The sequence below is a fragment of the Urocitellus parryii genome, chromosome 3 (assembly GCF_045843805.1).
Source record: "Urocitellus parryii isolate mUroPar1 chromosome 3, mUroPar1.hap1, whole genome shotgun sequence".
NCBI classification, from domain to species: Eukaryota; Metazoa; Chordata; class Mammalia; order Rodentia; family Sciuridae; genus Urocitellus; species Urocitellus parryii.
In genome coordinates this window covers 24632925-24734959 of record NC_135533.1, presented here as the reverse complement: position 1 = coordinate 24734959, position 102035 = coordinate 24632925, and the positions used below count along the sequence as shown (strand labels likewise).

General features: G+C 36.9%; 1 protein-coding gene across 1 annotated transcript; it reads left to right on the top strand.

Annotated features, from left to right (window-relative positions):
- The first annotated feature begins 16817 nt into the window (after nt 1–16817).
- Abcb1 (ATP binding cassette subfamily B member 1) lies at nt 16818–99575 on the top strand. Its single transcript, XM_077796691.1, has 26 exons — nt 16818–16845; nt 27720–27876; nt 39841–39889; nt 42136–42327; nt 42870–43041; nt 50627–50751; nt 55197–55368; nt 57334–57447; nt 57593–57703; nt 57896–58021; nt 58112–58315; nt 58644–58814; nt 59099–59260; nt 60109–60267; nt 61114–61260; nt 63532–63639; nt 65218–65295; nt 75963–76046; nt 78927–79130; nt 83905–84005; nt 86177–86317; nt 88248–88404; nt 88907–89106; nt 94993–95218; nt 98200–98346; nt 99109–99575. The coding sequence occupies exons 1-26, from the start codon at nt 16843–16845 to the stop codon at nt 99310–99312; spliced, it is 3714 nt and encodes a 1237-aa protein (XP_077652817.1). The 5' UTR covers nt 16818–16842; the 3' UTR covers nt 99313–99575.
- Nucleotides 99576–102035: the final 2460 nt, after the last annotated feature.

Below are 102035 nucleotides of genomic sequence, written 5' to 3'. Positions count from 1 at the left end.
GAATCATAAAGCAATTTAAGAAACTAAACAGGACATGACGTTTTTAATGAATGCTGCCAAGTAAAAAATCATTTAAGGTAATGTTGCTATTTTTATGTCAGGAATTCCTCATTGCTGATGTACTAAGGGTGAAAGTTTTGGCTATAAATTAAGAAAATAATTAAACATACCATCCACATACTTATTGAACACCAAAGAAATTTACCTTTAGTAATAATCTTCAGAAAAAAATTTATTAAGCACATAAAAAATTAGCTCAATGTTTATAGCCACTTTTCGTTTTTAATCAAAACTCCTGTTAAATAAAGAATTCATTAGTCTATCAACAATAACAGTAACAACAATACAAACACTAAGAATTCAGACATCTAGGTACTAAGCTAACTGCTTCACATTCAGCATGTCATTTTCCCAAAAGAGAAATTTCAGTTGCAGTGAGAATTAATAAATCTTCCTGGAGATCAGCTTGGCAACATTAGTGACTCCATCTTAAAAACAAAAAATTAAGAAGCAGAAATCAGAACTTAAACTACATCAGTTTGATACTAAAGTCCCTGTTCTCAATGCAATGGTGTGTTGTTTCTTATTTCTAAAACGTTAGTAAAAGGCAAAAATTGTTATTATTGAGAACATTCGAAGCATAGTCTTGTAGATTCTGAAGCTGAATCCAAAAAAACAAGAGATTTCAAACTATTTCTTGGCAGCCATCACCAAAATCAGAGTTCCTTGGATATTTACTTTAAATGGGATAGTGATCATTTAGATGTGTCAGTTTAGTTTTGTTTGTAAAGACAGAAAAAAAAACCCAATCCCCCTATAGCTTTATATTTTTAACCTAACAATTTTTACACTTGAACACACACATAGAGCTTGAGGGACTTTGTACCTGTCATCTTCACATTTTCAGCATCTAGCAAAGTGTTTGCTACATGGTGCTAAATAATAATTTGAAGTAAAGAAAAAAAGAATCAAAGAAATAATCCCTCCAGCTAAAGTCCAGAACTCTTCAGGGGTATGACAATTAAGTCCTCAGTTGATCTTCTTTCCTCTTTATTATGTTACTCAAATAGAAGTTTATGAGGGTTAGTTAGAAACAAGGGCCTCCAGGCCATTGACTTCTCAATAACTCTTTCAGGCTGATATGAAAACAGCAATTAAGAAAAAAATGTATCCAGGTTACATAGGAAGTTGATGACCAAATCAAAGCTGGAATCCAGTTATTTCAGTCTACCATAAATTTTCTTGTCACTTCAAGATCATTTTTTTCTTTCTTTCGTTTTTTTTTTTTTTAGTTGATATTTTTGTCTTTTAATGTTTTGTAACTGGACAAAGCAACCTGTTAGCACTCTTTACACTGTGATGGGAATTTTTTTAGGTGGTTTTCTTTAATCTTTTATTGATTTTATTATTATTTTTTAAATACACGACAGCAGTAGAATGCATTACAATTCTTATTACACATATAGAGCACATTTTTTCATATCTCTGTATATAAAGTATGTTGACACCCAATTCAAGTCTTCATACAAGTACTTTGTATAATGATGTCCACCACATTCCACCATCCTTGCTAATCCCCTGCCCCCTCCCTTTCCCTCCTACCCCTCTTCCCTATCTAGAATTAATCTAATCCTCCCATGCTCTCCCTCTCTACTCCACTATGAGTCAACCTCCTTATGTCAGAGAAAACATTTGACATTTGTTTTTGGGGATTGGCTAACTTCACTTAGCATTATCTTCTCCAACACCATCTACTTACCCGCAAATGCCATGATTTTCTTCTTTTTTAATGCTGAGTAAAATTCCATTGCATATATATGCCACATTATTTTTAACCATTCATCCACTGAAGGACATCTAGGTTGACTCCACAGTTTAGCTATTGTGAATTGTGCTGCTATAAACATATATGTGGCTGTGTCCCTGTAGTGTGTTGTTTTTAAGTCCTTTGGGTATAGTCCGAGAAGGGGAATAGCTGGGTCACATAGTGGTTCCATTCCCAGATTTCCAAGGAATCTCCATACTGCTTTCCAAATTGGCTGCACCAATTTGCAGTCCCACCAACAATGTATGAGTGTGCCTTTTTCCCCACATTCTCGTGCGGGGTTTCTGTTTTCGCAACTAAAAGGCTCAGGGGTCACTCCAGGAAAATCGGGCTAACTGGGCTGCGCAAAATAATCACACAAGAGACACAAATACCTTTTTGTTTGGGATCGCCATGACAGTTCCTCTGACCTTAAGTGACTGAAGGAGGAGAGCAAGAGCACGTGCTGACCCCTTTTATTGAAGAGAAGCTATTCAAATGAGGCAAGGAGTCAGGTTTCAGGGGGCTGAGTCTATTGTCATGATATCCACTGTCAGCAGGTTGACTGACACCTGGGTAGGCCACACCCAAGGGCACAGTAAGAGAAAGGCACACAAACACAAGACACTTCCATGGAAGATTCTATCCTAAACAGGGCAAGGGGTTATATTACAAAGGAATAGGTGAGCATAGCTTCACCCATGGGACTGTAGCAAAACACACCCATGCATGTGACACCAACCCTGGAACCCAAGAAGGGTGGGGAAGCTCTGCCACATTTCTGTGACTGAGCGCCTCAGCACCCAGCTGGGGAGCGTGACTCAGTGCAAGGTTGGTCTCCCACATCCTTGCCAACACTTGTTGTTGTTTGTCTTCATAATAGCTTTGCCATTCTGACTGGAGTGAGATAATATATTAGAGTAGTTTTGATTTGCATTTCTCTGATTGCTAGAGATGATGAGCATTTTTTAATATATTTGTTGATTTTTTGTATACTACAGAGCAATAGTAACAAAAATAGCATGGTATTGGCACTAAAACAGGCTGGTAGAACAATGGTACAGAATAGAGGACACAGAGACTAACCCACAAAATTACAATTATATTATATTAGAAAAAGGTGCCAAAGAAAAGATAGCATCTTCAACAAATGGTGCTGGGAAAACTGGAAATTCATATGCAACAAAATGAAATTAAACCCTATCTCTCATCATGCACAAATCTCAACTCAAAATGGATCAAGGACCTAGGAATTAAACCAGAAGTCTCTGCATTTAATAAAAGAAAAAGTGGGCCCTAATCTTCATTATGTGGGATTAGGCCCTAACTTCCTTAATAAGACTCCTATAGCGCAAGAATTAAAACCAAGAATAAATAAATGGGATGGAATCAAACTAAAAAGTTTTCTCTCAGCAAAAGAAATAATCTATTAGGTGAACAGAGAGCCTACATTCTGGGAGCAAATTTTTACTCCTCACACATCAGATAGAGCACTAATCTCTAGGGTATATAAAGAACTCAAAAAGCTAAACACAAAAACAAATAACCCAATCAACAAATGGGCCAAGGTCATGAACAGACACTTCAAGATCATTTCCATGTTACTTTTTCTTTCTATATTACATTCTTTTTCCTCTCTTTTCTTAGAAAAAATACTTAGACATTTTCAGAAATCTGAGAATTTTTAAAGAAATGCAGAATCCTGGGGGATTCCCAATGTTGTTAATTTTAGCCAGTAAATTTTAGCTTTCACTAATGTGACTGTTTTCTTCTTAATAAACAGCAAATCTTAATGAGAGACAGAAAACAGTAACCAGGATCCTGGACCTTCTGTCTTATCCTCAGCTTAATAAAAATTAAACAAACAATCAAAAAATCCTAGAAAAAGGTGCCCTAGAAAAAGTAGGCCCTAATCTTCATTATAAAATAATCTTCATTATTTTATTTTTCCATTATAAAGTAATACACATTTAATATAGGAAATCTGTAAAATATAAAAAAAAGTAAAAAAACTCACCTAACTTCTACAAGTAAAAGATAAGCTCTCAACATTTTGATTTATTTTTTGCTAGTATTATAGCAGCCAATTTGCTTTCCAAAAAATAATATCATATTGTCACAACTTTCACCCTCTCTGTTCCTTGCATATTAACATAGAAATTTTATGATGTTATTACAAACTCATAAGCAAATTATATATTACTATTTAATTTAAGATAAAGAATCATAATTTATTCAGTCACATATATGTGGTTAAGTGCTTAGAGTATTTCTCTCTTTTCATGGTTTAAAATTAAGCAGCAAATAAAATTATGTGCCCAATTTAAAAAATTCTTTACTTAAAATTATTTCTTTAAGATAATTTTTCTAAAATTTTATTAGTGAGTCAAACATAGTTAAAGTGTATATGGCCATATTTTAAAAAATTCATTTTAGTAATTTTCCAAACATACTTATCTTACTCCACTCCTATGAACACTTAATAGCGTCATCTTCAAAATGCCTTTACTACTTTAATTTGTAGTAAAAATTTCTTTGTAGTTACCTTAAATATTTCAGTATACCCCTCTTTGTTTGCCAGTATACTTTTTTCCTTTTTCATGTGAATTTCCTATTTTTGTCTTTTCCCCAGTTCTATTTAAGTCTTTAAATTATTTTTTATCCATTTATATGAACCCTTTATATATTAGAAATATAGTTTATTTTTTAAAGAGAGAGTGAGAGAGGGAGAGAGAGAGAGAGAGAATTTTTTAATATTTATTTTTAGTTTTCGGCAGACACAACATCTTTGTTTTGTATGTGGTGCTGAGGATCGAACCTGGGCCGCACACATGCCAGGCGAGCACGCTACCGCTTGAGCCACATCCCCAGCCCGAGAAATATAAATTTATTATAATACTTGCAATAAGTAGCAACTTGTTTTACCATTGTCTTTAAATTTGAATTTATCCAAGTTGATTTTTGTGTTCATTTTGTGACTTTATTTGAAATATCCACTTATAATTATTTCCATGTTATTATTTACTTTCAGCATCTCTCACTAGCTCTTTCTAGTCATTACACTTAATTTCAAGTCTCTAATTCTTACATATGTCTTAGTTTTCCACTGGCCATCTCTATCGGGACATCTGGGTAATAATGTGATTTATGCCAAATACTTTCCTTATTTACTTCTTAGATACACCCTAGGTATATATTATAATTGTTCCTATTTTAAAAATTCAGAAATCAGGGTTTGCCAGAGGCCATATAACTTATCCAAACCCTTCAGCTGATAAGTAATGAAGCTAGAATTCAGATCTTCCTGAGTTACCACTTCATTCTCCTCTTTCCTTTGTCTTCTCTCCCCTTAATTCTGTCATTCATCTAAAAATTCTTGTGTTATTACAATAGGCTTATTTTCATAGAGGAAAGTTACTGAGAGGGACAATTCTCTAATGGAACTCTAAAGATGGTAATAGAGGTTGGTAGAGGAGATGGTGGGTGGCAACAGAAGTTTTAAAGGACTCTGAAGATAATTCAGCAGTCTACCAGTCTAACTTCAGAAAGCAGTCTCTATTTTTAATTTTTATTTTTGGTACCCAAGGGTGCTTTACCACTGAGCCATTCCCAGACCTTTTTATTTTTTATTTTGATACAGGCGCTCACTAAGTTGTTGAGACTGGTTTTGAAATTTCCATCTCCAAGCCTCAGCCTCCTGGGTAGCTAGGATTACCAGTGTACGCTGCTTTGATGTCATACTCTCAGCACTTAGTATTCAACAAGCATTCACTGAATCTTTGTGTAAGTTATAAAGAACATACAAAGAAATTGATCATCACATACGATAATATGTACCAAGTGAGAGGTATAGACAATGATGAGTAGGATTGAGAGGGGTAGAAATCACTTCTGTCTGGAGTAAATCAGTAAGTCAGTTAATTTCCAATTAAGTTAAATCATTGTTATTTGATCACTATTTCACCCAACTTGTGGCTGTTGCAGTACTTGCTAAATGATGGCAAAATAAACAACCTCTTCAGAAACTACCAGATTTAACTTAAGGATTTCAATTTTTTTTAATGCATGAGTTTTTAAAGCAATCTGAGGTAATCAAATATGACTTTAGGTACAGTCATTCATTGTCCCCTGTCATTAAGACAGTCATATGTCCTTTACACATAAAAATACCAGTTACACATAAATGGGTGGAGATTTTATTATTGTAGACCTTTTATTGTCGTTAGCACACTGAGTCATTTGTAGTACTCTTTGCACTCGTAACCTGTTAGATTCTTTCTCTGGCTCAGAGCAGGAAGTTCAACAGAGTATTTATATTTTGGGGGCTAGGGATATAGCTTAGTTGTTAGAGTACTTGCCTCACATGCATAAGGCTCTGGGTTCAATCCCCAGTAACACATACACACACACACACACACACACAAACACACATATGTTTTCGTTCTTTCTTTCAAGATATGTTCTTTTAGGATATATACAGTTTGGACTCAGATTGGCTAAATAGAGGGTCTAGGAGAAATGGTAGTGGTGGAGGATGAATCATGATAGAGATCAGAGAAAGAGACCCACCAGATTCCCAACAAAGTGGTCATGAGGAGAACCTCCTAAAGAATTAAAAAATCTTAGGAGAAGGGAAAATAGCAGAAAAGCTTTTTAAAACTGGTAAATTTGTGATGACAAAAAAGGGTTGAGGGAGCTAGGATACGAGAATTTGTCTGAATATGTAACCAGAACCTGTACATTCTTCACAGTAAGTCAAAGCTTGTTGATTGATAAAAACACATGTAATAGATTTTCTGTTGATGTCAGAATTATAATGTCATCAAATTTCCACATTAAAGACATATAAATGTGTATTAACAATAAATTTACAGAAATTAAGAAATCAGAAATTGGAATTAGGATGCATTTTATGCTGGGTGCAATGCCACACCACTGTAGTCCCAGTTACTTGGGAGACAGAGACAGGAAGATTACAAGTTCAAGGCCAGCCTGGGCAATATAGTTAAGATCCTGGTTCAAATAATAACCAAAATAATAACAATTTTGTGCATCAAGAGGCTATTTGATAAGGAGAGCTAATGGGTATAGCTAAAACACAGGTAGGACTTCTATCTCTAACACTCTGGTCCTGGGAGAAACTCAACTATTTATGGGACTCATATGGAAAATATTCTTTACATTTAAGATTGAGTTGTTTGGTAGATATTTACATATAGTTTCACTTTTGTAGGATAGAAAGGTGTGTTTCATTATAGGTTAAAGCTGTTTTAGATGATAAACAGGTTCAGAGAAAATAAGGCAATTAGCCTTATTTATGGAATCCTTACCACTGAAAAGCACTGTACTAACCACTATACAACAAATGAATAAATCATCCCAGCAACAAGGACCTTAGACTCTCTCGGAGGCAGCAGAAATGCTACAAATAATCTATAGTCTCTGTAAAGGCAGGATATAATGTTTAAATCATATATCACTATGATTAACACAATGTTTAGCATATGGAAGGCACTCAGTAACTGTGTATAGGCAATTGACTGAACAGAAGCCCAAATTTATGAAAAAACATTCCAATAATTTAAAAAAATTTAAGCAGTACACAAAATAAGAACAATGTCATCTTACAATAAAAAGCCTTTATAATTTTATACTTGGTTCACAATTTTCTCACTCACTTATCTAACACATGTTTATTGAGCACATTCTATGCACCAGGGACTATTTCTAAGTGTTGTGGGCAAAATGGCATGACATTTGAGTAAAGACCTGGAAGAAAATGAAAGAACATGTTCAGTTAACTTAAGGGAAGAAGTTTCAGGTGCAGGTAACAGTGCCAATGGTCTGAGGTGGAGCATGCTTATATGTCTGAAGAACAGAGAAAAGGCTGGTGAGACTGGAACAGAATAAACAAGGGAAAGAGTAACAAGAGATGAGGTCAGAGGTAAGGGGGGCCAGATTATGCAAGGACTAACGTCATAGGAAGGGCTTTAGGTTTTGCTCTGAATGAAGTGGGAAGCCATTAGACAGTGATATTTATTTCACTTCTTTTACTCTAAAAGACAATCATGGTGGGGGTGGGTGGGTAGAGGGCAGGGAAGCAGAGAGGGATAAAGGTAAAAGCAGAAATACCAGTTACAAAGTTGTTATAATACTAATGGTGATACCTGCTGGCAGAAGTGACAACAAAGGTATGAAATGGTATTATATTTATCCATTACTTAATCTTTTCCCATATCATTATTGAGAGTAAGGAAGTCTGTGTCGTAAAGCAGTAATCATAACAATTGTTCAAGTCTTTAAGGATAAATAAATATAGCTACATGCATGAATGCTGAAGGATGGCAAGGAAGGACAAAAAGTGATAAAAAATGAGCTTTTATTATTAACATATAGCCAATATTGAGTATTTAGAGTGTTTCAGGCACTGTACAAGACTTAAGTACAAATTACTTAATCTTGCAATAACATTCTAAGCTATCTTGCAAAAGAGATAGTGGAGGGAGAGAAAAACATTATAACTTGTTTAGTTTTCTAAATTGATTTATGATTCATAGAATTTGAAATTCCTAATCTCAAGTGAACTCTCTCTTGGTAGTAAAGTGAACTCAGTTCAGTGAGCTGGTGTTCACTCACTCATTCTTTAAAAAAGATTTCGGATTTGTCAAATGATATATCTCTTTAAAATATTACTCCCATGAGTAAGAAATAATGTTCTCATAGATGAATAGATCTGAAAAGTAGCTTGTTCAAAGTCATACAGCAAAAGCAGCAGAGATATTACTTGAACCTGTTGTATTTGTTTTCGGTTTTTGACTATGAAACCTAAATTGTTTAATGGAGTCAACTACTAAAAAAGAAAATTTAAAAAATAATAATTTAAAGATTTACAGTATGTAAAAGAACAGAGTGAAAAATAAAATCAGAAAACCATCTAAGAAGAAGTACAGTGAGTTTGGCTGACGTGGAATGACCTTGTAGGCACTGAGAGTGATAGTAGAAAGAAGTGAGGTATAAGAAGATAGTCAGGGGAGAAGTAATGTATCACAGTCTTTAAAAGCTAACTGAAAACTCTTAGATAAGATATAGTGGGTGACAGGGAACCATCACAGCATTTCTAAGATGAAGTCAGAAAATGATATGTGTCATCAGGCTCAAAAAAGGCAGCATACAATATACCATCACAGTGTGCCATAGTGCAGCAGAGTGGTCAAGAGTGTGATTGAGAGATGGTCTGTGTTCAGTCCTAGGTTAGTCACTTATCAACTGTGTGACTTTGTGCAAATAGAGTAAACCTGGGTTTCTCCCACTGTAAAATGGGAACAGCAACAATAATAACCACTTTGCAGGGTTCTCCTGAAGATTAAATGCATTAACCCCTTTGAAGTAGGTGAAGCAGTTCCTAATGCATGATCAGTGCTTAATAAATGTGATTCATTGCTATTATTATCATTCCTATAGATGTGATAGGACAGAGTATAGCAGAGATGTGATCTTTAGTGTTGGGGGAACACAAATTGGTGAAATGACTACATAAGGGCAGAGGACGGGAAAGAGCAGATTGTGGGAAGGCACACTTCAAAAAGTAGAAACAGCTGCTGAATGAAGGCCTGAGGGTGACAACATGGAAGGGGAAGGATTGGATTTCACAGGAAATTGGTGAAGCACAAGGAGAAATCACCAAGGCCAGTTTGGCATGGGGTGGTAACAGTAATGCAAGACAGGTGCTTGTAAATAAGTCAGGGATATGATGTGTAAGTAGAAGACCTAGGACTGCCCATTATTTTAGGGCCATTATATTTTAGGGCCACCCATATTTTCATATCAGTGGGGCAAAGAAATGCAATAAAATATAATAGAACGGTAGATCCTTATTAAAAAGCAAGCAAACATACAAACAAAATACCCTCTGGGTTATTCTGATCCTTAACCTACATGTGTCCTTAACAGAGATCTTCACTTGAAGCTTAAGACTCTAGAAATAATACACAGCATACTAGAATACTTTTAAAAATTGCCACTCACAAGGATACATAAAGTCTAACAAGATTGCATAAAGGTGGGAAAAGGGAACACAGGAATAAAAGTGGAAAGGGAGAGCAGATGAGAACTCATCCATTTGCCTCAGGTGGATTACAGGGGCATGTTAAGCCCTTAAGCAGTGAACTGAGGGAGCACACAAGCATATCCAATTAGAATAGAGAAAAATTAGTGGCCTGTTAGAAGGTCTAATTAACAATTTGCAATTAAAAAAAAACTTGATTGTATGGTCCAGGGAGGGGGGAAACATAGGCAAGAAAAATTTGGAGTACACAGAGAGACTTTTGATTATATTGCTTAAATACGAGAAATATCCTCACACTGTATAGTAAAAAGTGAAGGGGTTTTCGTCCTAGGATTGCGCAAGCTGAGAGTTAGCTTGTAAGTCAGAGAATGCAGACTAGAAGTTACAAAAATAGCTATTTTCCCTACTTATAAGATGTATGAAAAAACTCTGATGTGAGTTAATACTGCCTTAGTAATCTGAATTGTGAGGCTTTTGGTCAGTTTGAAGAAAAGAGTAGACAATACAACATTAAATGTTAGCAAGTAAATATACAAAGAAATTACAAATAAAGTAACATAATGAAATGTTGTGTTTAATAATCCAAATTACAATGTGAGAATTTTGAAATGCCCTGGGGAAAACATGGACATTGATTACATACCGTTAAAGTACTTTAAAGGTATGTAAGAACTTTAAAGTACTACACTCTCCCCCCCTTCCTCAGTCCCAGCCCCCACTACGCACGTTTTGAAAATTTTTAAATTTATTTATTTTTTATGTTGCTGGGCCTCGCACGTGTGAGGCAAGCGCTCTACTGCTGAGCCATAACCTCTGGCTCTCCCTACCCTACTATACACTTTTAAATGCCATTTTATCCTCAAATACCCACCTCCATATATGGCATCTCTCTTGAGTATATAAATCATATTCAAGCATCTTCCTTTTAATTTCCTCCTGTTCATCATTGTCAAGCATACTAAAAAGAGACTTGCAGGAAATTTCTCCCAGCCTTTTTAGAGGTGCTGCAAGAAAGGGAAATGTAACTACAAAATAGATAAGGATGGAGGTTGTTTTATTAATTATAATGTGATGACAGAGAAAGTTTCCCATAGCTTCTCTCTAAATCCAGGTAGCCATCTGTGTACCTACTTATATACGTTTATCTATATATGGAGATTTATGTGGACTTGGTAGAGACAAGACTCTCCACGTGTGTCTCTGATGATTCAGGCAATGTGGCCTTGCAGAGAGGTAACAGAAATGAGGCCATTCCTTGGGGAAATCCAAACTATTTCGCAACTTCTAGCGCAATCAACATTCAATCAAGAATCCCTGTCTTCAGGCTGATTGGCTGGGCAGGACTGTGCGGGGTTGGGAGTTTCCCACACCCACCCGCTTTGCTCCCAGGCTACAGGAAGCTCCGGCGCACTTGCGCAGCGGTTCCTCGAAGCTCAACAACGTTGAAGGTGCTGCTCACATCCGCCAGTCCTTTCAACTAAACTGGGAGTCTCTTCTTCCAAAATCCACGTCCTGGTGAGCGTTCCAAAGGAAAACAACAGGTAGGGGCGCGCGAAGTTATGGACTGGAAGCGGGCAGTTCCCAGGAAGAGTGGAGATGTTCAATTTCCAGAGCGCGGACCCCATCGGAGGAGGGCTTCTTGCGGGGTGGAGGGTGTGAAGGATTTTTCGTGGCCAAATCCATGGTGAATAAGTCGGGTGAGTGCTAGTCACTTGAGAAGCTCTCAGACCTTAGTTTTCAGGGCTAACCGCGCATAGTGGATCCTGCTGCCCGCAGCGCGCGGATTAGTGTGATGAGGGTACTGGGTCTCAGCCTGCCGGCGGGTGGATTAAAAAACAAACAAACAAAAAACCTTATGTGCAGCGAAGAAAACGCCCAGGTAGAGCTGCGTTTGCAGCCAACAAGATCCAGAAAGCGCCGCCGCCCTCCAAGCTCAATCAACAGCTGTGTGTAAGCGCTGGCAGCCCAGAGCCCAGAGAAACCCATCGTGACCATCATCGCCTGGGCAGTTGGTGCATCAGGGCTAGTGCTCTGCCCTGCCGCACTCTGGGATCCGCTGGGGAGTAGAGGTCAGCCTCCCCTCTAACTCCTAGGGGCTATTTGGCTAATGTACTGTGGTTTCTTCCCAGGTCGCAATGGAGCTTGAAGGGGACGTCAATGGAAAAGAAGGAGAGAACTCCTTGAAGCTGAGCAACAAAAAAAGGTAGCCAGTTTGTTTCACATTTCTAGTTTATAGCGCTTGAGAGATTTGGGGAGTTTGTTTACAGCTTTCAGCCCTGAAATAAATGTTGTTGGTGATTATTATGTTGATCTTAAGATATCCAAGTCAGCCTTTGGAAACAGTCCCCACACTCTCTGCTTAGAGTAGAAGTGCAGTTGGCTGAACTGGACATAGTTTTTGCATCCTCTCTAGGTCTTGGGTGAGGCTTTTTCCACAGCTTCCTGGCCCCAGACAGGCCAGTACTCAACATCCCTTTTTAAAATTTTATTGACTTCTCCTTTACAAGCAATATTGATCGCCCACGCACCAGCACCATATGCTTCGTAGGCTCAGCTCTTGTGGTTTAGTACCTTGCTTCTGATAAACAGCTACTTAAACAATGCATATTTGTGGTATGGCCGATGGAACAGAAAGCCAAACTTACCCTTAGGGTTGTTGGTTTTTTTTTTTTTTTAACTTTAACTTTTAGTGACTATATATAAAATTGGTGATGTAATTACAGGGAGAAAGTAAGTAAAGTTTATCACAGTGGTCTGCCTTTGCAAGAAATTTTACACTTCACTCAATAGGTACATTGTTAGTAGAAAGTTGTAAATTGTAAGACAAAACCAATTAGAAAATATATCAGTATTATTAGAAAACAAGCTTTTCACTATAAGAAAACAAAAGCAAACGTGTAAATCAAATAATCAAGATAATGTTAAATATGAATTAGAAACTTCAATATAAATTTATGGTTATTTAATAGTTCATTTTCCATACACTGAAAGGGACAATAGAAATAAGTGCTCCTAATGCCAAATCTTGTTTTTAAATACTGTTGCTCACTAAATGGAATGAGCACCCCATAGAAAAACAGCTAATTTTAGCCAAGTCTTGGGTAGGAAAAATACAAAGAGACCTAGGGTACTTTGTGATACCTGAAAACAGGGAAGTGAAGGTTAATGAAGTAGTCAGAAGACACAGGAGGAAGTTTGGACAGATTTCCTCTGGTTAAGTCTGGGACAATTTGAGCATCAAGGGAAACAATAGCTGTAATTGATTTTGAGATACTGCATAGGATATAATTGATGAATCCTTTATAATCTGAGAAGAAGGAAACTGGAAGAGGGTGAGAGAGGTACAGAAAATAAAGGAACATTGACAGAAAAATGCAGTGATTGTATTAGAAACTGCATTGTTGTAATTGATCTAGGCAAGAATTATCAATGGAACATAAACTATTTAGAGAAATTGTAACCAACAGTTATCTCCACAATTCTTACTAATGGGAAAAGGAAAAGGTACCTGTCCAGTCAGAGATTTTGTAGTTGGCACCTTAACCAAGTGATCAGATTTAACATCACTTTTGGTGGAACAGACTATGTTAAGTTACTTAGCATGTAATGGAATTTGAGTACACAATATTATAAACAGGGTATGTTTGCAAACACTAATTTGAACCGAGTCAAGCTTCTAGACTATGGTGCTGTCCAACAGAAATATAATGTAGGCTGTACTTAATCATTTAAAAATTTCTAGTATCAATTGAAATTAATTTTTTAAAATTAATTGAATAATATTTCTAAATATAGTCATTGCTACATATAATCAAAATTATTAATAAGATAGTTTACATTCTTTTTTCAAACTAAGTACTCCAATTTGATGTACACTTTTACATATACTGTATATCTTTATTGTACTCAATTTGGAACAGATATCTTCAAGATGTGGGACAAGTTATATCCAGAAATGTGACATTCTTCATCTGCTCTTATCTCTTTAAAAGGGTCAGTGTTGGGCTGGGGATGTGGCTCAAGCAGTAGCGCGCTCGCCTGCAATGCGTGCGGCCGGGTTCGATCCTCAGCACCACATACCAACAAAGATGTTGTGTCAGCGGAGAACTAAAAAATAAATACTAAAAAAAAAAATTCTCTCTCTCTCCTCTCTCACTCTCTCTTAAAAAAAAATAAATAAATAAAAAAATAAAAGGGTCAGTGTCAAAAGACAAAAAATAAGGACTTCTAGATTAAGAGAGATAAAAGAGACATAGCCACCAAATGTAACATATGAGTTTTGATTAAATTAGAGTTCAAAAAATTATAGAAAGCATTTTTGGGAAAATTGAATGTGGGTTTGATACTAGATGATATTAAAATTGTTATTAGTTTTCATAGATGTGATAATGGTAGGAGAATGTGTGATTCCATATTTGCAACTTGCTTTTGAATAGTTTATCAAAATACTAACAAATGTCAGTGTATACTCTCAAAGAGAATGTGGTTAAAAATTAGTAATTGATGAATCTAGATGAGTTATGTGAGTAGTCATTATACTATTCTTTCCATTTTTTCTGTTTATTTGAAGTTTTTCCACAATAAAAGCTTTACATGTAAACAAAGAAAAAGACTTCAAGAAGTCTTTTGGTTTTTTGACCTTTTTTTTAAAAAACATGGTAGCTTAAAGAACTATGTTCTTAAGACAGAAACATTTAGGTGTATTTATGTAAGAAGTTTTGAGGGATTTATGGAGAGAATTGGTAAAGAAAATTGCTTGATCCTTTACACATCTTCATTTCTTCATTAATTATTGGTTCTATCATGGTCTGCAGAAATGGTCTACAGAATTTTCAAATTAGAGACTATTCTTTTTGTTTATTTGTTTGTTTTAGAATTTAAACTTTACTTACTTATTTGTATGTGGTTCTGAGGATCGAACCCAGTGCCTCACCCATGCTAGGGAAGTGTTCTGCCATTGAGCTATAGCCCCAGCTCTAGAGACCATTCTTTAATTAGTTAAGTGATTCCTAATTAACTGTGCCCATCACCATTGACTTTGGTCTGTTCTTAAAACTATGTTTGTTAACATAAATTGTGAAGAAGTATTTGGCTCTACTAAATAGATAAAGCTGGAATAGAGCACTAACTGAGGATATCTGTATTTACAAACTTTCTTCATTAAAGTGATGTTTGATGAGTTGCTTGCCTTTGTAGGCACTGTTTCATGCTGCAGGGGTAAGTGAGTAAAGTAGCAGGGGAGAGAGTTCATGTGAAAGTACTTACAGGCAGTGCAGCATCTCAGAAGTCTGAGCTCACACCTTACAGCTTTGGTGATCAGAAGAAAGGCTTTGCAGTTTACATCTTAGCTTTTTTTCCAGGCATGGGACCTTGGATAAGTTAGTAAACTCTTCTTGCTCCTCTGTGGTTTTCTCATCTCTAAAAGGACAAAATGTGCCTTGGACAGTTGTTTATGAATCATGTATAGGAAGTGCTTACAGTTGGTGCCTGGGACATTCTAGTTCTCCCAAGTAGCATCAGTTTTAGAGAACAATAAATAAATAAATAAAAAGCTCAGCACTAAAACTCTACTATTTATGGCTATTTCTCTTCTCCCATCCTGGCCCCAGGAATATGGAAACCAGGCCCTTACTGGGAATAGGGTGGAGCCAAACCTGAAAATGTTTGTGTATTTATTTGCGTCTAACATTGCTCAGAAGCCAAACATGAGTAAACTTTGGATTTTTTCTTTAGAAGTCTCTTCACCTCTTTTGACCTCACTTGGTGTAAAGAACAAAGACGAATTTCCTTTTTTTTTTTAATTTACTTTTTGAACTTAGAAATCCATGAAAAACTAATGCTATTTTTTTGAAAAAAATAGTCTTTTATCTGTATGAAAAATGCAGCTGAAGCTGATTTGTTGTGGTTTGTTTGCTTTCCCTGCCTAGGTGGTAGTTATATACAGTGGGTTACTGAGTTACAGGCATTTGAATCTAGGCTCAAAATGATAACTGAGGTTTTTATGCCTAAGGACAGCGTTTTTGTTTCTAATATATTTTTTTAGTTGTAGGTGGACACAATACCTTTATTTCATTTTTTTGTGTGGTGCTGAGGATTGAAATCAGTGCCTCATATATGCTAGGCAAGTGTTCTACCACTGAGCTACAATCCCAGCCCAAGAACAGCTTTTTGACAGTTTACAGAACATCTTTTTTGGAGAACAGTTTTTCTAGATTGCATTTATTTTCATAATGGTTCACTTAGGGCTCCAGACATCCTTTCAGAATTAGATTTGTTGATAGAGTGATTGAATTACTTTTTTCCTTAGGTTAGTTAATCCCAACATCTGATCACCTCTGCTCTCCATTAGTACAGGGAATGATTAAGAATAATATCTAGGTAGTAGATAAATAGAATATCTACTGCCGGAACCCATGAGTGATTTTAAACTAGGATAAAAATAGGAGACTCATTTTTAGTATATATTTTTTAATTGTAAAAGGAGTGTGTATATGTGTAATCATCGTAGAAAATAAGGAAGTATCTAAGGTACAAGTAAGAAAATATTTTTATAGATAGTATCCAGTGGTAATCACATGGTACATCTTTAAAAAAAATTTTTTTTGTAATTTAGATGGACAGAATGCCTTTATTTTATTTGTTTATTTTTATGTGGTGCTAAGAATCAAGCCCAGTGTCTCATACATGCTAGGCAAGTACTCTGCAAATGAGCTACAGCCATATCTTTCTAAGATAAATGTAAGCATATTTATTTTTGAACGTCATAAATGATATCATACTATTAAATATGATTTTTTAATTAAAAAGTACATTATGGACATTTTTCTTTGTTTCAGTTGTCACTAAATATAAACTTTTACATTAATTTGTTAGTTTAAAAAATTTTGTAGTTTTTAAAGTTTTGTGTAACTCCTTTGCTATATTTTTCAGTAAAAAGAAGGAGGAAAAGAAACCAACTGTCAGTGTGTTTGCAATGGTGAGTTTTGAATTAATTCACTATTAAAAATACTTTGGTAATTTGACTTCTTATCTATAAAAGAGATATATTATTTGGTGTAATATTTTCTTACATGATTTGGTAATGGAAAGGCAAAATGAACTAGTTGGATTTAGCTTATTTTCAGAGGAATGATGATCATAGCTTTGCTGTGTGAATTGAGTTTTGGATTTCAGTATTTTCCTAACTAGTTATGTTGCCAGTTATCTATTACCTCTGGAAATGTTTCTCCCAGGGATGGTCTTTGTCATCTTGATAGAGAGAACCTCTTACATTGCGTGCTGTCTTTTAATGGCTCTGAAATGCTGGTAGGTTTGAAGTCCAAGTCCCAAGTCCCAAGTGCCCATAATAATAAAAGGTAGCAATAGGTTATTTATTACCATGATTTAGCATAGGCTATTGTTCTCTGTTCTGAATAGCTGAGAATCTGGAATCTGAAAACCTTACCATAACTCTTTATTTCGTTTTCTAGTTGCATGATGGTTGTTTTGAAGCTTTTCTTTAATCCCACTTGGATTAAGATAGATATTTTTTGGTGTGGCTGGTTTTTCATAATTTTATTTCCCTGAATCTTTCCTTTTTTCTAAGAGTCCAAACTTAGATGAACTTAGGTGAACTGTTCCGGGGTGAACCCAGAAGATTAGTGAATCAATTAAGTCTTGCTGTACATACTTTACAATTTACTCATATACACTAGACATATTTTTAAAATAGAGAGGAGTGGATAGACTGCTATATAAAATGGATCTTGGTAAATTCAGTATAAAAATAGCTATAAGTAGGAAAAAAGTTGCGTGACTTTTGCATTGAGGACCTTGGTTATCTTATACCATCTTCATTTTCTTGTGCTACATTTGCTCTTACTGTGGCTCCTCCTTTTGTTCTATTTCCACTTCCTTTGAAATATTTGGAAGATGAGACTCTAGATACTCAGACATTCACAATAACATTACTTATATTACCAAATGACAGCTTTTGTTTGTTTTAGATTTCGTACTTCCACTCTGTATGGAAAGAAATGTTTATGTTAAATTTGAATTTATTCCCAGCATTTAATTTCAGTTTTGTTATTTTGAGACCAAAACATTTCTGTATTTATAGTTTAGGGTTTTTTCTTTCTTTCCTTTCCTTTTTTTTTTTTTTTTGGCACTAGGAATTAAACTCAGGGCCTCATGCATGCTAAGCATATGCTCTGTCACTAAGCTACACCTCTAGCCCTATAGTTTGATTTTTACTATTTGTACATTAAAATTTTTTTTTAATTTAGCATTTCTATGTTTTATAAAATGTTACAGATTCAAATATATCAGAACTCAATTCAAGTCACAAAAGAATAAAATCTGGAGTTCAAATGTGAGGAGATAGTAATAACACACATATAACACTATGTGCTAGGCATTGTTTTAAGTACTTTATGTAGAAATTCATTTAATCTTTAGGACTCCTTTTGTGGTAGATTTTGTTATTATTACAGTTTTACAGATGAAGAAATTGAGGCCAGGCATTTACTTTTCCCAGGATATACAGCAGGGCTAAGATAGAATGTATTCTAAAACTTTCTATGAAGTACGATACTACTGGGATGGCTTTCCTTATATCTTTTTCCTGAACAGTGACATAGAAAACAATGAACCTAACTTGTACACAAAACCTTAAGTACAAAAACATAATCAGAAAACTTAATGGCAAATGCTGATGTGACTGTATTGCTTACCAATTATAGTTTCCAGCTAAGAAAAAGACTCTTACCTGTTAGAGATGGGTTTTTTGGAATAGTGGTAACACTCCCCAGATTTGAGTTTCAGATACCATCAAGACCAATTTTGTATGCAGATCTTTCTAAATACAGCAGAACTCTTCTGCTCATGGTGTCTGTTAACTTATTTTTACTATGAAACTTTATCAATTTTGAGAAAGTGATAAAAGAAATAAGGAACAGATTTAAGACTTCCTACTGGTCTTTGCTTTATTTATAGCAGGCCTCACGTCAGCATTTATAGAAACACAAAAGTAGAATAAACTGAACGCAAGTGGGGAAAAGGACAAGTAGAGGAATTAGGAGAAGGAGAGAGAAAAACTGGGCTGCAGATTCTGTACAAAATGAACTCCTTAAAGATTATACGCTCCTGCCAGAAGCATACTGCAGATTCAACTCTGAGCTCTCCACAGTATATATCTTATTGAAATATTATTTTTTTTCTAAATAGATAATAGCTATCAATGTTAAGTACCAGGCATTTGTTAAGTACTCTCCCCATGTATTATCTGACTTAATTCACACAATAACCCTAGGATGTAAGAGCTTATGTTATCCTTATGTTTCAGATGTGGAAACAGATTCACAGAAGTTAAATAATGCATTTAAAGTCACCGAGTCACATTACTAGCAAGGAGGCAGGCCCAGATTTTGTCCAGACATGCCTTGTTGCTTCTAAAAGCTGTGATTGTTTATGGGGATTTATGATTGGTTAAACTGTTGTCTGTTTATAAAGAATTCTTTGTTAAATGCCGTTACCTTCTGCCCACCTGCTAGTGAAGATCTTGTAACCTGGCTCAGTATATACTTTTCCCTTCCTGGTCCTTCTACCAACTTGGGTGATTTTTCTGGTTATAGGCATAAACCACTCCTTGACCTTCACCACTGCTATAATCTTACAAACCCACCTGAATTTGGAAATGTTCCCTCTCTGTTTCCCTTGTTAAGACAGAGGGACTATCCAGTTCTTAAAACTATCCACTCACTTGGATTGTGACTCTCTTTCGCCTTCTTAAGTACCTGGCATTATCATTCTTTTTATCTTCAGTCTCTGTACCTGAAGTGGGTTCTGCTCCATCAAGTCTCTTTCATCTTCCTAATGCCCTTGAAACCATGTACAAGAGTTGTCTTTGCTTTCTATCTCAGTTACATCTTCCTATCAGTTTTTTATTTGTTTTTTAATTAGTTACGCATGACAGTACAATGATCTTGACATATCTAATTTTTAAATTTGTTTTAATTAGCAACACATGACAATAGAATGCATTTATGCATTTTGATATATCATACATAAATGGGGTATAATTTCTCCTTTTTCTGATTGTACATGTTGTAGAATCACATCAGTCATGCGACCATGTATGTATATAAGATAATAATGTCTGTGTATTAGTTTTGAACCTATAGAAATTTGACTTCTGTCCTCAACACTCACGAAATTCAGTGGGCATTTAAAAATTCCATCTTGACCTATTTATAGCCCTTGACATGGTCCATCATATTAGAATCTTCTCTTTGCCTTTGTGATATCAGAGTGTAATGATTTGCTTTCCAGCTATTTGGCTTTTTCTGTGTCACCTTTGCCTATGATGTTATTGTTCCTCAACCCCATATCGCATGAGCCAGTGAAGGTGTTGACATTATTCTAGGTCTACACAGCTATTTTTTTTTTAATTTTTGATCCTCATGTAAAACTTCTTTCTCATTTGAGTCTCTGTATGATTATGTTTTCTTGTATCCATCTTCAGAGGTATCCTCTAAAAACTTCTAATTACTCCTTCATTGAAGACTGTGGCATTTGACTGCTTCAATTTCATTCACCTAGCTCCAGTTATACTGAATATTTCAGTAAAATTATAAATAAGCCTAGACTCAACATTCTTTAGCTTCTTCAGTTATATCAACCTTCAGTTGAGTCCTTATTTGTGAGTGAGAACCTTAGGCTAATCCCCAAACCTGAAAAGTCTTATTATTACATATGCAAAACTAATAATAGTAACCTCTTATTTTATCTACGAAGTCATAAACTCTGATGTATTACTTTGACTACAATTTCTTTTATCTATGAAGTCATAAACTCTGACATATTACTCTTTGACTACAATTTCTGCTTCCTTCCACCTTTGCCCTTCTTCTTGGTTATTCCCCTTTTGACATCATATGTGCATCTCCTATTTATGCTTTAGCAAAACATCACTAACTTTATTGCTTAAAACAACACACATTATTACCTTACAGTTCTGAACTTGAAGGTCAAACTGGCTAAAACCAAGGTGTCAGCAGGATTCCTTTCTTTCTGGAGGAGAATCTGTTTCTAGAGGGCACTTGTGTTCCTGAACCTCTGGCCCCCTTCCTGCATCACTCCAGCCTCCTCTACTATCATGTCTTCTCCTGTTGATGCTGAGCCTTCTGCCTCCCTCTTAGAAGTAGCTTTGTGATTAATTGTGTCCACCTGAATAACCCAGGATAGTCTCCCCATCCTAAGATCCTTAACATTGATAGTCTCTTTACCAAACAGGAAAGCATATTCACAAGAACCTGGGATTAGGATGTGAAGGGGACATTATTCTGCCAATCACACCTGGTCAAGACTTTACTCTCAATTGCTCTTTTTTCTGGGTATTCCTCTTCCAGTTTTTCCCTTCTAAATATCTTCCCATAGTAGCCACATCAAATCACTCAATCCCTTCCTTCAAATTGTACATGTTGTAGAATGTACAATTTGAATGCTTTTCCTTTCCACTTACATGGAATATGTAGAGTAAAACCAAAATTCTTTCTTGTTGTTATAAAAGACTCAGCATAATCTGACCTGGTCTCACCTCATCTCTGACTTTATTGCATACAAATCTTCCATACTCTGCTCTTGCCACAGTGTTCATGCTGTTTGATCTTTGAGGCACAGTAAGCTTATGTCCATCCAAGGATCTTTGTGTTTGCTCTTTCTGCCTGGAATGCTCAGCCTCAGATCATCACATAACTGTATCCCTCTGTCATTGAGGTCCCTTCCCAGGGACAATCCCTGACTAGCCAGTCTAAACCCACTGGCCATGCTTGTCAGTGGGCCATGGCCCTCTATGATATTTTTTCTGAATACTTAACCACTGATTTCTTGTTCATCACGTCTTCCATTCTCTGAATGTAAGCTCCGTGAGGGTGGAGTTTTTGTGTTTTATTCAGTGTTGTATATCAATTACCTAAAAAAGTGCCTGGAACTTTACTAAGTATCTAAATATTGAATGAATATTAAATACCTCTGTTCCCTCTTTTACTATTTATACCTGAGTGTAAGCATTATGAGGACAAATGATGTGTCTTAGTCACTGTCATTGTCAGTACCTAGAACCATGAAGCATGACTCTTATTTTTTTTTTAATATTTTTTGAATGTTGGATGAATGAATGAATGAATTCACTGACTTCCCTCTCTAACCTGGGAACCATGTTCCCGTCTAGCCTGTTGCATATTACCTAAATCACTTTCCTACCAGCACCCTCTACTTTGCCCCAGAGAGCCTGACTCTTAGTTTTTGGCATTGATTACCCTTCTTTTTATGTAGTTCTGGTTCACCATATCTCTCTTTCCTATCAGTAACTAACCAAATATTTTTTTTCCTTTTTTAAGGACTCCAATTATAATTAGTTTAAATTTCTTTCTTACATTTCACCTAATGTTATAACTTTTTGACTGTTTGTCTCTTACAGTCAAGGTGAGAGCCTGCAAATTCTTATTATTACATATGTAAAACCAATAATAGTAACCTCTTATTTTGTGTTTTATATTGTATGCTTCATAAAAAGTTTCTCATATTAAGTCTCATTTTAATCCTCATAAAACAACTATATGGGATTTTCTGTATTTATGAATATTTTTCTCAGTTTATAAATAAGGAAATTGAGGTTCAAGGTTAAGAGATGCCACCCCACAAGGCTCTTTCCTAATAAACTATAGAACTAGGACATTTGATGGTGGCTTTTGTCCTACTCAGTATTATGTTACCACTGTTCTCAAATCTTCTTTCTTTTTTTCTCCAGAAATCAATCTTGCTTCATATAATATAGAAATATGAGATTCTTATTCTCTGGAATTTCTGTCTATATCTAGAAACTTAATTTTGTCTATATTTACTCTCTCTCTCTCTCTCTCTTTTTTTTTTTTGTACCAGTATTGAGCTTAGGAGTGCTTAACCACTGAACCACACCCCCAGCCCAAAATTATATTTTGTTTTGAGACAGGATCTTGCCAAATTGCTTAGGACCTCGCTAAATTGCTAAGGCTGGCTTTGAACTCAGGATCCTCCTGCCTCAGTCTCCCAAGAAGCTGACATTATAGGCATGTGCCACCATGCCTGGCTGTATTTACTCTAATGTTTGTTCCTTCTAGTTCCTTCTGTTTTAGAACCATCCCTTTTTTTTTTTACCAAGTTTATGATGAAAATTTTCAAGCATAAAAAATAGGATAGTAAAATTCACACTTATGTAGTCATCATTTATAACTTTTTTCCATGTTTCATCTGACATTATGGATTTCATGATATTACATATATAACTAACTTGGTTTATATTTCTTGAAAATTTTTCTACAAAACATTTTCCTGTATAACATGATGCAGTGATCATATTTAACAAAATGAACAATGATTTCTTAATATTGTATAGAGTCTGTTCATATTCATATGTTCTCATTATTTCCAAAAAATGTCTTTAACAATTAATTTGTTCAAAGAAGAATCCAGTCAATAATAATATTTGGGTATTATGTCTTCTTAGTCTAGAACAGTTTCCTCCTCTTTTTAAATGATATTGACATATTGAAAAGACTGTACTAGTTGTCTTGTAGAATGTCCCACCTGCTGGACTATTTTGATTGTTTCCCTGGAGCATCATCAAACTTGATCTTCCATGCTTTATACTTTTTATGGTAATGGTTAGGTCTAAAGATTTTATTACATTCAGACCAAACATTTTTTGGTAAGAAAAATGCACAGGGGATGCTGTATACTTCATGTCCATCACATCCAGAAACATCACATGCCAAGGAATTCATTTTTTCATGATGCTAAATTCGGTCATTTGTTTAGGTGATGACAGATTGGACCCTTCCTCATGCATACTGTAATGGGATCTCTACCCCTTGCAACTATGGAGAAATCTTGGGGCATTGTAGGAGTTTTTTTTTTTTTAACCTAATACTTATATTATCTACTGATGATCTCCTGCCTCAGGTTCTTGAAATATTTGTTTATTCTGCAGAACATTGTTTCATCCTAATTTACTTCCTACATTTCACCAGTTGTCTCTTTGGAAAATTTACCTATGAATGCAAGACTTCATTAAATAGTCTCCCTTGACACTGAATCCCACTCTAGCAACTACCCTCTTTCTTCTTCCTTTTGCCCCAAGATCATCTAAATGAGAGTCAACATGCTATCTCTGTTACTTAATCTCTATTTTTTCTTAATTCTATGTATTTCTTATCTCTTTCTGGATAAACTTATCCACTCCTATGACTTCTGCTACAAAACTATGTCTCAGACTTTGAATTCTTTCCATGTACTTTCTGAATAGCACTTCCCAGATGAGCATTCAGACAAGACTCAATAAGACTTCTGTCATCTCCATTCCCTCAAGCCCTTGTCTCTGCCAGCTTGTCCCAGCTTCCTGAAGGGTGTGTCAATATGCTTCTTTTCCATCAAGAAGGGATGTGCTCAATTTTTTTTTTTTTTTTGGTACTGGGGATATAACTCAGGGGCACTCAACTGCTGAGCCACATCCCCAGCCCTGTTTTTGTATTGTTTTAAAATTTAGAGACAGGGTCTCACTGAGTTGCTTAGCACCTTGCTTTTGCTGAGACTGGCTTTGAACTTGTGATCCTCCTGCCTCAGCCTCCAGAGCCACTAGGATCACAGGGGTGCGCCACTGCACCCAGTCCATGTGCTGAATTTTGTGTCTATTCTGTACAGTGTGCTATGGAAGCCTATGGAGTATTCATTGCCTAAACTTTTGCTTTATCTTCCTCCATTTTAAACTCTGTGAGGGCAGGGTTTCCATCTTTGGCATTTACTCTCTGGCTTTTATCTGTCCTTGAGACGGCACTCAGCAGATACTTACATGTTGGGCTGCTTGTTTTTATTATCACCAATGAGTAGTTGTGGAGGCAAAATATCCTGTGGTGGTGGTGAGAGATATCTTCTTTCCTGTACTGAGGAATTTGCTATTTTACCCATTCAGTAGAGTCTCTAAGATAAAATAAATTGTTTCTGCTTATCTCTCCCCTTTCATTTTTGTTTTTGTTTTTTTTTTTTTAGAGGAAGAGGATGAATCCTTAGTCAAGATAATATAAGTAGCAGCAAAATCTGGCCTGTGATTCAATAAAACATAAAAAAAAAATTACCCAAACAAAAGGTGATGGTGTTTTGGGGTCATGAAAAGTTATGTCATCAACCCCATCTTAACTACTTGATTACATTTTTGAAAGTTAGGAAAGATTTAAATCCAAATGCCTGAGTACTCTTTATATTAGACACTCTTCTTACTCCAAACCCTAACTTTCACTTATCATTTTATCACATAATTTCACTTTCTTCCTTCTGTTTTATGGGCTGCCATTTGCTACTGCCAAGGGCTTTTACACTCTTTGTTTTCCCACTGGTCAATTTGGCACTTACTCCCACTCATTACTACTGCATTTTTGTAGGTTCCTCATTAACTAACTTTAGGATTGGTGTCTGTCCTCTCTTGAAGTATATAAAAGCTCTAAAATCTTGGTTTTTGCTGCTATGTCTTTTGCATTGCCTGATCCATAATCTTTGTTTTGATTTACACTCTCTGCCTAGACCTAAAACTTTTCATGCAGTTTGCATGGGTTATGGTTTAATCTTTTGCACATGGATATCCGTTTGTTGAAGAGATGGTTCCTTCTCTCATATGATTTTGGCACCTTGCTCAAGAATCAGTTGGCTGAAGATACATGGATTTATTTCTGGGTTCTTTATTCTGTTCATTGACAAACATGTCTGTTGTTAAGCCAATCCATGCTGCTTTGGTTACTACAGCTCTGTATGTGATATTTTTGAACTCAGTTATTGTGATGTCTCCAGTTTTGTTCCTTTTGCTCAAGATTGCTTTGACTATTTGGGATGTTTCATGATTCTGTTGAAGTTTAGAAATATTTTTATAGCTTTATGAAGAATGTCATTGTTATGTTTTCATGGGGATTATATTGAATCTGTAGATTGTTTTGTGTTGTCTGGACATTTTAACAATATTAATCTTTTCAATTCACGAACAGGATGTCTTTCCATTTTATGAGTATTGTCCCCAATTGCATTCATCAATGTTTCATAATTTTCGCTGTACAGGTATTTCAAGTCCTTAGTTAGGCTTATTTCTGGTATTTTATTGTTATTATGTGTGACTGTAGTGAATGGGATTTTTTCCTGATTTCTTAGCAAATTCATTATTAGTGTATAGAAAAACTACTGATGTTTTGTATGCTGATTTTGTATCCTGCTACTTTACTGAATTCATATTTCAGTTCTAAGTCTTTTTGTGGAGACTTTAGACTTTTCTGTGTATAGAATTATATTATCTGCAAATATGAATAATTCAATTTCCTTCTTTCCTATTAATATGTCTTTTATTTCTTTCTCTTGCCTAATTGCTCTAGTTAAAACTTTTAGTGAATAAGCAACGAGAGTGGACAACCTTTTCTTGTTTCTGATCTTAGAGGAAATGCTTTCAGTTTTTCCATATTCAATGTGATGTTGGATATGAGTTTGATGTATATAGCTTTTATTATTTTGAGAAATGATCCTATTATACCAAATTTGCTTTTTTTTATCATGAAGGGATTTTAATTTTATCAAATGTCTTTCTGCATATGTTGAGATGATCAGATGTCATATGATTTTTATCCTTTTTTTTTTTTTTTTTGGTACCAGGGATTGAACCCAGGGGTGCTTAACCACTAAGCCACGTCCCCAGCCCTTTTTATATTGTTTAGAGACAGCAACTCTTTTTGAGTCGCTTTAGGACCTGTTCAAAATTCAAAGTTGCTGAGGCTGGCTTTGAACCTACAATCCTCCTACCTCAACCTCCCAAGCTGCCAGGATTAACAGGCATGTGCCACCAAGCCCAGCTGATTTTTATCCTTGATTCTATTTATGTGATGGATTATGCATATTGATTTGCATGTTAAACCACCATTGCATCGCTAAAGCCAACTTAATCATGGTGTATGATTTTTTTAAATGATATTGATTTGATATGTAAGTAGTTTGTTGAGGATTTTTCCATCTGTGATCATCAGGGATACTGGTCTATAGTTTTCTCTTTTTGTTGTTGTGTCTTTTTTTGTTTTGGTAGAAGAGTAATGATGATCTTGTAGAATGAGTTTAGAATGCTTCTATCCCTTTCAATTCCCATTCTTCTTACTGTGCCCTCTTCCCATCACTGTTTGGATCCAGAGGAGCATTTCTTGCCTTCCTGAGACTTAAAAAGTTATGTGGATTTGCACTGGTGGTTCATTGTGGCCATACTCTACCTTTTCAGGAAAACTGTTCCTTGAGAAGCATGTATCTGACAATCTTCTTCTCCTCCTTCTCATTACTAAGGCCTAATTATTTTAAAATTATTTTACACTTACGCAAATACTATTGTACAGCAGCAGATCTTTAACCCTTTCTTAAGGTGATGAAATGTTTCCTGAATTGTGTCTTCTGAGGAGACTATGACATTCAAATTTGTTTTCATGAAATTAAAAGTGACTTTTATTTATGGAAATCAGAACAATAAATACTGGATTTCTAAGACTTTGATAATTCTTATCAGTCCTCATATAAGAAAAGAAGATAGATGGAGTCTAATATGAAAATTAGGCCAGAACTCAGTAGAAGAATCAAATGCCCATTTATAATTCAGCTATCGAAGTAACAAAGGTAGAGGGTAGCTTGGACCAAAGTGTTAGAAAGTAACATGCAAAAAGAGCTTGCATTTAAAATATATTTTGAAGGTAGAGAAAATCATTCATGAAACTGCTGATTATGTTTATGCTCTCTTTTCTTTTTCTTTTTTTCCCCCTCTTTTCTTTTTCTTAGTTTCGGTATTCAGATTGGCTTGATAAGTTGTACATGGTGCTGGGAACTTTGGCTGCTATTGTCCATGGAGCTGCCCTCCCCGCCATGATGCTGGTGTTTGGAGACATGACAGATACCTTTGCAAATTTTGAAAACTTAATCCCAGAAAACTTTACAGGTAAGTATTGTTTATGGCATTGATTTTATTGGAAATCACTTTGAGCAATGTTTGTGGAGCCCTTACTAAATATATTTAATACTGTGGGAGATAGAGGGTCTGAGTTCCAGCTCATGTTTGTAATGAGTTTGAGAAGATAATAGAATACCTAATAGAAATGCCAGCAGAAATATGTAGAAAAGGAGAGGGCTCTCTGAAGTGAGAAATATTCTAGAAAGCTAAAGGAGGAAGTATAGGAAACTAAGGCAGGACTTTGTACACTGGAATCAGTTATGAGAGTCCTTGATAGATTGGCTACGTGACTGAGAGGGGAATCCAAGTGATTCTAATGCTTTTAGCTTGAAAAATCAGAAAGATGCAGTTGCTGTCAACTAAGATGAGAAAGTCGGAGGAAGAATAGGTTTGGGCAGAAAATTCCAGAAATTTAGTTTTGGATATTGTCCAGGGTTGGGCTGTCTGGAAGCAGATGCAAGAATGAAGAAAAGGAGCCAAGACAACTAGGGTGTGAGTGTAAATGTGTGTATGTGTGTGTGTGTGTGTGTGTGTGTGTGTGTGTGTATTTAGGATGGGAATAATATTAACTTGTTTGTGTGTGAATGGAAATAATCCAAATGAGAGGAGAAGGTGATAAATGATGTTTAAAAGAGAGGGAAGAGATTTGTTAGATAGTCTTGAGAAAGGAGGAAATCCAAAGCAGAGGAGGAAAAATTTACTTTAGATAAAAACCAGCATTTTGTCTACAATAATAGGTGGAAATAGAGAATATTTGGACGTCACTGTCCAAAGGTGGGTAGATAAGGAAGTGAAAATCTGTGGAAATTTTCTTCTGATTTCAGTAGTACCCCTTTGTCTGCCAGGAATTTGGTCTAAGACCCCAATGGATGCCTGAAACCATGGATATCATTGAATCCTATTTTCTCTATATTTTTTGCTGTATATACATACTTATGATAAAGTTTAATATATAAATTAGGCATCATAAGAGATTAACAACATTAACTAGTAATTATCTAATAAAGATTATGTGAGTTTGGTTTCTCAAACTCTTACTATACTGTTTTCACTCTCTCCTTGTGATGATGTGAGATGATATGTGCTGTGGTTGACTGCAGGCAACTGAAATCACAGAAAGTGAAACCATGGACAAGTGGGGACTACTGTACTTCCGTTTTTTGCAGTGAGATAGTAAGCAAAACACTTGTAAAACAGTCCTGTAAGAGAGTGGGAAAGTGAATGACTTGAAAAAATATATGGAAGTAATACACATACTCTTGAGTAAAGAGTATGTATATTGATTGATAATTCTGAGTTTCAATCTTCAGGTCACCTCTTGTTCAGCATAGATTGACTTAAACTAATGTACTCAACAACTTACAACTGAGTTTACCTTCAGGTGGTGAAAATGTTGAAAATGCCTGTTTGAGAGTATACTCAAAAATGTCATGATACCATTTAGCTTCCAACGACCCTTCAACATTGAAACTGTGTGTGTGTGTGTGTGTGTGTGTGTGTGTGTGTGTGTGTGTTTGCTGGGCATCAAATCCACGAGTTTGTACATCAACATTTAACTTTTATGTCTGTGATGAATACTATAGATGCTATCCCCCAAAACATGTACTTAAATATTCATACCAGTTTGGGGTATATTTGGAACCTTTCTGATACTTGTCCTGTGATCTTGGAAACTAATTTGTAATTCTGAAAAATCTGAAGAATACATTGTTTTCCCTGAGGTAGAGAATACTTCAATTCTGTGATTGCAGAAAATGACTTGGGCCAGAAAAATGGATAGTATATTTGAGCTCTATAAAATTCGTATGCATTTATACCTCCTTTTATGGCATTCAAAAGGACCCTCAAAAAGATGATGTACCACCTATGAACTGGCACCTTTCGTCTATACCATTCAGTGAAGGCAAGTTCTTAGTGCTCTCTGCATTCGTTGGTTCCTGTACATGCTGTGTTTGGCAATATTCTGTTGAGTTCTCTGTCTTATTACCTTATAGTGGAATAATAATATCTTTCTGTGTTCTCTGGTAGCTCACCTGACCCAATGTGTGCCTGTATGCCTATTCTGATCCAATCCACTTTTTCATGAACAGTGTTATAACAGTGTATGAGGTGTTATATTTATTATGCTGCTCTCTGTGCACTACATAAAGAAATAGGTGCTGAGGTTATCTGTCAGTAAAGAAATTATAGGTTATTAAAACAATTGTTGAAGTTTAGTCCAGTCTGGGATGAGCAGAACATCAAATAGCTCTTTGAAACTAACAGATCTAAACTTAGACTGACCACAATAAACTAAGCTTTTGTTGTATACATTGACCTCTTTTTAGCTATATTAACATTTGTGTATATCTCTAGCACCCAAACATTAATTTGCTCTTATACTTGTGAGGAAACAAATGATCTCTTTAGGTGTAAGTACCAATCACTACCAGTTTTACTTGGACCATCCAAAGATGTGTGAAGAAAGGCAGTGCTATCTCTGAAATTTGATGCCCTTCTAACTTCATACACTGAAATCTGCTCCATATGTCATACTATTTGGAAGTGGTAGCTTTGAGATGTGTGTCCTAGGTTATGAGGGCTGTGTCCACATAAAAGACACTCAAATAGCTGCCTGGTCCCTTCCCCCATTCAAGGACACAACTAGAATGTGCCGTCTATGAACCAATTCCTCACCAGATGCTAAATTTCCCTTGATTAGCAAGAGGAAAAATGGAAATAACTTACATTTATCATTTCTTCCCTCACTTCTGTAAAACTCATCAGGAGTTTGAGAACTACTTGTGAAATGACAGTTCTCAGAATAGTATGGATTGAAAAACCCTTATCAGAAATATTTTAGGACTTTTTCAGATTTTGGAATATTTGTCTATATATAACAAAATATCTTGAGGATGGGTGCCAACTCTAAACATCTAATTCATTTATTTTTACATATACCTTATACCTGAAGATAACTTTACAAAATATTTTTTTAAATGATTGTGTATAGGAAACAAAATTTTGTGGTATCATTTTCTTCTGGTGGCATCGTATCAATGCTCAAAAAATTTTGGATTTTGGAGCATTTCAGATTTACAGGTTAGGAATATTTAACTTGTATTTATGTTTTGATATTTAAATATGAGTATATAAATTATGTGCAGATTTTGTATGTGTGTTTCAAAACTTCGGTATTGTAAGTAAAGAAAACATTGTTATCTGCGTCCTCAAGGCCAGAATTATGGGTATGTGCCAACTAGAATGTTAGCTAACATTGAAATTCTTAATATTTCATAAAAGGGTCTATGATGGATCTGTTTTCTTTCATCTACTCAAGGCTTTCCTCTGCTTTTAACATTTCACTGGAAAAATTCTTGATAATTTTTTTTGGAAAATTGAGTAACATATAAGGATAAAATATTTCAAAGTATATTGTTTAATTGAGTCAGTTTATTTTTTAACTTTTAGGTTAAAATTTAAAATATGATTAATTTTTCTTGAATAATATGAGATATAGTCAGGTTGTTGTGATTGATTGATTGATTGATTTGGTACTGAGGATTGAGCCACATCCCCAACCTTGTTTTGTATTAAGCAACTCGGGTCTTGCCGAGTTGCTTAATAACTCACTGAGTTGCTTAGTAAATTGCTAAGTTGCTGAGGCTGGCTTTGAACTCTTAATCCTCCTGCCACAGTCTCCTGAGCTGCTGGGATTACAGCTGTGTGCCACTATACCCAGCATTTTGTTTGTTTTTATTATTTTTGAGGTACTGCTTTTTCAAGCCCCCAAAATAGGCTAATTACAATCTAATCTCCACAATACAAGAGTAGCAAAAAATAATAACAATAAAATAAAATGAAATAAAAATAATAGCCACATAGACCCTGAACCATGCTAGGTGCTTAAGAAATGGGATAAATAAATAAAAGACTGAATCATCTTTGTAGGTAAAAAGATCCCAGACATTATCTGGCCTGAACCCATAATTTTATAGATAGAAAAAAAAACATGTCTAAGAAGTAGAAATAATATGTTCAGGACAGGGTTGCTTGCTAGTTTACAGAGCTGAGTTCCTAGGACAGGAATCCTGCATTTTAGTTTGGTCTTTTTTCCCCCTCTCTGATGATATTTTTCAAACTCTGCCTAAAGTAGAAGCAAATTCCAACAATTTTTTCTTGGTCTTTTTTCTCCCACAGTTATCATCCTGTAGCTTTGATTTTTTTTTTTTTTTGGTATGTCAGGAAGGTCAGCCAGGAGGCACAGCTCTAAAGGCCAGAAGTGGAAGCAGCACATGTGAGGAAATCATGGTCCCTTGAATGTGTCACCGGCAGTAAGCAAGCCCACCACACTGAGTGGCTGGCTCCAGCCAGGGCAAATGCCAGAGGGATTGATCATCTAGGCAAAAGGTCCAATTCCTCTTGCTTATCATTGATGGAGCTTTCTGCCCAAGGAGACTTTACTAACTCTTCTTTGACCAGAGCACATCCACCCCACCCCACCCCATCTGTCATGAAAACTCACCAGGGAGAACATCTCAAAAGGAGGTTGTCCAGGTTAAAACTAAGTGAGGGGAGCCCAGAGCCAAGGTCTGCTGATGGCCAGCCTCTTACCACCCACAACAGTACTAAGGTCATTCCCAAAAATCTGACTACTTATATCTCCAGATGCAACCTGTATCCAGAGCCATCTCCATGCCTTGCCTATCAGCTCTAACTTCCTAATTCCTCATTCTACTTCCATTCTTGCCCATCTTAGTCCAGTTCTCCATTCATTGTCAGAGTGAGGTTTTTTTTTTTTAAAGAGCAAAATACTTATTTTATTTAAGTGTTAAGACAAACACAACTTAATGCATTTCTTTTTTATTGTTGTTCTAATGAGTTATATATGATAGCAGAATGCATTTCAATTCATTATACACAAATGGAGCACAACTTTTCATTTCTCTGGCTGCACATGATGTAGAGTCACATCACATGTGCAGTCATATATGTACCTAGGGTAATTATCCTTCCTGCCCCCATGCCCCCCTCCCCTCTCAACCCTCCCCTTTGACCAATGAAAGTTCCTCCATTCTCTCCATGTCCCACTCCCCCACCATTATGGATCAGCATCCACTTATCAGAGAGAACATTCAGCCTTTGTTTTTTTGGGATTGGCTTAGTTCGCTTAGCATGATATTCTCCAATTCCATCCATTTACCTGCAAATGCCATAATCTTATTCTTCCTTATGGCTGAGTAATATTCCATTGTGTATATGTACCACAGTTTCTTTATCCATTCATCTGTTGAAGGGCATCTAGGGTGGTTACATAGTTTAGTTATTGTAAATTAAGCTGCTATGAACATTGATGTGTCACTATAGTATGCTGATTTTAGTCCTTTTGAGTAGGAGTGGGATAGCTGGATCAAATGGTGGTTCCATTCCAAGTTTTCTAAGGAATCTCCATATTGCTTTCCATAGTGCGTACACTAATTTGCCATGCCAACAGAAATGTATGAGTGTGCCTTTTTCTCCACATCCTTGCCAACATTTATTATTGCTTGTATTCTTAATAATTACCATTCTGACTGGCCTGAGATAAAACCTTAGAACAGTTTTGATTTGCATTTCTCTAATTATTAGAGAAGTTGAACTTTTTAAATATATTTGTTGATTGATTATATGTCTTCTGAGAAGTGTCTGTTCAGTTCCTTAGCCCATTTATTGATTGGTTATTTTTTGGTGTTAAGTTTTTTGAGTTCTTTATACATCCTGAAGATTAGTGCTCTATCTGATGTGCATATGGTAAAAATTTGCTCCCAAAATGTAGGCTCTCTTTTCACCTCGTTGATTTTTTTCTTTGCTGAGAAGACGCTTTTTAGTTTGAACCCATCCCATTTATTAATTCTTGACTTGATTTCTTACACTTTAGGAGTCTGGTTAAGAAAGTCAGGACCTAATCTGAAATGATGAAGATTTGGCCCTACTTTTTCTTATTAGGTGCAAGGTCTCTAGTTTAATTCCTAGATCTTCGGTACACTCTGAGTTGAGCTTTGTGCATGGTGAGAGATAGGAGCTTACTTTAATTTTGCTGCCTATGTATTTCAAGTTTTAAAAAAAAGTCAGTTCATATCTCTCCCATTGGCCTTCCATATAATGGAATAAATACAAATTCAGTACAGTGGTTTATATGTCCTATGTGACCTCACCCCAGCCTGTCCCATCAGTCTGCTCTTTACTTACTCACCACAGGCTACCCACACTGTCCTTCCTCCAGTCTTTTCCAGCTTGGGGAGCATTAGACCCTGCCCTGTCTTTCTCTAATGGCTGCTGTTTATTACTTAGTTCTTCCTCTGAAAGATCTTTTGTCCCCAGCCATCCCAAAGTCACTATAGCATCATTTCTTTACTTATTAAGGGTCATTACTCTAAAATTATCTTGCTGAATTTTTTTTACTTGTTTATTACAACTTATCACAAGTCGAGAAAGGCATAAGGTGGTGGTGGGGGTGGAGTTCCTGGGGATAAATTTGCTAGATATTTTGGCAATATTACCCTGTTATGTGAGTTTTGGGGCCTGAAATAAGAGAACTTCCTGCTGGAACAGAAATCCAATAAGATGAGAAAAAGTGGCTCTGATTCTAGATAGTACCCCCCAGCGTCTAGAACAGCGCCTGGCATGAAGGCTCTGTGGAGACTGCTTTGAAAAGAGTCCTTTCAACATAATCTCTTTGCTTTTTCTAAGTTCTCAGTAGTTAAAATTACTGAATATATGAGGTAGTTGGGTCAGATAAAACTGTAATATAATGTGATCCCTAAACGATGTAGAATATTGAGTCATGGGCAGTTTAGTTCCTTTGAAGCCTGGCTTGGGTTTGGGAAAGGCCTTCTTTACCAGGTATAATGACCTACAATATCTCTTTGTGCTCTCATATGAGGCACTTATTTCTATGGTAGAAGAATGCTAGAATAGAGCATTTTGACAAATGGTCTGTCATTTGTGGTGGTTCCGTGGGACCATTTATCATTATCGGGAAGGCTGGGTTACTGCAGATAGAACAGGCTGAACTCTGTGGAGACAAAGATGAACTTAGGATATAGTTCAGTTTTCTCAGAGCTCACATGGGTGGGAATGAGAGGACTTGGCCAGAGCAGTCATACTTCTATTCTAGCACTGACTTTGTAATTGGAATCTTGTGTCAATTACTAAGGCCAGGTGAGTGACTTTGCTAGGTGTAAGCCATTTAATAAAAGGTCGTCTTTTACCTCACTTGTAAGGAGAAAAATTATCATCTAGGAGAAAAATTTTGGCAAAGGGCATTCCAGGTAGAAAGAAATGTGAATTAAATGTTGAAGGAAGAACATAGAAAACTTAGGGAACAACAAACTTCTCATTGGGCTTCAAGCCAGAGCTCCATGAAAAGGAAGGAACTGGGGAATGTGGGGTATAGGAGTTACAGGAGTTGAGGCTGGAAAGGGATGCAGTGAAGGTGTTGTTTAGAACCCAAGTGTGCAAAAAATATAACAATTTTATACAACAAGTTAATTTCAGTTTCAAGTCCTTTCTCAAATAATGTGATAGAAACCCAATCTTAGCTATTTTAGGGTAGCCTTCACCTTTCCTTGGGATGTGCTAGGAGGCCAGCCTCGCTCCAGACACATGTGAAGGTCAAGTGTCCTTCAGCACTGTCTTCCACATGGGCATCCCATTGGGCACTCGTGTTCCCTTTTCTTAGGAGCACTGGGAACATTTGTTTCTTCTGCCTCTCTCTAGGTCCAGGAAGACTCTCGGGAGCTATCCCGAAGCTTCCTCAATTAATTATATAATCATTCTTTTTTCAAGTTCAACGGGAGAACAGGCTTTTCTTCTGGAAATCAGGTATTAGGAGATGGCTTTTCTCTCCTGGGCCCTCAGGTGTCTATACTGTTATCAATTCTTAACTGCATCTTTTCTCAGCACATTTTTTAGTCTAAAAAAGGTAGAAGTCATTTTCATAGAATTTAAGCAAAATATTTTTTTGCCTTGCTCAGTTTCCTTTCCCACTCTTCAGGGATAGACTTTGGGCTCACAAAAGTCAAAAAGAAACCTGCACACTGTTTTCTCTTTAGCTGTGGCAGTGATTTCCTGATTTCCTCATAGCTACTGGAATGAGAAAAAGGATGTGGGGATAAAGAAAATATCTGGAAAACCATTGGTTGATACTTCAAAAATATGATGCTGTCACGTGTACATTGTGACAAGATTGCAAATGGATTAATATGACGTATTCTGGGCCTTGGATTTTATCTTTGATGCAATGGAAACAGTCACTGAAGATTACAAATGGAAACAACAAAATCATATTTTTTCCACAGATAAAATATGATGAAAACATGAAGACCTGATTGAAATAGAAGGTCAAGGTAGAAGGTTCTTAATTAAGTAGAGGTTGACAAAAGTTATTTTTAGTAAATTAAAAAATACTATGCCAAATCTTGTCTTGACTTGGCTCTTTTCTCCTGTAATATCCTCACTAAATAAAAGATTTGCTTGATTATCACCTTTCTAAAGAATTTACTCATAATGAATTTGTAAATCAGGCATCGTGGGTCATACAGTATCTATAGGGGATAAGCAGGTAATTGTGAAGGAGATCCCCGAATCTTCGGGTAAAATAATAGGGAATGGTGAAGAGCTGAATGGAGGCTGAACTCTACTTAGTTCTAGCCGATTGTCATGTGAGAGTGCAAAGCGAGCATTAGGATCTTTTTCTTTTTAAAATGAGAAATCTGAAGTCTGGATTTTTGTATAGAATTTCTCTAGTATTAGATATTGGCAAGTAATTTAAAATATATAAATATATACATACACAGACTGAAAGCCAAACAAAACAGTTTTTTGTTTTTTGGGTTTGTTTTGTAGTACTGGGCATTGAACCTGGGGCCCTATACATACTAGGCAAGTACTCTACAGCTAAACTACAATCCCAGTTCTTTTTATCTTATTTTATTTTTGGTACTAGGGATTGAACCTAGGGGCACTCAACCACTGAGCCATATCCCCAGTGTTTTTTTTTTTTTTTTTTTTTAAATTTGATTTAGAGACAGAGTCTCACTGAATTACTTAGGGCTTTGCTAAACTGCTGAGGCTGGCTTTGAACTTGCAATCCTTCTCTCCTGCCTCAGGTTCAAAGCTACTGGGATTACAGGCTTGTGCCACCATGGGCAGCCACAGAACAGATTTTTGAGATCACAGCAGTTGGTACTCTTTAGAATTAGATGAGGTTTTCACACTTTAGCAATACCACAATTGTGTTATACTTTAATAAGCATAATTACTTGGTGTACTTATTTAAAAATTTAGATTTATAGGACCCTCCCTCCAGAGAGTCTGATTCTACGTAATCTGGCATAGTTAAGAGTATAAAATTAAACCTTAGTATTATTTGACTCAGGCACTATTATGTTTCAAAACAACAGTTGATCATAAGAAAAAAAAATTTTGATGGTGCTGAGGATCAAATCCAGCGCCTTGCATGTGCAAGGCAGCACATACCCACTGAGACACATCCTCAGCTCTCATGAGAGAATTATTCAGAAAATTAAGACCCAAATTCAAGGCTCAGAATAGTAGTTCTCAACACTATCAAATCTAATTTCTATAAAATACTCTTTATGCTGCTTTTATTATTCTAAATGGGTTTCATAAAATATAAATTCTAATACATATTTTTCTTTTAAAAATAATTAACATATTTTGACTTTATTTTGAGCTGGGGATGATGGCATTCTAGATACTGCCTCTCAGCCCACTCTGAGAAGCATGTTTTAACTCCAAAAATAAAACTAACAGCAGCACAAATAATTTCTAAAATAATTTATAAATGTTTAAAAACAATGACTTTGGGCACCAACCCCTTAATGAGAATGCTTGTCTAAAATCTTGGTCTAAACTCCTTTTCTAAGTCTCCATGTTGTAAGGAATGTGGGCAAATGACCACAAGCTAACGTAGGGGTTTGGATGATGGGGGACCAGAGCATTAACCATGAGGAAGGATGGTGTTTGAATAACTCCAGATACAGATTTGAGAATTGCTGAAGCTGGCCAAGGACATTCTGGGAGCATGCATAGGATTCTGGGAAACACCAGAATTTAGGGAGGAGGAATAGTACAGAGAGCCAGTGAACAGGAGACTAAGGGAATGTGGTCACAGTGAAATGAGTTTCAAGAAGCCAGAAGACAAGAGTCAAAGTGACTATTTTAGTTTCAGAATTGGTTTCTAATGAATGAAACTATATATGTGGTATTGTTGTGTATATAAATGCAGAGGATCCAATTTTTAAAAATATTTCTTAGTTGAAATTTCTTAGTTAATATTGTAGTTGAACACAATACTTTTATTTTATTTATTTATTTTTATGCAGTGCTGAGGATTGAACCCAAGGCCTTGCATGTGCTACGCAATCACTGTACCACTGAGCCACAACCCCAGCCCTGAGGATCTAATTTTGACTTTGAAAATATATGTATTTACATGGTCTTAGCCTGAACTTTCTCAAACTGAAAAGTCATAGTCTGAGTACTTTTTGGACATCTTCAGTTGAATATCTTCAGCACTAAAAAATAAAAGTGCTCACTACTGATCTCATAATCTTCCTTCATCTGTTAAGAGCAACTCTTTCTACTGGCTTATTTCCCACCATAGTACTGCCGTTCTCCAGATGCTTAGGCTAGAGGTCTTGATCACTTTTTACTGTCTACTTGCATTCCATTAATGAGGTCCTGTAACTTCTTCCACTGTAAATATTATATTTTCCTAACTTTCTATTCTCATTCAGGCCTTTTCCCCCTATATAATTGTAATAGTTCAAGTTCCTTAGTCTTTCTTCCAGTTTACCTTGCCCATTACTGACAGCTAAATCTTCCTCGATCATATTTCTGATTATAGCCATTTTATCTCAGAACCACTGATTGATTGCCAGTTTGTTTTCATATTCCATACATGCCTGAATAGACTATTTTTTCCAGGCACATATGGCCCTTGTTACTTCCATGAAACATATCCCATTCCCCTGCCACACTGGCTTGCTTATTCTTCAAACTTGCCATATACTTTGCCCATATTGCTCATCTTGCCAAAAATACTTTTCCTCCTCTTTTCCACACTCATCAAGATCAGACTTCTCTCATATTATAACCTAGCTTTTTGTAATGACTGTAAGATTTAAAGTGTATCTACCCATTGATCTTGCAGTCTTGATTGTGATAATTTATCCTACAAAATGTTTACCATATTATGTGCACAAGTATGTTTAATGCAGCATTGTTTATTGCAGTATAATATTAGAAACAAAATAGATTACACTTTGAAAAAATAGATTCACATATATACTGACAAGGAAAATGGCCATTGCATGTAGACTGTGAGTCCATTTTTAAAAAACTAAGCATGTGTTTGTATTTGCCCATGTGTATATATGCATGTATGAAATCTGAAAATATATGTGCAAAAAGTTGAATAAGTGTTTATTTGTTGTATGTTTGTGTGTGTGTGGAGGGGGATAAAGATGTGAAGGACTTTTTAAAGTACTTGGCCCAAAGATGTTAGCATTTTGCTAATATTGGGTGATGTTTACTACACTATTCTTTGTGATAATTTGATACATTGTTCATAGTGATAATTATTTAATAATTTTAAAATAAAAATAAAAACTGGAGAAATTCAGTATTAGATTTTAAATATGTGTCAAGTATGTGTTGATATTTATTATCAATTTGCATGTCTTTTTGCAAGTAAGCCTCATTGAATTTAGTCTGTATGTGGTTGCACACAGCCAGCAAAGAAGAATTTAAGTGGATGACATACTGCTTTTTTGCAATTAAAACTGAGTCAGTTTGACCTATTTTGTGTAAATTATTAAGTGAGATGAAGTTGATTCATTTTTATCTTTTTATTTTTACTGGAGACCAAAGAGACATAAATTTTGTGTTTGTTTTATGGTGATCTAGGTGGAGCTGACTTTAAACTGAACATCAGTCTGGAGGAAGAAATGACCACGTAATTAAACATTTTTTTCTTACTATTGTTTTGTTAACATTTTCTGTATCAGTCCATTTATAGTATCTTTCAAAACTTTGCAGTGTCATAATAAAAAAGTAAATTTTTGAGGAGAACAAAACCCATTATTAGGATTCAAGGGGTATGCATTATAGAATTTTTTACATATTTTTGACTTGTAGAATATATTTTTGACATTTTACACATACATGGAGTATAATTTCTCATTCTTGTGGTTGTTTTTAAAGAAAAATATTTGCTGCACAAGATGAACCAAAGTTAAGATTAAGCCTAAATTAGATTTATGTCTGTACTGGCAAAGACAGATACATACACAGGGAAATTAGAAGAGGACAAGGTAGTCTTTTAAAATATAGTTGAATTAAGAATCATTATTTTTAATGACTTTGTAATTATTCAGTTTTTTTTCTTGAGTGCTTTCAATCATGACATGATAGATCAGCCTAAAAAAATTTTTTAAAGGCCAACATCTAATTCTCAGCAATAAAACATCCCAAAGGAAATAAAACATCCCAAAAGTCACTCTGACCTAACACAGGGAAACTTTTTGTTAATGATTCATGCATCATGAAGTTTACCCCCCAGAACAATTTATAACAGATGTCCAAAGTTATATATTAGTGAATCAGAATGATTGTATGTTATAATCTAAATAATAGGTTTAAGGAAAGTGCAGACAGTTGACATACTTGATTCTATTTTGAAGGATGAGAAACAAATACCTCCAATTATTTCTGTGAAGAAGAACTGTTTTTTTATATTGGGAAAACTAGAATGTCTTGGTTGTTTAAAATGTTACATTAGAATATATTACTGACACTCAAAACAAGAGCTCTACTTGTTAAATGGGATTTCATTTAGCTCTTTCTTGGTGTATCATTAACACTTTGATAATAATTAACCCAGAGTTACCTATTAACTAAAATTTAGTTTTCTGATTATAGATTCTCTGACAAATAAATTGCAAACTAGAAGATAGAGCTTGAGGGGAAGATTTGTCTAGCAAGATTCCTGATGGGTTGAACTCAAAATTGTGAACAGTGACATCAGGGACTGTTTATTACATGGCCATTTTTACAGCTTCTACATGGCATGCATTCTTATTAGAAGACAGCAAGTGGAGAACTTTTAAAAATGGGGAAATTGGTATCCTGTTTTAGAATGTTTTCCTTTAACCTAAAAATTAATTTTTGCCGAGTGCGGTGGTACACGCCTGTAATCCCAGCAGCTTGGGAGGCTGAGGCAGGAGGATCACAAGTTCAAAGCCAGTCTCAGCAACAACAAGGAGCTAAGCAACTCAGTGAGACCCTGTCTCTAAATAAAATACAGAATAGGGCTAGTGATATGGCTCAGTGGTCAAGTGCCCCTTAGTTCAATCCCTGGTGCCAAAAACAACAACAAAATATTTATTGAAGCCCAAGAGTTATTTGCTTTTTGAAATATAAGAAAACATTAATTCAACATTTATAGATATCAAGCATCTGGTTTTATAAGATACTTATTTTTTATTGTTGAAGTTTAAACTGGAACAGCTACTGTTTGGTTCATTGAACATTTTAGGATAGCTCATGATGATTGATAATGTCCAGTTGCATAGATAATATAAAAATTCCTTTTATTTTCAGTTGTCAATTAACATCTAAATTCTGTTAGACTAATAGACCAAAAGGCCAGGGGACCACTTCCCTATCTTGGTTTCACTTTCTGACAAGTTCTGTCACTTCTATCCATCCTCTAATGTGCAGAGACCACTCCAGAGGCTTATTGATCAATGCTGATCTAATAAAAGTAGTCAAGATTATAATGATGCGTTTCTCTGAGGTCCCAGCACACATGATCTTCCATAGTAACTGACATTCTCTCAGTGCTTACTATGTGCCAGGCACTGGTCCAGGTATATTCACACAATACTGCATTACTATTGTTATCTCCATTTACCAGTTAGAAAACTGAGTCTTGGGAAAGATTACTAAGCAGCTTGATGAGATTATACTGCTGTTAAGTAAAAACTTAGGGTTTAAGCCAAAGAGGAAACCATTTTTACAAATTCCTTGATATTGACCCAGAGATAGTTGGATGCTGACCATCAATTCTGCTTGTTACAACCCCTTATTATTTGTTAAGGATGAAGAGATGCCCGGAAAACTTAAAATTAAGTGAGTGGTCTGGTGGGGAGAGATGCATTGATTAGAAAACAGAGTATGTACAGTCTTCTTGTTTTTCAGGTATGCCTATTATTATAGTGGAATCGGTGCTGGTGTGCTTGTTGCTGCTTATATTCAGGTTTCATTTTGGTGCATGGCCGCTGGAAGACAAGTCCACAAAATTAGAAAACAGTTTTTTCATGCTATAATGAAGCAGGAGATAGGCTGGTTTGATGTGCATGATGTTGGCGAGCTTAATACCCGGCTCACAGAGTAAGTACCTAGTTTTATTCTTAACTCCGACGTGGGTCTTATCCTTAATGAAGTGAAATAGATGTCATCAGATCTGTTAGGAGGTGTTAATGTATCACTCATAAGACTAAGCAGCAACCATGTCTTATGCACCTTTTTGTTCCCAGTCCCCTGGCAAGCAATGAGGGAACCTGCATGACTAGCACTGAATGAAGGATTAGACTTGCCAAAATCAAGAAATACTCTGAAAATATGCAGAAAGCAGTGTACAGTACAGCATTAATATCACATCTTCTAGTGCAATTTCTAAGCTACTTGAAATTTCTGCATTGACAGTTTCTTAAGTATACCATCTCCATTTCCTAGGGTCATCTGAATTACAGCTTCTTGTTGTTAATGACAGTTTTTTTTTTTTTACTAGAAACTTACACCCTGCCAAATAAAACAAGCCCATACAACAAAGACTCCAGATGTAAATTAATATACTCAACACCTAGCAAAACTCAGGAAAAAAGTTCTGGGAGTACAATTCTGACATTTTCTAAAATTATCTGTTCTTTCAGTGATATCTCCAAGATTAATGAAGGAATTGGTGACAAAATTGGAATGTTATTTCAGTCACTGGCAACATTTTTCACTGGTTATATAATAGGATTTACACGTGGTTGGAAGCTAACCCTTGTGATTTTGTCCATCAGCCCTGTTCTTGGACTGTCAGCTGCTCTCTGGGCAAAGGTAGGTAAAGACTATACATCCAGATTTTAAACTACTCCCCACAACCCCATGGAAGGATCTTTTAACCATGATAGCAATGATTCTGAATTTGATATTTGCCTTCAAATATTCTGTTCACAATCGGCAGAATAAGCTGATCCCACCTCACTGAGTACTAACCCTTGCTCTGTGATGTTCTTGGCCATGTGAGAATTTGGGGAAGAGATGAAAAATATGGAAGTGGCTTTTACATATCATCCTGTGCCTTCATGAAAAATACATGCTGAACTCCAAAGATCTGTGTTCTGTAGAGAATAATATAGTGAACTCACTCACATTGAACTCACTGTAGTGAACAATTCAAGTTCAGTGAATGACACGTGTATTCTATTCAACTAACATTTTCAATGTTAATAGTTTTGGTTTTGTAGATTTTGCTTACTTAGTAAATTGATATTACAGTTTTTCCATCACTGTGAGTGGTTCTGTGTTTATATATATTCAGATCCATTGTTAGAATAATAATTTAAGAAAATACTTTCAAGCCTTAGTTACACGTAAGTTCTTAGCTTTCAGTTCTCTTTCTCCCAGTCAAATGGTCCTCCCAACTCTGCACAGTTCTTCCAATGATTTTTTTGAAACTCGTTTCCCATTTTGATAGTGTTATTCATTTTACAAACTGATTTGATGTAAGACTGGGTATGCAATAAAGAGATTGGCCCATTATATAATTTTTTTGTTGGGTTCCATATAATGTGGAGAGGGTGCTACAAATTTATATACCAAAAAGATGTAAGTAATGGAAGACCAACCACAGCCACGCCCGACACAGAGTAAGTCAGACTGTAAGTATACCTTTAGAAATTTCCCCCTATGGGATAGATATTGTTTTGTTACTGCAAACCATAACTGCCATTTATTGAACATCTGCTATGTCAAGCAAATACATATATTATCTTTCTGAAGCATGGGTCTTATCTTACTTTATGGAGGAAGAAATTAAAGTTCTGAGGACTCTGCCAATTTGTTGCTCAGAGTTATGAAGGATTTAAATGGTGTTCCTAATGGTTATCGGTCAGCTAAAATATTTGGCAAAAATTTCTTGTTGTTAATTGATTTTTTTTCTGTTTACTAGGACACTAAGCAAGCTAGGTGCAAACTCTTTACATCAGTCATTGATTGAAAAACTACTTAAAATCTGTTAATATCTAAGTTAGGAATACAGACCATGATTTAATATTTTAATAATTAATTACTTATTGCTTCAGATACTATTTAAGTAGGAGGAGGAGCCTTACGCTACTTGCTGAGACCTAAATTATAATCTCTACTCTGAAATAATCTTTTGTTATGATTTTCAAAACATTTCTTAAAGTATCTGATTATCAACCACATTAAAAAAATAAATATGTACTAATTTGGGAAGCCTTTTTATCCCAGTGAGCATGAGGCTCTCCTTTGCAACTCAGAGATACAAAAGCAAAAGGCAAGAACAGGAAGGGCTCCAGTCCCAACAAATAGCTTGGTCTGGGAATTGCCTTTGTAGCTATGTGCCCAAGACCCTATTCCCCTGACCAGAGATACTGGGGCAGCTGGAGAGCAGAAATAGGGGTAACCACCACACTCTTTCCCTACCAAGAGATACTGCAAGTCTTACCTGGAGAAACCACTTTCACTTTCTCGGAAAGTGGAAACAGGAGCCATAAAGATCCCAGTAGCTCCAGATAAATCAAGCTGACCAAAACACTACAAGAACTCACAAATGTAGGCCAGAAATACCACACAATACCTAAAGAGAGTAACTGCCTGCTAAACTATAAGAGTTAAATAACAGACAACAGCATCTCCTAAGAAAATAAAAAAAAAATGTGCAGAATGCAAAAGAATGAAGGGCATTACAACTTGAATGGGAAAATAAAACTGAAAACAATTTGTTGGCCCCAACCCTGAGATAATGAGATATTGGAATAATCTGACATCAATTTAAAAATAGCTATCATAAAAATGCCTCACAATTTTTTTGAAGTAAAAAAAATCAACCAACCAAACAAACAAAAAACAGCAAAATGGAAGTGATTAAAAAGATCAAAATGAAATTAGAGAACTGATAGACACAATAGGAATAAGAATCATGCTGAGTGGGTATCATCTATGAAAATAAATGGGAATGATAGAATTGAATCAGGGAACCTGGATGTAGAATAATAGAATTCATCCAGTCTGAAATAGAGAAAAGGAAAAGAGCTTCAGGGACCCGTGGGATCATAACAAAAAATCCTAAGTTCATATTATCATCAGAGTTCCAAAAGAAAAGGAGAAAGAGAACAATGGAGCTAATGTAAATTTGAAGAAGTCATGGCTAAAAAGTCCGACCCCCCTTTCTCTTCTTCTTCTTCTTCTTTTTTTTTTTTTTGGTACTGGGGATTGAAATCACTGAGCCACATCCCCAGCCATATTGTGTATTTTATTTAGAGACAGGGTCTCATTGAATTTCTAAGCACCTTTCCATTGCTGAAGCTGGCTTTGAACTTGAGATCCTCCTGCCTCAGCCTCCTGAGCCACCACCATGCCCTGCAAAACTTCCCATTTTTGGTAAAAGACAAACCATTAGATGCAAGAAGCTAACCCCAAACAGGATAAACCCAAAGAAATTCATGCTATGGAACATAATTAAACTACTGAAAAACAAAGAAAAAAATATGGAAATAGCCAGAGAGAAATAACACATTACCTATTGGGAAACAACAACTTGGATGATAACAAATCTCTCATCTGAAGCCATGAATTCCAGAAGGAAAGTAGCACAATATTTTTCAAGTATTCAAAAACCAAAAACAAAATAAACTTATCAAGCATAAATACTAGATCTGGTAAGATTATCCTCCAGGAATAACCAGAATGTAACATCAGTAAGAATAGTTTGAGATTAAAGAAAATTGGAAAATATTTTCACTGTGTACCTTTTGTTGAAGACTGGCTAAGTAACATTCTTCAAACAGAAAGAAAATGATAAGAGAAGGGATATTGGAACATTTAGCAAGAGATAAGGAACAACAGAAAGAGCTGAAGTATGGACATATACATACAATAGACTTTAGTTTTCCCATTGAGATTTATAAATCATATTGATGGTTGAAACCAAAAATTATGAGAGGTGAAATGTTACCAGTAGACTCTTATAAGTCGTATATGAATATTAATTAAAGTCCTAAGCCCCATATTAGCAAAACAAATCCAGCAAATGTATAAAAGAATTATACATTATAAACAAATGGGATTTATTGCAGCTATGTAATACTGGTTTAATGTTTGAAAATCAATCTTTGTAAGCAATCATAGCAACAAACTAAACAAGAAAAAACATGATCATATAAGTTGACACAGAAAAACATTTGGCAACATTCAAAACAAAGTGCTAGAACTTCTAAGTTAATGCATACAGTTAATGCAACTAGTTGAAAATATAACACCTTTTAAAATCATTAAAATTAAAATTTAAAATTTAACCACTTAAATATATAGGTTCTCTGTGGTGAAGATTATTCAGTGCTGGTGAGAAAAATTAAAGACCAAAAATGAAGAAACATCATGTGTTTAAGAATTAGAAGACAATGCTTAAAGAAGTCAGTTCTTTCCAAACTGCCTTGGAAGTTTAAGACAGTTCTTATAAAAATTCAGTAAGGCTTTTTATAGACAGACAAGCAAGGCTATTCTAAAAATCTATATGGAAAAACATAGGCCCTGGAGAACTAAAGCAATCATAGGGGGAAAAAAGAGGAAAAAGTCCACCTGGTATTAGGCGTACTGTATAGTTAAGAGTCAACAAGACAGTGTGGTATTGGTGAAAGAATAAATACACAGATCAATGAAACAGAATAGAGAACTCAAAAACAATTATGCACATGTGCCCAGCTGATTTTTGATGCAGGTGCAAAAGTGTTTTAATGGAGGAAGGGACAGCCCTTTCAACAATTTCAACAATAGTGCTAGAGTTTAATTGGACATCCATAGGCAAAAAAGCAACAGCCTCCACCTAAACTTTGTATTTCATAGGAAAGTTAACTCAAAATGGATCACAGATTTAAATGTAAAACCTAAAGCTGTAAAACTTAGAAAAAACATAGGGAAAATATTTTGGATGTAGGACTGGGCAGAGTTCTTAGACTTAAAACCAAAAGCATAATCCCTATTTGGAAAAAAAAAAAAAGATAAATTAGACTTCACCAAAATTAAGCTCTTCCTCTGTGGAAGCCTGTGTGAAGAGAATGAAAAGACAAGCTACAGACTGGGAAAGAATTATATGCTAACTACTTATCTGAAAAATAACTACTATGTAGGATATAAAGAACTCTCAACATCCAATTAAAAGGAAAAACTATAAGAGAAAGAACAAAAGACATGAAAGGACATTTCAGGAAAGGGGCTGTAAAGATGGCAAATAAGCTGTTGTTCAGCAGCATTGGTCAACAGTGAAATGCAAATTAAACCATAATGAGATACCACTACCCATTTACTAGGATGGCTAAAATTTTTAAATAGTGAAATGCCAAATGCTGGAGAGACTACAGAGGAAACCAGTCGCTTATGGATTGCTGGTGGGAATGTAAGATGGCACAGCCACTGTGGAAAACAGTTTTACAGTTTCTTACAAAACAAAATTTGCAGTTACCATATAACCCAGCCATTGCACTCCTGCATTATTGAGAGAATAGCCTTAAACTGGAAACAATCCAGATCTCCTTTAATAGGTGAATGATTAAATAAACTGGTACATCCCTACCATGGAATATACCCAACAATTAAAAACTGAAGTACTACTGATTCATGCAACAACCTGGATGAATCTCTAGAGAATTATACTGAGTGGGAAAAAAGCCTATCCTAAAAGGTCATATGCTGTATGATTCCATTTATATAACATTCTTAAAATGGCATAATTATAGTGATGACAATAAATTAGTGGATGCTAGAATTTAGGAATGTTGGGGGAAAGGAGAGGCAAGGGGTGAGGGCAGAGGTGGCTTTGGTTGTAAAAGGTAGCAGGAGGACAGATACCTTATGATGGAATTGTTCTTTATGACTGTGGCAGAAGTCACATAAATCTGTATTAGTAATAACATTGCTTAAATTAAACATCACATACATGCATGAGTGCATATAAGATGGTAGATGTGAATGATATTGTTGGGTATTATCAATAAATTCTTGGTTTGGATCTTATTCTGTAGTTTTCAGGATATTGTTATTGGGGGACACTGGATAAGGAACATATGGGACCTCGTTGTATTCTTTTTACAACTACATTCGAGTCTACACTCACCTCAAAATAAAAAAATTAAAAATAAAACATTTATAAAAAACAAAAGACTACTTTTTTGTAAGTGGGAAAATGGGATAAGGATGTGGTCACAATTATTATAGTAATCCCAAATACTCCTTCTGAATATAGTAGTCTGAAGGATAACAAAACTGTATATATAAGACTGAGTCTGTCTGTCTCTGTCTCTGTCTCTGTCTCTCTCTCATATATATATGTGTGTGTGTGTGTGTGTGTGTGTGTGTGTGTGTGTGTGTTTGGTGTTGTGGTGGTGCATGGAACCCATAACCTCAAATATGCTAATTATGCACTCTACCAATGAGCTAGATCCCCAACCCTTTAGACAGTTTTTTTTTCTTTTTTAGTTGTAGATGGACATAATACCTTTATTTTATTTTTATATGGTGCTAAGGATCAAACCCAGTGCTTCACACATGCAAGGCAAGCACTCTACCACTGAGCTACAGCCCCAGCCCTAGACAGCTTTTTAACTTGTAGAAATAACAGTTTCATATATCTCAAACTAATACCTATTAGGCTTTATTAAGAAACCATCAGACTTTGGAAAGGGATGGTTAGTGATACTTTATATAGTTTTATATGGGTAATTAGAATAATGGAAGTGTCACCTATTTTTTATATTGGAAGAATAGTAGAAGTTAATTTTTAATATCCTTGAGAATAGGTTTGAGAGTTTTGTTCTTTTGACAGATATAATCTATTGAAAAGACACTTAATAAAGATCCTGTCATATTCTTGTCTGCTTAGGAAGGTCATAGAAGGAGAAAGGAATTCATTATGGTACTTGATATATTCATAGTAAATTAAAATAGCATATTTTAAAACTCCAAAAATATTTCTTGATAACACTTCTGTTGTTAGCTGCCTAAGCTGTGTCAGTGCAGTGCTTCAAGGGGAGTGGAGAAGCATTGTTAAAGCATACTATATGAGCCTCCTCTATTCTGCAGACCTATATGCTCAGGGATGGCTCTGACTAGTCTCATAAGTTTGTGAATTATTCAGAAAAGTGTGGTAGACCAGCCCTAGAAGGAGGGCTCAAAGTCAGGAAGGTCTAGTGAATCTATGGGATATTGTTTGGGTACTGAAGAAGACAAGTTCATGCAGCATGACATCTGCTCATAGAACATCATTAATAAGTGTTAATAACTCATCTACCCATTCCTGTGTCTGTTATAGCTCTATTTACTTGCACATCAGGAAAGGAAGAAATGCACTGTTAAAATCAAAACAGCTTTGATCTTTTCAGGCTGAGAAGGAATAGACTGATATTACTTACATTAATGAGCTTACAAATGACTGTGAATTACCTGCTGAAAGAGTATAATACTGTTTAATCAGAATTTTATTATAAATTGGTTATGTGTAATACTTATTTAGATGGTTGACCACTTTGGCATTCCTTGTGCAAGCAGTAACCTTCATGTGTACGAATTGATTCAGCTTTCCTAATAGTTCATGTTAGCAGCTGGTTTCAGGGAGAGATTCACACTAGGCTTTGAAGCTAGTGGACTCAGGCTTAAATCCTGGATATTCCACTATTAGCAAATTAATTAGTTTCTCATGTTTCCATTATATACAAAGTGGGGGAAATAATACTTATTTCACTGTGCAACTGAGACAAATAAATGAGATCTTGTGCATATAAGGTAATCAGTAATGTTCTGTTTATGGAATAAATGCTCATAAATCAGACAGCAAGATCAAAGAGCTTCCAGGAAATAAAGACCTCCCTAGTGGCTGAATGTATTGTTTTTCTAACAGCAGAGGAAACTCTGTACTTACCCTGGCATGTGAAACCTTCCTGAAGTCACTTGGTCCCCTGCATTCCTCTAGCCTCCTGGAACTTAGCACTTCTTAACCAAAGTATCAAAAGCAGTTGCTTTAAACACAAATCATATTTCCTTGATATAATATCTGTTTCTATATTTGTTTATGATTATAGTATGGTATACATTTTCTGAAATTTAACATTGCCCAAAAGTTCCAGTTATAATTATGTCAATGAGGTTTTCATTGGGAAAATAAATTTTGTAATTAATCTAATGTACTAAAGACAGTCACAGTTCATAGAGATTTTGAGGTGGTTTACAGAATGAATATGTATTCTAAAAAATGCAACATCATGACCAAAGACAAAAGAGAGATTTTGTTCTTTACATGCATTAATCTACAAACAGCATTTGTGTATATCTGTTTATTTTTACTTTGCAAAAGAGAAAGATAACTTGTTAAAAATTTTGAAGTATCTTGAATTGCACTTTTAAACAGATATTATCATCCTTTACTGATAAAGAACTCTTGGCATATGCAAAGGCTGGAGCAGTAGCTGAAGAAGTCTTAGCAGCCATTAGAACTGTGATTGCATTTGGAGGACAAAATAAAGAACTTGAAAGGTTTGAGTTTCTTTTTAAAGTTGCTAGAAATGTTCAATTCTGTGTCATCTCATATACCTTTCATGTTGACAGTGTTAATTATTATAAGAGTTTTTCCTAATATAAATGTATTTCCTTAAATATCTTAATGAATACATTATAGCATTGCTAATATTCTGGAGAAGTTACAATTCTAGTTGCATTCTTTTTATATCTGTTAATTCAAAGAGTTTTCTACGGTTTTATTGGTGGACAGTGATATAAAAATAATTTACTAAGTCTGAAATGTATTTTATATCTCTGATTTTTTGTTTTTGTTCTAATTCTTGATTCTGTAAGATTGAATATTTCCTGTAAAGTGTATAGGAACATTTTAATCTGTGGTTCATTCCCTTTTTTATCCAGGCTTCTACTTAGATGGATATGCTCCATAATTTGGAAGATAAAAATGTAACCAAAAACAAATTTGTACAAAAGCTCAAAATCTTTTTTATTATGTGCTGTTTACTATTGTCCTGTGACTGTTCTCTTTTATTAGCTTTCTGAGAGTTTAGATAGTAATTTATTGAAATTCATAACATTCACCAGATCCATTGATTTCTGAGCAGTGAGAGACTTTCTTTCACACAAATTAAATATATTGTTTTGGGTATAGCATTGTGTGGTAAATACATAAAGGGAATTTTTAAAGTCAAAACAATGGTCGCTTCTGGTGATGAAGTAATGTTGTCTGATAAGAGTAGGACACATGGCCCAGGAGTCTCGGGCTCTGGAAGTGTTCTGTTTCTTGACCTTAGATATGATTGCATGCATAGTCACTGTAGAATTGTTTTTATACTGCACACATTTGTTTGTTCATATGATGTATTTTATACCCACTAAGATAATGTATGATAGCTAAGTATCAAAGTTCAAAGGAAAACAACATATGTGTTCTCTTTTGATTTTTGCTAAGGATTTTGCTTTTGATTTTAATTGTGTCTAACTAATAAAATGGGAAGTCTTGCTTAATGGCCATGCCAACATTCCATTGAATAAAGTCCATACTTTCTTGGAGCTTAAATTTTTACAGGAGGAAGGGAAGGGTACAGACTACAAATGAGCAAGTATCTACAGCACCAGTTGGAGATAATATTATTTGGGAAAATGATGAGAGAACCAGAGGGGGTAGAAAGACATTATAGATTTTTTAAAATTCCCTGAAAAACAATCAGTCTGTGTGTTGATGAGGATGAAAAGGAAAGATTTAAGTATGGTGGTCAGGGAGGTTTCATGAAGGTTGAAACCTATGAGATGAAAAAAAGCCACCCATGGTGGGAATAGGGATGGATGGGTTGGAAGAAGAATCTTCCAAATTTTCTGAGGTGCCAAAGGCTTTCTGTGTTCTAGGAAATATCATAAGACGTGTGATTAGAGGTCAGATGAGTGAGGGAAATTTGATATGGACAGAGGCCAGAATGTGGGGATCTGTAGGCCACAGAGAAGAGCTAGGACTTTATTCCATGGGCCTGGGGAAGTGGCTGAGGGTACTAAACAGAAGAATCACCATGTTGTTTTGACCTGGTGAATGGGTGAGAGCAGATAAAGGGTGGGATCAGGGAGACCAGTGGAGTGCTGATACAGCAGTACCAGGAGTGGAATTATTGTAGCCTGCTCTAGAGTGGAGACAAGAGTGACAAGTACCTAGATTTGGGATTTAATTCGAAAGCACAATGGATAAGATTATTTTTAGAACAAACATATTCCTTCAGTTTTCTCTCTGGCTCTTTTTCTCTTTGTATCTCTTTCCATGTGGACTAGCAATCAAAGTCTTGGTCTGATTTTCTCTTCAAAATAGCAGATACAGGAGGAAATTAGCTATCTTGGAATGGAAATTTAATCCTAATTGTAAACAAATGTAATAGAATCATTTTGTTCTCCTTAATTTAATAATATTCTTCTCTCTTATGTGTGCTTTGCAAATATATTTGTCTATTAGTATTATTTCCATTTGTTTAACCAAGATTATTCCTCCTTTTAAGCATTTACTTTCATCTTTGACAAGTATTTTCATAATAGTTAAGAAGATTTTCTAAATATTAATGTTTTGCTATATTCAGTTCATTTTAGGAACTTCTACTTTATTATTCCTATGCTAAATCTTTTAATGGAAAAATGATATTAAAATCTGGTTTATACTGACTGACATTTTATGGAAAAATTAACAAAGAGCCTATGTAAAAAGAATATTGTTTATGTCAGCTCTCTCTTCTACCCCCTTATCTTCATTTAGCTTTTATGGTGTCTAAATTATTTTCTTCCTGTTGTTGCTTTTTCTTGTGCAAATGTTTCCTCTGGCTGTATAGGACAATAGCATTGAAATGGTTTCTGCATTAGTCTCAGTAAGCAAGAATGGAAAAAAAGGAGATGGTAGAGTGTGAGTCAAAAGTATTAAACCTCCTTAATGTAATCATGTGTAACTTATGCCAAGTAATACCTTATACCTCAGCTAAATTCAATTCCTAAAGTGGGAGATATACACATACTCTGCAGAAGCATGTTGTAGCTGGCAAGTTAAGGATGTTCATATTTTATCACTATAAATTTCCATTTAAATTTGGTCTTTAGTGGATGTGATCATCATATAAATTTCATCTGCCATACTTTTGTAATGATAAAGTGGCTAGTTAAAAAAAAAAAAAAGTAGACAGAAAGACCAGAAAGGAGATGGTTAGAGTGTGGGTTATAAGCATTAAACTTTCTTAATGTAATCATGTGTAATTTATGGCAGATGGTACTATGTACCTCAGCTCAACTCCTAAAGTGGGAGATATATACACACTTGTGTGTGCCACACCCCTGAACCCTGCAAAGGAAACATGTTATAACTGACAAGTTGAGGATCTGCATATTTTATGACTATAAAGTTCCATTTGAATTTGTTCTTAGTGGACATATAAATTTCATTTGGCATGCTTTTATATTTGTGATAAAGTAGTTGTTTATAAAAAGTAGTCATAAAGAACAGAGAGAATTCATGCTCATATTGGTCAGGGGTCGAATTCTGCTGTACTAATGAAATGAATCCTTCAAAGAAAACATAATACTCTGTAACATTCAGATACTGGTGTATTTAATGGACCAAAGACTCCCAACTCTGAATTCTGCCAATAAGTTTCTTCATTTCAATAGCCTGAGCTCCTTTCTGCAAGGCATTACTCTGGGTTTTGATAGGAGGTCTGACAAAGAGGATAAAGACAACTTTAAGGCTAAATTACCATTTGTCCTATTTCTCTAATAATTTTACCTTGTTTCTATATTTGTAAAGTTTTGTGTCTTTCTTTAACTCTTGGTCCTGTTAGCTTATCTCCATATCTATCTTCTTAAATCAATTTTTGTATGTTTCTTTTAAATGAAGGTAAAATTATAGGCACTATCTCCTTTTGCTTTAACATCAAAAATTGTCCACTCTTTGAAGGTTTAAAGTACTTTAAAGCCTGTTAAGTCATTAGAATTGAAGAAAGAAAATGTTTCAGTGGACTCCAACATTTTTCATTGTTGTTTATGTTTGCTTGCTTGTTTTGTATGTAACTCCTTATGTTTATGCTAAGAGGTCTCATGGGAGTTCTCCAAGACATTGTGCTGTGCATGGATAGCAGGGCTATAAATGTTGAAATTTTTATTTTTCTTAGCCCTCATAGCCGGAAAGCCTTGGGTGGCCCAAGCCACTTACCCCTAGCAGCAGGCAGCCATGGCATGAAAAATGTTGGAAGAAAAAATATAGGCAATGTGTAGAAAGAATAAAAGAAGGGGACACTGATAAATACTGGAGGAATATTATATATTTTTAAGCCTCAATAAATTTTTTAGGTCAGCGACTTTTAAAATAGATATCTATGGAAACTAGATAAATTGTATAGCTTAAATGTATTACATGTATTACATGTCAATTCAAAGCATGCAAAATCTCTCACACATGTAATCTCCCAGTTGATCCTTCCAAGAGTACCAAAGGGAGGCAGGCTCGGGAGCAAGTTGTCCTTAAGGGTCAGAGATTTAAATGACATTCTTGTGTTTAGTACTTTCTAGAACTATGTCTCCATTATATTAATTAATGGAAGAGGCATGCAAATTCTGAAGGGAGGGCAGCTTTTTTCATAGCTTCTTATTTTGTTTTGTGTGTGAAACAGTACATATCCTGTATGTTTGCTAAACATTGCTTCACTTATTTCACTATTGCTAAAGCCAGAGAAGGAACTTTTAGAATACTCATCCACAAATAAGTTAGTCCCTGTAAGCCTCATTTTCATGTTCTACAAGAAGAGAATAAAATAGTAATAACATCATAATGTCAATGTAAGGGCAAAAGGAAAATACATGTATGTTACTAGGATGAGCATATTCTAGCTACTCAATCACCATCATGCTGCATTGACATTTTCATAAGATTTATGAGTATATATGATAATTTTTGTTCTTTCTCCAAGGTATAATAAAAATTTAGAAGAAGCTAAAAGAATTGGAATAAAAAAAGCTATCACAGCCAACATTTCTATGGGTGCTGCTTTTTTGCTGATCTATGCATCATATGCACTGGCATTCTGGTATGGGACTTCCTTGGTCCTCACAAAGGAGTATACTATTGGAAAAGTGCTCACTGTAAGTTATATATGAGTCATAAAAAGAAATGTCATTATTTAAAATGCTAATGAAATCAAGTGGCTTTATCTTTACTTTAAAAGAATATACTCTGAACAGTTATTGAATATTCCAAAGAAATAGGTGTTACTAGATTAGAATGGTAAGGAAGTCCGATGCATTCAGCAAGCAATTTTGTGGTCTCTTTTGCAAATTTCTTGCACAATTCTTCCTGTAGCCTAAATAATAGTAACATTATCAATCTCTCTAGCAGAGACTTTCATTTAATGAGATCATTTCTTTGTGCCAAAATTAATACTAAACATTTTTATTTTCTAATTTACTATTCACATTAACAGATGGCAAAACACATAGTTTACTTTCAAATTATTTTGAATGGCAACTAATCTACCTCACAAATTGATGAAAGACAATGAAATAATTGGCAAACCAAGTTCAATCTGCATCCTTTAGGGAAGGTCACTCCATTTCTTAGGTCAAGCACAAGTATATTGCATTAACCAGAGACTGTGTTTCCTTGAGTTCCTGAAAATAGTTTATCTTCTCAGGATTCACATTTGTAATAATTTCCTCTTGGGTTTTTTTCAGCCTGTTGCATCATCCAGCATTTGTGAGGCTGTCCTGAGAAGGAATGGCTTTTACGAAAAAGACTTTTTAGGATAGTGATGCTGTGGGTGAGGGTAGGTTGTAGTAAGAGATGTATATTGCCTCATTTTAATATACATAAGCAGTTTATTTCATTTTACTCTTTGTGGTGCTGGGGAGTTTAACTTAGGACCTAACTCATCCTAGACAAGAGCTTCTACTACTGAGCTATACCCCCATTCCTAGATGAGCAGTTTAAATCCAGTATTCACTGAACCCAAATCTGCTTCACAAACTGGAGTCATTTGGAATAGTGAGTTCAGGATTTGATATCAGACCAACATGTTTCTAATTCCAGCTGTGCCAGTTACTAGCTAAATGAATGGGGCAGCCATTTAAACTTTTCAAGCCTCTGTTGCCTCTTCTGCCAAATGCAGTATGCCTTTTCAGTGTTGAAGTAAGGACTAATTGAAGTAGTAAATATAGAATTGCTTAGCAAAGTTCATTCTATATGAATTATTGGGCAATATAAGTCTTATATGATTTAGAAAGAAATGTATAGTGACATTAACTTCTCTTCAACTTCCAATAGAAGCAAAATTGAGTAAGTTTACGAATAAGAAACTGATTTAAGCAAAACAAAGACAGCAAAAACGTATCTATTAGACCTCAGAGAATGGTCTGGTGGTGAGCATGGGGGAGACTTAGCCTTATGTGTGTGCTTTATAATTTATAAAATATTTTCATGTGCAGTTTCATCAGATACAATGTACAAAAAGAACAGTCTTACCTATTTTTACAAATGAAGAAATAAAAGTTCAGTGATTATAAGAGAATGTCCTAAAGACATATAGTAATTAGTACTTATTTAGGATTTGGACCTAGGTCTTCTGACTTATCTTCTAGTGTTTGTCTCCATTTTCCCCTCTTAATGGTCTAAATAAAAATACCTAGCCATTGAAGAAATATAAAAAATGTTCTATTATAATATTGTGGTTATATAGAATTACATTGTTGTTTCACTGAGTAAATAAGACTAACTCCACATGCTAAACATTTTTAAAATTTATTTTTAATCAATTTATCATGATTGTATTATTTTTATAAAATATAATACTTTGATATATGTATAATATGCACTGATTAAATCAAGCCAATTAACATTTATCACCTCACTTACTTGACATTTTTTTTTGTGGTGATACATTTGTAATTTACTAATTTACTATCTACAAACCTTTAAAACACTTTCAATACCCAATATTCTTGTGTTGCCTTCCCATTTTAAAATGGAATTAGCTATGTTGGAAAGAAGAGGAAGTATGAAAATAATTGTGATGTACACAAAGTAATTTGATGGTTTTCCTCCCCATTCCTCAGGTCTTCTTTGCTGTGTTAATTGGAGCTTTCAGTATTGGACAGGCATCTCCCAACATTGAAGCACTTGCAAATGCAAGAGGAGCTGCTTATGAAGTCTTTAAGATAATTGATAATGTAAGTCTGAACTGGCCATTTATCCATTCACCTAAAATGTTTTCTAGTTAGGATTCAGTTTCATTATCACTTTTCTAGCTCTCCACAAAGGATCACTAACAAGCAGTTACTGTAACCTACTAATCTAAAATTTTATTCTGTTTAGAAACCAAGCATTGACAGCTTCTCGATGAGTGGGCACAAACCAGACAATATTAAGGGAAATTTGGAATTCAAAAATGTTCACTTCAGTTATCCATCTCGAAAAGAAGTTAAGGTATGGTGATAAATGACAAATCAATGATTGAACAACCTATTGGATGAAGAGCTTGTTAATTTCCTTAAGAAAATACAGAAAAAGAAAAATTCATGTATATTTTTAAACCTAGTATTGAATTGACTGATAGTTCATAGACTCTATAACTGTACACGCAAAATTGCCTTTAAGTTTATTTTTCACTCTTGGTAGATCTTGAAGGGCCTCAACCTGAAGGTGGAGAGTGGGCAGACAGTAGCCCTTGTTGGGAACAGTGGCTGTGGGAAAAGCACAACGGTCCAGCTGCTGCAGAGGCTCTATGACCCCACTGAGGGAGTGGTGAGCTAGATGCTATTTCCATTACAGATCACTCTGATGATGTGATTTCAACTACAAGTATTTGAGAATCACACTTATTTCTTATTTCAGATCAGTATTGACGGGCAGGACATTAGGACAATAAATGTAAGATACCTGCGGGAAATCATTGGTGTGGTGAGCCAGGAACCTGTGTTATTTGCCACCACAATAGCGGAAAACATTCGCTATGGTCGTGAAGATGTCACCATGGATGAGATTAAGAAAGCCGTCAAGGAAGCCAATGCTTATGACTTTATCATGAAACTGCCTCATGTGAGTTAGCCTGATCTTCATGGTTCCAAAGGTGTGAAGAATAGACAGTGGCCAAACAGTCCATAGGAAGTTAGGAATCTGCTGTATATTGGGAAAACCTCCTTACAAGGGAAATTGAAATTATTTTGAATCGTTAATCTCTAGCAGTATTAACTAGTAGTAGATATGTCTTTTAAAACTAGGGTTGGTTATTGCTAAGTTCTAATGAACTAGGCTATATTGCCTATGATGAGGCTTGGTTTCATGGGATTACTCCCTGATTTACAATGATTTAATACATGAACACCTTGTTCTTTTGCTAATTCCTCCTGTGTTTTTCCTGTTGTAGAAATTTGACACCCTGGTTGGAGAAAGGGGTGCTCAGCTGAGTGGGGGCCAGAAACAGAGAATCGCCATTGCCCGTGCCCTTGTCCGCAACCCTAAGATCCTCCTGCTGGATGAGGCCACGTCAGCCTTGGACACAGAAAGTGAAGCAGTGGTTCAGGTGGCTCTGGATAAGGTCTGTGAGCCCTGGTTCAAACCAACTTATTTATGAACGTAACATCCTGTTTTTAATTCTTCTTAATCTTGGCCTTTACTTGTATTTGTATTTATTATAATAAAATATCGTGTTAAACCATTATCAATTGACTATATGTTTACTGAAGTTAGAGATGATGGTCTATAGCTTTGATGGTTTTATAACATACAAAGCACTGGTGTTTGGTGAATATAATTGGAAAGAATAAATTTTTTTAACATGTAAGTATGAATGTATTCAAAACCAAATTTCTCCCTCTTTAGGCCAGAGAAGGCCGGACCACCATTGTGGTAGCTCACCGTTTGTCCACAGTTCGTAATGCTGATGTCATCGCTGGTTTTGATGATGGAGTCATAGTGGAGAAAGGAAATCATGATGAACTCATGAAAGAGAAAGGTGTTTACTTCAAACTTGTCACAATGCAGGTATGATTTGACTCTAGAACTTCCTTAAATTATGTCAATGATAAACTAATGTTGCTATGAGTAAAGCTATAAATAAATGTTATTTGATTTGATTCTCTTGAAAAGTAAGAAAAAATACTGGGGGATTTAGGATCAAGCCAGTGTTTAAAATGTTTTTTTTTTTTTCCTTAAAAAGAGAGGAACTAAAGAATAAATACAGAAAAGCTTAAAGTGATTTAAAGGTGTACTATTCACTAATAATAACCACTAGCCACATATGATCATTGAACATTTAAATGTTGATTAACCTGAATTGAAATGTTGTAAGTAGACAACACACATCAGATTCTGAAGGCTTAGTACAAAATCAAAACAAAATAAAAACAAAAAAAGAATTGCAAAATATTTCGAATGTTTTATATTGATTGTGTATCAAAATGATAATATCAGATATGAGTATCTTGAATGTTATTAGGTTAAAAAAATAAATAATTCAAATTGATTTTATCTCTTTCTTTTCACATTTTTAAAATATAGCTACTGGAAAGTTTTAAATGAAAAATGTGGCTCATATTATTGCTCATACCATTTTTCTGTTGATTGGTCCAAAGCAAACTTGATTGATCTAAATTTCCACATAAAGGAAATGACCAGATAAGATGCATGGAAAGGATTTCACATTTCTGCATATTCACTAGAAATCCTTATTTAGTAGTTTTTATTTTTCCATATATTACACAGAAAGGAACAGCAGTTTAACTTCATTCATTCCTGTAACTACTTGAAGCAAATTACCATTTTTCTTGGTATCTGATGTTCATTGGTTAACTAATCCTAACCAATGTATGCATATTTCTTACTAATTTTAGACAGGAGGAAATGAAATTGAATTAGAAAATGAAGTTGGTGAATCCAAAATTGACATTGATGTCTTCCATATGCCTTCAAAAGATTCAGGATCCAGTATAATAAGAAGAAAATCAACTCTCAAGAGTGTCCAAGGACCACAAGGCCAAGACAAAAAAGAGGTTTCAGTCCCTGGCCTGCTGGCTCCCTTGCTTTTTGTCTTGTAGTGATGCAGAAACATCTCAGAAGGGTCGGGCAGAGGAAAGCTCTTTAACCTCATGGGGGTTTGGGGACACTATGTAGCCTTCTAAGGCATACCCCTGTTGACCTACTTTCTCCAACTAGGCTCCACCTCCTATAGTTTCCACTACCTCTCAATAATGCCATCAGATGATTAATCCATCAGTGGTTTCATCCCTTGATGAGGTCAGAACTCTCATAATCTAATCACCCAGGAATGTACCTCTGAACACTGCTGCATGATCAGGCACCTAGCCTTTAACACATGAGCTTTTGGGGGAATTTCAGAGCCAAACAATAACACTCCTAGTTGGGTGGGCTGGGGCTGAGGTAGGAATGGGAACAATAAATGATTTTCCAGCATTTTGTGATATTCTCCAGGGTGTTCCACGAACCAAAATGTCATCATTTTAAAATCAGTTTAGAATTTAAAATTAAGAACTTATAGAAAGATTTCTAGAATTAGAATTTATAATGTAAAGACTATAGTAGATCTTTAAATATTAAAATTTCATTTCTGTTTATCCCTAAGTGTAAATATTATTGTTATTTTCTGAATGCCAGGTCAAGAGTTAAATGTTTGTGCAAACATCATTCATTTCTTAAAAAACAAAGGGATACAGTAACAGAATCTGTCAGCACTTTCTAGAAGCTAAATACCCAGTAACTGATAAGGAAAAATAATGTATTCATTTAAGAAGTTTTGTGCATATGGAAGAACTGTACATCATAAAATCAATTATCATTTTTTTTTAAACTAGCTTTTTGTGCTATTTTGTGTTTTCTAGGATGAAAATGTACCTCTAGTTTCCTTTTGGAGGATTCTAAAGCTGAATTTAACTGAATGGCCTTATTTTGTGGTTGGTGTATTTTGTTCTATTATAAATGGAGGCCTGCAGCCAGCATTTTCAATAATATTATCAAGGATTATAGGGGTAAATGTTTACATCCATTTTGGTTTTATATTTACTTTCGAGTCCTAAATGAAGAATGAATGAAGCATGTGTGTTTGTATAAACTTACATAAGCCATCAAGAACACATCTCTTCACATGACACTAACCAGCTCAAAGATATAAAAATAGAATATGGTATGTGAGAGGAAAGTTGAGTTTGTAAATTCATATCTAGGGCCCTGTCAATTTCCATCTCAGGGGACTAGATCCCTGAGATAGTGAAACCAGTAACATGACTCTTTTGTACCATCAACATTGGGGTCTAAGCAAAATTCTAGAACTGTCATCTCACCAGTGTACAAAGGGGATTCCTCATGTATTTTTGAAACTGACTCAAGAATAAGCTCTTACTTAACCTGCACACTTGCCAGGACATGACCAGGCCTAGCATGCAGTCTCTGGAAGGTGTAATTTTCATCTCTGTTGCTAAAACTGAAAAAGAAATAGCTTCCTAAATATTGAGGTTGACGTATAATGGTTTCACCTGATTTAACAGTGATATTTTCAATAATAACGTTACAAACGAAGCAGGCATGCTCTGTATTTAGTGACAGATTTTCAATCATCAAGCTAAGGATACCCTTGCTATACTGCTGAAAACATTGTGGAGAAAGAAATTGAGCACCACAAGTAGCATAAGCCAACACTAACTTTTGATTTTAAAATAAAAAGTACATAACCATTCACGTCTATCCATGCATGACTAGCTTTTTTTCAGGTTGATATTCATGTATTAAGTACTCATTCAAGAAATATTTTTTCAGTGTTTGCTTTGTGCCAGCTATTTTTCTATGTGCTGTAAAATTGCCAACAAGAAAACAAAATTTCTGGTTTCATGGAGCATGTATTTTAGGACAGAGGCCAGCAAGCTTTTCTATAAAGGATACAAGAGTAAATGTTTTAGGCTTTGCAGGTCCTATGGATTCTCTTCCCTTGTGGCACAAATATGGAAACAAATGAACATGCCATATTCCACTAAAACTTTATATAAATATCTGCCCTGTGGCCTGTAGTTTGCTGACCCTGTTCTAATATATGTCTTGTAGGCAGAGTGATAGACAGAAAATGGTGTCATCAGAAAAAAAGAAATAGAAGTGGTTGACTTAGGAGTGGGTTCAGCTTTTGTTAACAAAAATTCACCTTATGAATTTAATGTTTTTCTCATGCCTGTTATAACAGTAAGCCTGAAGGTCAATGATGCAGAGCTGACACATAGCTCCTAGGTACTGGGGCAGGCAATCAGCCATCTGTCTTGTAAACAGTGGGCTTTGAGTCTGATTGCTTGGTCTATACATTTGGGTCATCTCTGGCTGGCTGGTTGTGTTATCTTGAGCAGGTTAATTGCAATCTCTCTGTGCTTTAGTTTCCCACTCTATAAAATGATGGTGATGATAAAGCAACTTGAAGAGATGTTTGTGGGACAAGAGGAACAGTACACATGGATTTGCTAGAGTATTGTCTGGCACAAAGTCAGAATTCAGTGATTGTCAGTTGTTTATTTCTATTGAAATGACTAGGCAAGAAAAAATGATTTAATCTCTTCTATCTCCTCCTGTTTCACAAAGGATAAAGTTATCTGGGCTGGGTTAGGAATGTGACTCTCACAGAATGATTTTGACCTTGTGAAGGGAGAGGTGTGTTTTCTTTCCCTGTGGTTGATATTCTGTTTTCTTTGAGCCCAAGATGTTCTATTTGCCCTTCTAACCATTTCTGTAAAAGTTTCCATGTATGGTTCTCAGTCACCTGACTGCAGCTCTCTAGTGACTATCTAACTGGCCATATGACAAAGAATGCTAACAGCAGCCTCCTTCCTTTCTGAAAGGCCAAATGCATGAGCATCTCTCTCTGGTGCACCAAAAGCACATCAACAGTTTCCTTCCAGATACCTCAGAATAGTTCAAAATGTTCACATAGCAAAACAACAAATTGCCATACGATATAGTTTCTCACCAAGGAAGAAAGAGTATTTGCATTGCTACTTTACATAGCCCAATGACACTTATTACTCCAAGAGGAAACCTGAGCAGACAAAATGTTGGATCAGTTGATGAGTGACAGACCTCTTCTTGGTTATTAAGGAGGGAAGAAGGCAGATACCTTTAAGGTCAATATTAGATAAAAGAGGCAACCCTGATTCCCAGAATGCAAAGGCTTTCCTGACCCCCAGAATAATGCCAGATGGGGAGTGGGGCAGACCTGGCATGATTTTTTCAGTGATTAAACTAATAGTCCTTTAAATATCTTCTCATAGGTATTTACAAAAAATAATGATCCTGAAATACAACGACAGAACAGTAACATATTTTCGCTGTTGTTTCTAATCCTAGGAATCGTTTCTTTTGTAACATTTTTCCTTCAGGTAAGTGTCTACACTTTTACTTTATTCATTTTGAGGGAATTTATGGCCATCTGTGTAATTTTCCTTTTAGTAGCATTGCTCCTCTGTTAACTTGGCTACTAACAGCTATATTGGTTTTCATCCTGTGGCTCTCTGGATTTCCTTCCCCTCCCTTCTGATTCCTCCCTCAGCTGCCAATATTGGCGTAATTAGAGGGATACAGTGTTTGATCTAATATCATGATTGGAAATGAAAGGTGAGAACTCAAAAATGGGCTTTGGTGAGACTCTAGATATAAGTTTGAATATAAGTATTGCCAGTGAATTTAAATACCCAAAGAAATGTCTTCCAGTATTCTAAAAGTCAACAACAAATAAGAACTTCCTAAACAAGCTACACTGTTTTGAAGAATTTATCAATCAACTTTTTTTAAAGGAAAAAGGACTCTTTAACTATGAAAGAATGTCAATCCTCAAGGGGCTGGCACTGTGGCTCAGTGGTAGCACACTCGCCTAGCAAGCGCAAGGCCCTGGGTTTGATCCTTAGCACCACCTAAAAACAAATAAAGGTATTGTGTCCAACTACAACTAAAAAATAAATATTAAAAAAAGAATGTCAATCCTCAAATAAAAACTGTAGGAAATATTTGTAGAGTCATATTTTAAAAAAATTTTGTAGTTATAGGTCGACAGAATGCCTCTATTTGTTTATTTTTATTAGTGTTAAGGATTGAACCCAATGCTTCACACATGCTAAGCAAAGTGCTCTGCCACTGAGCTACAGCCTCAGACCCTAGAGTCAGATTTTACAACTTGTGAATCATTTGGCAGAAATGAAATTTTTAAAGGCATCAAGTGGCTCTACAAGTTTAGTATGCTAAGGCAATATGGGTTTTGGTGTTAGACATAGGTTGTTTTTTTTTTTTTTTTTTTTTTTGGTACCAGGGATTGAACTCCAGGGGCACTTGACCACTGAACCACATCCCTATCCTCCTATTTTGTATTTTTTAAATTTAGAGATAAGTTTCACTGAATTGCTTAGTGCCTCACTGTTGCTAAGGCTGGCTTTGAACTCGCGATCCTTCTGTCTCAGCCTCCCGAGCTGCTGGGATTACAGGTGTGTGCCACTGTTCTTGGCTATGCTAGGTTTGAGTACCAGTTGCACTAGTACCCAATTTTGAGTCCTTAGCAAAATGAGAAATTTATTATTATTATTATTAGTAGTAGTATATTGGGGATTAAACCAGGGGCACTTAACCACTGAGCCACATCCTCATATTTGATCCTCATATTTGATTTAGCAACAGGGTCTCACTGAGTTGCTTAGAGCCTTGCTAAGTTGCTGAGGCTGGCTTTGAACTCACAATCCTCCTGCCTCAGCCTCCTGAGCCACTGGGATTATAAGCATGTGCCACAAGCACCTGGGCAAATAAATACTTTAACTGTCTAAGCCTCAGTGTTCTATCTGTATGTAGCACAGGGGTAATGTTGCCTCTTGGTGACTATGAGAGTTCGTGTGCCCAAGTGTGCAGGCCTGGGTGAGGCCTTAGTAAATAACAATCACTTATATAAATGAGTGGCATGTTCTTATTCTTCACAGGGCTTCACATTTGGCAAAGCTGGAGAGATCCTCACCAAGAGACTCCGATACATGGTTTTCAGGTCCATGCTGAGACAGGTATGTTGTTAAGGGGTGAGCTGGCATGTGGGACTCCTCTTTTGTACTTGGGAACTCAGGAATGGGAGCTCAGCCAGGCTGCTCAGAATGCTCCTGTGTAGGTCATCCTTCAGTCTCCTCTCAGAGGTGTCTTTAAACCATCCCCTAGGTCAATTAGAGGCCCTAGTGTCTTTTGGATGTATATAGGTGGGTACAAGGAACTGCAGTTGAGACAGATGTCGTTTCCTGAGTATTTTCACCTCCAGCTTTTTGTCTGAGTAGTTGTAGGCAGTGTCAGTGGAAGTGACCTTCAATGCCCCCATTCCTTTCCTCCCTTTCTTTCCTTCTTTCTCTTGGGAAACCTAGGATACTCTGTCATGTTTTTTTCCTGCCCTTTTTCCCCATCCTTTCAACAAATCCAAATTCATCCACATGGCCCATTCCTTACTGCCAGTTCCTTTGCTGTGGCTAGACTGATACAGCACTTCAAACTGCAGCATTGCCATCTAGTAAGGACTCAATGGACTGCCTTTCTTTTCTCACACCTTCAAGACCCTTGCAACAGACACTCTGAATGTGTTCCTTAGAAAGGGAAATAAAGGATTTTAGGAATGTAACCTATAGCAGCCTGGTTGAAAGGAATAAGTTTATTTAATAATCAGGAAATTTTTATATGTACCTTAAAACGTTCCTTTTTAAAATCATTAATCACTTGCCATTGAATAAAATGATGCTCTAGAAACCTGCTCCAGACACGCCAGGGCTACTTGAACCCTGGTTGAGAAGCATCTGTGGGCTGTGCTAGGATTTCTAGAGGACACACAGGTTTCCACCTGTCTTTGATTTTGTAGTCCTTTCCCACTCTTCCTATCACCACCTAAAAAGACATATTTTTGAAAGTTTCTAGCTACTGATGGACAGATCCAGGACTGAGTCTGATTAATTAGAGAGCACTATATGGTGGGGAACTCTATCTTTGGACCCTCTAGTAAAACCATAGTTATAACATAGATTTCACTTAGGCTGGTCTTGGTCCAGGGCCAAATGTCTCATTACCCCATCAGCCTCCAGGCCCAGTCCCAGGTCCATAATACTTTGAGAGCTGAGCTGAGGGTTTGTATAATGCCTTCTCCATGAATTAAGAAGAACAAACCCATTAGAGCCTTGTGCTTATAAGACATCATACCAAGTATTCTAAGTCATTCAATTTGAATGGTTCCTGTCTTCAAGGAAGTTACATTACCATGGGGAGAAACTTGAATACTTAAGAACACTAAAAGGCAGATTGATATTTGCTGTAATGAATTATAACACTCCATCTTTTCTTGAACATTTTAGATAAAAATGATAATTACTATTTTAATGCAGATCACCACTTCAGTAACCATAGTTATTTATGGTGGACATAAGTTCTTTAAACTCATTTTTTAAGTGGTTTACAAAGAAAATTCCATTTGATACTGAATGTCACATTTGTTTTGTTGATTTGTTTTAACCCTGTTTATTTATTTCACCCTGAACTACAGTTATCTAACTGCATGTTCAACTTCTCTATTTGGAGGTCTAATAAATGTTTCCAATGTTAATATTTTAGACATGAACTCTTTTTTTTTTTTTTAAGTACCAGGGATTGAACACAGGGGTACTTAACCACTGAGCAACTTCCCAGCTCATTTTTTAAATTTTTTATTTTGAGAAAGGGGTATCACTAAGTTGCTCAGGGCCTCACTAAGTTCCTGAGATGGGCTTTGAACTTGCCATCCTCCTTCCTCACTGCCCCCAGCTCAACCTTTATAGGCTTACCCCTTACCTACTCTTTGCCCATGTCCATGAGTGATGGCACCCTTCTACCAGTTGATCAGGGGTAAAAACCATGGTGACTCCTCTTTCTGTGTTTACTATTGCAATAGCTTCCTAGCTGGTCTCATTGCCTCTCTCTGTATCCCAATCCAGTAGGTTCACCTCACAACAGCCAGAGCCATTTTTCTTTTTTTTTTTTTTTTTTTTTTTTTTTTTTATTGGTCGTTCATAACATTACATAGTTCTTAATACATCATATTACACGGTTTGATTCAAGTGGATTATGAACTCCCGCTTTTACCCCGTATACAAATTGCTGTATCACATCAGTTACCCTTCCATTGATTGACATATTGCCTTTCTAGTGTCTGATGTATTCTGCTGTCTGTCCTATTGTCTACTATCCCCCCTCCCCTCCCCTCCCCTCCCCTCCCCTTTTCTCTCTCTACCCCTTCTACTGTAAATCATGTCTTCCATTTGTATTCTCTTGACTTACCCCTCCTTACCTCTTATATGACATTTTGTATAACCCTGAGGATCGCCTTCCATTTCCATGCAATTTCCCTTCTCACTCCCTTTCCCTCCCACCTCTCATCCCTGTTTACTGTAAATATTCTTCTCAAGCTCTTCGTCCCTACCCTGTCCTTGTTTACACCCCTTATATCAAAGGAGTCATTTGGTATTTGTTTTTTAAAGATTGACTAGCTTCACTTAGCATAATCTGCTCTAATGCCATCCATTTCCCTCCAAATTCTATAATTTTGTCATTTTTTAATGCAGAGTAATACTCCATAGTGTATAAATGCCACATTTTTTTTATCCATTCATCTATTGAAGGGCATCTAGGCTGGTTCCACAGTCTTGCTATCGTGAATTGAGCTGCTATGAACATCGATGTAGCAGTGTCCCTGTAGCATGCTCTTGTTAGGGCTTTAGGGAATAGACCGAGAAGGGGAATAGCTGGGTCAAATGGTGGTTCCATTCCCAGCTTTCCGAGAAATCTCCATACTGCTTTCCAAATTGGCTGCACCAATTTGCAGTCCCACCAGCAATGAACAAGAGTGCCCTTTTCCCCGCATCCTCTCCAGCACTTATTGTTGTTTGACTTCCTAATGGCTGCCAGTCTTACTGGAGTGAGATGGTATCTTAGGGTAGTTTTGATTTGCATTTCTCTGACTGCTAGCGATGGTGAGCATTTTTTCATGTACTTGTTGATTGATTGTATGTCCTCCTCTGAGAAGTGTCTGTTCAGGTCCTTGGCCCATTTATTGATTGGGTTATTTGTTATCTTATTGTCTAATTTTTTGAGTTCTTTGTATATTCTGGTTATTAGGGCTCTATCTGAAGTGTGTGGAGTAAAGATTTGTTCCCAGGATGTAGGCTCCCTGTTTATCTCTCTTATTGTTTCTTTTGCTGAGAAAAAACTTTTTAGTTTGAGTAAGTCCCATTTGTTGATTCTATTTGTTAACTCTAGCGCTATGGGTGTCCTATTGAGGAATTTGGAGCCCGATCCCACAGCGTGTAGATCATAACCAACTTTTTCTTCTATCAGATGCCGTGTCTCTGATTTAATATCAAGCTCCTTGATCCATTTTGAGTTAACTTTTGTGCACGGCGAGAGATAGGGATTCAGATTCATTTTGGTGCAAATGGATTTCCAGTTTTCCCAGCACCATTTGTTGAAGATGCTATCCTTCCTCCATTGCATGCTTTTAGCCCCTTTATCAAAAATAAGATAGTTGTAGTTTTGTGGATTGGTTACTGTGTCCTCTATTCTGTACCATTGGTCCACCCGCCTGTTTTGGTACCAGTACCATGCTGTTTTTGTTACTATTGCTCTGTAGTATAGCTTGAAGTCTGGTATCGCTATACCGCCTGATTCACACTTCCTGCTTAGTATTGTTTTTGCTATTCTGGGTCTTTTATTATTCCATATGAATTTCATGATTCTTTTATCTATTTCTACAAGATATGCTGTTGGGATTTTGATTGGCATTGCATTGAACTTATAGAGAACTTTTGGTAATATCGCCATTTTGATGATGTTAGTTCTGCCTATCCATGAGCAGGGTATGTTTTTCCATCTTCTAAGGTCTTCTTCTATGTCTTTCTTTAGGGTTCTGTAATTTTCATTGTATAAATCTTTCACCTCTTTTGTTAGGTTGATTCCCAAGTATTTTATTTTTTGGGGGGATATTGTGAATGGAGTAGTTGTCCTCATTTCCGTTTCAGAGGATTTGTCGCTCATATACAGGAATGCCTTTGATTTATGCGTGTTGATCTTATATCCTGCCACTTTGCTGAATTCATTTATTAGCTCTAATAGCTTCTTTGTAGACCCTTTTGGGTCTGCTAGGTATAGAATCATATCATCTGCAAATAGTGATAATTTAAGTTCTTCTTTTCCTATTTTTATGCCTTTAATTTCTTTTGACTGTCTAATTGCTCTGGCCAGTGTTTCGAGGACTATGTTGAACAGAAGTGGTGAGAGAGGGCATCCCTGTCTTGTACCAGATCTTAGAGGGAATGCCTTCAATTTTTCTCCATTCAGAATGATGCTGGCCTGTGGCTTATCATAGATTGCTTTTACAATGTTGAGGTATGATCCTGTTATCCCTAATTTTTCTAGCGTTTTGAACATAAAGGGATGCTGTACTTTGTCGAATGCTTTTTCTGCATCTATTGAGATGATCATATGGTTCTTATTTTTAAGTCTATTGATGTGGTGAATAACATTTATTGATTTCCGTATATTAAACCAGCCTTGCATCCCAGGGATGAATCCTACTTGATCATGATGTATAATTTTTTTGATATGTATTTGAATCCGATTCGCCAGAATTTTATTGAGGATTTTTGCGTCAAGGTTCATTAGAGATATTGGTCTGTAGTTTTCCTTCTTTGATGTGTCTTTGTCTGGTTTCGGAATCAGGGTGATATTGGCGTCGTAGAATGAATTTGGAAGTTCTCCCTCTTTTTCTATTTCCTGAAATAGCTTGAAAAGTATTGGTGTTAGTTCCTCTTTAAAGGTTTTGTAAAACTCTGCTGTATACCCATCCGGTCCTGGGCTTTTCTTAGTTGGTAGTCTTTTGATGGTTTCTTCTATTTCCTCTATTGTTATTGGTCTGTTTAGGTTGTCTATATCCTCCTGGCTCAATCTGGGCAGATCATAGGACTCAAGGAATTTATCTATGCCTTCACTATCTTCTATTTTATTGGAGTATAAGGATTCAAAGTAATTTCTGATTATCTTCTGTATTTCTGAAGTGTCTGTTGTGATATTGCCTTTTTCATCCCGTATGCTAGTAATTTGGGTTCTCTCTCTTCTTCTCTTCGTTAGCATGGCTAAGGGTCTGTCAATTTTATTTATTTTTTCAAAGAACCAGCTTTTAGTTTTGTCAATTTTTTCAATTGTTTCTTTTGTTTCAATTTCATTAATTTCAGCTCTGATTTTAATTATTTCTTGCCTTCTACTTCTTTTGCTGTTGTTTTGCTCTTCTTTTTCTAGGATTTTGAGATGAAGTATGAGATCATTTATTTGTTGGTTTTTTCTTTTTTTGAGGAATGAACTCCAAGCAATGAATTTTCCTCTTAGAACTGCTTTCAATGTGTCCCATAGATTCCGATATGTTGTGTCTGTGTTTTCATTTAACTCTAGGAATTTTTTAATTTCCTCCTTGATGTCTTCTAAAACCCATTGATCACTCAGCAACCTATTGTTCATTCTCCAGGTGATGCTTGCTTTTTCCTTTCTTCTTTTATCATTGATTTTCAGTTTCATTCCATTATGATCAGATAAGATGCATGGTATTATCTCTACCCCTTTGTATTGTCTAAGAGTTGCCCTGTGACATAGTATATGGTCTATTTTTGAGAAGGTTCCATGTGCTGCTGAGAAAAAAGTGTAGCTACTTGATGTTGGGTGGTATAGTCTATATATGTCAATTAAGTCTAGGTTGTGAATTGTGTTATTGAGTTCTATAGTTTCCTTATTTAACTTTTGTTTGGAAGATCTGTCCAGTGGTGAGAGAGGTGTGTTGAAGTCTCCCATGATTATTGTATGTTGGTCTATTAGACTCTTGAACTTGAGAAGAGTTTGCTTGATGAATACAGCTGCACCATTATTTGGGGCATATATATTTATGATTGTTATGTCTTGTTGGTGTATGGTTCCCTTGAGCAGTATGAAGTGTCCTTCTATATCCCTTTTGATTAGCTTTGGCTTGAAATCTATTTTATTAGATATGAGTATGGACACTCCTGCTTGTTTCCGCGGTCCATATGAGTGATATGATTTTTCCCAACCTTTCACCTTCAGTCTATGTATATCTTTTCCTATCAAATGCGTCTCCTGTAGACAGCATATTGTTGGGTCTTGTTTTTTGATCCATTCTACTAGCCTGTGTCTCTTAATTGGTGAGTTTAAGCCATTAACATTTAGGGTTATTATTGAGATATGGTTTGTTCTTCTATCCATATTTGTTTATTGATGTTACTAAACCTGATTTGTTATCCTCTATGACTCCTTTCCCCCCTTTACTGTCCTACCTCCCATTGTTGGTTTTCAATGTTGTTTTCCATTTCCTCTTCCTGTAATGTTTTGCCAAGGATTTTTTGAAGAGATGGTTTTCTAGCTGCGAATTCTTTTAACTTTTGTTTATTGTGGAAGGTTTTAATTTCATCTTCTAACCTGAAGCTTAATTTCGCCGGATACACGATTCTTGGTTGGAGCCCATTGTCTTTCAGTGTTTGAAATATGTTATTCCAGGATCTTCTAGCTTTCAGAGTCTGTGTTGAGAGATCAGCTGTTATCCTGATTGGTTTACCCCTAAATGTAATCTGCTTTCTTTCTCTTGCAGCTTTTAAAATTCTCTCCTTATTCTGTATGTTGGACATCTTCATTATAATGTGTCTAGGTGTGGATCTCTTATGATTTTGCACATTCGGCGTCCTGTAGGCTTCTAGGATTTGGGATTCTGTCTCAATCTTCAATTCTGGGAAGTTTTCTCGTATTATTTCACTGAATAGACTGTTTATTCCTTTGGAATGGAGCTCTGTGCCTTCCTGTATCCCAATGACTCTTAAATTTGGTCTTTTGATATTGTCCCATAATTCTTGGATGTTCTGCTCATGGTTTCTTAGCAGACTTGCTGAGCTGTCTATGTTCTTTTCCAGTTGAAATACTTTGTCTTCATTGTCTGATGTTCTCTCTTCTAAGTGATCTACTCTGCTGGTAGTATTCTCAATTGAGTTTTTAAGTTGGTTTATTGTTTCCTGCATTTCTAGAATTTCAATTTGTTTGTTTTTTATTACCTCTATCTCCCTGTGAAATTGATCTTTGACTTCCTGGATTTGTTTGTCAATGTGATCTTTCATTGTCTGATTTTGCTGTCTCATGTCTTCCTTGAGACTCCAGATCATCTGAACCATATATATCCTGAACTCTTTATCTGATATTCCATCTGTTGCAGCTATTACCTCTTCTAAAGTTGAGTTGACCTGCATTGCTTGTGGTCCTTTCTTTCCTTGTCTTTTCATACTGCCCGCGTTTCTTTCTGCTTGGTGCAACTGTTGTGTTTTGAAATTTACCCCCTATTTATTTATGTTGCTCTTGTATACTTGAAAAGTCTCCCTTGCAGGTGCGGGCGGCGGCTGTGCCCCTACTCCAATTGGGGTGACGTGTCTATCACGCTGGCGGCTCTCTGGGCCTGTTCCGGGAGTGGAAGGCGGCTCTGCTCTGTCCCTATTCCAATTGGGGTGTCGTGACTACAATGCTGGCAGATCGCTGGGCCTCTTCCGGGCGTGGGCGGTGGGATTGGCTGGCGGGATTCCACCTAATGGCAGTCCCTAACCTCCCTGCTTGCTAATTAATGGCTTCTCTGAGGCGCCACGCCTTCTGTAGCTGCGGGGCAGGCCGCGCGAATCAGTTGGCCTGGATCTCCGGGGTCCTGCTGCTGGCTGTTTTGATGTTACAAGCTGTTGGAGAGTGGTGGTGTATTCTTCAGCTTTCCCGGATGGTGGCCACTGACTGCCTGGATGGAGTGTCCGCTGTTTTGATGTTGCACTCTGAAGGAGAGTGGCGGTGTATCCTTCAGCTTTCCCGGATGGTGGCCGCTGACTGCCTCGGTGGAGTGTCCGCTGTGGGGGATGGGACTGTACCGCTTTCTTCCCCTTCTGAGAACCCGTGCTCGGCCCAAGGGTCCGTGTGGGCTTGGCTGGTGGGATTCCACCTAATGGCCTTCCCTAACCTCCCTGCTTGCCAATTAATGGCTTCACTGAGGCGCCACGCCTTCTGTAGCCGCAGGGCAGGCCACGCGAATCAGTTGGCCTGGCTCTCCGGGCCCTGCTGCAGGCTGCTGGGATCCCTGGCACTCTATCACTTTGATTTTTTCTGCTTGCCCCTCCCCCAGCGCTGGCTAGCCAGGTTTCCTTTTGGCTGCTACTGGGAGGAGGGGTTGGAGGTCAGGTGTCTCTGGTTTCCCCCTAGCCTGTATGGAGGCTCAGCTTGATACTCCCTCTCCCGGCAAGCCTAGGAGAGATTTTATGCGAATTCCCGCTGTCTGGGGGGTGAGCTGAATGACAACGACCTGTTTTGATGTCGCACTCTGAAGGAGAGTGGCGTTGTATCCTTCAGCTTTCCCGGATGGCGGCCGCTGACTGGCTCGGCGGAGTGTCCGCTGTGGGGGATGGGACTGTACCGCTTCCTTCCCCTTCTGAGAACCCGTGCTCGGCCCAAGGGTCCGTGTGGGCTTGGCTGGTGGGATTCCACCTAATGGCCTTCTCTAACCTCCCTGCTTGCCAATTAATGGCTTCACTGAGGCGCCACGCCTTCTGTAGCCGCAGGGCAGGCCACGCGAATCAGTTGGCCTGGCTCTCCGGGCCCTGCTGCAGGCTGCTGGGATCCCTGGCACTCTATCACTTTGATTTTTTCTGCTTGCCCCTCCCCCAGCGCTGGCTAGCCAGGTTTCCTTTTGGCTGCTACTGGGAGGAGGGGTTGGAGGTCAGGTGTCTCTGGTTTCCCCCTAGCCTGTATGGAGGCTCAGCTTGATACTCCCTCTCCCGGCAAGCCTAGGAGAGATTTTATGTGAATTCCCGCTGTCTGGGGGGTGAGCTGAATGACACCGACCTGTTTTGATGTCGCACTCTGAAGGAGAGTGGCGGTGTATCCTTCAGCTTTCCCGGATGGTGGCCGCTGACTGCCTCGGTGGAGTGTCCGCTGTGGGGGATGGGACTGTACCGCTTCCTTCCCCTTCTGAGAACCCGTGCTCGGCCCAAGGGTCCGTGTGGGCTTGGCTGGTGGGATTCCACCTAATGGCCTTCCCTAACCTCCCTGCTTGCCAATTAATGGCTTCACTGAGGCGCCACGTCTTCTGTAGCCGCAGGGCAGGCCACGCGAATCAGTTGGCCTGGCTCTCCGGGCCCTGCTGCAGGCTGCTGGGATCCCTGGCACTCTATCACTTTGATTTTTTCTGCTTGCCCCTCCCCCAGCGCTGGCTAGCCAGGTTTCCTTTTGGCTGCTACTGGGAGGAGGGGTTGGAGGTCAGGTGTCTCTGGTTTCCCCCTAGCCTGTATGGAGGCTCAGCTTGATACTCCCTCTCCCGGCAAGCCTAGGAGAGATTTTATGCGAATTCCCGCTGTCTGGGGGGTGAGCTGAATGACACCGACCTGTTTTGATGTGGCACTCTGAAGGAGAGTGGCGGTGTATCCTTCAGCTTTCCCGGATGGTGGCCGCTGACTGGCTCGGCGGAGTGTCCGCTGTGGGGGATGGGACTGTACCGCTTCCTTCCCCTTCTGAGAACCCGTGCTCGGCCCAAGGGTCCGTGTGGGCTTGGCTGGTGGGATTCCACCTAATGGCCTTCCCTAACCTCCCTGCTTGCCAATTAATGGCTTCACTGAGGCGCCACGCCTTCTGTAGCCGCAGGGCAGGCCACGCGAATCAGTTGGCCTGGCTCTCCGGGCCCTGCTGCAGGCTGCTGGGATCCCTGGCACTCTATCACTTTTCCAGAGCCATTTTTCTAAAAACTAAGTCAAACCATCTCTCTCTTCCTAAAACCTGCTGAAAGTGACCATTCCTCTCTGGATGAAGTATGGAATTTTGTAGTTGCCTAAAAGGCCATACATGATGTCCCCTCCCCACTCTCAGGCCTCATCTCCTACACCTTAACCCTTGACCAGCACTCAGTCTGCTCCCCACACAGTGCTCACTGTGTGTGTGTGTGTGTAGGAAGAGAAGATGGGAGGAAGCCATCTCTCTGTCCAGAGGAACAGGCAGAACTCTGTCCAGAGGAAGAGGCAGCTTTTTCAGATTAACAAGTGACTTCTTAGGTTACAAGCACCCTTTAAAGCTTTGTTGCTAGTATTTGGACAGGTCAAGTGTAGTTGCACCTCAGATCCTTTGCATGTGCCAGTTCCTTCTTCTTGGATATGCTCATCCCTTCTTACACTTAGTTCTATGCTCCAATCTCACCTTAGAAAGGCCTTCTCTGTTTCTACACCAGTTTCTAAAATAGCACCTTCCCTTATTTCTTTGTCCTTACCCACCTCCGTTTTTCTTCACAGCGTGTATTACCTCCTGAGATGGCATAAATGTATTTGCACCCTCTAGCTCCAGAACTTGAGCTTTAGGAGAGCAGCAATTTTGTTGTTAGTGCTCACTGTTTTGTCCAATACTTCAAATTGTGATTGGGACCAAGCAGGCATTCAGACTTTTTCTGATGAATGAAATGATTCTTTTATGTATTAGTATATAAATCCCTTTCTTGTCTATTGAATGTCAGAGGGGATATAATTGATCAACAAAATTGACCTTATCACTTTCCTCTTGGAGCCAAGAGTCTCACAAAACAGGACTTTGATGTGATTATGATGAAATCTCTTCTGTGCCACAGGATGTGAGCTGGTTTGATGACCCTAAAAACACCACTGGAGCATTGACAACCAGGCTTGCCAATGATGCTGCTCAAGTGAAAGGGGTATGTGACTCCTTTTGGTTTTGTCATAAGTGGTCATTTGAACCTCAGCATGAAATTGGTTTTCTTATTTTAATGTTAATTATTATCATCATTGTGAAGGAAATGTTAAATAGACACAAATCCACAAATAAATGTTTTAGAACAAAAATGTTAACTATTTAAACATTAAATGCTGTTTAGTGTCTAGATAACTTGTAAGCTATCTTTTGTTATTGCTGTTATATTCATACTCTTAACAAGATATATGTAGAAGAATGGTTATTTAGAAAAGAAGTATTTTCACTGTATCATTCAGGACCAGTCTGTTTTAGTGCTCAATTAACAGAAAATTGTAGTTGCTACTGAAAAAATTATGTGTATAGTTGCTACTGGAAATTTTAGGGACATTACAGTTCTTAAAATGAGCAACAAAATATGTTTTAAAAATAGGTTGAATAAAATGAAAAGCACTTGAAAAAATTAAAGCAAGGTGGAAGGAATAACTTCAAACTGCTGAACCATCAGGTTTTGATTTTTAGCAGAAGTGACAAAATTTTTTCTATAAATTTTTATGGCAAAAATCTATAAGCTGATGTAGAATTTGAAAAAAAAAATGTGATCTCTGTTGTGTCTCCCCCAACCTTGGGTGTTATAGTCTTTATCCTTTATTCTTCCTGTAAGGCAGTACTATCTTAGCAATTATCCTATCTAATAGATATTTTTGGAAGAATAAATTATATTTGGAATGAGAGAGATGTATAATTACAAGTCAGATCTTTAAAAATGCTATTTTAATACAGACATCTTTGTTGAAAGCAAACAAACCAACAAAAATCAAGATTTGGATCCAGTTATATAGAACCTAACCAAACAAAATGTACACTGCTTTAAATAACTTTGAACCTTCAGAAACAGATAATGATCTTACCTTATGCCAGTGTCCATTGTTAAAAAGTACAGTGGAGAAATGGAAGCAGCATGGGCTGGTAGGGGCTGGCTGGTTGCCAGGGAGGGAAAGACTCAGTGATGATATGGGCAAGAGGCCTGAAGGAAGGAAAGATGCCATCCTTGTAGGTGTTTGGAGGGGAACCTCTAATCAGAAGGTCAGCAAGGGCAGAGGCATTGAGCACCAAGCATTCCTCAAACATTCCTGAAGTAGTAAGGGTGACAGAGCAACTAGACTAAAGTAAGTGAAAGAACAAGTCTTAATAGGAAATGCTTCATCGTCTTATGAGTTTATCAGCAGTATTTGAGATCCTAGGTTGTTCCTGTCTTAAAGGAGGAACCTTGGTTTCCTTTCTAGGACATTGCTTTTTTCTCCCACTGGCCACTGTCTCCCACTGTTCATTGCTATTTTGTCTTTATAGCCCTGACCTCAGTGCCCAGGGTTTGCTATCTGCAGAGGCTCTTTCATCCAGTCTCATAGCTTTAAAAACCACCATTGTACTGGAAAATCACCAATATTTGTTTGCAGATGACTTCTCTGCTAAGTTCCAGACATAGAAAATCCACCTGTCTCCCTGACATGTGCACATGGTTGTCTGATGTCTCATGTCTGATCATGGACTGGCCATTCCCCACTCAGAGCTCTCAATTCTCCTTCAATCCACTCCTCCAACAAATTTCCCAATTTCATTAAAAACCAATTCTATTTTTTTCAGTTGTGTAGGTCCAAAGTGTTAGAGTCATTCTTAAATCCCCTTTCTCTCAGATCCCTCATAAAATCCAACTAACAATTTTTATAGGCTGAACCTTTTTTAAAAATCCAGAATTTGTCACATTTTACCACCATTCATATGACCACACTAATCTAAGACACTATCACCCCTGTCCTGTATTATTGTAATAGACTCTATACCTCTATTCCTGTCTCCTTCTACACATTCATATAGCAGCCAGAGTACTAGTCTAGTGTTTATATCAAATAGCTGTTAGACAAATCTGGTGGAATTGATGGGAGTTTTGAAGGAGTCTATCACAGGAGTTAGTATGGAGAGAAGCTTTAATCAATGTACCTGCTCATTTTTGGAGTTGGGAAAGATTATTCAGTCACAGAGACCTTAGTGGCCATGCTGGATATAACTCCATTATAATTTTTTCCCAAGATCAGCCTCACTTGGGCAGAAAAAAAATGTTTAGGAATGGAATTGGGCCCTTTCCAGAGAAAGCAGATCAGAGAGCCAGAGAAAGGTTTGCAATGAGTTGAGGGTACAGTATTTTCAGGGTAGAAGAGATGGGAGGATTGAATCATCTAGCAAGGACTGAGTTGACTTTGTAGGCCGACATCTGGTTTGAGGCTTGGCAATCACCACACACTACTGAGAGTCATGCTTCAAGCTCCCTCTGGTATTCAAACTGAAGACTTTGATGCTTTCTTAGTATAAATTAAATTCTATAGCTTTCAACTCTGTGTATATTTTTTACAAATCAAATCTAGGTTAAATTAAGCATAATAAGCATTTCAGATAGGCCTCAATATTTTTGAATATCCTTAATAACAAATAATAGTCTTAAATTATAAGTAGTACTGTACCTAATTTTGGAAATTTCTACCATCCAGTTTAATATAAATGTCAGAGTTTATCTTGCTAATTTTCAGAGCTTGCTTTAGAGATCATAGTTTAATTGATTAAGACTTTCTTGGTATTAAAAATTCAGAAGAGAGAAATATGTTATCACAGTCTGGAGTTTTGATCATCCACTTTCAGTTTATTCAGAAGTCATGGATAATCCTCATTTTAGAAACTCAATAAAGTTGTTACAAGTAAAATTTTATTTTTGTTTTATAACTGAGAAGATGATTAATATATTTTCGTGAAAGTGAATTGTTACAGTTCTTAAGAATATAGAAGTGTGGATTTTAAAGTTAATATAAAAATGTGTCTCTAATTTGTTTTTTAGGCTATAGGCTCCAGGCTTTCTGTAATTACCCAGAATATAGCAAATCTTGGGACAGGAATTATCATATCCTTAATCTATGGCTGGCAGTTAACACTTCTACTCTTAGCAATTGTACCCATCATTGCAATAGCAGGAGTTGTTGAGATGAAAATGTTGTCTGGACAAGCACTAAAAGATAAGAAAGAACTAGAAGGTTCTGGAAAGGTGAGTCAAACAAAATACAATTGCTTACCTAAGTAGAGAAAAATATTTTAATCAGTGTTGTTTTGTTAGTCCCTACTACTTATTATGTTCTGAGTGTTTTATCACCATTCCCCAGAGCAATATATTTTTGACATTTATTCTGCAGATTAGAAACTGAAGTAAAGTAGCAAACGTGGCCTTAGGCTCAGACTGACACTGCTTCTTACAGGCTTTTTTGGTTTCAAGCTCCTGTCTTCACACTCCTCTCTTCCTTCCCCTCCCCTCCTTACTTCCTTCAATCCCCACCCCCTTTCCTTCCTCCACATCTCTTTTTTTTCTCTCTCTCTTTCTTTTAAGCAAGCTTAAATCTCCTTTATTGAGAAAAGTAGGACCTTTTTATTATGTCTGATGGGAAAGGTTCAATATGGAAACATCCTGGGGGCTTTTTTCTATCTGACTTAAATGATCACCACTGTCCCTCTTATCATTCCTCCTCCTTTCATCCTACTTATGCTTCTCCTTCCCTGGATACTTGTTTTTCTGCATGTTTGTTTATTCTTTTCTCATTATTTAACAAATGCTTATGTGACATTACTGCATTTCCTGGCAAATGCTTTACTCTTCATAGTGACCTTGTGCAGGAAGTCCTAGTGTCATCTCCTTTTCCAGGTGAAGCTTCCGGCAGTGGTCCCCTGTGCCTTAGAGAACTGAGGATTCTTAGGGTCAGGGTTCAAATTCAGGTACCTGTGCTCCTGTTCTAGATGGCAGAAGACAATCTGATGTCATAAGATCTGGATCATTATAGAAATGAGGGGTCAGAACAGGGCAGAGTCCCAAAACTGGGACTAATGTCTAGATAGGAGTATATCTACCAATGGATATTCCAGACTCTCCAGAGTCAGGGCAGGAATCTAGTTAGTTTATGGTGGGTCTGGCTCTCAGGCACAGGAGTCCTTTGTCTGTGGACCAGGGCCCTCACAAGTGTGTGATGTGACAGGTCCTGAAGGATGTTCCTTGTCACAGGCACATTGTTCTCTGCCTCCTGCATTTCCCAGATTCTGCCTCATCTCCAGGAAACTCCACTGGGCCAGCTTTGGTGCTTCTCCCAGTGTCTGTGGGGAAAAAAACCTGCTGTGAGATGTCTGGCAGGCTTTTAGCCAGATGGTGCTGCTCCCAGGGTTCCTAGTTTGGTCTAACCTGGATAACACTGGACCAGTCTGGGGAAGTCCTATGCCAATGACTTCATGTAATAATGTATCTTGTGTTTCTTTTCTCCTATGGTGTTGACTCTTTATTTGAATAAAAGCTGGAAAAATCTAGAGCAAAATGTCAACAAAAAAGTCTTTAATAATGTCATTATTTATTGAGGTGTGTGAAATCTTAGAATGGGAATCTTAGACTGTTTATGAAAGAAGAAGACAGATCCTAAGTTAAATCATTGCAAACCAAGGTCAGCACCTTTGAGGTGGTGCATCAGAGATGAGACTCTTGGAGTCCTATAGAAGGGCTGAAGAAAGAGTGCAGGTGGAAATGGTATGTGTGGATATGGTAGATTTTCTAAGTCAGACTGTGAGAGATTCTCTAATCCAGTGGGGGCTCCGAAGAGGGACAAAGGCAGATAGCGAAAGTGGTGGTTGCTGCACCAATCAGTTCTCATAATATTGAAAGTCAACCCCATCTGATCCTAATTCTCAGGTTACAATTTATTGAATATTTATTAAAAATGGGCTTTATACGAAGAGCTCTATATATGTTTGCTCATTTCATGCTCTCAGTAGCCCTGCTGAGTTACGCCTGTTGGAAGAGATCAAATATCTTTCCCAAAGTCGCAAATCAAACTTCAAATCAATTTTCCTAACTGATCTTCTTCAATTCTTGTCCACCTATAGTCTTTATTATTCTCAAAATCAGTATACTAATCTCTTAAAAATACAAATCAGATCATGCTAACTCCTATTTAAAACTCTCTAATGGCTTCTAATCGCATTGGAATAAAATTCAATCTTACCCTGTCTGTAAAACCCTGCAGGATCTGATGACCTCTATAATCTTGTCCTTTACTATACTCTCCTATGTCATGCTGCTCTGGTCTCATGGGTCTTTTTGTAACTCTTAGACCACTCTAGTCTGGTTCCCACAGATGTGGCTTCTTCCTGTACATATTCAACTCTCAGATGTAGTACCTTTACTGAGAGGCCTTTCCTGACATCTGAATTAATTCATGACATTTCTCAGCCCTTAATGTTGCTTTCCTGTTTCTTTGTTGATTAATGGTTTATCTTCCCTAATAAAACAAAAGCTACTTAGGGGCCTGGACTACCTCTGTGAATTTGCCCTGAAGCAGATGGGCAAGCTTGCAGGTCTGTGGGAGGCCAGGGCTTGTTCATTACTGTGTGAGGTCAGGGCCTGCTCCTATTATCTCTGTGATGTCAGAGACTGTTCATAACCTCCTCTAAGTTGGTGATCTGTGATTTCTAGAGTTCTAGCACATTAATATAGACTAAGAACATTTCTATAAAATAGATGCATTTTCCTTTTCAACATTAAAAGCCACAATCAAACTTCATTTTATTTGAAGGTAGGAAGACAAAGGTGAGGAGGTTTGCTTGTGTTTTTCTTTCTAGAAGCATATTTGCATTTTCCTTTCTCCAAAAAGTATCAACTACATGATGCTTTATGAGGGAAACAGTGCCATTTACTTCTCCTTGAACTGAAGTTCTTTTTTCTTCTGGTGATTCCTGAGACTTTGTTTGAAACTCTGGGAATAAAGGAAGCCTTGAGGATGCAGGATGCTAATTAAGGTTCTTCCTAATTGCTTCATTGTGCATTAAGATGAAGTGATTACATTGTGAAGTGATTATATTGTTCTCACTATGCAAGGTCTGTCCATCAAACTCTCTCTCTTATTGAGTTTTATATATACTGAAAAGCGACATTTATACTCTAGCCACAGACACTCTTGCCTTAAACACTACACACAAAATATTTCTTAAAATTTTTACATTAAAATTTACAGTAAAATCTGCTTTTCAGCATACATTGCTGTAATTTGTAGAATGTTATTACTAATCCAGAAAACCTCTTCTGTTTGTTTGAACCCTTATAATTAAAAATATTTCTAATGTGTCTGAACAAGGATTGCCTTTGGGGAGTTTGAAGGTGAATTTTTCCTCTAATTTCATGCTTTCTGTATTTTTAGGTTCTTCTAAAATGAGTGTACATTATTGTTTAAATCTGTAAAAGAAGCTTATAAAAAAATTAAATCTGCAAATTTTCTTCCTAAGTAGCTTTTGGTAAACATACTTCAGTCTTTGCCTTACTGAAAGAATATTTTTGATTTTATTTTAAATAAGATTTTGTTCTTAAGAATATGTTATTAACTTTTTTCTTTGAATAGCTTTTTGTACCAGCCTTCAAAAACTGACTTAATGTCTTGTGAAATATTTGCTGTTATCTTTTAAGTTAGATAATTGGTGTAGGATTCAGTGAGGAATAAGTGGGACTTCATGTTTACAACGTTTCAGTTGTAAATCACTGTAAATTAATGCATTGCCTTTTTTAGAATCAGCTGACCAGTAAAAAGGTCAGCGAGAGGAAGAACATCTTAAATAGTTGAGTGACTATCTTAGTGACCTATTATATTTGAGTTTGAGGAATTGAGAGACCCTCTCATCTACTCCCTCACTTTACAGATGAAGAAAAGGAGATGGGGTGGCTCAAGGTCCCATGGTGACAAAGACTGAAATCTGATTTAGTATACCAGTGTTTCTTGCATTTTCCACATCCCTTTACCCAGACTCCAAAAGGTAGCAAAGGATGTCCACGCCCTAATTAAATAGCTTTTCAAGAAGTAACATGTAATTAGAACATAACCAAATGATAGAAACTCTCTGGAAAAAACTGGCCATATGTGCCATGTTCCTTAAAAAAACAGTGTATTCCCTTTGACCCAGTAATCTCATTTTTAAGAACTTTTCCTAAGAAAACCATTCAATATGGGCAAGTGTTTAGGTACAAGGACATTTATCACAACAGTTTTAATAACAAAACAATTGAAAACATTGTACAACAATAAAAGAATGCCTGACAGGAATATTAAGTGGCCATTAAAATCCCATTATTAATGTATATTTAATGACCCTGGAAAATATTCTTAATATTTGTTAAGGCAAAAAATAATGGTGTAAAAAATAATAATGGTGAATAAGCAAGTCTAGAATTCAATCCCTAATTTGTTAAAGATGCATATGCTTAAGGGGAAAAATTACAATACATAAGCTAATGTGTAAAATACACCAATATGTAACTTTTTAATACATTCCTTGACTTTTCAACATTTTCTGAAAATTCTTGAGTTGTTACAAAGAGAAAAATATAAATGTACATTTATATTTTTAAAATATTTAAAGTATATAAAATAACTGTGAACTTAAATGTGACCATCATAAAAGAAAGAGTCCTACAAGAGGTGTGAAATACCAAGTTCTTGGGTTAATTTTGTAAAACTGTGTAATGCTGTGTGGCTTTAGGCAAGTGCCTTAGTCACTTTAAAGTCTTGGCTTCTCTTTCTATAAAGAAGGTAAGATTGAATCAGTTTCTGTCTCTTCCAAATCTGAAACTTTTGTATAAATTACTCAGTATCCTTTTCCATAAAAAGATGTTTATAGGTAAACACTAAATGATAAAAAATAATATAGTATCATAAAATTAATTTTATTAACCTGCTTTATAGAATTCAAATTAATTGCCCCTGTTTGCCCTTGTACCTCTTAATGATGGGTGATATCTGTTACAGATCGCTACTGAAGCAATAGAAAACTTCCGCACTGTTGTTTCTTTGACTCAGGAGCAGAAGTTTGAGAATATGTATGCACAGAGTTTGCATATACCATACAGGTAATAACCACTGAAGGGTTGGAGGGATGTGTGAGGAGCATTTAATCATCAGATTTGTTTTCACAAAGTATTTCTTTGGCCAGAAGGTTGGCCTCAAGTAGAGAAAGTACCAGAAAGGAAGCACCTGTATCCAGGAGGTAATGATCAGAAACAAATTAAGGCAGGGGCATCCCTTCGGTAGAACCTCTCAGGGTGGTATTTAACAGATGTGAGGGGAGAGTAACAGGGCATTGAGGAATGGCTCTCTGATGCCCAGTTAGACGATGACCCTATTATTGCTTTGTTGGGGATGAAAGCGCTTTAGGTCACATGAAATTCAAAGTGTCTATGGGACACCAAGGAGTGGTGCTTCCTGAGTATATTTTTCATTCCTTTCTTTATTTCTCCCCTAATGGAAGCCTTCTGTCCCTCCTTTAACATGGGCATTCCAGAAAAGGCCCAACCTCTCTGAGTCTCAGTTTTTTTCTCTACTAAGAGGAGAGAGAGCTGGATTGTATTGATAGGTTTTCAAACTTTTTTGTTTTTCAGACCCTTTGTCTCTGAAAAGGTTTGTGTGTTTTCTTTCAGAAGTGGAAGCTAAAGAGAGTGTGGGGGAAGCACTAATAAAAAAGAAAGGTGATCTCATGAAAATAGAAAGGAGACCAATAAAGTCTCCAATATGACAAAGATAAAAGCAAAATTGATCATGGTTGAAAAAGGAGTTAGGAAGCCCAGAGGACTGCCCACTCACCAACCTGCTCCTACCCACACCTCTACATCACCCAGTTCTGTGTCACTCAGAAAAATCCTAGAATGTTAATTCCCTTGTAAAATCTTCTCTAACACCCCCAGAGTAAAGTGATGCTTCTTTCTTCCCATATTATTCATAAGGTACCTCTATTACATAAGTACTTATCTAGCTCAACTCCTAGGTCCCCAAAGGCAGTGCCATGCCTATGCCTCTGTGTTACCCAACTCCTAGGTCCCCAAAGGCAGTGCCATGCCTCTGTGTTACCCAGCCTGGTTCCTGCAGCTTATAGATGTTGGGTAAATATGTGTGGAATGAATATTCACTATAGAGGACACATTGGTTCTGTGTCCAGTAGTTAAAATAGGGAGAGGGAACTTTCAACTGAGTCCCTAGCAGGCTTTTCACAGAGTTCATAGGCTTAGTTTATTTTTACTTCAACATATTGAGGTGTAGTTAAACCTTCCATAAAGATGAAGACATTGACAGAATGGCAGCCATCAAGAATACAAACAATAATAAATGCTGGAGAGAATGTGGAGGAAAAGGAACACTTTTACACTGTTTGTGGGATTGTAAATTAGTACAATCATTATGGAAATTGGTATGAAGGCTGGTCAAAAGATTAGGCATAGAACCACAATGTGACTTTGCTATTCCACTCCAAGGTATTTATCCTAAAGATTAAAGTCATCATACTATAGTGAAACATGCTTACGTGTTCATAGCAGCACAATTCATAATTGCCAAACTATGGAACCTGCCTGGGTGTCCATCAACAAAGACAATGTGATACACACACACACACACACACACACACACACACACACACACCATGGAGTTTTACTCAGTCATAAAGAAAAAAATTATAAATTAAATCATGCAGAAAAACAGACGGAATTTGAGATTATATTAAGCAAAACAAGCCAAACTCAGAAGGTCAAGGGTCTTTTATTTTCTCTCATTGTAGAAGCTAGAGAAGAAAAAGGAAAAGAAAGATGGTGAGCTTAAGGGAATCTTCATGAAAATCAAAGGGGGATTAGTGGAATACAGGAAGGGGACCAGGGGATGAGAGTTAGGAAGGGGGTGGGGAAGTGCTGGGGAATAATACTGGCCAAATCATATTGTTATATTGTGTGTGTATGCAAATGTAACAACAAATCCCACTGTTACGTAAAACTGTACCACCAATACAATTTAAAAAATAATAAAAATAACTGCACCAATAAAATAATGTGAGGGAAGAAAAAAAGATGAAGACCCTGAGACTTAGAGATAAGTTAGTTTCCTAAACTCATGCAACTAGCAAGTAAAATGAGGATCAAACTTAATTATTTTGAAATTAAATCCATTTTTATTCGTCACCCCATTGCCCACCCATCAAAAATTATATTTTAAGGTCTGAAATGAAAGTCAATTAAGTTTTCAAATATCTCCTTTTCAGAAACTCTTTGAGGAAAGCACACATCTTTGGAATCACATTTTCCTTCACCCAGGCAATGATGTATTTTTCCTATGCTGCTTGTTTCCGGTTTGGTGCCTTCTTGGTAGAAAGGGGAGACATGGAATTTGAAAATGTTCTGTTGTAAGTATTGAGCTAATATTGGAAGTTTAACTCTGCAGGTAAATCTGGGGTAAACATACTTTGTGTCTAGGCAGAAAGCTCTATGGTGAACCTGCAGGAAACCTTTTGGTGATTGAGAAAGTGGCCTTTTGCCTCAGAGTCTCCTCCATGTGTTCCTTTGAAGAACCTGGTTTTATTAGGAATTTTTCTTCCCAGTGCTGACACACATAGCCTGACCTTTCTGAATCTGTGATGTGGTAGAGTGAATCAATGCAGAAGTCTCAAGAAGGCCTTGGTTTGGGCAGAAACTTAACCCTGTGCAAGGTTCCTTTTAAACAGTTTTCCAAAAGAGCAGCTCATGAATGAAAGTACTCAAACTTGGGAGATTCCAGGATAAATTTGCATTTAAATTTCCACTTTCTAATCTGTATGTCCGACAAATGATATGCAGGTGCTATTTGTATTTGTAACCTAAAAATCAAAATCGGATATCATTGGTATTGGGGATTCTTTCTGAGCTTCTAGACTGGTGAAGCTAAGACACTGCCCTTTAACAGCACACATAATTAATAGTAATGAAGTTTTACGTTGAACATAGAATACATCAGCCTGATAATATAATGTGTTATTATAGCATTTCTGTCCTATTTAGGCATTGACTTGTTTATGTATTATAGTTAATTCAGAATGAGCTTAACAGAACATTTAAAATTTCCATTTTCTAATATGTATGCCTGACAAATGATATGCAGGTGCTGTTTGCCTTTGGATCAGATAATTATTCGATTATATTGCTTTACTCTGAGCCTTTGAATTGGTTAAAGTTCCTGACACTTGGGCATTTAAGTTTGAAAAACCAATTTTCCAAGTAAGTAAATGAAAGGGGAGATCTTGCTAAAAACCAGCCCATTTGGAAAAGATCCTACAGGTTTCAGTGATAGCAAGGACAAAATTAATCATCTGTGTGATTTATTTGGGCTACTTTTAAAAAGACACATTGATGAACATTTCCAGAGGAGAGCAGTAAAAGGAGTTATCAAAGAAGTGAAGGACCTTTTCAAAACTATTTTAAATGCTGTGTTGTGGAAAAGAAAGTAAATTTTCCTGCAGTTTTAAAAAAAATTTTAAACAATAGACTTAATCAAACATACTACTTCCTAAAATAGAGGATGGAAGCCAATTTAGGGGAAATAGTCAGGCACAAACAGTGAGAACCAAATTCAATGCCTCTAAGGTCATTCCAACCTCACGTGGCTGCGATTCCCATGTCACACATTAGGAAGCAGATGTATCGTGAAAGCAGCATGATTTCAGGTATATGAGGACCTTTTTCTTTGTTTCATAGCTCACAGGTTTTCTAAGAATCTGATGTCCTTTCAGCAATACTAACTACATTCCTTGTCGATTGCCACAATAATGCTATGTAACAACTAGCCTCTAAACCCCAGTGACATAGAATGACATTTATATTGCCCGTAAATCTGGGGGTCAGTTCGGCTGATTTGGGTTGGGTATAGTGGATTTTATCTGGGCTCACTCATCTCTCTGCAACAAGCAATGAGAGAGAGAGAGAACACAAACATGAGAACAAAGTACCAAGGCCCCGAGGCACAGGCCTGGTACTGTCAACAATGACTTCCACCATCCTGTGGCCAAAGTACATCACAAGGCCAACCCAGATTCAGAGAGTAGGAAAACAAATCCACTTCTTAAATGGAAGTGCGGCTTAGGTCACACTATAAGAAGATAAAGAGAGAGAGAGAGAGAGAGAGAGATATGATAAAAAGGACTGTTTCGCAATCACTCACGCTGACATGAACTTATAAGTGTTTGTTTTATTTTTTAACTTCTGTTTCATAATTATTTGAGTTGGCACTCCCTGGTCAGAGAGGGGCAGTTTACTAGCATTGCAGCCTTCCCCATGTGACATGTTCTGCCTTTTGTTCTCCAGGGTATTTTCAGCTATTGTCTTTGGTGCCATGGCTGTTGGGCAGGTCAGTTCATTTGCTCCTGACTATACCAAAGCCAAAGTGTCAGCATCCCATATCATCATGATCATTGAGAAAATCCCAGCGATTGACAGCTATAGCACGGAAGGCCTAAAGCCAGTGAGTTTGCTCTTTCAAATATACAATTTGTTCCTAACTCCTGAATGAAAATATCCAGAGGAAATTTAATAAAATTTGGGCTTTTTTGTATGCTAGTGATAATACAAGGTTTTATAGATCATTGGTTTATTTTAATAAATGCTAATAATAAATCTTAACATTTATTTGTTAATAAATCTTAACAAATTACAGGGAGATGAGAATATTGCCCACTTTATAAGCAAATCCTACTAATGAGGTGGGTTTTTTTTATATACACATTATTTGGGGGAACAGATTTGAGTTACACATTTGTGTCATACATTTGTATTGTGTTAACAATTCCTGCTATACAAGCCTTGACTCTTTTAAATTTTATTTATTAAATTCTAGCAGTTTGAGATGAAGCTTAACTGTCATAGTTGTTCACTCTTTTCTGACACCTGGTGATAGAGGAAGTTAGTTTTACCCTGTGTTTTTATGACTGAGGCCATCAAATTTACTGTTGTTCTTCCCATTTTAGCCTATGTTGGAAGGAAATGTGACATTTGATGAAGTCATGTTCAACTATCCCACGAGACCAAACATCCCAGTTCTCCAGGGGCTGAGCCTCCAGGTAAAGAAGGGCGAGACACTGGCCCTGGTGGGCAGCAGTGGCTGTGGGAAGAGCACGGTTGTCCAGCTTCTCGAGCGGTTCTACGACCCCTTGGCCGGGACAGTGGTAAGCACACTTTCATATTCAGCTGATTTCTGATTTTTCATTTTCTCAGTGACTGGGTGTATTTCATTCTTGATGACAAACCAAGGGGTTTCAAACCTTTAAACAATAGCTCTTCTTAAATAAAGTGTGACAGCCTAGGTTGGGGTCCAAGCTGGGTCAGGTGCCCTGCCACCTTCTTTAGCCTCCCTCTCAACACTGCCTCTCTACCCTGCTTTCTGAGCTGCCTTCTCACTACCCATATCCCTTGCTATGATGAGATTTCAGCTGATGTGAGAAGAGCCAGCAAAAAAGTGAAATATCCATAGAGTCAAAGGGGGGACACTAGGAGAGGCAAGTGAGATGAAAGCCAAGGATAGTCTTGTTTCAAGCAGGAGAATATGGTCAGCAAGGACAGAAGCTATGCAGAGACTGGATAAGATGAGGACTGAGAAGACATGATAGGATCTGGCAATTAATGAGCTATTTCTGACATTTTATGCTTGCACTTAAGTGGGGATAATAGAAAACAGGTAAGCATGACTGAAGGATGGTTAGGAGGAGAAAGAGAGATTTCAGTGTAAACTATTAAAAAGATCAAAGATGAAAGACAGACAAATTAGAACAATAACCTGAATGGGCAGAGTCCAAGGAACACATTTGGGAGTGAGAATCTGGAACATTTTTATGGCCAAAAGATGAGATAATACTACTGGGGTAAAGAGGACATTGAAACATCTTCCAAGACAAAAAATAGACTACTATTGGCACATTTGGAGAGTGGATAAAGAATATGGAGGAATGACCTTTTGTTTTCTGAACTAAAAAGATGAGTGAAGAGTCAGAATTATTCATTTAGTAAAACTGAGTGCCTCTACGGGTGCTGGGTATGAGATAGGAATCTGAAGAGAGTAGTGAATTTAAATGACTAAAATCAGGGCAGAAAAAGAGCCAGATTGGGAGGAAACAGAATGTAGAGCAAAAAAATTTTATTATGTAGGCATATAGTTATGGGTTGTACTCAGAGGTAATGTTCAAAATTTTTAATAACTCATGTTGTGTGGGCACAGACCAATAGTCAGACTGATGTCCACCAATGCCATATTGACCCCATTGCATTAATGACTGAAATGAATTTCAGCCTGTATCCAGGGCCCTTTTTTACTTCCCCATAGCAATCAATCACTCAGAAATATTTTTTTTTACTGTATTTAAAGATAGCTATGGCTTTACTCAGTCTCTTTTTTAATAGATATCAAGACTTTGTTTCTAATTTTTACTTTTCTGTTTTCTGTGAATTCTGATTTTGTGTTTCAATTTTGTGACTAAAGTTTGAACAGAGGATTCTAAATGAAGTCATCACTGACATTTTGAAGCACTAGGGAGAAAATGTTAGTTCTCAGTCTCTGATTAAGATCCTTATAGATGGTTATTAAACAGCATGTTAAACATTGTGTTCTAATAATTATAGGACAGTGTTTGCCCTCAAAGACTTTAACTGAGATGGGTCATATGCTTCCATGCATTATATTTAAAAAGAAGTTAGGCCTAGGCCTGTTTTTAAGGGAAAAATAGGATTTGCATATAGGTGAGCACTCAAGGTAGTATTCAGAGGAAGGCATAATGGAAGCTCTGCTTGGTAAGTGATTTGATCTCAGTGAAAATAGAGGCATGTTCTGCTGAAATAGGGAATTCAGTAAGAGTATGATTCTCAAGCTTTTCTGATTATGTATGAAGGATTTTAAAAGTTGTACAGCCAGCATACTCATAAACACTTTCCAGTGGAAAAAACACTTGGTGGTAATAAAATGTTGGAGTTGAAAAAATAGTCAACAGTAAAATAATTACACAAGAAGAGAATAAATTAATTATTATTTTACAAGTGCATAAACATAAGCACAGCATAACTTAAAGTGGGCAATATTAGTTATAGTTTAGTGTAGAAAGCAAAAATCGCTCTAGGTATTTCAAGGAGATAAGTATTTAATAAAGGGAATTAGGTGCTTACTCCTTGGAAGGGCTGAAAAAGTGAAAATAGAATAAGCTACTCCCAGGCTTCCAAATCACAGCACTACAGCTGTGATCCTATGACCAGGAAGTTGCAGAAAGTTATGCTAATGCCATAGCTATTCCATACCTAAAGACACAAGACTTGAGTCTGGCTGTTACAAAAACTTCCATCTGCCCTAACCCATGTGTTAGTTTGTCCCTGCTGCTAATGGAGAGTAAGCTCTGCCTCCCAAATTTTACACAGTGAATCTCACTGATAGACCCAACTCATTTCCAGAATCCAGGAAGCCTGGGAAAGAGATTTTAGCCTTCTAGTCCCTTGATATATGGACAGGCTGACACAGAAGAACGTGGAAATGGATGCTGAGTGCATAGGACAATAATCATCTCAAGAGAGCACTGAAAACAAAGAGTCCTCATTTATTGCAAGGATGTCCATTATCTGCTCCATTACATTTGTACTAGAGCCTTAAAATACTGCCAAGTGATGCACAGCAGCCAGACTTCTTAGAAGAAGTGCCCTCAATAAACTCAAGTAAATATGCCAAGCTTTCTTTATAAATATCAATTAGTAGCCCTTAATAATTTGGCAGGAAGATTAGTATCATTTAGTTCTTATTGCTGTGTACAAATGACTCTGCAGATTTTAGCATTGCTTAATCATAAGCATTGAAAAAAGGAGTTAAACCAGAGGACCTGAAAATGAGAAATTCCCATGACCATCAGCAGGCCTTCTATCATACTTTGAGAAACCTTGACCTGGAATGGTGGTTCTCAAACCTTGGTGTGTATTAGAATGGCCTAGAGAGCTAGTAAAGAACACAGCCACACAGGATCAGTCAAGTAGGCCAGGGTGACTGTTTTTATACTCAGGTGATTCTATAGTTTGAGAACTGCTGAACTGGTAAATCTGAAGGAAGGTTTAGGCTGAATTGTCCAGAATCTTTAAAAATCACGCAACGAAATTGTTAAGAGGAGAGGACCCAAGTTTGTGAGACCCGAAAGTTACACAATTCTAAGAATTCTATTAAAGAAAACAAAATTTCAAATCCAAAAATAAAGTTCCAAAATAAATATGTACTTCAAATGAAAAAGAAGTTCAACAAAATCTCAGTACTGGAGCCATAAAGATTTGGGGCCCTTTCTTTTTAGACAATTTGCCATAAATGCTTATAGTGAAGAGCTTCCTGACATGCTGGCCTCCCTCCCATGAGAACACTGTCCAGGTACCAGGCTTAGCATGCGTTTAAGGGGACTTTATGAGCTTGAGCCCTCTCCAAACATGCCTTTCTCCCCTCTCTGGTCCATCCCATGCACCATGGTGAGGGTCCTCCATCCCCTCTAGGATACAGCTAGAAGCCCCTCATCATTGTTCGGTTATAACCCAGGAGGTACCTGGGCCAAGATGGAGGCATTCTCTTTTAAGAGAGGACAGAAAATAATCTTTAATTATGAGACATTTGTTACCAAATCCATCCCATAGTGTTTAAATCCAATTAAATCCAACCCAGATGCCCTTAATTACTACTTGGACCGAGTGACCTTTTCGAAGTCACTTAATTTTTGCTCATTTTCTTGTCTATAAGATACAGATTAAAATCATAGCTACCTCCTGAAAGGAGTTGTGCATATTAAATGAGAATGTATGAAACATGCTTGTCATAGAATTTACAATATTATCTGTGCTTGATTTTAAAATTTATTATTATTTCAGAGTACATATGCATAAAAAAGTATGTATTTCACATTTGAACTTTGCACTAATAAAAGCAAATGGTACGTTTGATAATTTCCAATAGAGGTAGCTAGTCATTGTAATTTGGCCTCACGTTATTTCTTGCCAATGTTTCCTTTCTTGGTTATGCTTTTGTTTAAGCCAAAGTCCTTTAAGCAGTTTTTAACAAATTCCCTAGAGTTCCTTGGTCTTCCCTCAGACCACAGCCATGTCTCAGCCAATGAAATTGTGCTTTCATCTGTTTTACATTCTGGGCTTCTAAATATGTTTTCCTTAAAGGATTCTTCAGTTAACACAGATTTTATATAGTTTGCAATTCTAGGATTGTGCAGGGCCCTATAGATTATCATATTCAGTGTAATGAATTGCTTCATTAATACTGAGATTATTCAGACTTGCCTATGATTATATTAGATAGTATCTATTTTCCTCATGGGGGTAGAAGCCTGAAATATTTTTTTAAGGTCTTTCTTTCCTCAGATTTCCATTTCTGAAGTACAGTATTCCATCTAATAAGATTTTCTCTTTAACCACATCCTTGCATGGTTTTTTTATTGCCTTTCACCAGCCTCTATTTTTCCACCCTCACTTATTCGAACTGTAAGGAAGCCTGGAGCATAAATGCTCAGAATGATCTCCATGGCAACTGGGCTTGGTACTAAATAAGGTCATGGCTGTGTTTTCTGTCCCTGTACCTGCCAGCATTGTAGGCAGAAGCTGTGTTCCTACAGCAAGGATCTATCTACCTTACCTCTGACCAGCAATCTCCCAGAGGCCCCCAACCAGCCACACAGGACATTGAGTGTGTGGCTCAATAAATACTTATCACTGCATTGGCAAAGCTCAAAGCTGAGTCACTGCTCTCATCTTTAGAGGTCGTGAACAGCTCTCTCATTTGAATGCCAGGAGTTCTCTTGCAGAGCAGATCTATTCAATAGGCATATCTTGATCAGAGAGTAAGGCTTTTCATCAGCAAGGCTATAAAGGGTCCTTCCCAGTCTTCTGCAGGATAATCTAGGGAACTGGATCCTAGGGAAAGAGCAGCCTTTCCTTTCCTCCTCCTGGGGCTCAGTATTCATCCTCTATACTTCCAAGTGCATCACCTACACAGTTACAAACTGCTTTCAGCCCTTGAGCTCTTTAGCCTGTGTCTGGTGCTATGCCAAGCAGGGCCCAAAAGATCTTATTTAATCCTTGATTTTGTAAATCTGTGAATCATCATCATTCATGTTTTTCCCACAGGAAACTAAAAGAAATTAATTCTTTTCCCCAGTATCAACAACTATGGAGAGATACAGTAGCTACCTTGCCAAGCTTGGTTCTATTCCATTTAGCCATTTAAATCCAAGTCAGATCAGAAACCTTATATACAAAACTATTATGTGGTCATAATTGTTATTTATTTCTATTCTGATGCTGAACACATTTTTTGTGAAAAATTGAGATGTGAAAATAAAAGGATGCCAGGATACAACCCAGAAGTATCAGACATCGTCTTAGTTTCCCAGGTTGCCATAAATGATCGTCACAAATTTAGTGGCTTAACACAGATTTAATATCTTATAATTTTGGAAGTCAGAAGTCCAAAATAATTTCACCAAGCTAAAATCAGGATGTCAGCTGAACTGTGTTCCTTCTGGGAACTCCAAGGGAAAATCCATTTTCTTGCCTTCTCGACTTGTGGCCCCTTTCTCTGTCTTGAACGCCAGCGATGACTGACCAAGTCTCCTCATACTGCACTGCTCTGGTGCTCCCCTGCCTCCTTCTCCCATTGTTAAGAACCCTGCTGATTACATTGGGCTCACCAAGATAAGCCGGGATAATCGCCTTATTTTAAGGTTAGCCGATTAGCAGCCTTAATTCCATCTGCTACTCTAATGCCTCTGACATGTATAATGTAATATATTCACGGGTTTCTTGGGTTTAGGACATGAATATCTTAGAGAAGGGGGACATTATTCTATTAGTGCATATACCAGAAACCAAGGTAAAAAGATAACATTCTCTCAAAGTGTACAATGATGATCTTTTTGAATTAAGTTTTGCAATTCAAATTAAAACAAACAAAACCCTTTCCTTAATCTCACAGTAACTTTTTAGTTTTGCTGTATGAAATGATGATTTCTACTTTGCTGAATTCAAAAGTGCACTGATCTTAAAGTTGCCCTGTGAACTTTTGCTTTCAGCTACTGGACGGCAAAGATATAAAGCAACTGAATGTCCAGTGGCTTCGAGCACACCTGGGCATTGTGTCCCAGGAGCCCATCCTGTTTGACTGCAGTATTGGAGAGAACATCGCCTACGGGGACAACAGCCGGGTCGTGTCACAGGAAGAGATCGTGAGAGCAGCCAAGGAGGCCAACATACACAACTTCATTGAATCACTGCCTGATGTAAGTCTCTCTCCAAATTAAGATCCCAGGAGCATGTAGCAACCCCGGCCCATACCTCCCAACCCCTATCATTTGATTTCTAAAGAGCTGGTTTCCTAAAGATGAAGAGAAGAAATTAGCAACCAAAACACACCCCACACACACCTGTATATAAGTATGTAGCCATACTTCCTGTCCTGGTCAGATGTTATGTTTACTTCATCATCTGATTCTCCACATAAGGAAGAGGTGAAAGTGTTGTATGGATTTGGGTTTAGGAGAGAAGAATTTCCCAAGGGGAACAGATCTAAAGCAATTCTTCAGCTTCTAGGTCGGAAGTTCTACCCCCTTCTGTACAATACCTGGGAGGCCTTTCCCTCCAAATTCAAGTACAGGGCCTGTCTCCACCTGTGAATGTGCTGCTTCTTGTCTTGCCAAGGAAGTATCATGCCTCCCCACTTCTCTCCTCTATTTCTCTTACTTCTGCCTCTTGAGGCTATCCTCTAAGTTTCCAGCCTCACTCTCTGGAGTTAGGGCCAACAGAGAGCAGGACCCATGTGGGAAGATGACTGTCTCTAAGAGCCATCTGGTGTCATGTAGTCTTCAATCATTGTATATTCTGTGGACCCCAAGCTCCATTTATAGGGTTGATTGTTCAAAACTTCCCTGGGCCATTGTCCTATGTCCATCCTTTGAATCCCTGCAGGAAGTTAGATCACTAGATCTTTCACCATCTCTTAAGCCCTCTTAGGTCCTGTATTTTGAAATGCATCTCAACGTAACTAATCTACTCTTTCCCATTATCATTAGTTATGTTCTTTATTATGAGGAAGTACCCTCTAAAAAATAAAGTCCAATAGCCTCAAACTGATGAAGAAGACAGTCACCTAGGGGAAAGATGGTAGCACTGGGTAGCCCTAACTCCTCCTAAGATTTCTCTTTTCTTGAGCTCTTCTTCAGTTACTGTAACTCTCAACCACAGGCCCCCAAGAAGGAGGCACAGTTCCCTCTCCTCTTTTAATAGTCTAGTTGATTCTTCTTGAGGCTAGAACCCTTAAAATATAGAATTCCAAACCCTTTACTAATGAAAAGTCAGTGGTCCTCAATTTTTTTCTCCATTTTAAAAAATGTGTTTTACTTAGTTATACATGACAGCAGAATACATTTCAATTTATTGTACACAAATAGAGCAGAACATTTCAACTCTCTGGTTGTACACGATGTAGAGTCACACCATTCATATAATCATATATGTACCTAGGGTAATAATGTCTGTTTCATTCCACTGTGTCTGTCTCATTCCACTGTCTTTGCTGCCCAATGCCTCTTTTCCTCCTTACCCTCTCCTTTGCCCAATCCAAAGCTTCTCCATTCTTCCCATGCTCCTCTCCCCATTATGGATCAGCATCTACTAATCAGAAAAAACATTCGGCCTTTGGTTTTGGGGATTGGCTTACTTCACTTAGCATGATATCGTCCAGCTCCATTCATTTACCTGCAAATTTCATTTTATTCTCTTTTAATGCTGAGTAATGTTCCATTGTGTATATATACCACAGTTTCTTTATCCATTCAACTATTGATGGGCATCTAGGTTGTTTCCACAGTTTAGCTATTGTGAATTGAGCTGCTATATACTCATACATTGCTGGTGGCACTGCAAATTGGTGCAACCACATTGGAAAGCAATATAGAGATTCCTCAGAAAACTTGGAATGAAACCATCATTTGACCCAGTAATCCCGCTCCTTGGTCTATACCCAAAGGACTTAAAAATCAGCATACTACAGTGATTCTCAAATTTTGAACATGGATCAGCATTGCTTGGGAACTTGTTAGAAATGCACATTTCGAGGCCTCCCCTAGCTCTGCTGAATAAGACACATTGGAGGAAGAGTCTGCATTCTAACAGCCCAGCTGAGACTGATGCAGGCTACAAAACACAAATATGAAGAATAACAATTATCAGCTCTTTAAATATATCCTGTCCCTCTCATGTTTATCTACCTCAGGGATCTTCCTTTCTGGACTTGTGGTCTCTGGCACACAAAGCACACCTGTAGACATAATGACTGTCTTGGGCAGTGCCCAGACTAGCACATTTAAGTCGTATTATCTGTAAGGTCCCTCTTCTCCTAAGTGGCTAGTACTGGGGTTTACTTTACTCTGCAGGAGGCTGCTTATTGCCCTCCTTCCTGTAGAGTTACATCACTGCTCCACTCTGCCTCAACAGAATCAGTGCTCTACCCTGCACTCATACGAGACATGCTTCCATGCACCTGCTACCTGAGGAGCCACAACTCAGGGGTGGAGCCACCAGGAGCATCTGCCAAAACCTTGCCAGGAGTCTTCTCACTCCATTTAAGGGGAAGACCTTGTTCTGAACACCACAGAACTAGGTTTGCCAGATACAGCAAATAAAAACAGGCAACCCTAAATAGAAGGTGAATTTTACAGTCTCCAGGTGTAAGTTGGATATCAAAATGGGATTCCTTGATATCCAATAAATTATTTAGGTGTTGGGAATAGTTTCATAAAGACACCAAAAGACTAAAATCTCAGGAATTTTCCTTTCCTCACTTTAAAATCATGCAGAGGGCGTCACCTGCTGGTTATAAATAGGATGAGCTTCAATTATTATGTACCACTTGTTAACAAATCACATTTCCATTTTCCTACCCATCTTTGTCCCAAATATAATGAAACCAAAAGATGAAAGATAAGATGATGGCAACAATATTATTTTTTATAAAAATTCTGGCATATTTATACTAAATAGCATATTTATACTTATTTTAAGGCCCAAATGTCTTTTATCAGAATGATTAAACCTAGCATCTAGGACTTTTTATTGTTTAACACTCCATGAGCTCATTCTTAACTTCTGAACCTAAATTTTTCCAATTATCCCATCAGAAAATTTTCCTGTTTTCTGTGAGTAATTTGTGTGTTTGAACTTTAACATCAGTTCTGCTTTCATAATAACCAAACTCTGTTTACAGAAATACAACACCAGAGTCGGAGACAAAGGAACTCAGCTCTCTGGTGGGCAGAAGCAGCGCATTGCCATAGCTCGAGCCCTTGTGAGACAGCCACACATTTTGCTTTTGGATGAGGCCACATCAGCTCTGGACACAGAAAGTGAAAAGGTGAGAATTTACACTGGGTTCATCCACACACGAATCGATTGTCCTTGAAAGGTGTAAATTTACACGTTTCTCTGAACAAAATTTAGCCAGAAAGATTGTTGCTTATGTCAGTAGCATTTGAAGTCTTTTTGTAGCTGTTATTTAGGAGAGTTAAGAGGATACAAACAGATTAGTCTTAGAGCACTTAGGCTTCAAAATAGCAGCTCTGCCTCACTTTGTGTTCATCTAAGATGCTGCATTCAGGAGACTCATTCCCACCTCTGCTGGCAGCATCTCTTCGGCAACTGCATGAAGAGGGGTGAGGGTAGGGTAAAGTTCAAATCTGGCTGTACCTTAAGATAAATGTTGATGATCATTTTCAGTTTGAGAAAAGGTTAAAAATTCAGCTATCTGAACAAGAAGGATTATGTCTCCTGTCTTAAAAATTCTAAAATTCAAGGAGGCTGAGTTTGGCCCTTTTGCTGCAGTGCTGGATTGGAGAGATGCTTTTAGGAAAGTTGTATGGCGAGGCACATTTGGAAATATTTTTAAATGATTGGATGAATTCTGTTTACTGCTATACCTTTAAGAACAATAATCTAGTGTCTCAGAAGCAATCCAAACTGGGGGGTCAGTTATCTTCTGGTATGAGAGATCCCTCAGTTTCTAAAATCTGTTGTATTTCACTGGCACCAACCGTTTAAGAAGGACATATTGAAAAATTGTGGGGCTTGTTACAGAGAGGTTATTATCAGAATTAACTTGTGTAACTCTCATCAACAGGTTGTCCAGGAAGCCCTGGACAAAGCCAGAGAAGGCCGCACCTGCATTGTGATCGCTCACCGCCTGTCCACCATCCAGAATGCAGACATGATCGTGGTGTTTCAGAACGGCAAGGTCAAGGAGCATGGCACACATCAACAGCTGCTGGCACAGAAAGGCATTTATTTTTCAATGGTCAGTGTCCAGGCTGGAGCAAAGCGCTAGTGAACTGTGACCATATGAGATGTTAAATATTTTTTTAATATATATTTTTTAAATATGGCATTTAATCAAATTTACAAAGCAAGTGCTTATTGGAACATGTACTTATCTGTTTAACATTTTCTTCCACAATTGAACATTATTTCATCAAGTTCAGAATCTTCAGAGACATTATAATTACAGGAAGATAAATAGAAACAACATCATCAAATACGGGGTGGGGTGCAGATAATGGTTTTAATTGCATTCTAGAATTTATAAAAGGATTTCAGGCAGATTTGTTTTTGATGAAGTATATAATTTTGTTTATACTTTCTCATTTGAACTGTAACTGACTGCCTTGCTAATAGATTATATAAATAGCAAAAAACACTGAAACATTTGCATAAAGTGCCTATAATAAAACTAAACTTTCATATGATAAGTCTTTTATTCAAAATGTGTCTGTGTGTATACATACATATGTTTGTATATAATATATTTACACACATACATGCATACTTTCAGTTGAAATATTCTGGATAATTTTGGCTTTTAAAAGTAGATTCTTTAAAAACCCATTCATTTGGGGGAATTTTTTAACACTCTAATAAATTCTGTTCTGTACATCCTTTCACATTGGGTCTCATAGAACTGTCTGGCTTCCTTCCTCTTGGTCTTGATCCTGCTGATTCTTGCATTCCTATTCTGATACTCTCAAGCCTATCGCACAAATCAATACAAGATTTTGAGAGGTAGAGTAAGTTGCAATTATGAAGTGAATATTACACAGATGTAACATAAATCTTTTGCATTGCTCTTATAAAGGACTCTTCAAGGATTTTAACATTTTTGTGCTTTTAAAAATACAATTACTCTTTCTGTATATTGATAATAAATCACTATTCTCAGCAATTGGTCCCTTCCAAAGGTGAATCTCCTTATTTGCAGATATTTAAAATGTGCCATGAGTTTGAATACATCCTGATACAAATATAAAAAGAAGAAAATATTACAAGGATTGGTACTCTAACTACAAAAATTTTAAACTTAGCCCAGAAGCATATAAACAAGATTGAAAGTCACAAGTTGCAGGCCATATTTACCCTAAGCAATTGATATCTTTAAAGAACTTCTAAAAAGAAAAAAATACATTTTCTCCAAGAAAAAATTGACAAAGGATATGTTCAAATAATTCCCAAACATGGAAACATGAGAAAAAGCATACATTTTTTCAATAATAAAGAAAGGAAGATTAAAACAAAATATCTTTTTTTTTGCCTAGTAACCTGACAATAAATAAAAAAATTTCTACTATAACAAACCTTATTAGTTAGCTTGGTCACTGATATAAATTTCAATCATTACTTAACAATGTAAGAAAAGTTTTTAAAATGTGTATCTTTGAGATAGCAATTCCCATTGTAGGAATTTAGTTAGGAGATATATACAATGATGCTTATTGTAGCATTATTTGTAATATTGAAAACAAAAGATCTAAATGTTTAGCAATAAGAAATGCACAAAATTTTGGTGCATTTACAAAATCGAATACTATATAATTATTAAAAATTAAATTGGAGAGAAGGACAGATAGTCAAATAGAGGTACCCAACATTTGTCTCCTCTTCCACAAAAAAAACAAAAAACCAAACAAACAGAATAACAAGTAAAAAAAGCTGCATTTTGAGACAAGTAGCATTAGAATTAAGCAAGAGAGAAACAAGAACACCATTAGAGATTTGGGATAGTGGCACAGAGAGTGGATCAAAGTGTAGTGACATCTGTAATCCTGTTTTGCCAGCTGAGGAAAACCCCCCACAATAGGAGAAAGGGGGGTCAGGGGAGTTCCAGCAGAACACCTTGTTGGGATCATGGGCAACCTCTCCACAGATAACAGCAACAACACTTGTGACAGAATGGATAGGCTTGGAGCCCAGTTCAGTGTACTTCCTATAGTCTCCACTGCAGCTTTGCTTCACAGAAGGAATTTACATTGCCATCTCCTTTACCTCCAGATCTCAGACTACTGTAGTTTGAGCAAAATACTAGAAGCAGAACTACACTGCTTCCCTAGCCACTCTAATCAGCTTAGGCCACATAGTTAGCTTGGACTGATCTGCCATCCTAATTGGCCTGGACTGCCACTATAATCTGCATCAGCCATAGCTGAACTGCTGTCCCAAATGGCTTAGCCATGCAGTCAGTCCAAGCCACCTCCATGATTAGTCTGAGCAGCTGCCACCCTCTGCTGGGCCAGAATTTTCAGGCTTCATGTTCTGAACACCACAGATAGTCCCTAGTCACCATAACCACTTCTGGGCATGCTACCATGGCTGAGGAAATATCCACTGTGCTCCATTGTTTCTGAATCACCACGTTCATTGCTGGAATGGCTACATGATGGGCACCCGACTCCTATTGCTGTGTGTATCACATCTGTTGGGCCACCAGAGCACACCCCCCACACACAAGGATGGAAAAAGAAGGGCTGTCTGACTCAGCCACCACATACCCTGTGCCTAAAGCCGTTGATTGCAGCCGAAGAGGCTACAGGAAGACTATACTGTGGTGTCCAACTGAAACCAAAGCCAAAAGAGTTTACCAAATTGAAACCCTGAGACATGTATCATTAGGAAAAAGCCATTTACTACCAAAGCCAGCTTATAACAGTGGTAGAAACAACTGATCCAGTCGATGCACAAATTTCAACATAAGGTGGCTAGAAAAAATGAAAAAAACAAGGT

Coding starts and splice junctions, on each gene's coding strand:
- Abcb1 (XM_077796691.1), top strand. Junction 95,219..98,199: donor TCATTGAATCACTGCCTGAT/GTAAGTCTCTCT, acceptor CTCTGTTTACAG/AAATACAACACCAGAGTCGG. Junction 98,347..99,108: donor TGGACACAGAAAGTGAAAAG/GTGAGAATTTAC, acceptor TCTCATCAACAG/GTTGTCCAGGAAGCCCTGGA.